At 41.4% G+C, this 132,618-nt stretch overlaps 5 protein-coding genes across 10 annotated transcripts; 2 read left to right on the top strand and 3 right to left on the bottom strand.

Annotated features, from left to right (window-relative positions):
* Positions 1 to 9,182: 9,182 nt before the first annotated feature.
* LOC133559584 (polycomb group RING finger protein 5-B-like) lies at positions 9,183 to 14,408 on the bottom strand. The gene is made up of 9 exons (XM_061911473.1): positions 14,249 to 14,408; positions 11,945 to 12,351; positions 11,665 to 11,761; positions 10,409 to 10,464; positions 10,270 to 10,329; positions 9,979 to 10,121; positions 9,788 to 9,886; positions 9,524 to 9,613; positions 9,183 to 9,422 (listed from the first exon to the last, which is right to left on the bottom strand). Exons 2-9 carry the CDS (start codon positions 12,057 to 12,059, stop codon positions 9,375 to 9,377), a joined length of 708 nt encoding a protein of 235 aa, XP_061767457.1. The 5' UTR covers positions 12,060 to 12,351; positions 14,249 to 14,408; the 3' UTR covers positions 9,183 to 9,374.
* An 18,566-nt stretch (positions 14,409 to 32,974) lies between these two features.
* On the top strand, positions 32,975 to 39,166 carry LOC133559588 (ankyrin repeat domain-containing protein 1-like). The gene is made up of 9 exons (XM_061911483.1): positions 32,975 to 33,065; positions 33,122 to 33,295; positions 35,507 to 35,638; positions 35,716 to 35,823; positions 35,910 to 36,008; positions 36,104 to 36,202; positions 38,371 to 38,469; positions 38,534 to 38,632; positions 38,707 to 39,166. The coding sequence occupies exons 1-9, from the start codon at positions 33,036 to 33,038 to the stop codon at positions 38,815 to 38,817; spliced, it is 951 nt and encodes a 316-aa protein (XP_061767467.1). The 5' UTR covers positions 32,975 to 33,035; the 3' UTR covers positions 38,818 to 39,166.
* Positions 39,167 to 39,991: 825 nt separating this feature from the next.
* On the bottom strand, positions 39,992 to 91,351 carry LOC133559586 (high affinity choline transporter 1-like). Its single transcript, XM_061911480.1, has 9 exons — positions 91,208 to 91,351; positions 58,554 to 58,754; positions 58,360 to 58,476; positions 53,454 to 53,609; positions 47,094 to 47,242; positions 46,848 to 46,991; positions 41,152 to 41,305; positions 40,872 to 41,089; positions 39,992 to 40,800 (listed from the first exon to the last, which is right to left on the bottom strand). Exons 2-9 carry the CDS (start codon positions 58,735 to 58,737, stop codon positions 40,279 to 40,281), a joined length of 1,644 nt encoding a protein of 547 aa, XP_061767464.1. The 5' UTR covers positions 58,738 to 58,754; positions 91,208 to 91,351; the 3' UTR covers positions 39,992 to 40,278.
* On the top strand, positions 63,851 to 121,886 carry LOC133559585 (kinesin-like protein KIF20B). Of its 6 annotated transcripts, XM_061911475.1 has the most exons (34): positions 63,851 to 64,031; positions 66,752 to 66,869; positions 69,261 to 69,350; positions 69,428 to 69,544; positions 69,609 to 69,747; positions 72,674 to 72,858; positions 72,942 to 72,993; positions 75,460 to 75,633; positions 75,710 to 75,821; positions 75,887 to 75,946; positions 76,010 to 76,156; positions 76,226 to 76,388; positions 76,462 to 76,629; positions 76,697 to 76,836; positions 76,915 to 77,059; positions 79,562 to 79,685; positions 79,746 to 79,969; positions 85,198 to 85,748; positions 85,820 to 85,958; positions 86,027 to 86,149; positions 86,207 to 86,267; positions 86,344 to 86,469; positions 86,533 to 86,663; positions 91,411 to 91,566; positions 91,629 to 91,784; positions 94,028 to 94,102; positions 96,856 to 96,945; positions 98,586 to 98,795; positions 101,767 to 101,808; positions 102,603 to 102,671; positions 105,395 to 105,509; positions 112,321 to 112,463; positions 112,540 to 112,638; positions 121,041 to 121,886. In XM_061911475.1, exons 2-33 carry the CDS (start codon positions 66,801 to 66,803, stop codon positions 112,630 to 112,632), a joined length of 4,389 nt encoding a protein of 1,462 aa, XP_061767459.1. In that variant the 5' UTR covers positions 63,851 to 64,031; positions 66,752 to 66,800; the 3' UTR covers positions 112,633 to 112,638; positions 121,041 to 121,886. The 6 variants fall into 6 exon arrangements, with proteins under 6 accessions (XP_061767459.1, XP_061767460.1, XP_061767458.1 ...); XM_061911476.1 differs by lacking the exon at positions 121,041 to 121,886 and having other exon boundaries at positions 102,606 to 102,671; positions 112,540 to 113,207; XM_061911474.1 differs by lacking the exon at positions 121,041 to 121,886 and having other exon boundaries at positions 112,540 to 113,207.
* Positions 115,648 to 121,592, bottom strand: LOC133559587 (5-hydroxytryptamine receptor 7). The gene is made up of 2 exons (XM_061911482.1): positions 121,018 to 121,592; positions 115,648 to 117,350 (listed from the first exon to the last, which is right to left on the bottom strand). The coding sequence occupies exons 1-2, from the start codon at positions 121,497 to 121,499 to the stop codon at positions 116,531 to 116,533; spliced, it is 1,302 nt and encodes a 433-aa protein (XP_061767466.1). The 5' UTR covers positions 121,500 to 121,592; the 3' UTR covers positions 115,648 to 116,530.
* Positions 121,887 to 132,618: the final 10,732 nt, after the last annotated feature.

Genomic DNA, 132,618 nt, shown 5'->3' with positions numbered 1-132,618 from the left:
AGACCAAGTCTTTAAAATATTTTCTTGGATTTTTAAATTCTATTTGAGTTTTGTCTCTCTTAGAATCAAAAATGTCGAGCAAAGCGAGACCAGCTTGCTAGTAAATAAATAAAATTAAAAAAATAGAGGCAGCTCACTGTTAAGTGCTGCTATATGAGCTATTTTTAGAACAGGCCAGCGGGCGACTCAATTGGTCCTTACGGGCAACCTGGTGCCCGCGGGCACCGCGTTGGTGACCCCTGATGTAGATTATATTTAAATGTAATTATTTTTGTAGAATATTGCACTTTAGTGCGGGGTCCGTCATCCTCTTCCGTTCTAAACGGAATATTTTTTCAAAAAATAGCTATTTTACTTTTTTTTTTTAAATCTATTATCAACCTCAAACAGTCAATAAATGCACTTCAAAATGTCAAACTGTATACATCCAGGTCATTTAATTTTTAATATGTGAACCTGCCCTTTTTATCTAAGCGTTGACTCTGCTGATAAAGGTCGCTAGACCACGTGACCAAAATGCAATTTTGGTGAAGGGCTAAACAATGTAAAATGCACATTTACATTTTATTTCACGCAACCAACCGAAGTGCTTTATGATTAAAGAAAAAAATAATTTGTGTAATACTTTCAGTATTTTGGCAAATTTTGCAGCCGAATACCTCGTGCAGTGCTTTTAGTTTGAAAGTCTTAACAGGAAATGATGTCATATTTCTTGAAGGGCCCAGAGCTGTCAGCAATTAGGAAAGTGGGTGAAAAGCAACAAAATACAATTTGATATCAATTTATTAGAGTATTCTTCCTTGTCTGTTTGACGTTAACAACAATATCTGACACTTCCACAGCACTTTCTACGACACGCCGCGATGCTGGTGACGTTGTTTTAACCGCTGTATCACGCCTTCATCGACACAAGAAGGCGCCGTGTAGTCACCTCACTTCACACTCAGGGGTAAGTGTAACTACACTACTTTACTAGTTACAGTTACTAGTTACAGGTCGGGTGACTTAGTATGTTAGTGGTTTGGGGGCAGGGGTAACTTTACACAGGTCAATAACTATATTTAAACAAAAACTGTTTAGTCTGGGGGCAGCACGGTGGTACAGGGGTTAGTGCATATGTGCCTCACAATACAAAGGTCCTGAGTTGTCCTGGGTTCAATCCTAGGCTCTGGATCTTTCTGTGTGGATTTTACTGCGTGGGTTCCCTCCGGGTACTCCGGCTTCCTCCCACTTCCAAAGACATGCACCTGGGTATGGTTTGATTGGCAACACTAAATTGGCTGTAATGTGTGAACGTGAGTGTGAATGTTGTCTGTCTATCTGTGTTGGCCCCATACTTGCCAACCCTCCCGATTTTCCCGGGAGACTCCCGAATTTCAGTGCCCCTCCCGAAAATCTCACGGGACAACCATTCTCCCGAATTTCTCCCGATTTCCACCCGGACAACAATATTGGGGACATGCCTTAAAGGCCTACTGAAATGAGAATTTTCTTATTCAAACGGGGATAGCATGTCCATTCTCTGTGTCATACTTGATCATTTCGCGATATTGCCATATTTTTGCTGAAAAGATTTAGTAGAGAACATCAATGATAACGTTCGCAACTTTTGGTCGCTAATAAAAAAGCCTTGCCTGTACCGGAAGTAGCAGACGATGTGCGGGTGACGTCACGGGTTGTGGAGCTCCTCACATCCTCACATTGTTTGCAATCATGGCCACCAGCAGCGAGAGCGATACGGACTGAGAAAGCGACGATTTCCCCATTAATTTGAGCCAGGATGAAGGATTTGTGGATGAGGATAGTGAGAGTGAAGGACTAGGGGTAAAAAAACAAAAAAAAAAGGCGAGTGCAGTGGGAGCGATTCAGATGTTATTAGACACATTTAATAGGATAATTCTGGAAAATTTCTTATCTGCATATTGTGATACGAGTGTTTTAGTGGGATTATATGGTACTGTCACGCCAAATTTCTTCCCCCCTACAAAATATGTAGCATCATTTCAAAAGTCACCTGCTAAAGAATGAAGAATGATTACTCCGCATGTCAACATCTCCGTTCGGTGCCACACCCCCACACCATCAAAATGCCGAGGCAAATATTTCCAGATCAACACAGTATGAAAAAAATAGTCAACAACAGAATTTAATAACGTCCGTAGTAACCTACCACATAGCGAAGGACGAACACTATTTGATTTCCTATTATGCAGCTCATTTTTATTTGACACTTAAAATGTCTCTGTCAATCTTGCACATTCTGTTTTGGAAATGACATGAACGTTTGTGCCATTGCTTAGTAGCTGTTTAATTAATACAGTTTTGGTCAAATAACTTAGTTGTGATATCCTTCTCTGCATGAAAGTTTAAAATGAGCATATATTAATGCATTGTGAACAAGAATGTTTTAATGTAGACACATAGAATCATCATACTGCTGTGATTATATGTATCAAGTGTTAATTCAAGGCCAAAGCAAAATATCGAGATATTCATCGTGTATCACGCTTCACGCTATGGCCTAAAAATATCGAGATTTTAAAAAAAAAGGCCATATCTCCCAGTCCTAGTTTAATGTTAAAGTTGATTTCAAGCTCAAACACACACACACACACACACACAAGTAAACATACTTGGTCAACAGCCATACAGGTCACACCGAGGGTGGCCGTATAGACAACTTTAACACTGTTACTAATATGCGCCACACTGTAATCCCACAGCAAAAAAGTATGACAAACAAATTTCGGGAGAACATCCGCACTGTGACACAACACAAACACAACAGAACAAATACGCAGAATCCCTTGCAGCACTAACTCTTCCGGGACGCTACAATAACATCTACGGCTTTTGTAGCTCAGTGCACAACTGCAAACACAACAAGAAGGAGACGAAGCAGAAGAATGAAAAAGAGACATGGCGACGACGAGTAAGAAGAAGAAATATGTTTGCAAGTTCCAAAATGATTGTAAAAAATAATTTAATTTCATCCAGGACAGCTCGAAGGGGAAGGGGTATACTGCCTGCACCTCAACTCCAGCCCGCCCCCGCAACCACGCCCCCAACACCCTCCGCCTCCATGTCCCGAATTTGGAGGTCTCAAGGTTGGCAAGTATGGTTGGCCCTGGGGTGAGGTGGCGACTTGTCCAGGGTGAACCCCGCCTTCCGCCTGAATGCAGCTGAGATAGGCTCCAGCACTCCCCGTGACCCCAAAAGGGACAAGGGGTAGAAAATGGATGAATGAATGTTTAGTCTGGTTTCTTTAAAAAAAAAGTGCAACTGAAATACCTGCCTCTTATGCCCAACACCTTACCATAGCCCCGGGGGGGCCCCCACCCCTCTGTTTGACAAATCCGCCGTGAGGCGACATAGACAGCTTCTTGGAAGTGTATTTCTGGAGCTACACAGGTGTTTACGGACCTGTCGGCGGTCCACGTGCACGATGTAACCTTGTAGGGGTCCACGTGTTGGCATGGTGATATGTGGCTGACACGCGTCTGATCCTCAGTCTGGTCCCCTGCGACCATATTTGGCCGCGTTAGAAATGTAGCGTGTCGTGTTGGCATTTTGCGTCGGTGCCAGTGTGCACAAACATGGCTGACCGCTCGAGTCGAGTGCGGGAACGCTCATCAACTTCCTGTTGTTTAGCCCGCAGAAGCTAGCAAACCGATATTTTTGGTTTCATTCATCCATCTTCTTCTGCTTATTCGAGGTCAGGTTGCGGGGGCAGCAGCCTAAGCAGGAAAGCCCGGACTTTCCTCTCCCCAGCCACTTCGAAATATACAAAACAAAAAAATCAAATTTGGTATTTTCAGGATGAGCAGCTCACATAGCAACATAAAGATGATCGTAAATTTATAGGATGCAAACGTCAAATACTCAGGGAAGAGACTATAAAAAGAATACAACATAACAATAACCTGGAATGTCGAATGTTAAAAAAAAGGTTTAAGTCGATCAATCGATCTATGTTTATTTATGTAGCCCTAAATCACAAGTGACTCAAAGGGATGCACAAGCCGAAACGACATCCGCGATTCAGCGCCCATATAAGTGAAATGAGTCAAGGAGAGAACAATAGTAGATATGAAAAACACTAACCTATTTATTACAAACAGTCTGGAATGAACTTGTGCTGTCTTTAAGTTGAAGTGGAGTGGTATTTTTGGGAGGGGAGGAGCCCTCGTGATCACAATAATTCATGAAGTCAAGCTCATGATGCAGTAAGTTGAATGATATGGACACGTTTGTTGCTGGATATTTTCTAATAGTTTGGAGACTTTGTATGTGTAAGTAATATGTAACTATAATTATTTGATACTTGTTTATATTGACAAATGTGATGTTGTTATGGTTCAATCATTATTACCTATGTCTAGCTTGAGTGCTGTTGTGTGCTTAGCTGTTGTGTAGCTGCTCATTTCTAGTAGCCTCTCGCCTAGTATGGTTACCTTTTTGTAAATGACTTTAGTAAAATAGAAAAAATAGTGTGATGTAGTAGATGTTCACTGGCTATCCAGCTTTGCACAACATTTTACAATTAAGACGATATCATTAGATACTTGTTTGCTGGTATCGGACTGATATCTGATAACTATACTAGATAGGGACACCCTAAATAAAAATCATTTCTCTGTGGCTGTCTTTTCCAAACATAACTTAATATCTTTGATCATCAAAGATGGGTGTTTACAAAACCTTTCAAAATAAAAGCACAGAGTCACCTTCCAAGAATACATGTGTCGTTTGCATTGGAAAACCATTAGTAAAATATATTTTATTCATCTTAAAATGTATTTCTTCCACTTTAAGAAGAAAAACTTCTAGTTAATTCTTCCAAAGGAGCTATATTATCGTCATTTAAAAATGTAAGAGTATACATCCCTAGGATATGTTGTTGAATGTAGTATTTCTGCTGTCACCAGGATTTTTAGAGTGTCAGTTATGTTGTGAAAGTGACTCCTGGCACAACCACAAGGAAACATACCAACATTTTTTCAAGGAAATGGCATTAGCCACGTTAACATGGTGTTGCTGAGCGAGCCACAGCGACTCTGTGATTGATGGATGACTGAAAAGCGACTCGGTCAGGTCACGTTACCATGGAGTGCCGTCAGCTGGCTGTCAACGCCAGGTCTATAGGCGATTTATCCTGCTGCGTCTCGCTACTGTAAATGTGTATGTCTGTACTGTACATGTGTGTGTGAAAAAGGCCACAACAGGTGCATGCCTGTTCTTTACCTTCCGCGTGTCAGATGACATGATGTCACGGCTCCTAGTTGGCCTCCAAAAGACGTCAAGTCACGTTAACATCCAATCATCTCAGAAACAAGCACGCACACACACACACACACACACATACATACATACAGATAAACACACACAGGCACAATAACACAAAAAAGACAGATACACCCATAAATAAACACATACAGTATGCAGATATATATATATATATATATATATATATATATATATATTAACACACACACACACACTACAAACAGGTAGACACATACATATACATAGACGTTAACACACACACATTATAAACAGATAAACCAAAATAAACACACAAACATTACAGATACAGAAACACATACACAAACATAAACACACGTATACATACACACAGGGAAATAAACACTCATACATAAACATACACACACATTATAAACAAAAAATAAACACACACAAACATTACAGATACACACACACCTACAAATTTTTTTTCAAATAAATACACAGATAGGCACACACAAACAGATAAAGAAAAGATAAACCCACAAAAACATTACAGACACACACACGCACACACACACAAAAAATCACAAATACACACATGTACATACACACGAATATACACAAAAAAGCACACACATTATAAACAGGTAAAGAAAAATAAACGCACACAAACATTACAGATACATGCACACATACATACACTAAATAAACACACAAATACAGATAAACACCCACATACACAAAGATACATACAGATAAGTACATACTTTACAGATACACAGACATAAAAAATGATACATATACACAAATAAACACACACACATAAACAGATAAAGAAAAATAAACACACGCAAACATTACTGTTACACACACACATGCAAATAAATGTACAGCTAAGGACACACGTACATAAACACACACATACACATTTTAAACAGATAAAGAAAAATAAACACACATAAACATTACAGATATACGCACACATACATAAACACATACACGTTCACACCAACACACACACAGACACAAAAATAAACACATGCGCAAACAAAGATACATGCAGATAAACACACGCATTACAGATAGACTGACAAAAAAAATTAAACATGCACACAGATACACCCACACATACATAAACACACACACACATGAACAGATATAGAAAAACAAACACACACAAACATTACAGATACACGCACACATGCAAATAAATATACAGATAAGCACACATACATAAACACACACATTTTAAACAAATAAAGAAAAATAAACACACACGAACATTACAGATACACGCACACATATATAAACCTGAATACACGTTCACACAAACACACTTACATACACAAAAATAAACACACACAAACAGATAAACACACACATACACAAAGATACATACAGATAAACACACGCATTACAGATAGACAGACAGAAAAAATTAAACATGCACACAGATAAACACACATACATGCAAATACATATACAGATTAGCACACACATACATAAACACACACATTTTAAACAGATAAGGAAAAATAAACACACACAAATATTACAGATACACACACGCACACACACCCAAACATAAACACACACACACAAATGAATACATACAGATAGGCACACACATTATAAACAGATGAAGAAAAATAAACTACTGATACACGTACCCATACATAAAGATAAATACACAATCACACACATACATACACAAAAATAATCATACATACACATAAACACACACATACTAAAAGATACATACAGATAAAAACACACATACAGTACACAAAGGTACATACAGATAAACACACAGATTACAGATAAAAAGACAGAAAAAAATTAACTTACACACAGATAAACACACATACATAAAAATAAACACACACAAACAGATAAACACACACATACACAAAGATACATACAGATAAACACACGCATTACAGATAGACAGACAGAAAAAATTAAACATGCACACAGATAAACACACATACATGCAAATACATATACAGATTAGCACACACATACATAAACACACACATTTTAAACAGATAAGGAAAAATAAACACACACAAATATTACAGATACACACACGCACACACACCCAAACATAAACACACACACACACAAATGAATACATACAGATAGGCACACACATTATAAACAGATGAAGAAAAATAAACTACTGATACACGTACCCATACATAAAGATAAATACACAATCACACACATACATACACAAAAATAATCATACATACACATAAACACACACATACTAAAAGATACATACAGATAAAAACACACATACAGTACACAAAGGTACATACAGATAAACACACAGATTACAGATAAAAAGACAGAAAAAATTTAACTTACACACAGATAAACACACATACATAAAAATAAACACACACAAACAGATAAACACACACATACACAAAGATACATACAGATAAACACACGCATTACAGATAGACAGACAGAAAAAATTAAACATGCACACAGATAAACACACATACATGCAAATACATATACAGATTAGCACACACATACATAAACACACACATTTTAAACAGATAAGGAAAAATAAACACACACAAATATTACAAATACACACACGCACACACACCCAAACATAAACACACACACACAAATGAATACATACAGATAGGCACACACATTATAAACAGATGAAGAAAAATAAACTACTGATACACGTACCCATACATAAAGATAAATACACAATCACACACATACATACACAAAAATAATCATACATACACATAAACACACACATACTAAAAGATACATACAGATAAAAACACACATACAGTACACAAAGGTACATACAGATAAACACACAGATTACAGATAAAAAGACAGAAAAAATTTAACTTACACACAGATAAACACACATACATAAAAATAAACACACACAAACAGATAAACACACACATACACAAAGATACATACAGATAAACACACGCATTACAGATAGACAGACAGAAAAAATTAAACATGCACACAGATAAACACACATACATGCAAATACATATACAGATTAGCACACACATACATAAACACACACATTTTAAACAGATAAGGAAAAATAAACACACACAAATATTACAGATACACACACGCACACACACCCAAACATAAACACACACACACAAATGAATACATACAGATAGGCACACACATTATAAACAGATGAAGAAAAATAAACTACTGATACACCTACCCATACATAAAGATAAATACACAATCACACACATACATACACAAAAATAATCATACATACACATAAACACACACATACTAAAAGATACATACAGATAAAAACACACATACAGTACACAAAGGTACATACAGATAAACACACAGATTACAGATAGAAAGACAGAAAAAATGTAACTTACACACAGATAAACACACATACATAAAAATACACACAAACAGATAAAGAAAAACACACACACATACACACAAACACAAGCTACACCCATACAAACACGTTCTTTACAGATACACGCACACAAAAATAAATACTCAGAAATACACACGCACACAAAAATAAACACGCACACACAAACACGCACACGCACACACACACACACAGGTATTTGATACACTTCATCATCTTTAAATGTGGAATGACCTTCGACCTGCAGCCACTCAGCTGCCATCATCATGTGTCAGCGGCGCCAACTGCCACACGGCCTTCAATCACGTCGTCGCCATGACGACGTCCTCATAGTCCCGCCTGTGGGCGTCACAGAACCACCACAGTCACGTGACCCACCGCCAAAGTTCAGGTCGCCACGGCAAACAGGAGGTTTCACGGTAAAAAGTCAGCATGTGACAAGAACAGGAAGTACGTGTTTGTGTGTGTGCAGGAAGATGATATTGTCATGTGAACAAAGAAGCAGTCAAGCGACGGTAAAAACATTTAATGTCAGGTTAGACAAGAACATGTCTTCATATATTATTATTATTATTCTATGTGGCATAAAAACTCTTAAACATGTTAACGCTCACTCTACAAAAATATTGTCTTCATCGGAACACCCTGTGTGCGAGTGTGTGTGTGTGTGTGTGTGTGTGTGTGTGTGTGTGTGTGTGTGTGTTCAGCCAAAGTCGATGCGTGGTCTGTACTCAAGGACCATGGGATACGTCTGAGAAGGGAGAAGAGAACAAAGAGGGCGTGAACGAACAGTAATGAGGGGGGCGTGGTCCTCCTCCCACAAGAACAAGCAAACAAGAAGTGGCGTCTTACGTTCTCGGCGTGCAGCCTCCACCGCGTCATGTAGATGAACTCCAGCGTGTGATCGCGGCCCATGATCTCGCCGTTACACAACACGTCCAGCTGCTCCGCACACAGTAAGCACCGTTAGCGCCAAGACGCCAACGCACGTTAAATAATAGAATAGAATAGAATAGAATAGGCAGCAAGTTCACAGTTTTGGAGCGAGTTCGATGACGTGGCGAATGCTACCTGCCTTGTAGATAATGAGGCTAACATGATGGCGGCGTGTCTCACCTCGTAGGAGCTTGGCAGTTTGAGTTTGAGGCTGAGGAACTTCTTGATGGTTCCCACGGTGACGCGACTGGAGCAGCGAATGAATCTCTTCATCAGATCCTGATTGGGCGAGGACAAACACATGACACGGTGACATCAAACATCAAAATCCACACATGTACCGCTAGGTAATGAGTCGCTACGTAACGTACCGTGACGGTGCTCTCGCCGGTCTGGGCGGTGTTGCGGAGGCAGTCCAAACAGATGGCAATCTGAGGGTCACTCCTGTGGTAGTCCTCATCCCCGCCGTCCCCGCCATCACCGCCAGGAAGCCCCACCCTTACAAAGCTATCAGCTGTGGTTCAAGGCAAATATCACAAATTTTTCTAGTCAATTTACTTCCTGATGAAATGTGACCAATGAACCTGGGAACGGTTAGCATCAAAGTAGCATTACACGTGGACCATGTCAACGTCAACAAGCCAGCCTGTTAAGCGTCTCACCTTGGAGGTTTTCATTGCGCTGACTCGTCCTCCAGAACTCCAGTTCTTGCTCTTCCTCCTCTGAAGAACACACAAAGAACACGTATCAGCGTGCACGCCGCCGCCATGATGGCGCCACACTTTCGACGCCAGCACTTACTCTCTCGCAGTCCTGGAACCAGCTTGAAAATGATTTCCTCCAAAGTGTTGTCCAACCTGAAACATGGAAACAAGATTAGAGGGCGGAGCATGTGGAAGGGAAGAGCTTTCAGAGGGATGGATACAGATAAGCACACATACATAAATGACAAGAAACAAGGAAATACAAGAAACAAGGAAATACAACGAAAACATGCAGGAAGTAAAATGAGAAGATAGGAAGTAGGATGAGAAGAAACAAGGATGTAAATGAGAGGAAACAATGAAGTAAAATGAGAGGAAACAAGGAAGTAATATGAGAAAAACAAGGAAATAAAGTGAAAAGAAATAGGGAAGTAAGACGAGAAAAAACAAGGAAGTACATGGGAAAAAAGGAAATTAAAATAAGATGAAACAAGGAAGTAAAATGAGAAGAAACAAGGAAGTAAAATGAGAAGAAATAAGGAATTAAAATGAGTAAAAAAGAAGATGTATAATGAGGAAAAAATAAGGAAGTAAAATGAGAAGAAAAAAGGAAAATGAAAAAACACAGGAAGAGAGATAAGAAAAAACAAGGAAGTAAAATTAGAAGAAACAAGGAAGTAAAATGAGGAAAAAACAATGAAGTAAAATGAGAAAAAACAAGGAAGTAAAATGAGAAGAAACAAGGAAGTAAGATGAAAAGAGAGAAGAAGTAAGATAAGAAACAAGGAATTAAAATGAGAAGAAAAGAGGACGTATAATGATGAAAAATAAGGAAGTAAAATGAAAAAACACAAGAAGTAAGATGAGAAGAAACAAGCAAGTAAAATGAGAAGAAACAATGAAAATGAAAAGCACAGGAAGTAGGATGAGAAGTAACAAGGAAGGAAGTAGAGAAGAAACAAGGAATTAAAATGAGAAGTAAGATGAGAAGAAACAAGGAAATAAAATAATAAGAAAAAAAGTATGATGAGAAGAAACAAGGAATTAAAATGAGAAGAAAATAGGATGTAAAATGAGAAGAAACCAGGAAGTAAGATGAGAAAAAACAAGGAAGTAAGAGGAAAAGAAACAAGGAAGCAAGATGAGAAGAAACAAGGAAGTAGGATGAGAAGAAACCAGGAAGTAAGATGAGAAGAAACTAGGAAGTAAGATGAGATGAAACAAGGAAGTAGGATGAGATGAAACAAGGAAGTAGGATGAGAAGAAACAAGGAAGTAAGATGAGAAGAAACAAGGAAGTAAGATGAGATGAAACAAGGAAGTAAGATGAGAAGAAACAAGAAAGTGGTCTGACCTGAGCATGTCCAGGGGGTTTGTCTCGTGCACCTGAATGCCACATTTGGGACAGTCGTTGCTCTCCTCAAAGTGCTGCACGATACAACTCTTACAGACTGAGGAAGCACGCACGCACACACACGCACGCACACACACGCACGCGCACGCACGCACGCACGCACACACACACACACACACACACACACACACACACACACACACACACACACACACACACACACACAGCAGGTTAAGCTAAGACAAAGTGCGCTAAGGGGCCAGGCGGTCACATGACTCACAGGTGTGCAGGCACTCAGTGACGGTGGTGGGTTTGATGAGGTAACCTCGACACAGGCAACACGTGATGAAACGGTTAAAGTCTCTCACCAGGTGCGTCCTTCCTGCGGCGGCCATCTTGCAAAGCTCACCTGCCGGTGTCTTTTTGTTGTGATTTAGTGACTTATCAGAGGTCAGAGGTCGACTGTGTGAAGTCCTGCTCCATGTTCCGCGCGCCGCTGGTCACGTGAAAAGTCCCAGTCTACCCTGGCCCGGATTCCACAGATTCCCAGACTGTCCCGACGGCTCGTTGACCTCCCTGACCCGCCCCATGAGGGGTCAGAGGTCAGCGCACGACTCCGACATGTCCTTCATGGCTGCGATGAACTCTTTTTCAACTTTCACCTTTGACCTCCAACTCAACGCCAGTCTGAAACATAGAAGAGGTGGTTGGCAAAGAAACTATATTCTATTTACAAAAGACTGCATGCAGTACTTAGTGTACATCAAAGTATTGCATGCAGTATTAAGTGTACATCAAAATAGTTTGTAGTACTAAGTGTACATCTACCTACTGCATGCAGCACTGAGTGTACATCAAAGTACTGTATAAGGTACTAAATGTACATCAAAGTAATGTATGCAGTACTGAGTGTATATCAAAGTAGTGTATGTGGTACTAAGTGTACATCAAAGTACTGCACGCAGTACTAGGTGTACACCAAAGTACTGTATAAGGTACTAAATGTACATCTAAGCAGTGTATGCAGTACTAAGTGTACATCAAAGTAGCGTAATCAGTACTAAATGTACATCATAGTTGTGTACGCGGTACAAAGTGTACATCAAAGTGGCATAATCAGTACAAAGTGTACATCAAAGTAGTGTATGCGGTACTAAGTGTATATCAAAGTAGTGTATGCAGTACTAAATGGACATCAAAGTAGTGTATGCAGTACTAAGTGTACTGCAAATTAGTGTATGTAGTACTATGTGTACATCAAGGTAGAGTATGCAGTACTAAGTGTACATCAAAGTAGTGTATGCAGTAACAAAATAGTTTATACAGTACTTAGTGTACATCAAAGTAGCATATGCGGTACTAAGTGTACATCAAAGTGGCATAATCAGTACAAAGTGTACATCAAAGTAGTGTATGCGGTACTAAGTGTATATCAAAGTAGTGTATGCAGTACTAAATGGACATCAAAGTAGTGTATGCAGTACTAAGTGTACTGCAAATTAGTGTATGTAGTACTATGTGTACATCAAGGTAGAGTATGCAGTACTAAGTGTACATCAAAGTAGTGTATGCAGTAACAAAATAGTTTATACAGTACTTAGTGTACATCAAAGTAGCATATGCGGTACTAAGTGTACATCAAAGTAGTGTATGCAGTACTAAATGTACATCAAAGTAGTGTATGCCGTAATAAGTGTACATCAAAGTACTAAGTGTACATCAAATTAGTCTATGCAGTACTAAGTGTATATCAAGGTAGAGTATGCAGTACTAAGTGTACATCAAAGTAGAGTATGCAGTAACAAAGTAGTTTAGGCAGTACTAAGTGTACATCAAAGCAGTGTATTCAGTAACAAAGTAGTTTATGCACTACTAAGTGTACATCAAAGTAGTGTATGCAGTAACAAAGTAGTTTATGCAGTACTAAGTGTACATCAAAGTAATGTATGCAGTACTAAGTGTACATCAAAGTAGTGTATGCAGTACTAAGTGTACTGCAAATTAGTGTATGCAGTACTAAGTGTACATCAAAGTAGTGTATGTAGTACTAAGTGTACATTAAGTAGTGTATGTAGTACTTGTCCAGAAGTAAGTGTTGGTATTGCAGTGAAATAGAGGAGGAGTAGTAGTAGTAGTAGAAGTAAATAGGTGCAGTAAATACAATGAAAAACGGAGGCTGGTAGCCCCGCCCCCAGAGAGTCTCTACCCGGAAGTGATCCACCTGCTCCCTTTTTTAAAGACGTCACACACGCACGCGCGCGTGTGTGTGCATGCGTGCGTGTGTCGGAGCTCGCTACGGCGCGCGCTCCATTCCGTCGTGCACGTCATCTTGTCGCCAACAACATCAACGACGCACGTGCCCGCGGAGCACACGCACGAGCCTGCGTGCGTGCCCCAGCTCGGCTCAACACGCGCCGTCCACCTCCAGCGAGAGCAAACCGGAAAAGTTAGCCGGTGTGACGTCACGGCGACACCAGCGAGCGTGCACGCCGCCGCGCGTGTCAGCAGATCCCGCGTCCAAGTTTAGTCGGGAGCCGAACGGAACAACACGGAACCGAACACAAAAACACGAACGCTCGCTCACCTCCGTCACACTTTCCGCGCGCACGCCGTGCCCGGATGTCCGCGTGTGATGACACCGCCGCGCTCTGCCTTAAGCGCGCACAACACGGAACTGCACGGCTCGGTTCGGCCCAGGTCCGCCCAGCAGGCAGGCGGAGTAGATCCGCGGTGGGCGGGAAGACAACACAACGCGGAAACACACTCTTTGTGGAATAATAACAATAACACACTCTTTATGGAATAACAACATTAACACACTCTTTGTGTAATAATAACACTAACATACTCTTTGTGTAATAATAACATTAACACACTCTTTGTGTAATAATAATAATAACACACTCTTTGTGTAATAATAATAATAACACACTCTTTGTGTAATAACATTCACACTCTCTGTGTAATGATGACACACACTTTGTGTAATAATTACACACTCTTTGTGTTATAATAATAATTACACACTCCTTGTGTAATAATAATAACACACTCTTTGTGTAATAATAACATTAACACACTCTTCGTGTAATATTAACATTAACACACTGTATAATAATACACTCTTTGTGTAATAATAACACAGTCTTTGTGTAATAATAACACACTTTGTGTAATAATAATAACACACTCTGTGTGTTAATAACAATAACACTCTTTGTGTCATATCAATAACACACTCTGTGTGATAATAACATTAACACACTCTTTGTGTGATATTAACAATAACACACTCTTTTAACATTAACACACTCTTTGTGTAATAATAATAATAACACACTCTTTGTGTAATAATAGCAATAACACATTCTTTGTGTAATAATAATAACACACTTTTTGTGTAATATTAACAATAACACACTTTGTGTGATAATAAAAATAACACACTTTGTGTGTAATAATAACAGACTGTGTAATAATAACATTAACACTCTCTTTGTGTAATAATAATAACACACTCTTTGTTTAATAATAACATTAACACTCTGTGTAATAATAACACACACTTTGTGTAATAATAACACACTCCTTGTGTAATAATAATAACACGCTCTTCCTGTAATAACATTAACACACCATTTGTGTAATATTAATATTAACACACTCTTTGTGTAGTAATATCACACTCTTTGTGTAATAATAACACACTGTGTAATAATAAAAAAACACTTTGTGTAATAATAATAATAACACACTCTTTGTGTAATAATAACAACACTCTCTTTGTGTAAAAATAATAATAATAACACATTGTTTTTGTAATAATAACTCACTCTGTGTAATAATAACACACTCTTTGTGTAATAATAAAAATAACACACTTTGTGTAATAATGATAATAATAATAACACACTTTTCATAATAATAACAACACACTCTTTGTGTAATAATAATACACTCTGTGCAATAATAATAATAACAACACACTCTTTGTGTAATAATAACACACTATTTATGTAATAACAATAATGATAATACCACATTCTTTGTGTAATAATAACAACACACTCTTTGTGTAATAATAATAATAATAACACACTCTTTGTGTGATAATAATAATAATAATACTAGTAACACACTCTTTGTGTAATAATACCACACTCTATGTAATAATAATAATAAAAACACACTCTTTGTGTAATAATAACAACACACTTTTTGTGTAATAATAATAACACACTATTTTTTTAATAATAATAGTAACACACTCTTTGTGTAATGATAATAACACTCTGTGTCATAATAATAACATACTCTTTGTGTAATAATGATAACACACTATTTGTGTAATAATAACACACTCTTTGTGTAATAATGATAACACACTCTTTGTGTAGTAATAATAATAATAACACACTCTTTGTATAATAATAATAATAACGCACTCTTTGTGTAATAATAATAAAAAAACGTTTTGTGTAATAACACACTTTGTGTAATAATAATGATAACGCACTCTTTGTGTAATAATAATAATAACACACTCTTTGTGTCATAATAATAATAACGCATTCTTTGTGTAATGATAACACACTCTTTGTGTAATAATAATAATAATAACACACTCTTTGTGTAATAATAATAACAGACTCTTTGTGTAATAATAATAATAACACAATCTTTGTGTAAATATAATCACACATTGTGTAAAAATAATGACACTCGGTGTGATAATAATAATAACAGACTCTTTGTGTAATAATAATAATAACCCTTTCTTTGTGCAATAATGATTACACATTATTTGTGTAATAATAACACGTTATTCATGTAGTTATAACACATTATTTATGTAGTAGTAATAACACTGCTTAGGTGTAGTAATAATAATAATAAAAAATTATTTGTATAATATTGATAACACTCTTTGTGTAAAAATACAAAACACACTCTATGTGTACTAATAATAACACTATTATGTAATAACAGCAATGTAACTCTGTGCAATAATAATAACAGTTTTTTGTGTAATAATAATAGGAACACACGCTTTGTGTAACTATAAAAATAACACACTATATGTGTAATAATAATAACACATTATTTGTGTAATAATATCACATTATTTGTGTCATAACACTGTTTGTGTAATAATAATAACACTCTCTTTGTGTAATAATGATAATAATAATACACTCTGTCTAATAATAATCAGCAAATGATCCGTATATGGAAGGAATTTACCCAAAGTGCTTTGTTCCCTCTTCTTCGCTATCCTCTTCTCGTGGGGCAGACTGGCTCGTACATGCACATGCATCCTCCATGCGGCCCTTGTCAAATCATACACAGAGAGGTGCAGTGGTAGTGTGCGTGCAAAATTATCTCTATTGGCAGTTTATATAATAAACATATTAATTATTTATTATTAATGGCGTCAGAATGTAATTATTTTCTTCCGACTTTTTTGTCCAACCATTCCAGTGTTTATGTTATTAATGTGTAATTACTGTTCATAACCCCCCCACCCCACCTTATCAACTTCTCCCCAAACTTTCCCCCATTTGTTTGTAATGCACATCTTGTTGTGTAACTATGATAGTTTTTATGTTATTGACATTTTATAGTTATGTTATTAAGGTGTTATTATGTGTATGAGTAAACGTATACATTAGATATATTGTTAATATGCTAATAAAGACAACATTAGCTATGTAAAGGAGTGGTGAACACACTAATAAAGATAGCATTAGCTATGTTAATGAGTGGGGAACATTCTAATTAGCATTAGCCATGTTAATGAGTGGTAAATGTGCTAATAAAGATAGCATTAGCTATGTTAATGAGTGGTAACAATGCTAATAAAGATAGCATTAGCTATGTTAATGAGTGGTGGGGATACTAATAAAGATAGCATTAGCTATGTTAATGAGTGGGGAACATTCTAATTAGCATTAACCATGTTAATGAGCGGTAAACATGCTAATAAAGATAGCATTAGCTATGTTAATGAGTGGTAAACATGCTAATAAAGATAGCATTAGCTATGTTAATGAGTGGTGGAGATGCTATTAAAGATAGCATTAGCTATGTTAACGAGTGGTAAACATGCTAATAAAGATAGCATTAGCTATGTTAATGAATGGTAAACATGCTAATAAAGATAGCATTAACTATGTTAATGAGTGGTAAACATGCTAATAAAGATAGCATTAGCTATGTTAATGAGTGGTGGAGATGCTAATAAAGATAGCATTAGCTATGTTAATGAGCGGTAACATGCTAATAAAGATAGCATTAGCTATGTTAATGAGTGGTAAACATGCTAATAAAGATAGCATTAGCCATGTTAATGAGTGGTGAACATGCTGATAAAGATAGTATTAGCCATGTTAGTGAGTGGGGAACATTCTAATTAGCATTAGCCATGTTAGTGAGTGGTACATGTGCTAATAAAACTAGCATTAGCTATGGTAATGAGTGGTGGACATGCTAATAAAGATAGCATTAGCCATGTTAATAAGTGGGTAACATTCTAATTAGCATTAGCCATATTAGTGAGTGGTGCACATGCTAATAAAGATAGCATTAGCTGTGACGCTTGGCTGGCATCGTGGTGCGGGTGGCGCTCTTTCAAGGATGCAGATCGGGCAAGGACACAGCGTACGGTAAGAAATAATGATTTATTCAAAACTTAAATAGACTAGGAAACAGAAAACTTGCACTAGGCAGAAAAGGCAAAACAAACAGAACTAGCATGGCAGCTAGAAAATAATAAAGGCTTAGCGTGGAGGCTAGCGAGTCCAGATATAGAAAAACCGAGTCATCACTTGTGAAAGACAAACTAGGACGCGAGAAAGAATGAACAAAAAAGGCAGGCTCACATACAGGCAACCATTGTGACAGAACAAACGGGAACTAAGGAAGTCATACACTAACAGAATATGATACAAAACGGAACAAAACCAGAATATGCTATGATCTGGGCAGCGGATTATAGCAATTAGCCATGTTAATTAGCCATGTTAAAGAGTGGTGAACATACTAATAAAGATAGCATTAGCCATGTTAAAGAGTGGTGAAAATGCTAATAAAGACAGGATTAGCCATGTTAAAGAGTGGTGAACATGCTAATAAAGATAGCATTAGCCATGTTAATGAGTGATGAACATGCTAATAAAGATAGCATTAGCCATGTTAAAGAGTGGTGAACATGCTAATAAAGATAGTATTATCAATCAATCAATGTTTGTTTATATAGCCCTAAATCACGAATGTCTCAAAGGACTGTACAAACCACTACGACTACGACATCCTCGGAAGAACCCACATAAAGGCAAGGAAAACTCACACCCAGTGGGCAAGGAGAATTCACACCCAGTGGGACGCCCGCCCCCCCCCCCCCCTCCTTTCTAGGGGACCGAAAGCAATGGATGTCGAGCGGGTCTAATATAATACTGTGAAAGTTCAATCCATAGTGGCTCCAACACAGCCGCGAGACTTCAGTTCAAAGCGGATCCAAGACAGCAGCGAGAGTCCCGTCCACAGGAAACCATCCCAAGTGGAGTCGGATCAGCATCGTAGAGATGTCCCCAACCGATATACAGGCGAGCGGTCCATCCTGGATCCCGACGAGCGGTCCATCCTGGGTCCCGACTCTGGACAGCCAGTACTTCATCCATGGTCATCGGACCGGACCCCCTCCACAAGGGAGCGGGGTACAGAGGAGAAAAAGAAAAGAAGCGGCAGATCAACTGGTCTAAAAAGGAGGTCTATTTAAAGGCTAGAGTATACAAATGAGTTTTAAGGTGAGACTTAAATGCTTCTACCGAGGTAGCATTTTGAACTGTTACCGGGAGGGCATTCCAGAGTACTGGAGCCCGAACGGAAAACGCTCTATAGCCCGCAGACTTTTTTGGGGCTGTAGGAATCACTAATAAGCCGGAGTCCTTTGAACGCAGATTTCTTGCCGGGACATATGGTACAAATCAATCGGCAAGATAGGCTGGAGCTAGACCGTGTAGTATTTTATATGTAAGTAGTAAAACTTTAACGTCACATCTTAAGTGCACAGGAAGCCAGTGCAGGTGAGTCAGTATAGGCGTAATATGATCAAACTTTCTTGTCCTTGTCAAAAGTCTAGCAGCCACATTTTGTACCAACTGTAATTGTTTAATGCTAGACATGGGGAGACCCGAAAATAATACATTACAGTAATCGAGACGAGACGTAACAAACGCATGGATAATGCTCTCAGCGTCGTTAGTGGACAAAATGGAGCGAATTTTAGCGATATTACGGAGATGAAAGAAGGCTGTTTTAGTAACGCTTTTAATGTGTGACTAAAAGGAGAGAGTTGGGTGGAAGATAATACCCAGATTCTTTACCGAGTCACCTTGTTTAATTGTTTGCTGGTCAAATGTTACAGTTGTATTATTAAATAGAGGTCGGTGTCTAGCAGGACCGATAATCAGCATTTCCGTTTTTTTGGCGTTAAGTTGCAAAAAATTAGCTGACATCCATTGTTTAATTTCATTAAAACACGCCTCCAGCTGACTAAAGTCCGGCGTGTTGGTCAGCTTTAGGGGCATGTAGAATTGGGTGTCATCAGCATAACAGTGAAAGCTAACACCGTATTTGCGTATGACGTCACCTAGCGGCAGCATGTAGATGCTGAAGAGTGCAGGGCCAAGGACCGAACCCTGGGGAACTCCACATGTTACCTTAACATAGTCCGAGGTCACATTGTTATGGGAGACGCACTGCATCCTATCAGTAAGATAAGAGTTAAACCAAGACAGGGCTAAGTCTGACATACCAATTCGTGTTTTGATATGCTTTAATAAAATATTATGATCGACGGTATCGAATGCAGCGCTAAGATAGAGGAGCAGCAACATAGATGACGCATCAGAATTTATCGTTAGCAATAGATCATTAGTCATTTTTGCGAGGGCTGACTCCGTGGAGTGATTTGCCCTGAAACTGGATTGAAAGGTTTCACATAGATCAGTGGTTCTCAAACTTTTTTTGTCATCCCCCACTTTGGACAAGGGGGAGTTTTCAAGCCCCACCTGCCCCCATCGCCCCAACAGAACGATAATGCCAAGTTTAACATTTTCATATTTATTGAACGTCAAGTAACATTCAAGTTGTATACATTCAAACTCTATAACATAAAATAACATCAAGTTCAATAATAAATCAAATAACTGTGCAGCTGTGGTATAACTTGCATCAAGTTCAATAATAAATAGAATTAAAGCTGCAAGCAGCGTTGGTCGGGTCCGCCTTTGGTTGCTGCCGCCGCTTCTCAAACCCTGATCTTAGTCAGACCTACATAGAGGTTTTTGTTTCATGTCTCTAGGTCATTCCCAACAGAAGTTACAAGCAGTTTTGCCTGGGTATTTTCCTAGGGGGCGTTAGAGCGCAATTTTGATTTTTGGGGTTTGGTTTTTTATCAGATGGCAATTTTTGCTGGTCCTGATGTGTGTGTAAAATTTGGTGAGTTTTGAATTATGTTAAGGGGGTGAAATTATAGATCGGCGATTCTGGATGTTGTTGATGAATGGCTTTCGCTTGGCATAGTAGAGCTTTAACTTGCACTTTGAAGCCTTTTAAGGGGGTCAAATTACAGTTTAAAGAGGCAAAAATGACATTTTTTAGGAAACTTTGCGCAGGGGTTATTTGAAGGCGCGTAAAATCAAAACCGGAGCACTAATCAAAACTTTGTTGGATAGTTTTAATCAAAAGGGTTCAATCTCTCTCCTGTGCGAGTTTGAAGCCGAAACGACAAACGCACTGGGAGGAGTTTCGATTTGAAAAAGGTGACGGGTTTTTACAAAACTTGTATTTTGAAGGGGTAATTTTTAACTTCCTGTTGATTTTTGCTGAAGGATGTCAATCATCTAAATGTAGGTCTAAGTGAGACCTACATAGAAGTTTTTGTTTCATGTCTTTCCGGCATTCCTACCGGAAGTTGCAAGCAGTTTTGTCTGCGTTTTCTTCCTAGAAGCAGTTTTTTCAGTGTTTTATTCAAAAATTGCGCTAGAGCGCAATCTTGAGTTTTTTTGTTTTTTTTTCATTAGATCGCAATTTCTGCCAGTCCTGATGTGTGTGCCAAGTTTGGTGAGTTTTGAAGCATTTTAAGGGGGTCAAATTACAGCTCAAAGAGGCAAAAATAGCATTTTTTGCGAAAATTTTGCTTTGAATGAGTTTTCGCTAAATTTCTGTTGATTTTAGGTATAGGAGTTTCAATAGGGTCCTAATTAAAGGACCCTAATTAAAGCTGCAAGCAGCGTTGGTCGGGTCCGCCTTCGGCTGCTGCCCCCGAGACCCACGGCCGGATAAGCGTTAGAAGACGCCTTGGAGCCACTATTTTGAGAATCTAATGCATTGTGAAAGTAATGCAGTTGTTGTATTGAAGTGAAAATATCAAACTTCCTGTTGATTTTTGCTAAAGTATGTTAATTATTAAAATGTAGGTCTAAGTGAGACCTACATAGTGTTTTTTGTTTCATGTCTCTCTGACATTCCTACCGGAAGTTAGAAGCAGTTTTGTCTGTGTTTTCTTCCTAGGAGCAGTTTGTCCGTGTTGTATTCCTAGGGGGGCGGTAGAGCGCAATTTTGAATTTTGAGGTTAGGTTTTTTTCATCAGATCGCAATTTTTGCCAGACCTGATGTGTGTGTCAAGTTTGGTGAGTTTAGAAGCATTTTAAGGGGGTCAAATTACAGCTCAAAGAGGCAAAAATTACATTTTTTAGGAGACTTTGCGCAGGGGTTCTTTGAAGGCGCGTAAAATCAAAACCTGAGAACTTATCAAAACTCTGTTCTATACTTTTAATCAGAAGGGTTCAATCTCTCTCCTGTGCGAGTTTGAAGCCAAAACAACAAACGCACTCAGAGGAGATAATGTTTGAAGAAAGGTGACCGGTTTTTACAAAACTTTTGTTTTGAAGGGGGGATTGCAAACTTCCTGTTGATTTTTGTTGGGGGTTGTCAATCTATGAAATGTAGGTCTAAGCGAGACCTACATAGAGGTTTTTGTTTCATGTCTCTCCGACATTCTTATCGGAAGTTACAAGCAATTTTGTCTGTGTTTTCTTCCTAGGAGCAGTTTTTTCAGTGTTTTCTTCAAAAATAGCGCTAGAGCGCAATTTTGAGTTTTGGGGTTTGTTTTTTTTCATTAGATCGCAATATTCGCCAGTCCTTATGTGTGCGCCAAGTTTGGTGACTTTTGAAGCATTTTAAAGGGGTCAAATGACAGCGCAAAGAGGCAAAAATTGCATTTTTTTGCGAAAATTCTATTTTGAAGGGGTTTTTGCCAACTTCCTGTAGATTTTCGCTGAAAGAAGTGAGCGTATGAAAACTGGGTCTAAGTCAGACCTACATAGGAGTTTTTGTTTCATGTCGCTATGACATTCCTAACAGAAGTTACATGCAGTTTTGTCTGTAATTTTTTCCTAGGGGGCGCTAGTGCGCAATTTTCATTTTGGGGGATTTAGTTGCTTAATATGTTGGGAAGGTTTGCTATACCGACGTGTGTGTCAAATTTGTTGAGTTTTGAAGCATGTTAAGGGGGTCAAATTACAGCGCGTAGGTGCGGAATAATAATAAAACACAGCAGTTTCAATAGGGTCCTTGGCCCATGGCAAAGGACCCTAATAACTATTCTGCCAGTTTTCTTTGAAAGAAATCAAGTGGCTTATTGATGTGATTGAGGTGTGTGGTCTCATGGTGCCTCTTTAATTTTTTGGGTCTCATGCTGTCTGCTGCAAGCGGTTTTAGACACAGAACACATAGGGGTCTCTCCTCTGCCCCCACCACCATAGCCGTGAATCCAAGAGCAAGATACCCTTCATGTTTTCTTTTCGGTTGGGTTTTTGGTTGATTAAGCCCGTCAGATTTTTGTTTCTCTGCATGCGCTGGCTCTGATTTGACGACTTTTGAGGTGCGAGTCACAAATTTATCCATTTTGTGTAATTGTGGTCCACACATTAGCCTGCTACCCATCCGCGTGAAAGATTGTTCCGCTTAGCCCCGCCCCCATTAGTTACTGTTGCTATATCTGTCAAACTTTCGCTCCTACCTAGAAATTTGAAGCCTAGAGGAAAAATAAGTAATTGACATTTATTTACATAACGGATTTCACAGACAGAATCACAAAGTGATTTACAGTGTGTATAGAAAATGAAAGCATAGTAAAAAAATAAAAATAAAATAATATAATTAAAAAAAAAAAATTAAGTGAAATTTCCTCCCATTCCTCGCGCCCTTCCTGTCATGTGTCTATTCCCCACCAGTGGGGCCCGCCCCACACTTTGAGAAACGCTGACATAGATTGTTAGACGGTAAGTGTTCATTTAGCTGCTCTGCAACAATTTTTTCGAGGATTTTTGAAATAAAGGGAAGGTGAGACACCAGTCGGTAGTTTACCATGAGGTCAGGATCGAGGTTAGGTCTTTTAAGGAGAGGATGAATAACCGCTTTTTTGAATGCTAGGGCAACAGTGCCCGAGGAAAGTGATAAGTTTATAATATTTAGCACTGATGGACCTAATAATACAAAGAGCTCCTTAATAAGTTTCCCAGGAAGTGGGTCAAGTAAACATGTTGTTTGTTTTATTCCATTTACACGTTGTAACAATTCTTCTGATGTTATTTCATCAAAACGAGAGAAACTATTTTGGATATTTGCAGTATCCGCCGTATATACAGTCGTATCTGTGTTAATATAACCCAGTTGTAGCTGGGACGCATTGTCTTTAATCTCCTTTCATTAGCCATGTTAAAGAGTGGTGAACATGCTAATAATGATAGCATTAGCCATGTTAATGAATGGTGAACATGCTAATAATGATAGCATTAGTCATGTTAATGAATGGTGAACATGCTAATAAAGATAGCATTAGCCATGTTAATGAACATAAATAGAAGTGAACACGTGGCGTTAGGTTGCGCTGGATGTTAGCAGCTCTTATGTTTCCTCGTCATCACGCGGGAATGTTATTGGAATATTTCAACTCTTTTTCCTCCACCCTGAAATCTTTTTTTATCCCGCCTTCCTTCCTCTTTATTCCTGACCCTGCCTCGTCTCCATGTCTCGTGCTCACACTTTTACGACCTCCCTGCTGGAACCCTGCTTGTTGACACGTGCGGCCGCGCTCCGCCGCTGACCTTTGACCCACATTGTCAGGGAACCACGACACACGTAGATTAACGTGTGTGTGTGTGTGTGTGTGTTTGTGGCGATGACAGCATTAATGACTTGAGGACTATTAACACTCTTTGGGGTTTATGTTCCAACAGGAAGTGATGATGTGTGTGTTTATTCCTGGCCACAGGGGGGCTGCAAGGACTTGTGTGAAGTCGGCCCCCCCACCTTGTCCAAACCTTCGCAAACCAGCCCCCAAAAATCTTTGGTCCAACTCTTAAAGTGCTTTTTACAATAATAACAAATTATGATTTATAACCAGCTTCATAAACCAGTTTAGGTTTAAACATTAGCATGCTAGCGTTAGCATGATGACATAGGACAATTTAGCATCCTTCTATGATAGCACCCAATATTAAAATGCACTATTTTCTGGTATAATCATAAACATATAGCTGAATTTCTAGCATAAACCTTAGCATGCTAATATAACAGATGTTAGCAAACATCCAAGATGGCGCCAAGTATCACAATCCATAATTTTTGGGTTTAAACGAGGGCCAAATTCACTCAGGCACTGCTAAGATTGAAGGTGGGCGGGGCCAACATCACATAGGTGCTGCTAAGATTGAAGGTGGGCGGGGCCAACTTCACACAGGTGCTGCTAAGATTGAAGGTGGGCGGGGCCAACTTCACTAAGGTGCTGCCGAGATGGAAGGTGGGCGGGGCCAATTTCACACAGGTGCTGCTGAGATGAAGGTGGGCGGCCCACTTCACTCAGGTGCTGCTGAGACAGAAGGTGGGCAGGGCCAACTTCACACAGGTGCTGCTGAGACAGAAGGTGGGCGGGGCCAACTTCACACAGGTGCTGCTGAGACGGAAGGTGGGCGGGGCCAACTTCACTAAGGTGCTGCCGAGATGGAAGGTGGGCGGGGCCAACTTCACTCAGGTGCTGCTGAGACAGAAGGTGGGCGGGGCCAACTTCACAAAGGTGCTGCCGAGATGGAAGGTGGGCGGGGCCAACTTCACTTAGGCACTGCTGAGATGGAAGGTGGGCGGGGCAAACATCACACAGGTGCTGCTGAGATGGAAGGTGGGCGGGGCCAAATTCACTCAGATGCTGCTGAGATGTAAGGTGGGTGGGGCCAACTTCACTCAGATGCTGCTAAGATGGAAGGTGGGCGGGACCAACATCACACACATGCTGCTGAGATGGAAGGTGGGCGGGGCCAACTTCACACGGGTGATGCTGAGATGGGCGGGGCCACGGGCAACATTGCCAGCAGTGCGCCACCAAAACAACATGCACACCCGGCGGCCATGTTGGTGAATAAAATGAAGTGATGACATCATCAAGATGTGTCAGTGAGGCATGTTAGGACGTGAGTACATGAGGTCATCACGTGTGTGTGTGTGTGCGTGTGTGTGTGTGCGTGTGTGTGTGCGGATGATGATGATGCCGCCATGACACGCCAACCAGGGCGAGGAGGATTTGCGCGGCTAATATTAGCGCTAGCGGGCTAGGTATTTCCACACAAGGGTTTCTGTCAGGGAGTATTTTTAATGGCTCAAGGCGCGGCTTTAACGACACATGCTGACACGCATACACGCAGCGGTCATCTCACGCGCCACTTTGGACGCCGTGTGAGGTTTCATGGCCGCGGCCAGCTGACGAGCCTTTATTTTGGAGGGCTGCATTTCTTTATGGCGAACAAGCGGCGCAGATGTGAAAGACGTGAATGAGGAGAGACGGCTGGACTTGGATAGCGTTTCTCAACTTCTTTATCAAAGTGGTGGATGATTGTATATTCCAGTCGTGCTTAGTAAAAAAGGTTGTTTGGTCGCAGGGAACGATCGCAACTCTTTATCACACACCATGTTAAAGTTCAAAAGTTAAAGTAGTAATGATTGACTAGGTGTGGCGAAATTACCCTCTGCATTTGACCCATGCTCTTGTTCCACACCCTGGGAGGTGAGGGGAGCAGTGAGCAGCAGCGGTGGCAGTGCCCGAGAATATTTTTGGGTGATTTTTAACCCCCAATTCCAAGCCTTGATGCTGAGTGTCAAGCAGGGAAGTAATGGTTCCCATTTTTATAGTCTTTGGTATGACTCGGCCAGGGTTTGAACTCACAACCCACCCATCTCAGGGCGGACACTTTAACCACTAGGCCACAGTAGCACGGAAACATGACTTTTTTTGTTGAATCATACTACTTTTTCTTTTTCTTTTTCTACTAACATTATTTAGTTATTTTTTTCTGTATTTTGTTCACATATGACACTCACTATAATCGTTGGTTATTTCTACAAAAGCCAAAAGCAGTGAAGTTGGCACGTTGTGTAAATGGTAAATAAAAAGAGGATATAATGATTTGCAAATCCTTTTTTAACTTATATTGAATTGAATAAACTGCAAAGACAAGATACTTAATGTTCACACTGGGAAACTTTTTTTTTTTTGCAAATAATCTGTCAGGCTTGCCACTGACAGTTTGTTTGTGTTTTAGTTTTTACTCTGTGTGTTTAATATTTCCTGTCTTTAGTTCCTGTCAAGTGATCTGTTATTTCCGTGTGCGCTGTTTTTCCATCAGCTGCGGCTGATTGGCACCTGGCCACACCTGCTGTCAATCAGCCCGCTCCTATTTGTACCTGCTTTCTTCCTCCAGCCAGGGCTAGATTATTGTATTGTCATGTCGCCCTTGTCGTTGCTACATGTTGTGTCGTGTCGTATCTTGTCTTATCAATGCAGCGTTGCGGTAAGCTATATTTGATTGCGGTTCTTAGCTTACTGCCTTTTGTTCTCTGCTTCCAAGTTTGTTTTTATATTACATGTACGACTTCTGTTTCCTGTTCAATACCTGCTAACTTCCACGCTAGGCCTTTTTTGTTTTTGCTAGCTTCCATGCTAAGCTCTGTTTATTCTGTAGTTTCCATGTTAGCTCCCTTAGTTTGTTATCCGCCTCGTGCGCGCCTTGTGTTAGTACCCTTTTGTTTGTTCTTGTTCTATTAATTAAATTAAATCATGTTTTCCTGCAAACTGCCTACCTCCTTCTCTGCATGTTGGGGTTCGTCAACAACTAACTTTGACACAATCATTTACTTGGAATTTAATGGCAGCGACACATTGCAAAAAAGTAGTCACAGGGGCATTTTTACCACTGTGTTAAATGGCCTTTCCTTTTAACAAAACTCAGTAAACGTTTGGGAGCGGAGGAGATACATTTTTAAAACCTTTCAGGTGGAATTATTTCCCATTCTTGCTTGATGTACAGCTAAAGTTGTTTAACAGTCTTCGTCGTCGTATTTTAGGCTTCATATTGCGCTACACGTTTCTACTATGTGACAGGTCTGGACTACAGGCAGGCCAGTCTAGTACCCGCACTCTTTTACTATAAAGCCACGCTGTTGTAACTCGTGGCTTGGCATTGTCTTGCTGAAATAAGCAGGGGCGTCCATGGCAATGTGGCTTGGATGGCAACATATGTTGCTCCAAAACCTGTATGGACCTTTCAGCATTAATGGTGCCTTCACAGATGTGTAAATTACCCATGCCTTGGGCACTAATGCACCCTCATACCATCACAGATGCTGGATTTTCCACTTTGCGCCTAGAACAATCCGGATGGTTCTTTTCTTCTTTGTTTCGGAGTACACCACGTCCACAGTTTCCAAAAACAATTTGAAATGTGAACTTGTCAGACCACAGAACACTTTTCCACTTTGCATCAGTCCATCTTAGATGAGTTCGGGCCCAGCGAAACCGGCGGCGTTTCTGGGTGTTGTTGATAAATGGCTGTGGCTTTGCATAGTAAAGTTTTAACTTGCACTTACAGATGTAGTGACCAAATGTAGTTACTAACAGTGGTTTTCTGAAGTGTTCCTGAGCCCATGGGGTAATATCCTGTACACACTGATGTCGCTTTTTGATGCAGTGCCGCCAGAGGGATCGAAGGTCCGTAATATCATCGCTTACATGCAGCGATTACTCCAGATTCTCTGAACCTTTTAATGATATTCAATCAATCCCTAAATTCCTTGCAATAGGTTGTTGAGAAATGTTGTTCCTAAACAATTCGTTCACGCATTTGTTGACAAAGTGGCACCAACATGTTCCCAATAATCCTGTTCACCTGTTGAATGTTCCAAATGAGTGTTCAATGAGCATTCCTCAACTTTCTCAGTCTTTTTTGCCACTCGTGCCAGCTTTTTTAAACCTGTTGCAGGCATCAAATTTTAAATGAGCTAATATTTGGAAAAAAATAGCAGTTTGCCAGTTCGAACGTTAATTATCTTGTCTTTGCAGTTTATTCGATTGAATGTAGGTGGGAAAGGATTTGCAATCATTGCTGGGATAGGCTCCAGCAACCAACTGCAACCCTAAAAAGAACAAGCGGTAGAAAATGGATGTATTATGTTTTTATTTACGATTCACACAATGTGCCAACTTCACTGGTTTTGGCTTTTGTATAATCTTGTAACTTTCACCAACTCCGAGGCGATGCAGCAGCCCAATAATTCAATATAGCAGCACAAGCTAGTTAGCGCTCCGTGGTCACGGCGCCACTAAAAGTAGGTTCTCTGCGTTAGCGCTTATAATAATATCGCTAAGACTTAGTTGGTATTCAGGTATCGTTGCCGATGTTCTTTTAGAGGGGCACATTAGAGTACTCCTGTTACCTTCATGCTTAGCTGACTCTTGCTAGTGTTTATTTAGGATGCATAAAATTGTCAGAATAATTGTATCTAAGTTATCACAAAACTTTGTGGTCCAATGAGTTCCCGGTGAGCAGACAAAAGCTGTCTTTAATCCTGCTAGGCAGAAGGCTTGTTAAACACCACTGTGTAGTTTGGGAAGCAACATGAAGGTGTTCTGTGAATTATATTTATATAGCGCTTTTTCTCTAGTGACTCGAAGCGCTTTACATAGTGAAACCCAATATCTAAGTTACATTTAAACCGGTGTGGGTGGCACTGGGAGCAGGTGGGTAAAGTGTCTTGCCCAAGGACACAACGGCAGTGACTAGAATGGCTGAAGCGGGGATCGAACCTGCAACCCTCAAGTTGCTGGCACGGCCGCTCTACCAACCGAGCTATACCGCTCGGTATAGTATATAATTCACTTCACTTCTGTTTCTTTCATGTATTGTAATCAACAGAAAGAGATTGTCTGACCCAAGAAATACAAAGCGCAGAGGAAGCAGGACCTGAGTCCCCTACAGGAACTTCTTCTTCTGGGCGGAATAGCTCGGTGAGTGGCCGTGCCAGCAACTTGTGGGTTCCAGGTTTGATCCCCGCTTCCTCCATCCTAGTCACTGCTGTTGTGTCTTTGGGCAAGACACTTTATCCACCTGCTGCCAGTGCCACCCTCACCGGTTTAAATGTAACTTAGATATTGGGTTTCACTACGTGAAGCGCTTTGAGTCAGTAGAGAAAAAGCGCTATATAAATATAATTCACTTCTTTGAACTGTTTCACAACCTTTTCTGTGAACTGTTCTGTAACCAAAGGTGATGGCTGTTTATGACCTCCGTCCCTTAGAAACAGCTGTTGCCATGTAATGAGGTAAAGTCCAAATAAAAGAGGCGTACAATCTTTCACCAGCGCGTGATGGAGACAGGAGCCGAATTTAATTCTGTCTCCCTCTAATTCCTTGCTTCTTGTCTTGTTTAATAGATGTCATCAGTGTTTGAACCTGACAAAAAGAGTCAAAACACGTGTTGTCTTACATAGGGATTGAGAATGGCGGGCAGCTTTCCAAGAAGAAGTACATCCCCTTTAAGAGACGGAGTGTACTGTAAATACTGTGAGTTAGCACGCAAGTGCCTCATCAATGGATGATTTGTGGCTAAGAGGCTCCGCCCCCCTCACTGTGCTTTCGTGGAAAAAAGGTCAGAGCGCGACGACCCGGCCGTGTCGCCTAACACCTTTAGGTTTAGTGTGTCCTGTCAGACGCTTGCTTAGCGGGCGACAAAGTCAACTTTCGCCTTCTATTTCCGCCGCGAGGTCGCAGCTGCTCGCCGTCGACCTTGACGGGGAGCGAGCACGGACATCGCGGGTGCTGACGAACGCCGCCCCCCTCCTCGCGGTCCGTGTCCTTCGTTTACTTACACTGGGGTGTCTTAACTTTTTCCACTGAGGGCCACATGCTTTTTTTCATTTTGAAAAGCAATACAATGTAATTTTTTTTAACCTTCAGCGATGCCAAAAGTGTTAATAATAAGTCATTAATTATTTGGGTTTTTCAAGGCTTAAATCCCTAAATCAACTTCAGATTTATCTGTGGTTTAAAATTGTATTTATTTATGTTTTTTTCTCTCCCCTAACTTTAACCTCTTAAGGCCCAAGCTGTTTGTTTGAATGTTTTTTGTTTTATTTTACTTTACTATTGGGCTTATTGGACCCTAATTAGAATAAAAAACTAAGAATCCTCTTTTGATATGATGTACTTAGTCCATACGTACACAAATGTGTACTTCATGTTTAGTGACATGCTAATTCTTATTTTTACACTTTTATGTTATAGTCTTCGGATGGCAGTATAAGTGTCCACATAAGTGGCCACATGACTCCAATTCAGTAGTGTACACAATTACATTAACTTTAGATTTATTTGTCAATATAATGTTATGTTATTTTCTACCTTTTTTGTTCAAGAAAACCATGTTTTTTGTGGCAAAAAATACAAAATATGCAATAGTTCCCCCCCAAAAAATAGTCAAAGTGGAATATTTCATGTGAAGTAATTGGAGCCTTGAATACTTCAATCATTCATAGCAACACTAACTTTGATTCATTATTATTTTTTGAGCGATGACAGTTTAAAAAAAAAAAAGTGTCATTAAAATTTTTAGGGCTCCAAAAGGGCCCGACTCATAAAACTGTTCAAAAATAAGTAATATATGTTTTTATTATTATCATTCTAAATCAACTTCAGACCTATCCGTCAATATGAAGTTGTTTTTTTATGTTTTAGGCCAATTTGTTAAAAAAAACTCTGCTTTTTGTGGCAAAAACACAAACATATCCAATATTTTGCCCAAAAAATATTTCAAAATTGAATATATATATATATATATATATATATATGTGTGTGTGTATATATATATATATATATATATATATATATATATACATGTGATCGCCGAGAATCTTAGTGGGATTTTCCTTTTAAATCTGTCATTGTTAAAAAGTTAATAATGAATCCAAATCAGTGTTGTTATGAACATTTTTTGGGGGAAAATATTGCATATTTTGTGTTTTCTTTGCCAAAAAGGGCATAAAACAAACACACAAAAAACATTTGAAAAATAATCATTTATAATAGACTTAAAGACCTGAATGAAGTTGATCAAGCGACTTAAATGTTGAAAGTTAAAAAAAAAAATAAAAAAATATATATATATATGACTTATTTTATTGATATTTTATTTTAAACACAAAACATGCAATATTTCCCCCCACACTTTTGAATATGCAAGTAATTGGAGCCCTAAATATTTCAATAATTCATAAAATATTAATTTTTATTTTCATGTGTTTTGGTCTGGGGGTTTTATGCCCTTTTTGCCAAAAACAGAAAAATATGCAATATTTTCTCCCCCAAAAATATTTAAACGTGAAAAATTTGATGTGAAATAATTTGAACATTAGATGGGTCAATAATTCATAACAACACTGATTTTGATTCTTTTTTTTCTTTTTTTTAAACAAGAACAGTTTTAAAGGAAAAAACAGCCTCTCGTAATCTTTCACCTGTTTGCTCTTTTATTCCCCTTTTTGATGTTTTTTTTGTTATAGTAGTTTTTAAATGGCCGCACTTTGGACACCTGTGGTCTAGAATATTAGAAAGTAAAAGCATGAAAGAACTCAACACATGATCACTTTAAACCCCGCTCCTCGCCTCCCATTGGCGGACGCTGAGCTCATTTTTTTGCACATTGCCAGCGGGGGACAAAACGGCGTCCTGCCGACCTTTGACCCGGGTGTGTGACTGGCAGGTGAGAGAATGTAGGCGACTATTTTTTCCTCCCCCCCAACCGTCTGCCGGCGGTGACATCGTCACATTCCCCAGGACACATGCCTGCCAAAGATTGTCTATGTTTGCCCTGATGACTCACTCCCCAGGAAGTGTCTGAGTGGAATATTATGGGATGTCTTGTAGGCGGAGCTGAGCTATAAGAGCGCAGGAGCGCGCAACGGCAGCATCACAGCACACCAGACACATGATGGGCCTGCGCAGCGTGGAGGAACTGGTGAGTTTTGTCCTCATCTGGCAACCACACCTTTTTCATCACACGCCTACTCGCAGGTGACCGGTAAGCGGTCGGAGGGCAAGGAGGCAGATGGCGGCGAGTACGAAGCGGTGGTCAAGCAGGAGAAGCGGGATGACCTCCGGTCCCACCGCCAGCTTCTGGGCGGCGACCTGTCGGAGGAGAGCGACAGCGGCGGCGAAGTGGAGGAAGTCAGCGTGGCGGCTCTGCAAGTACGTTTACGCCTGACACTGTAACCATGGCAACAGACAACCTTGCCTAATTTTGGAGCCACTAATAACACACTTAATATTAATGATTAATAATATTGTAACGCCAGTGATACTTACTATAGCTAATAACAACTATTATGCTTATTAACATAATATTGTTACTATAATGTCATTATTATTAATATATCAATACAATAAATTGTATTATTATTATAATGATTATATTATTAATAATGATTATAATTGTCAGGTTCAAACACTGATGACATCTATCAAACAAGACAAGAAGCAAGGAATTAAACAGAGACAGAATTAAATTTGGCTCAAATTGAGGAGAGACACCTGGACACTGTACCCTTGTACAGTGTCAAAAGATTGCACGCCTCCTTCTTTTATTTGGACCTTCCCTGACCATATGGCAACAGCTGCTTCCAAAGGGACGGGCTCGTAAACAGCCATCACTTCTGATTACAAAACAGTTCAAAAGAAAAGGTCGGTTCAAAAAGAGGTTCATAAAAGAGTTCATAAAAGCGGTGCCTGGAGGGGAGTCTGGTCCTGCTTCCTCTTCACTTTTGTAGTTTTGGGGTCAAGACAATATCTTTCTGTTGATTACAATACATGAAAGAACCAGAACACCTTCGTGTTGCTTCCCCCCTACACAGTGGAGTTTTACAAGCCTTCTTCTTGGATTGGTTCAAAGACAGCTTTTGGTGTTCTCGCCGGGAACTCATTTCAACACAAAGTTTTTGTGATAACTTAGATACAATTATTCTAACAATAATGCTATAAATAATCATAATATTCAACATCATGATTATAATGCTGATTGTGATTTAATAATAATATTTATTATTATGCTAATATTAAAAATGGCATTCAACATCATAGTGATAATAAAATATTGTATTAGCATTATAACAATTATTATAATGTAATACTAATAGCACAAATTATATTCAACATCATTATTTTCATACTATATGATCAAATAGCAAATTATTATCCTATTATTATTTATAATTGTAATAGTTAATGGTGTCATTATTATAATGCTATTATTAATAATAATTATGATGCTAAGAATAGTAATTATATTCAACATCATGATTATAAAATGCTAATAATTATTATTAGCATTTTCAGTAATAATGATAATTGTATGTATATTAATAATAATGATAATGGTATGTGTATTAATAATACATATGATAATTGTATGTTTATTATTAATAATAATGATAATTTTATGTGAATGAATAATAACAATAATAATAATGGTATTTGTATTAATAATAATAATGCTAGTAGTATATGTATTAATAGTAATGATGATAGTTGTATGTGTATTAATAATAATAATAATAATGATGATGATTGTATGTTTATTGATAATAATAATAATAATACATTATAATTGTATGTGTATTTATAATAATGATGATCATGGATGTATGTGTATTTATAATAATGATATTTGAATGCATATTAATAATAATAAATAATAATTGTATGTGTATTAATAATAATGATAATTGCATGTACATTAATAATAGTAATAATAATTGTATAAGCATCAATAATAATACTGATAATTTATGTGTGTTTATAATAATTATATGTGTATTTACAATAATATTTTTTTATATTTTTAATAATAATGACAATTGTATGTGTATGAATAATGATAATAATATTAGTAATAGTATATGTATTAATAATACTAATAATAATAATAGTTGTATGTGTAATAATGATAATAATAATAATACTTGTATGTTTAATAATAATAATAATATTAATAATACATTATAATTGAATGTGTAGTAATAATAATAATGATCATGAATGTATGTGTATTAATAATAATATTTGTATGTGTAATAATAATAAATAATAATTGAATGTGTATTACGAATAATAACTGTATATACATTAATAATAATAATAATAATTTTATGTCCATCAATAATAAAAATAACGACAATTTTTGGGTATCTATAATAATAATAATAATAATTGTAACTGTATTGATCATAAAAATAATAATAATTGTATGTGTATTTATAATGATATTAATAATTGTGTGCGTATTAATAATAATAATAATAATTGTATGTGTCTTAATAATAATAATGATAATTGTACGTGCATTAATCATAATAATGATAATTGCATGACAATAATAACTACGATGATGATGATGATATTCAGATGGACAAATGCGGCCGCCTGCGTCTGGAGACGGTGGACGACTTGTTCAACATCCTGCAGCTGAGGAAGAGAAGAAGGGAAAGGAAGGCTCCCGCCCACAAGAAGCGTCATCAGCCTGACGTGGAGATGCTGGTGAGCTGACCTCTGACCCTAACCCCTCCTCCCCCGCTATCCTCACACAGCCCTGACGCAATCTTGATGTTTTCCAGCCCGACACGGTGGACGCCGAGCTCTTCCTCGCCGCCGCCATGGACAACAAGATGGCGCTGGTGGAGAAGTACCTGAGCGAGGGAGGACAGCCCGACACGGCCGACCACGTGAGTCTCGCCCTCCAAGCTCCGCCCACTTTAGTCCTGTGCTCAAACTCCGCCCACATTGACTGAAGGCTTCTCCGTGCGTTTAGTTCCAGAGGACGGCGCTGCACAAAGCCTCCTTCAAAGGTCACGTGGACGTCATGACCAGGTTACTAGACGCCGGCGCCGCCATCGAAAGAAAGGACAAGGTGAGCGCCACCGCCATTGTTGACATGTGGCCAGGTGGAACGGCGGTCTGACGTGCGTGTGTGTGTGTGTGTGTGTGTGCGCGCGCGTGTGTCAGCTGGAGGCCACGGCGGTCCACTGGGCGTGCCGAGGAGGAAACCTTCCTGCCCTTCAGCTCCTCCTCAAACGTGGTGCCAAGTTCACCGCCAGAGACAAGGTGGGTGTCCACACTTCTAGAACACTCCTGCTTTTACTTTAGTACAAACAATTCTACAACACTCCCGCTTTTATTTTATTAACAAACACTTCTAGAACACTCTTGCTTTTATTTTGTTAAAAACACTTCTAGAACACTCCCACTTTTATTTTGTTACAAACACTTTTAGAACACTCCTGCTTTTATTTTGTTGACAAACACTTCTAGAACAGTACCACATTTATTTTATTAACAAACACTTCTAGAAGACTCCTGCTTTTATTTTGTTACAAACACCTCTAGAACTCTCCTGCTTTTATTTTGTAAACAAACACTTCTAGAACACTCCTGCTTTTATTTTGTAAGCAAACACTTCTAGAACACTCCTGCTTTTATTTTGTTACAAACGCTTTTAAAACACTGCTGCTTTTACGTTGTTTGAAAAAAATCTGCAACCCTCTAACTTTTATTTTGTACAAACACTTCTAAAACACTCCTGCTTTTATTTTGTTACAAACACTTCTAGAACACTCCTGCTTTTATTTTGTTACAAACACTTCTAGAACACTCCTGCTTTTATTTTGTAAACAAACACTTCTAGAAGACTCCTGCTTTTATTTTGTTACAAACACCTCTAAAACTCTCCTGCTTTTATTTTGTAAACAAACATTTCTAGAACACTCCTGCTTTTATTTTGTTACAAACACCTCTAAAACTCTCCTGCTTTTATTTTGTAAACAAACATTTCTAGAACACTCCTTTTATTTTGTTGACAAACACTTCTAGAACACTCCTGCTTTTATTTTATTAACAAACACTTCTAGAACACTCCTGCTTTTATTTTATTAACAAACACTTCTAGAACACTCCTGCTTTTATTTTGTAAACAAACACTTCTAGAAGACTCCTGCTTTTATTTTGTTACAAACACCTCTAGAACTCTCCCGCTTTTATTTTGTAAACAAGCACTTCTAGAACACTCCTAATTTTATTTTATTAACAAACACTTCTAGAACACCCCTGCTTTTATTTTGTTACAAAATCTTCTACAACACTACCACTTTTATTTTATTGACAAACACTTCTAGAAGACTCCTGCTTTTATTTTGTTAAAAACACCTTTTAGAACTCTCCTGCTTTTATTTTTTAACAAACACTTCTAGAACACTCCTAATTTTATTTTATTAACAAACACTTCTAGAACACCCCTGCTTTTATTTTGTTACAAAATCTTTTAAAACACTCCCACTTTTATTTTGTTACAAAAAGTTCCAAAAACACTCCTGCTTTTATTTTGTTACAAACACTTCTAGAACACTCCTGCTTTTATTTTGTTAACAAACACTTCTACAACACTCTTGCTTTTATTTTGTTAACGAACACTTCTATAACACTTCCACTCTTGTTTTGTTAACAAAACACTTCTGGAACACTCCCTTTATGTTGTTAAATACACTTCTAGAACACTTCTGCTTTTATTTTGTTGACAAACACTTTTAGAACACTACCACATTTATTTCATTAACAAACACTTCTAGAAGACTCCCGCTTTTATTTTGTTACAAACACCTCTAGAACGCTCCTGCTTTTATTTTTTTAACAAACACCTCTAGAACACTCCCCGCTTTTATTTTGTTAACAAACACTTCTAGAACACTCCTGCATTTATTTTGTTAACAAAAACGTCTACAACACTCCCGCTCTTATTTTATTAACAAACACTTGTAGAACACTCCTGCTTTTATTTTGTTACAAAGACTTCTAGAACACTCCCGCTTTTATTTTATTGGAAAATGAATTGATCGTTAGTGAGGTGTATTATTAAATATGACACTAAATTATTGAAATATATATATATATATATATATATATATATATATATATATATATATATATATATATGTGTATATATATATATATATATATATATATATATATATATATATATATATATATGTATATATAAATATATTTTATTTTCTAAATAGATTTTTTAAAAGAAAACAAAAAAGATATGTATACATATATATATATATATTACAAATATATAGTATAGACACCCCTACTAATTTGCATTGTCAGCTAAACTCCAAGCTCAGGCGGTGCATAAATTAGCATATATTATCATAAATTAGCATGTGTCAATGTGTGCCAGTGAAAGTACTGAGTGTGTGTTGTTGGCGTGGCAGCTGCACAGTTCTCCTCTGCACGTGGCCGTCAGGACAGGACATCACGAGTGTGCCGAGTACCTCATCCACTGCGGCGCCGACGTCAACGCCAAAGACCGGGTAAGCACGCCAGCCCCGAACGTCTCGGCTTCCTGTTTGTGCTGACGGCTGACGTCTCTCTCAGGACGGGGACACGCCCATGCACGACGCCGTGAGGATCAACCGCTTCAAGATGATCAAGCTGCTGATGCTCTCCGGCGCCGGCCTGCACGTCAAGAACAGCGTAAGTCCGACGTAACTCTGGCTCGCATGCGGACTCTTTTGGCTGACATGTCGGTGTGTGTGTGTGGCGTTTAGGACGGGAAGACGCCGATGGAGACGCTGTACTGCTGGCAGAACGGCGCCAAGAGCCTCCTCTTCCACGTCGGCGAGGAGAACGCCGAGCGGAGGAGCGCCAAGCTGCCGTGACGTCATCAAAAGTGGACGAGACTGGATTGGTTTTTTCTCGTTTCCTTGACGGCCGTGCAGGGAGGGGGCGTGGCAAACCCGTGACTGGGCGGTCCCTCGGGTCGCCGTGTTGGCGGGAATGTGGAAAGCGATCGCGCGACGACTGCGTCGAATGTTGCTGGGCGACATTTTTGTTTTGGATGTCGGCGACGCTTCCTTTCTTTCTTGGTGACCATAGAGAACTACTTTGTTGATATCCGTTGTTTGAGTCATGTTCGGTAACTTTATCGTAAAAATGATGTCATTTACAGTAATGCACTATAGAGACCAGCGTGAAAAAACCAGGGTAAAACTGTAAAATCTACAGATATTTTTTTAATGTTTTCTTTATCATCGCATGTTTTCATTTCTTTGTGCTTTTCTCTTTGATTTATCACCTTATATTATACATATGTGTATATATATATATTGTCTTTGATTTATATAATAATTTAGTTATTATATAATCATATTATTTATTATAATATGTTATTTATTTATTTTACCATTTATTTAATGTATATATGTGTATATATATATATATATATATATACATATATATATATATATATATATATATATATATATATATATATATATAAATTTACTAAATAATATATATTATTTGTTTATTAGGAAATACTTAATAAATATGTATTTTATTTAATTAATAAATACATATATTATTATATATTGTTTAACAAATACATTTTATGAATATATATATATATATATATATATATATATATATATATATATATATATATATATATATATATATATATATATATATATATATATATATTAGGGGTGTCAGAAGAATCGATTTTTCAATTTATTGCGATTTTTAATTGAAAAGAAAAATCAAAAATCATATATACTCGTATTAATTTTTTTTAAATCTTTACTGTCCAGCATCTTAGGCAAATCATATTGTTGTTGTCATAAACTGTATATATACATATATATAAATATATATAGATAGATAGAACATTTTATTTTTATGTAAATACCAGCAGTGGCCAAAGTGCGCCCGCAGAGTATTTCTTTGCCTGCAAAAAATGGTCTAAAAAAGAAAACAGTACAAACATAAAAATAAGGACAACATTTGGAATGTATTGAAAAAATGCAGACATTTTCAAACTTTTTTCAAGCATTTTTGAAAATATAACACCAAAACAGCCACCCCATACTTTGACTTTCCAGTGTGTGGCTCTTGGTGGGAAAAGTTTAGACAGCCCTGATATATAAAATTAGATTTATTATGATATATTATTAATAACGTGTTGGATTTATGAAAAAAGCCAAGTTGAGACGTCTCAGGAAGGTTGGAGGAAGTTGGAGGAGGATTGATGGAAGTTGCATGAAAGTTGTCAATAAAGTTGATTTTGATCGAAAGCGTTTCCTTCTGGTGAATGTTGGCGCCCCCTGCTGCCCGCTGCTTCAACACACAGCCTTTATCATGGACTCGGAGGCCTCAGTGCTGTTCTTCCCACGCAAGGGGCGCTGTGGTGGCGCCGAGGTTCCGGCGGTGACGTGGAAAACGTCCCACCTGACAGGAAGTAGTCCGCCGTTGAAAAGCCGCGACGCCAGGAAGGAGAAGAGCAAGATGGCGGCAAGCGAACACAGCATGGCGAAGGTCTTCACCGGGAAGCGCTGCACTTGGACCCCGTCCTCCAGGGCGCTCCCGGGGAAGACGATGACGGGCGCCAGGCCTATCATGGGCTCGCCGCTCAGCACCCGGATCAGGAGCCCCAGCAAGCCGCCCGCCACGGCGCCGTAACCGTTGGCGACGTCGAAGAAGACGACGCAGAACAACTGGGGGAAGATGACGTTGTAGGACAACTCAGCGCCCAGGAACCAGAACAGGATCACGCTGGTCTTCAGTCTGGTGAGCGCCGTGCCGGCCACGCCGACCACCACCACCGTCAGCCGGATCACGTGCTGGATCTCTCGCTCCGACGCCTGTGAGCGGGGAGAGCGAGCGAGGGAGGGAGTCACACGCCGGCGTCGGCCCCTCAATCAAACCGCCTTACCTGCGGCCGGAGGATGTTCTTGTAGATGTTGGAGGAGAACACTGACGCCGCCGAAAGCAGGGCGGAGTCGGCCGACGACATGACGGCGGCGGCCACGCAGCCGATGCCCACGATGGACATGTAGGGCGGGGTCAGGTGTTGCAGCACCAATGGCAGGACCAGCGCCGCCTCACCGCGCTCCAGCGGCGACGGAGACCCGTAGGATGTCACGTTCCAGTCTGGGGGAAACACTCAGGACATTGTGGCGCCGTTTCCACCTGCGGGGGAAAGGTGAACTCACCTATGGACGCCCCCACAGCCCCCAGCAGGATGGGAGGAACGCCGAAAACCAGGATGACGCCGGCGGCGATGAAGCACAGACGCTTGGCCGTCGCAGGCGACGCCGCCGACAGCGTCCTCTGGTGGAAGGTTTGATATCCAAGGCTGCCCAGCGCCTGGTGGCCATTTGTGTCTTCAATACCAAAACTTTCTTTAAAAGTTAAAGTTAAAGTACCAATGATAGTCACACACACACACTAGGTGTGGTGAAATTTGTCCTCTGCATTTCCCCTTGAACACCCCCTGGGAGGTAAGGGGAGCAGTGGGCAGCAGCGGTGGCCGCGCCCGGGAATTATTTTTGTTGATTTTAAATGTATATCACTCACTATTTGGATACCTGAATTTTGTTTTCCACATTTATTATTGCTGACAATTTCATTGGGCAAAAATTTGTGAGCCAAAAATTCAGTGTTTTAAAATTAAATCCAGAACAGACCTGGGCAAATCAAGGCCCGGGGGCCGCATGGAGAGGAGAACAATCACGTGGAACGAAATATGGAGCATGGAGTCTAGTAGACTAAGTTTCATCATTAGAGCCACATATGATGTCCTGCCCTCTCCAACCAACCTACATCTCTGGTATGGAGAGGACTCAGCCTGTCTCCAGTGTACAGCCCCAGCATCCCTCAAACACATCAATCAATCAATGTTTACTTATATAGCCCTAAATCACTAGTGTCTCAAAGGGCTGCACAAACCACAACACAAACCACTACGACATCCTCGGTAGGCCCACATAAGGGCAAGGAAAACTCACACCCAGTGGGACGTCGGTGACAATGATGACTATGAGAACCTTGGAGAGGACGAAAGCAATGGATGTCGAGCGGGTCTAACATGATACTGTGAAAGTTCAATCCATAGTGGATCCAACACAGCCGCGAGAGTCCCGTCCACAGCGGAGCCAGCAGGAAACCATCCCGACCGGAGGCGGTTCAGCAGCGCAGAGATGTCCCAAGCCGATACACAGGCAAGCGGTCCATCCTTGGTCCCGACTCTGGACGAGCGGTCCATCCTGGGTCCAGACTCTGGACAGCCAGTACGTCAGCCACGGCCATTGGACCGGACCCCCTCCACAAGGGAGAGTGGGACATAGGAGAAAAAGAAAAGAAACGGCAGATCAACTGGTCTAAAAGGGGGGTCTATTTAAAGGCTAGAGTATACAAATGAGTTTTAAGGTGAGACTTAAATGCTTCTACTGAGGTAACACCTCGAACTGTTACCGAGAGGGCATTCCAGAGTACTGGAGCCCGAATTGAAAACGCTCTATAGCCCGCAGACTTTTTTTGGGCTTTGGGAATCACTAATAAGCCGGAGTCCTTTGAAGGCAGATTTCTTGCCGGGACATATGGTACAATACAATCGGCAAGATAGGTGAGACCTAGACCGTGTAGTATTTTATACGTTTTTTGATTGATTGATTGATACTTTTATTAGTAGATTGCACAGTTCAGTACATATTCCGTACAATTGACTACTAAATGGTAACACCCGAATAAGTTTTTCAACTTGTTTAAGTCGGGGTCCACGTTAATCAATTCATGGTACAAATATATACTATCAACATAATACAGTCATCAAACAAGTTAATCATCATAGTATGTACATTGAATTATTTACATTATTTACAATCCGGGGGGTGGGATGAGGAGCTTTGGTTGATATCAGAACTTCAGTCATCAACAATTGCATCAACAGAGAAATGTGGACATTGAAACAGTGTAGGTCTTACAGTAGGATATGTACAGCCAGCAGAGAACATAGTGAGTTCAGATAGCATAAGAACAAGTATATACATTAGAAGTACATTTGAGTTGTTTATAATCCGGGGAGATGGGATGTGAATGGAGGAGGGTATTAGTAAAGTGTTGAAGTTGCCTGGAGGTGTTGTTTTGGAGCGGTTTTAAAGGAATATAGAGATGCACTTACTTTTATACCTGTTGGGAGTGCATTCCACATTGATGTGGCATAGAAAGAGAATGACTTAAGACCTTTGTTAGATCGGAATCTGGGTTTAACGTGGTTTGTGGAGCTCCCCCTGGTGTTGTGGTTATGGTGGTCATTTACGTTAAGGAAGTAGTTTAACATGTACTTCGGTATCAAGGAAGTGTAGCGTTTTTTATAGACTAGGCTCAGTGCAAGTTGTTTTACTCTGTCCTCCACCCTGAGCCAGCCCACTTTGGAGAAGTGGGTTAGATTGAGGTGTGATCTGGGGTGGAGGTCTAAAAGTAACCGGACTACCTTATTCTGGGATGTTTGGAGTCTAGATTTGAGGGTTTTGGAGGTGCTGGGGTACCAGGAGGTGCAAGCGTAATCAAAGAAGGGTTGAATGAGAGTTCCCGCTAGAATCCTCAAGGTGCTTTTGTTGACCAGAGAGGAGATTCAGTAGAGGAATCTCGTTCTTTGGTTGACCTTTTTGATCACCTTGGTTGCCATTTTATCACAGGAAAGATAGCCTATAGAATGGAACCTAGGTAGGTGATCTCATCCTTCCGGGTGATAACAATGTCACCCACTTTTATAGTGAAGTCACTGACCTTGTTAAGTTTGATATGGGACCCAAATAGGATGGATTCCGTTTTACCTAAGTGTATGGATAGCTTGTTGTCCACGAGCCAGGTGCAAATATTGAGGACTTCAGCACTGAGGATTTGTTCCACCTGTGACTTGTCCTTGCCGGATACCAGCAAGGCCGAGTCATCCGCAAAGAGGAACAATTTACAGTGGCATGCTGATGGCATGTCATTTACGTATATTAGGAACAGTAAAGGTCCTAGTATACTGCCTTGGGGGACTCCACAGCTTACTGAGAGGGGAGGGGACATGGTGCCGTTCACCTCTACCACCTGTTTCCTCCCCTCCAAGTAAGATTGCATCCAGCTCGATGAGGTTTCGTCGAATCCGATTGCTCGGAGCTTATCCAACAGTATAGCGTGGTTAACGGTGTCAAAGGCCTTCTGAATGTCCAGCATGACCATGCCGCAGTATTTGCCCGCGTCCACCTCATGTTTGATGTGGTCGGTCAGATAGAGAAGGCATGTGTCAGTGCAGTGGTTAGTAAGTAAGTAGTAAAACCTTAAAGTCACATCCTAAGTGCACAGGAAGCCAGTACAGGTGAGCCAGTATAGGCGTAATATGATCTTGGTAGGTTGCAAGACCAGTCTGACTCAAGGGAGATACACCTGGCGCCACAACCAGGTACTGAAGTGTTTGGCTGCCGAACTTGAGAATAAGAGAGTAGTCACCAATGCCATGCCTCTAAATGCTCAGGCTGCCTTCCCACGCAAAACAACTTTCATCCGGGAAGCCATCACCTTCAGACTTAGGCCCACTGAACGCAGCCCGAGATTGGGAAATGCGGGTAGACCTCAGCCAGAAGCATATCATCCCACACAAAATTGCAGCAACCAGCCAGCGTCCAGACCTGGTCCTCTGGTCAATGTCCTGCCGCCGTGTCTTCATCGTTGAGCTAACGGTCCCATGGGAGGACTCCATCGATGAAGCATTCGAACGGAATAGGCTGTGATATGCCAACTTGGCAGCTGAAGCAGAGGCACGGGACTGGAATGTGAAGGTGTGGTCTGTGGAGGTGGGCTGTAGAGGCTTTGTAGCCAGTTCCACCACAAGGCTCCTGAAGGAATTAGGAATCAGAGGACAGGCCCAACGTAAGGCTATTAAAGAACTTGCCACTGCAGCAGAACGTAGTAGCCACTGGCTGTGGCTGAAGTGCAGGGATGGCTGCCAAATAAACACGCGGTGCCACCATGCGAGACGTACCCAGGTCTGATCAGCCTGTGGTGGGCCAATGACGTCGGGGAACACAACTGAAGATGTGTTGTACTGGTGGCACCACATGATTATTGCCAAACTCCACCCCACCCAAGAGGACACCTCCGACCCCATTTAATTGTTGTGCTGAATATTTAGGGATCTTTAACAACTAGTCCTATTAGGAATCCTTTAAGATGGAAAGTGTAGCTGCCGTTATGATGTGCTGTAGTCTGCGCTTATGGATGATATACCAGTTACTTTTGGTCAACTAATTAGTTACTTTGGCAGACTTGGGCAAATTAAGGGCCGGGGGTCACATGCGGCCCGTTGACCTTTTCAATCTGGTCCGCTGGACATTCCCAAATATATATTTTTTTAGATCTTTAAGATGGAAAATGTAGCTGCCATTATGATGTGCTGTGATGTTTTCTAACGACAGTAAGGCTTGAACTATACAAAGTATTTCAATGGTTGGAATCTGTGGTTTCGGGTGATATACTAGTTACTATGGTCATCTAATTTGTTACTATGGTCATCTAATTAGTTACTATGGTCATCTAATTAGTTACTATGGTAATCGACGTCACAGCAGCTCAGATGAGGCACCAAGCAGTGTGGGCGGTAGAGATGCGCGGTTTGCGGTCTCATCCGCGGAGTCCGCAGATAAACCGCGGGTCGGGCAAGTGACATGACGAAAAAATATATTTTAATTAGATTCGGGCGGGCCGCGGTTGAACCATCCGGAAATATTTGATATACATGGTTCTGGGATCGGTATCCTTTGTCATTCAAAGAGCCATTTAAAACCTGTGTCATAAAGCGAAGAAGACAATAGGAGACGCTAATAATCTCTTGTGTGACTGCCGGCAGTCACCCTGATAATAAGTATTAGGGCGTGCTATGAAGCCATTGACTTTGTCGCCTACTACAACGTGTACGATCTGCTTGTCAGTCCAGCATCATGTTGTGTGTGGCTTCCGCGGCAACACGCACACGACTGCAAGGCATACTGGGTGACACAGAGTACACTAATGGTTGTGATATAAACAATTTTAACACTCTTAGTAATATGCGCCACGCTGTGAAGCCACACAATACAAGATTGACAAACACATTTCGGGAGAACATCCTCACAGTAACACAACATAAACGCAACGCAACAAATACCCAGAATCCTTTGTATCCGTGACAATTCCTGACTATTTTATACACCCCGCTAGCAGCAAAACTATGGCATGAGCAGAGTGAACAGAAGTAGACAAAGCTACAGGTGACAAGACAGGTAGTGGTGACATCAACAGGTAAAAAGCAGGTAAAAATAGGAGCGGGCTGATTGACACCAGGTGTGGCCAGGTGCGAATCAGCCGCACCTGGGGGGAAACAACGCTCAGGGAGAAAGACAGAAACCAACAAAATAAGAGCGCTGACAGGAAATACTACACACACAGAGGAAAAAAACTAGAAAACAAACAAACTGTCAGAGGGCAAGCCTGACACCCGCAACACCAGAAAGGGACACGCGGTAGAAAATGAATGGATGGAGTTATATATATATATTAAAATATGTATGTAGTCAACAATATATTTATTAAATAATATTTAATATGTCAAGTTTGCTGTTAGCCTAATTATTCTAAGCTGAATTTTTAAATGCAATTTTTGCTCACAAATTTTTATTTAATTTGATTGTCAGCTCAATTAAATGTAAAAAAAAGAAATAAAATAAAATTTTAAAATCCAAACGCAAAAAAGGTTTCAGTTTCATGAATTCAGTACCCCCCAAAAAACTTTTATAATAAACACAAATGAACCTCCTTAACACGCCCTCATCGTCACGGCATGACACAGCGCACCCTGGTGGCAGGGAAGACGACTGCGTCCACTTACTAAAAAGAAGAAGTTATCCAGAAGGACCCAGAAGTTGTGGATGTTCCAATCGCCGATCCAAGGAGGGTGGATTGTGTTGTTCATCAGCGTGGACCCGATATGGCTCACGTGCTCATTGGTCAGGGCGAAGGGAACGCACGCCCACTACACACACACACACAAACACACACACACACACACACACACACACACACACACACACACACCGGGTTCAAAGCTGGCACACACAAGTGGAAGCAGACGCACCAGGCTGAAAAAGATGAGGAGCAGCTGGATGACATCGGTGTAGGCCACGGAGTAGAGACCCCCCAGCAGCGTGTAGGTGATGGCCACGCCCGCTGAGATCCAGATGCACACGTTGAAGGACAGATCCAGAACCACGCTCATGGTCACACCTGTCACACCCACACACACATTGACGAAGACCATAGCGCACGTGTGTGTGTTATTGTATTTTTCCCCTTCTTGAGACATCAACAAGGAAGAATACCTTCCATATGAGGAGGTGTGAACAAGTTAGGACATAAATCATGGTCCCGATAAGGAAAATCATTGCATCTAATAGAGAGCAAATACTAGAGTCCGTGAACATTGCTCCAAAGTCAGGATTTTTTTTGTTGAATTAATGTGAATATAAAATAAACATGGACAGGTGCAAAGGCAGCAAAATATGATAAAACAAGCTAAAGAAGGACTTCTCTATTCATCCACGAAAAAACCCACCAGGTGAACATTTGATTTTACGACTTCCAGGTGCTGACAACCCGCGTCCAATACAGTGGGGCAAAAAAGTATTTGGTCAGCCACCGATTGTGCAAGTTCTCCCACTTAAATAATGACAGAGGTCTGTAATTTTCATCATAGGTACACTTCAACTGTGAGAGACAGAATGTGAAAAAAAAATCCAATAATTCACATTGTAGGAATTTTAAAGAATTTATTTGTAAATTATGGAGGAAAATAAGTATTTGGTCAACCATTCAAAGCTCTCACTGATGGAAGGAGGTTTTGGCTCAAAATCTCACGATACATGGCCCCATTCATTCTTTCCTTAACACGGATCAATCGTCCTGTCCCCTTAGCAGAAAAACAGCCCCAAAGCATGATGTTTCCACCCCCATGCTTCACAGTAGGTGTGGTGTTCTTGGGATGCAACTCAGTATTCTTCTTCCTCCAAACACGACAAGTTGAGTTTATACCAAAAAGTTCTATTTTGGTTTCATCTGACCACATGACATTCTCCCAATCCTCTGCTGTATCATCCATGTATCCATTTTGGTAAAAACTCAACTCGTCGTGTTTGGAGGAAGAAGAATACTGAGTCGCATCCCAAGAACACCATACCTACTGTGAAGCATGGGGGTGGATACATCATGCTTTGGGGCTGTTTTTCTGCTAAGGGGACAGGACGATTGATCCGTGTTAAGGAAAGAATGAACGGGGCCATGTATCGTGAGATTTGGAGCCAAAAACTCCTTCCATCAGTGAGAGCTTTGAATGGTTAACCAAATACTTACTTTACACCATAATTTACCCCAAAAATTTATTTAAAATTCCTATATTGTGAATTCCTGAATTCTGTCTCTCACAGTTGAAGTGTACCTATGATGAAAATTACAGACCTCTGTCATCATTTTAAGTGGGAGAACTTGCACAATCGGTGGCTGACTAAATACTTTTTTGCCCCACTGTATGGGACCGTAGGATGAACAAATACACAGTGGTTCTTAACCTTTTTTTCAGTGATGTACCCCCTGTGAACAGTTTTTAAATTCAAGTACCCCCTAATGAGAGCAAAGTATTTTTGGTTGAAAAAAACAGACACAGAAGTAAAATACAGCACTATGTCATCAGTTTCTGATTTATTAAATTGTGTAACATTGCAAAATATTGCTCATTTGTAGTGGTCTTTCTTGAACTATTTGGAAAAAGAGATATAAAAATAACTAAGAATTTCTTGAAAAATAAACAAGTGATTTAAATATAAATAAAGATTTCTACAAATAGAAGTAATCATCTTAAAGTGCCCTCTTTGGGGATTGTAATAAAGATCCATCTGGATTCCATCCATCCATCCATCATCTTTCGCTTATCCGAGGTCGGGTCGCGGGGGCAGCAGCCTAAGCAGGGAAGCCCAGACTTCCCTCTCCCCAGCCACTTCGTCTAGCTCTTCCCGGGGGATCCCGAGGCGTTGCCAGGCCAGCCGGGAGACATAGTCTTCCCAAAGTGTCCTGGGTCTTCCCCGTGGCCTCCTACCGGTTAGACGTGCCCAAAAAACCTCCCTAGGGAGGCGTTCGGGTGGCATCCTGACCAGATGTCCGAGCCACCTCATCTGGCTCCTCTCGATGTGGAGGAGCAGCAGCTTTACTTTGAGCTCCTCCCGGATGACAGAGCTTCTCACCCTATCTCTAAAGGAGAGCCCCGCCACACGGCGAAGGAAACTCATTTCGGCCGCTTGTACCCGTGATCTTGTTCTTTCGGTCATGACACAAAGCTCATGACCATAGGTGAGGATGGGAACGTAGATCGACCGGTAAATTGAGAGTTTTGCCTTCCGGCTCAGCTCCTTCTTCAGCACAACGGATCGATACAACATCCGCATTACTGAAGACGCCGCACCGATCCGCCTGTCGATCTCACGATCCACTCTTCCCTCACTCGTGAACAAGACTCCTAGGTACTTGAACTCCTCCACTTGAGGAAGGGTCTCCTCCCCAACCCAGAGATGGCATTCCACCCTTTTCCGGGCGAGAACCATGGACTCGGACTTGGAGGTGCTGATTCTCATTCCGGTCGCTTCACACTCAGCTGTGAACTGATCCAGTGAGAGCTGAAGATCCCGGCCAGATGAAGCCATCAGGACCACATCATCTGCAAAAAGCAGAGACCTAATCCCGCGGCCACCAAACCGGAACCCCTCAACGCCTTGACTGCGCCTAGAAATTCTGTCCATAAAAGTTATGAACAGAATCGATGACAAAGGACAGCCTTGGTAGAGTCCAACCCTCACTGGAAACGTGTCCGACTTACTGCCGGCAATGCGGACCAAGCTCTGACACTGATCATACAGGGAGCGGACCGCCACAATCAGACAGTCCGATACCCCATACTCTCTGAGCACTCCCCACAGGACTTCCCGAGGGACACGGTCGATTGCCTTCTCCAAGTCCACAAAGCACATGTAAACTGGTTGGGCAAACTCCCATGCACCCTCAAGAACCCTGCCGAGAGTATAGAGCTGGTCCACAGTTCCACGACCAGGACGAAAACCACACTGTTCCTCCTGAATCCGAGGTTCGACTATCCGGCGAAGCCTCCTCTCCAGTACACCTGAATAAACCTTACCGGGAAGGCTGAGGAGTGTGATCCCACGATAGTTGGAACACACCCTCCGGTCCCCCTTCTTAAAGGAAGGGACCACCACCCCGGTCTGCCAATCCAGAGGTACCGCCCCCGATGTCCACGCGATGCTGCAGAGTGTTGTCAACCAAGGACTTGGAGAAGGCATTCGACCGTGTCCCTCGGGAAGTCCTGTGGGGAGTGCTCAGAGAGTTTGGGGTATCGGACTGTCTTATTGTGGCGGTCCGCTCCCTGTATGATCAGTGTCAGAGCTTGGTCAGCATTGCCGGCAGTAAGTCGAACACATTTCCAGTGAGGGTTGGACTCCGCCAAGGCTGCCCTTTGTCACCGATTCTGTTCATAACTTTTATGGACAGATTTTCTAGGCGCAGTCAAGGCGTTGAGGGGTTCCAGTTTGGTGGCCGCAGGATTAGGTCTCTGCTTTTTGCAGATGATGTGGTCCTGATGGCTTCATCTGGCCGGGATCTTCAGCTCTCGCTGGATCGGTTCGGAGCCGAGTGTGAAGCGACCGGAATGAGAATCAGCACCTCCAAGTATGAGTCCATGGTTATCTCCCGGAAAAGGGTGGAGTGCCATCTCCGGGTTGGGGAGGAGACCCTGCCCCAAGTAGAGGAGTTCAAGTACCTAGGAGTCTTCTTCACGAGTGGGGTAGGAGAGGATCGTGAGATCGACAGGCGGATCGGTGCGGCGTCTTCAGTAATGCGGACGTTGTATCGATCTGTTGTGGTGAAGAAGGAGCTGAGCCGGAAGGCAAAGCTCTCAATTTACCGGGTGATCTACGTTCCCATCCTCACCTATAGTCATGAGCTTTGGGTCAACACCGAAAGGACAAGATCACGGGTACAAGCAGCCGAAATGAGTTTCCTCCGCCGGAAGATAGAGATAGCATGAGAGGCTCTGTCATCCGGGAGGAATTCAAAGTAAAGCCGCTGCTTCTACACATCAGGAGGAGCCAGATGAGGTGGTTCGGGCATCTGGTCAGGATGCCACCCGAACGCCTCCCGAGGAAGGTGTTTAGGGCACGTCCAACCGGTAGGAGGCCACGGGGAAGACCCAGGACACTTTGGGAAGACTATGTCTCCCAGGTAGCCTGGGAGCACCTTGGGATCCCCCGGGAGGAGCTGGACGAAGTGGCTAGGGAGAGGGAAGTCTGGGCTTCCCTGCTTAGGCTGCTGCCCCCGCGACCCGACCTCGGATAAGCGGAAGAAGATGGATGGATGGATGGACAGATGTCCGGTGCGGGAAGTGTGTACTTCCTCTTCCTTTGTACTTTTTGAGGAGATGGTGATAGTTCTTTACAGCTCCGTGTTTCTTCATTGTGTAAATATTCTTCCCAAACGTTCCTAATACTTTAAAAGTTAAAACAATAATGTTGTGGGTATAAGTGATGTGTTGTTGGAAGTAATTTTTATGCTCAATTTTGTTAATTAAGGAGTTAAGCGTCGACTTTATGAGTTGTTGGGTCGTATTTACGCATGCTATTTACACCCCACGGGAGCAGATATCAGTCAACGGGCCGCATGTGGCCCCCGAGCCTTAATTTGCCCAGGTCTGATCTAAATTATCACAAAACTTTGTGTTTCAATGAGTTCCCGGCGAGCTGACAAAAGCTGTCTTTAATCCTACCAAGCAGAAGGCTGGTAAAACACCACTGTGTAGGATGGGAAGCAACATGAAGGTGTTCTGTTTCTCTCATGTATTGTAATCAACAGAAAGATATTGTCTTCACCCAAGAACTACAAGGCGGAGAGGAAGCAGAGCCTGACTCCCCTACAGGGACCTCTTCTTTGAACTGTTTTACAACCTTTTCTGTGAACTGTTTACAACCTTTTCTTTGAACTGTTCTGTAACCAAAGGTGAAGGCTGTTTACGACCCCCGTGCCTTAGAAACAGCTATGGCCATGTAGTCAGGGAAAGTCCAAATAAAAGAGAAGGCGTACAATATTGTCTTGTTTAACAGATGTCATCAGTGTTTGAACCTGACAGTGGCCATCTGTGGTCCATGACTTCTTTGTCATCGGCCTTAAGCACATTACAAAAGACAAAAAATAGAGATCTCTCGGCCTTGAACACATTACAAAAAACACAAAAAATAGAGATCTCATTTGCATCCCCTGTTGGTGAAATATATCAAAATAAGGGTGGTCCCATAAAGGACGGATTTTTCAAACTGACTCTGTGTCCGTTTTAAAAGTGCTCCCTCTCTGGTCAACATATGAAATAAGTGTGTGTAAGAAATTGAAGTGCTCCCCCTCTGGCCAACATATGAAATAACGAGTGTGTGTAAGAAATTGAAATGCGCCCCCTTTGGCCAAAATTAATTTAAAAAAATAAATAAATATGTAAGTAAGACACATTGTAATACCTTGAAGTAAATAATGAAGATTAAAACCAATAACACGCAAAAAAATACAAAAATAAAAACAAATGAACTAAAATCAGTCTTTTTCTCAAAATTTGTCGACTTTTTCTTAAAAAATTGGGAACAATATCTCAAATTCTTTCTGCTTCTGATATATTGCAATATTTTCTCATAAAGTGATTCCTTTTTAATGTAAAATTATTACTTTTTTAAATGAAAAATTATTACCTTTTTTAATGCCGAATGGCGACATTCGTCATTTAAAATTTTGACTTTTATCGCAATATTTTTGTGGGGGGTTTTGAGTGAAATTATGACTTGTCATAATTTTTTGCCTGGTAAAATTCCGATTATTATTTTAATATTGCCAACATTTTTAAAGTTTTCTTTTAAAAAGGTGACTTTTGTCGACTAAAATTACGACTCTTTTCATAAAAATGCCAACATTTTAATTTTTTTTCTTGAAAAATGGCGACGGTTCTTGAGCAAAATTCCAACTTTTATCATAATATTGCACAAATGTTCAGTTTTTCTGGTCAAATTTTGACTTGCGTTGAGTAAAATTACGACTTTTATTGTAACACTGCCAAAATTTCAAGTATTTCTAGTGAAATTGTGAACTTTGTCTTGCGAAATTCCAACTCATTTTTCACAAGTTTTTTTCATGTGTTCATAGTAGGTATATATTATTAATGTTGTAAATACAAATCTTTATATATCTAGAAAGAGTGGTCTCGAGAAGGTAACGAATACAAGGATGTGTGTGTGTGTGTGTGTGTGTGTGTGTGTGTGTGTGTTTGTGTGTGTGTGTGTGTGTGTGTGTGTGTGTGTGTGTGTGTGTGTGTGTGTGTGTGTGTGTGTGTGTGTGTGTGTGTGTGCTTCACCCAGGCCGATGAGGGTGCAAGGAACCCAGAAGATGTCGAGGAAGAGCGAGGTCACCGACAAAGCGCCCGTCAGAACTTTGCCGTACTTGAGCATGAAAGGATCCAGCATGGTGACGCAGCGCTTTTCACGGAGCGGTCCGGCGAACATGACGCCACCTGTTCGAGAGCCACACGGTTTTTCATCAACGCTGCCTGAGGGTTGAACCTCCTTCAATTCTCCGGCACGTAAGCGGTAGGAAATAGATGGATGGATGGACTCTTAGTAGTGTTTGCACATGACAAAGGGCCAAAGCTCGTTGTCCAACGCAAGTCTTGAGGCATGAGGGAGTATTGTTTGCGTCGGACAAAAAAAACAAAAAGCCAAAACTTACTGTTACCTGCTCTTAAGGAGTTAGGGAATAGTGTTTGCAACGTTTTGTTGCAAACACTAGAATGTAACAAACACTGCCCCCTTGAAGCCTTAAGAGTCGCGATGGACAACGAGCCAAAAAAAGTCAGAGCTTGTTGTCCAGCGTGACTCTTGAGGTGTCAGAGAGTCACGTTTGCGCCCGACAACGAGCCAAAAAGTCGAAGCTCGTTTTCTGGCATGACTCTTGAGGCATCAGGGGTAGTGTTTGCGCCCAACAGTTAGCCAAAAAGACTAAACTCGTTGTCCGACGTGACTCTTTAGGCATTAGGGTTAGTGTTTGCGGCCGACCGCGAGCCAAAAAGTTGAAAGTTGTCATTCAGCACAACTTTTGAGATATTAGGGAGTACTGTTTGCACCTGACAACGAGCCAAAAAGTCGAAAACGGTTGTCCGGCGTGACTCTTGAGGTGTCAGGGAGTATTGTTTGGTCTGACAGCGAGCCAGAAAGCCAAAGCTCGTTGCCTGATGCAAACACTAGAATGTAACAAACACTGCCCCCTTGAAGCCTTAAGAGTCGCGATGGACAACGAGCCAAAAAAAGTCAGAGCTTGTTGTCCAGCGTGACTCTTGAGGTGTCAGAGAGTCACGTTTGCGCCCGACAACGAGCCAAAAAGTCGAAGCTCGTTTTCTGGCATGACTCTTGAGGCATCAGGGGTAGTGTTTGCGCCCAACAGTTAGCCAAAAAGACTAAACTCGTTGTCCGACGTGACTCTTTAGGCATTAGGGTTAGTGTTTGCGGCCGACCGCGAGCCAAAAAGTTGAAAGTTGTCATTCAGCACAACTTTTGAGATATTAGGGAGTACTGTTTGCACCTGACAACGAGCCAAAAAGTCGAAAACGGTTGTCCGGCGTGACTCTTGAGGTGTCAGGGAGTATTGTTTGGTCTGACAGCGAGCCAGAAAGCCAAAGCTCGTTGCCTGATGCAACTCTTGAGGCGGTGTAGTGTTTGCACCTGATAACAAGCCAAAAAGCCAAAGCTCATTGTCAAACATGACTTTTGAGGCGTTAGAATAGTGTACACTAAAAAGACGTAAACACTACTCCCTGACAACTCCAGAATGGCCCCGAACACTGAGCTTTGACTTTTTGGCTTTTTGTCCGGCCCGACTCTTAAGGTATTAGGGAGTAGTGTTTGCACCCGATAACAAACCAAAAATCCGCCGCTCGTTGTACAGCACAACTCTTGAGGCGTCAGGGAGTAGTATTTGTGACGGAATACCGCAAACACTGCTGTGACGCCTCGAGAGTCGCGCTGGACAACAAGCTCCGGCTTTGTACACTACAGCAATGTACACTAGAACTTTGTAATCACTACTCCCTGACCCCCAAAGAGTGCCGCCGGATAATGAGCTTTGACTTTTTGGCTTGTTGTCCGGCCCAACTCTTAATGTGTCAAGGTGTAGTGTTTGCACCCAATTACAAGCCAAAAAGCCGACACTCATTGTACGGCATGTCTCTTGAGGCGTCAGGGAGTAGTATTTGTGACGGAACGCTGCAAACACTGCTGTGACGCCTCGAGAGTCGCGCTGGACAACCAGCTCCGGCTTTGTACACTACAATAGTGTACACTAGAACTTCGTAAACACTACTCTCTCACGCCCAAAGAGTGGCGCCAGGCATTGAGCCTTGACTTTTTGGCTTGTTTTCCTGAGCCTTGACTTTTTGGCTTGTTGTCCGGCTCAACTCTTAAGGCGTCAGAAAGTAGTGTTTGCACCCGATTACAAACCAAAAAGCCGACGCTGGTTGTACGGCACGACTCTTGAGCCGTCAGGGAGTAGTATTAGTGACGGAACACTGCAAACATTGCTGTGACGCCTCGAGAGTCGCGCTGGACAACGAGCTCCGGCTTTTTACACTACAGTAGTGTACACTAGAACTTCGTAAACACTACTCTCTCACGCCTAATGAGTGGCGCAAGACATTGAGCCATTACTTTTTGACTTTTTGTCTGGCCCAACTCTTAAGGCGTCAGAGAGTAGTGTTTGCACCCGATAACAGACCAAAAAGCCAACGCTCGTTGTACGCCACGACTCTTGAGGCATCATGGAGTAGTATTTGTGATGGAACACTGCAAACACTGCTGTGACGCCTCGAGAGTCGCGCTGGACAACCAGCTCCGGCTTTGTACACTACAGCAGTGTACTCTAGAACTTCGTAAACACTACTCTCTCACGCCTAATGAGTGGCGCCAGACATCGAGCCTTGACTTTTTGGCTTGTCTTAAGGCGTCAGAGAGAAGTGTTTGGACCCGATAACAAACCAAAAATCCGCCGCTCTTTGTACGGCACAACTCTTGAGGCATCAGGGAGTAGTATTTGTGATAGAACACCGCAAACACTGCTGTGACGCCTAGAGAGTCGCGCTGGAAAACGAGCCCTGGCTTTGTACACTACAGTAGTGTACACTAGAACTTCGTAAACACTACTCTCTCACGCCTAAAGAGTGGCGCCAGACATTGAGCGATGACTTTTTGGCTTGTTTTCCTAAGCCTTGACATTTTGGCTTGTTGTCCAGCCCAACTCTTAAGGCGTCAGGAAGTAGTGTTTGCACCCGATTACAAACCAAAAAGCTGACACTCGTTGTACGGCACGACTCTTGAGCCGTCAGGGAGTAGTATTTGTGACGGAACACTGCAAACATTGCTGTGATGCCTCGAGAGTCACGCTGGACAACGAGCTCCGGCTTTGTACACTACAACAGTGTACACTAGAACTTCGTAAACACTACTCTCTCACGCCTAATGAGTAGCGCCAGACATTGAGCCTTGACTTTTTGACTTGTTGTCTGGCCCAACTCTTAAGGCGTCAGAGAGAAGTATTTGCACCCGATAAAAAACCAAAAAGCCGCTGCTCGTTGTACGGCACAACTCTTGAGGCATCAGGGAGTAGTATTTGTGATAGAACACCGCAAACACTGCGGTGACGCCTCGAGAGTGGCGCTGGACCACCAGCTCCGGCTTTGTACACTACAGTAGTGTACACTAGAACTTCATAAACACTACTCTCTCATGCCAAATGAGTAGCGCCAGACATTGAGCCTTGACTTTTTGGCTTGTTGTCTGACCCAACTCTTAAGGCGTCAGAGAGTAGTGTTTGCACCCGATAACAGACCAAAAAGCCAACGCTCTTTGGACGGCACAACTCTTGAGGCATCAGGGAGTAGTATTTGTGACGGAACACCGCAAACACTGCTGTGACGCCTCGAGAGTCACGCTGGAAAACGAGCTCCGGCTTTGTACACTACCGTAGTGTACACTAGAACTTCGTAAACACTACTCTCTCACGCCTAATGAATGGCTCATGACATTGAGCCTTGACTTTTTGGCTTGTTTTCCTGAGCCTTGACTTTTTGGCTTGTTGTCTGGCCCAACTCTTAAGGCGTCAGAAAGTAGTGTTTGCACCCGATTACAAACCAAAAAGCCGACACTCGTTGTACGGCACGACTCTTGAGCCGTCAGGGAGTAGCATTAGTGATGGAACACTGCAAACACTGCTGTGACGCCTCGAGAGTGGCGCTGGACAACGAACTCCGGCTTTTTACACTACAGTAGTGTACACTAGAACTTCGTAAACACTACTCTCTCATGCCTAAAGTGTGGCGCCAGACATTGAGCCATGACTTTTTGGCTTGTTTACCTGAGCCTTGACTTTTTGGCTTGTTGTCCGGCCCAACTCTTAAGGCGTCAAAAAGTAGTGTTTGCACCCGATTACAAACCAAAAAGCCGACGCTCGTTGTACGGCACGACTCTTGAGCCGTCAGGGAGTAGTATTTGTGACGGAACACTGCAAATACTGCTGTGACGCCTCGAGAGTCGCGCTGGAAAACGAGCTACGGGTTTTTACACTACAGTAGTGTACACTAGAACTTCGTAAACACTACTCTCTCACGCCTAATGAGTAGCGCCAGACATTGAGCCTTGACTTTTTGGCATGTTGTCTGGCCCAACTCTTAACAAACCAAAAAGCCGACACTCGTTGTACGGCACGACACTTGAGCAAACATGGGAGTAGTATTTGTGACGGAACACTGCAAACACTGCTGTGAGGCCTCGAGAGTCGCGCTGGAAAACGAGCTCCGGCTTTGTACACTACAGAAGTGTACAATAGAACTTCGTAAACAATGAGCGATGCCTAAAGAGTGCCGCCGGAGAATGAGCTTCAACTTTTTGGTTTGTTGTCCTGCCCAACTCTTAAGGCGTCAGGTAGTAGTGTTTGCACCAGATTACAAGCCAAAAATCTGTCGCTCTTTGTCCGGAACGACTTTTAAAGCGTCAGAGTCGCGCTGGACAACGAGCTTTGGCTTTGTACACTAGAACATTGTAAACACTACTCCCTGACGCTTCGAGGGTGGCGCCAGACATTAAGCCTTGACTTGTTGTCCGGCGCCACTCCAGTAGTGTTTTCCACGTTGTGGGGCACAACAATTGTCCTCTAGCCCCGCCCCTTGTGTGACGCCCAATCAGCCGCCAGCCTGACTTGATCGAAGGTCAAACTCTCACCCAGGATGAAAGAAGCGCTGTAGCCCAGCGTCACCATGGCAGCCCAGGCCGCGCCCAAGGATGGCGTGTACACCATCTCCGCCAGGCCCACGATGAAGCCGCCTCCCACCCACGTGGCTGCGGGGGAGGAAAGACAAAAAAGGGGGCGGGGTTAAGTCGCCGGTTGGCCTTGTTGCCGGCGAACAGAAACTCACCCGTCATGGTGAAGATTCCCACCAGCAAGCTGATGCGGCGGTTGCCTAGCAACGACATCTCCAGGGAGGAGGTGGGCTGTTTCTTCTTCTCCCTGCGGGCCTTGAAGGAGGCCCAGATGCCGATGCCCAGGACCAGCAGGTAGAACAGGGACATGACCACGGTGCCGGGGACGTTGACGGCCATCTTGGACACGCTTACGACTACAAATGACATAAAAACATTGTAGTTCATAACAGTCCATGAACTCTTTTTTATGTGGGAATGATCCCAAACATCAGCAGGCTGCAGGAGAAATACACTCCAACGCTCTCCTGGCTCTCAATGACAACATTTACTAACACACTTTTTACTGTGAAATAGACACACTTTTTTGGAGCCTGACATCCTCCCGCTTGCAGCATTTCTATCATGCAGTTTTTTGGCTGTGTGTTCCAGTGTGTGTGTGTGTGTGTGTGTGTGTATATATATATATATACAATATATACACACACAGTATATATACAATATACAAAAAATAGTGTGTATATATATATGTATGTATATATATATATACACACATAAATTCACTTCTAATTCATTTATTTTTTTTACTTTGCTTCTTATAACTTTCAGAAAGACAATTTTAGAGAAAAAATACAATCTTAAAAATGATTTTAGGATTTTTAACACATATACCTTTTTACCTTTGAAATTCCTTCCTTTTCTTTCCTGACAATTTAAATCAATGTTCAAGTAATTTTGTGTTTATTTTTATTGTTAAGAATAATAAATACATTTTAATTTAATTCTTAATTTTAGCTTCTGTTTTTTCGACAAAGAATATTTGTGAAATATTTCTTCAAACCTAGTGTGTTTTAAATTGAAAAAAACAACAAAATGTGTTGAATCAAATTTAAATCTTATTTCTAAGTTTTTTTAAATTTCTTTTAAAAAATATTTTCTGGAAAATCTAGAAGAAATAATGATTTGTCTTTGTTAGAGATATACCTTGGTCTAATTTGTTATATATTATGACAAAGTGCAGATTGTATTTTAACCTTTTTAAAACATGTCATCAAAATTCTAAAATCAATCTTAATCAGGAAAAATTACTATTGATGTTCCATAAATTCTTTACATTTTTCAAAAAAGATTCGAATTAGCTAGTTTTTCGCTTTATTTTTTTCGGTTGTATTTTGAATTTTAAAGAGTCAAAATTGAAGATAAACTATGTTTCAAAATTTGTTTATTTTGTTCGTGTTTTGTCCTCTTTTAAACCGTTAAATTAAGTGTTTTTTTCATCATTTATTCTCTACAAAAAAACTTCCGTAAAAGGAAAAAGAAAGTATGACGGAATGACAGACAGAAATACCCCATTTATACATATATATATATATATATATATATATATATATATATATATATATATATGTATATATGCGTGCAGTTTATCAAAGCAACAAACAAACAATCGGAAAATTCCCGTCGTATCAATTCCTAGATATGGTCGTAATTATACTAAATGCACTGGGCATAATAAACACAACATTATTAATATTGCTACTACGGATAATTTGATCAAAAATTCCCTAAAACAGCCCACTACCTATAATATAGGTTTTTTAAACATATGATCATTGTCTCCCAAAACGTTGTTAGTTAATGATATCATCAGAGACAACAATCTTAACGTCATCGGTCTCAGCGAAACCTGGCTTAAACCAAACGACTTTTTTGCGCTAAATGAGGCATGTCCTCCTAACTTTACACATGCGCATATTGCCCGTCCGCTTAAAAGGGGTGGGGGGGTCGCACTAATATACAACGAAAACTTTAACCTTAGTCCTAACATAAATGATAAATATAAATCGTTTGAGGTGCTTACTATGAAGTCTGTCACACCGCTCCCTCTACACCTGGCTGTTATCTACCGCCCCCCAGGGCCCTATTCGGACTTGATCAATGAATTCTCAGAGTTCGTTGCTGATCTAGTGACACACGCCGATAATATAATCATAATGGGGGACTTTAATATCCATATGAATACCCCATCGGACCCACCGTGCGTAGCGCTCCAGACTATAATTGATAGCTGTGGTCTCACACAAATAATAAATGAACCCACGCATCGCAACGGTAATACGATCGACCTAGTGCTTGTCAGGGGTATCACCGTTTCCAAAGTTACGATACTCCCGTATACTAAAGTATTGTCCGATCATTACCTTATAAAATTTGAGGTTCAGACGCATGTTTGTCAAACTACTACTAATAATAACTACTATAGCAGCCGCAACATTAATACGGCCACAACGACAACTCTTGCTGACCTACTGCCCTCGGTAATGGCACCATTCCCAAAATATGTGGGCTCTATTGATAACCTCACTAACAACTTTAACGACGCCCTGCGCGAAACCATTGATAACATAGCACCGCTAAAGTTAAAAAAGGCTCCAAAAAAGCGTACCCCGTGGTTTACAGAAGAAACTAGAGCTCAGAAATTATTATGTAGAAAGCTGGAACGCAAATGGCGGACGACTAAACTTGAGGTGCACCATCAAGCATGGAGTGATGGTTTAATAACTTATAAACGCATGCTTACCTTAGCTAAAGCTAAATATTACTCAAATCTCATCCACTGTAATAAAAACGATCCTAAATTTTTGTTTAGTACGGTAGCATCGCTAACCCAACAAGGGACCCCCTCAAGTAGCTCCACCCACTCAGCTGATAACTTTATGCAAATCTTTAGTAAGAAAATTGAAGTCATTAGAAAGGAGATTAAAGACAATGCGTCCCAGCTACAACGGGGTTCCATTAACACTGACACGATTGTATATACGGCGGATACTGCCCTCCAAAATAGTTTCTTTCGTTTTGAGGAAATAACATTAGAGTAATTGTTACAACGTGTAAATGGAATAAAACAAACAACATGTTTACTTGACCCTCTTCCTGGGAAACTGATCAAGGAGCTCTTTGTATTATTAGATCCATCAGTGCTAAATATTATAAACTTATCACTTTCCTCGGGCACTGTTCCCCTAGCATTCAAAAAAGCGGTTATTCATCCTCTTCTTAAAAGACCTAACTTCGATCCTGACCTCATGGTAAACTACCGACCGGTGTCTCACCTTCCCTTTATTTCAAAAATCCTCGAAAAAATTGTTGCGGAGCAGTTAAATGAACACTTAGCGTCTAACAATCTATGTGAAACCTTTCAATCTGGTTTCAGGGCAAATCACTCGACGGAGACAGCCCTCGCAAAAATGACTAATGATCTATTGCTAACGATGGATTCTGATGCGTCATCTATGTTGCTGCTCCTCGATCTTAGCGCTGCTTTCGATACAGTCGATCATAATATTTTATTAGAACGTATCAAAACACGAATTGGTATGTCAGACTTAGCCCTGTCTTGGTTTAACTCTTATCTTACTGATAGGATGCAGTGTGTCTCCCATAACAATGTGACCTCGGACTACGTTAAGGTAACGTGTGGAGTTCCCCAGGGTTCGGTCCTTGGCCCTGCACTCTTCAGCATCTACATGCTGCCGCTAGGTGACATCATACGCAAATACGGTGTTAGCTTTCACTGTTATGCTGATGACACCCAACTCTACATGCCCCTAAAGCTGACCAACACGCCGGATTGTAGTCAGCTGGAGGCGTGTCTTAATGAAATTAAACAATGGATGTCCGCTAACTTTTTGCAACTCAACGCCAAAAAAACGGAAATGCTCATTATCAGTCCTGCTAGACACCGAACTCTATTTAATAATACAACTCTAACATTTGACAACCAAACAATTAAACAAGGCGACACGGTAAAGAATCTGGGTATTATCTTTGACCCAACTCTCTCCTTTGAGGCACACATTAAAAGCGTTACTAAAACGGCCTTCTTTCATCTCCGTAATATCGCTAAAATTCGCTCCATTCTGTCCACTAAAGACGCTGAGATCATTATCCATGCGTTTGTTACGTCTCGCCTCGATTACTGTAACGTATTATTTTCGGGTCTCCCCATGTCTAGCATTAAAAGATTACAGTTGGTACAAAATGCGGCTGCTAGACTTTTGACAAGAACAAGAACGTTTGATCACATTACGCCTGTACTGGCTCACCTGCACTGGCTTCCTGTGCACTTAAGATGCGACTTTAAGGTTTTACTACTTACGTATAAAATACTACACGGTCTAGCTCCATCCAATCTTGCCGATTGTATTGTACCATATGTCCCGGCAAGAAATCTGCGTTCAAAGGACTCCGGCTTATTAGTGATTCCCAAAGCCCAAAAAACGTCTGCGGGCTATAGAGCTTTTTCATTTCGGGCTCCAGTACTCTGGAATGCCCTCCCGGTAAAAGTTCGAGATGCCACCTCAGTAGAAGCATTTAAGTCTCACCTTAAAACTCATTTGTATACTCTAGACTTTAAATAGACTCCCTTTTTAGACCAGTTGATCTGCCATTTCTTTTCTTTTCTTCTATGTCCCACTCTCCTTTGTGGAGGGGGTCCGGTCCGATCCGGTGGCCATGTACTGCTTGCCTGTGTATCGGCTGGGGACATCCCAGCGCTGCTGATCCGCCTCCGCTTGGGATGGTTTCCTGCTGGCTCCGCTGTGAACGGGACTCTCGCTGCTGTGTTGGATCCGCTTTGGACTGAACTCTCGCGACTGTGTTGGATCCATTATGGATTGAACTTTCACAGTATCATGTTAGACCCGCTCGACATCCATTGCTTTCCTCCTCTCCAAGGTTCTCATAGTCATCATTGTCACCGACGTCCCACTTGGTCATTATTGTCACCGATGTCCCACTGGGTGTGAGTTTTCCTTGCCCTTATGTGGGCCTACCGAGGATGTCGTAGTGGTTTGTGCAGCCCTTTGAGACACTAGTGATTTAGGGCTATATAAGTAAACATTGATTGATTGATATATTGATATATATATATATATATATATATATATATATATATATATATATATATATATATATATATATATATATATATATGTGTGTGTATTTATTAAAGTTAAATTGAACAAATTGGCTATTTCTAGCAATTTATTTAAGTGCGTATCAAACTGGTAGCCCTTTGCATTAATCAGTACCCAAGAAGTAGCTCTTGGTTCCAAAAAGGTTGGTGACCCCTGATGTACGGTATATATTTTATTCGTATCAGTCCCTGACCACCAGGGGTCAGCAGCGTCTACAAAAACAAGCCACACGGCAAGAAGTATGAAGTAGAACTACCACTAAAACCTGTAGAGGGCAGTAGCATCACGCTTAAAAAAAGAAAAAGAAGAATAATAGTAAGCAGGAAGACGAAGGTGTCCTATGATTGGTTGATTTCAAACTCCCAGCGCCACCCTCGCCTCGACTTTATGTCTACTTTATACTTCTCTTTGCACTCCCGACACATTGGACTCTCCATGTATTGATCACTTATTGACCATTTATTCATCCTCTATTGGCCACTATTGTGAGCGTGGGTGAGTGTCCCTACACATTTTCATGTTTGTTTTTTCCCCACGTCGTAGAAGTGAGGCGGAAGGCTCAGGTATAACAAGAAGCTAATAGCTAGCGAGGCTACTTAAAAATATATATTTTTGCTTCTTCAACATTTGCATCATGTGTGTATGAGACCCAATTCTAGTCGTGAAATCACGAATGTGTTATTTAGATGTGATTCTGTTTACCTGTAAACCTTACATCCGAGTCAGCTAAAAGTCAAAATACCGTATTTCCATAAATTGCCGCCCGGGCGCTAATTAATTTTAAACCTCTTCTCACTCCTGCGCTTACCAAAGGCATGCGGTAAAAGTAAGCATGCGCTAATTATTTTAAAACCTCTTCTCACTCCGGCACTTACCAAAGGTATGCAGTAAAAATTTGAGTGTGATGTAAGTTTGGACCTTAAATCCTACTGAATAGCTCTTAATCTCCTTCCCTTTATACGATTTCAAATTACCGGTATTGAAATCCATTTTGAAAATGATGACAGGGGAAGTGTCACTTCCCAGGCGGTAATACTAAGCATGTGCTAATTATTTGGGGAAGCGAGTTTGACCCGGCAGTAATTCAAGGCAGGCGCATACTATATGCCCTGCGGCAATTCAAGGAAATATGGTAACCTTCAGCTGTCAAAGTCAAGGCCTGGGGCCACATCTGGCCCACGACATAGTACTTTGTGGCCCGCGACGTAGTAGTATGTGGCCCGCGATGTAGTACTATGTGGCCCGCGACATTGTACTATGTGGCCCGCGACGTAGTACTATGTGGCCCGCGACGTAGTACTATGTGGCCCGCGACTTAGTACTATGTGGCCCGCGACATAGTACTATGTGGCCGGCGACATAGTACTTTGTGGCCCGCGACATAGTACTTTGTGGCCCGCGACATAGTACTATGGGGCCGGCGACATAGTACTATGTGGCCCGCGACGTTGTACTATGTGGCCCGCGACGTAGTACAATGTGGCCCGCGACGTAGTACTTTGTGGCCCGCGACGTAGTACTATGTGGCCCGCGACGTAGTACTATGTGGCCCAGGACGTAGTAGTTTGTGGCCCGCGACATAGTACTATGTGGCCCGCGAAAGCCGAGGAATATTGTGCGTCAATAAAGTACGAACCCCGTTTCCGTATGAGTTGGGAAATTGTGTTAGATGTAAATATAAACGGAATACAATGATATGCAAATCATTTTCAACCCATATTCAGTTGAATATGCTACAAAGACAACATATTTGATGTTAAGACTGATCTTTTTTTTTTTTTGCAAATAATCATTATCTTTAGAATTTGATGCCAGCAACACTTGACAAAGAAGTTGGGAAAGGTGGCAATAAATACTGATAAAGTTGAGGAATGCTCATCAAACATTTATTTGGAACATCCCACAGGTGTGCAGGCTAATTGGGAACAGGTGGGTCCATGATTGGGTATAAAAGCAACTTCCATGAAATGCTAAGTCATTCACAAAAATGAATGTGGCGAGGGTCACCAATTTGTGAGCAAATTGTCGAACAGTTTAAGAACAACATTTCTCAATGAGCGATTGCAAGGAATTTAGGGATTTTACCATCTATGGTCCGTAAAATCATCAAAAGGTTCAGAGAATCTGGAAAAATCACCGCAATGATATTACGGACCTTTGATCCCTCAGGTGGTACTACATCAAAAACCGACATCAGTGTGTAAAGGATATCATCACATGGGCTCAGGAACACTTCATAAAACCACTGTCAGTAACTACAGTTGTTCGCTACATCTGTAAGTGTAAGTTAAAACTCTACTATGCAAAGCGAAAGCCATTTATCAACAACACCAAGGAACGCCGCCGGCTTCGCTGGGCCCGAGCTCATCTAAGATGGACTGATGCAAAGTGGAAAAGTGTTCTGTGGTCTGAGTCCACATTTAAAATTATGTTTGGAAACTGTAGACGTGGTGTCCTTCGGAACAAAGAGGAAAATAACCATCCGGATTGTTATAGGCGCAAAGTTCAAAAGCCAGCATCTGTGATGGTATGGGGGTGCATTAGTGCCCAAGGCATGGGTAACTTACACATCTGTGAAGGCACCATTAATGCTGAAAGGTCCATACAGGTTTTGGAGCAACATACGTTGTCATCCAAGCAACGTTATCATGGATGCCCCTGCTTATTTCAGCAAAACAATGCCAAGCCACGTGTTACAACAGCGTGGCTTCATAGTAAAAGAGTGTGGGTACTTTCCTGGCCCGCCTGCAGCCTTTTTGAGGTCAAAGCAACACTTGCCTTGACCTTAAAAAGTTAAAATTCAAGGCCTGATATTGTTGCTCCATGAAGCACACAGCACTTTTTTGTGGAACATCTAAAAAATGGCTTTTATATTTGCTAATATGGTTTTTGAATTAGTTTACAATACAGATGTGTATTTAGTTAGTTTAACCATCTTGTTTTCCAATGTGAAGGAAGTCATATACTAACAACTGTCTTTCCTTTATGTCTTTGTACTTTTTTTGTCCGTATGAATGTGAAGTGGCGTTAAACTTGACTTGTTGAGACCTGCAGAGACCCAGTCACTGTAAGAGGCGGCCATAACTGCGATGTGGCCCTCGATGTAAACCGCTTTGACACCCCGACTTAGGCCTAACAAAACTAATTCAAGTGGTGATTGTGGACCGTGTGAGAGTAGCGAGGTAAAGGCTGACGTTGTCCCTCCATTGTTTCAGTCCTTCCTGTGTGTGGTGCCACAAGCACAAAGTGGACAGGCAGGTCCAGATGGAGGACACTTTGAACACTCTGTCCTCCGACGGCAGCAGCATCCTGAGCGAGTCAAGCCTGAGCCAGGTACCACTCACCCTTCAGAAGTGACGGAGCTGACTTGTCACATTGTCACGCCAACACTTGGCTTTAAAAAACATATCAAACAGATGTACCAGACTCTTAATACAACATAAAAACGTTCAAATGTATCAGGAATTCATTAACACTGGAGGCAGCTCGAACCTATTTTAATGCAATGATTATGTCTCGTTTTTATTATTGTATAACATGTTGGTCGCAGGCAAGCAAAATGACACTGAGGCCATTGGAAACTTTGCACAAACAATCCCTCAAAATCCTTGACCGAAAACCACACCACCACCATCACTGTTTAGTAGGGGTGTAACGGTACGTGTAGGTATTGAACCGTTTCGGTACAGGGGTTTCGGTTCGGTGCGGAGGAATACCGAACGAGTTCTACACGTACATATGAAGTATCCGCCTTTTCTAAAGTCTTAACAAGCTGCTCCGCTCTGTTCTGCCTCTGTCTCTGTACACTGCACCCTGCATTGTCCCGCCCACACAACCATCTGATTGGTTACATACAAAGCCAATCAGCAGTGCGTATTCAGAGCGCATGTCGTCAGGGCTTCAGTGTCGATGTCGAGCAGATAGGTCTTTAGCAGGGGAGCAACTCACTCTCCCCAAATTATATTCCAAGTCAACTACTTTCTAAACATCACTATGAGCCCGTTGACCTTCTAGAAACAAACTGCAGCTCAGCTCACTCGCAGTCCTGGCTTTAGGTGAAGGCTAGTTAGCTTTTAGCGAAACATTAACTCATTTTGCGTTGTGTGTGTGTATGTGCATGTGTTACGGACAGTGTTGATTGAGGTGTGTTGAAGCAGCAAAAAAGGACATTATATTAAATGAAGAGTTTCTGTCTCTGATAGTGTATAAAATAATTTAAGTGCATCATAAAGCCTACATAAACTCCATGGTGGTCAGGGATGAAATTTCAGCTATAGTTACATTCATCATTAGTAATGTAGCAGCCTAGTTTTGAATGGCAAGGTCCATGCTATCACATATTGATAAAAATATAACATTTACATAATAAAAATCAACTACAGGCTTCCCCAATGCTGTAATAGATTAAGCATGATGAGTTGACTTAAAACTGTTTAATGTTGCACTTTTTATATGTAGAAGAAAAGTTGTGTCATTTTATTTCATCCAAGCAACAACTTGAGGCAGTTTAATGTGGATTAACATGGGCAGGATTATTATAGTGTTCCCAATGTTAAAAGGATCAAGCCATTGTTTACAAATTTGGTAAATAAATACCCCAAAAATGTATATTTTGTTGTTTTCTTACTGTACCGAAAATGAACCGAACCATGACCTCTAAACCGAGGTACGTACCGAACCGAAATTGTTGTGTACCGTTACACCCCTACTGTTTAGTTTTCCAAAAATATAGATTGTTGAACTTAGCTAACATTCAAAGATTAGCATCAATACAAATGGCCCATTGAATGCTAAATAACACTGCACCAGCGCCACTTAAGCACTTTGTCCAGTTTACATCTGCTGCGACAACTAGAAACACACGAGCCTCCACCAGGGGGCAGTGTAGTGTACCCAGATGTTAAACATCTTTTGCACAATCAGCCTTTTCATCCATCAATCCATTTTCTACCGCTTATTCCCTTTTGGGGTCGCGGGGGGCGCTGGCGCCTATCTCAACTACAATCGGGCTGAAGGCGGGGTACACCCTGGACAAGTCGCCACCTCATTGCAGGGCCAACACAGATAGACAGACAACATTCACACTCACATAAAGCCATAAAGGAATGGAACAACCTCACAACAAACTTGAAACGTCTAACAGATTACTCTTCATTCACAATTGAAGTTAAAAAGTGGCTTTGGAGCAATCAAAGCTGCTCACACGGTCACTAAGGTGGGCACTATGTTTGACAGATCAACTTAATGTGTTTTATATTTATCCGTGACAGCATTTTTGTTGTAAATTGTGAGGTGTGTCTGTTAAAATCATGGTTGTTTTTACAAATGATCACAGATGTGAACAAGAGCATGTATTGTCTCTCTGTGATGATGTAAATGAAGTGTGGTTGTATTGTATATTAAGTATGTGTCCATGAAAGGGCATTTAATGACTTTTCTTAATTTGATTTTACATGCTATGGTATGATTTTATTGTCATAATTTTATTGCATGATTTTTGTATCCCTTTAATTTAGGTAGCCAGGGACTGCAAATGGATATTAGCATCTATATTGGTTTTAATTTTCCTAAGGAACTCTCCTGAAGGAATCAATAAAGTACTATCTTTCTAGCTATTTAGCTATAATCACAGAACATACCTTTCTTTGAGCTTAATGTTTCTGTGCATTGTCCCTTAAAATAAAGACTAAACTAAACGTAACATAAAAATGTGTCGTGGTGCAGCCAAGCGTCTTGGAGGAGAGGGAGCATCTGAAGGTCTACCTCCGCATCCGACCCTTCACAGCGGCCGAGACCCAAAATGGAGAGTCGCAGGTGGAGGCAAACGTCACTCGGTTAAGCTCACTGGCAAACATGGCGAGTTTAGTATGTAAACACCTTGGTCTGTGCAGGACTGCGTGTCCATGGAGCCTCCCGACACGGTCCTGCTGAGGCCTCCGTCTGCGTTCTGCCCACTCAGCATCAACAGATCCCTCCCACACCCCACTCTACGCTTCCGGTTCTCCCAGGTGGCGTTCTTTGATGACGTGGCGTTTAAAACCAAAGTGACCATATTGATCGATGTTGTCTTAGGTGTACGGTGCAGACACAACGCAGAGGGAGTTGTTCCAAGGAACTGTCAAGAATCTGGTGAAAGATGTCCTTCAAGGAGGGAATTCTCTGGTTTTCACCTATGGGGTCACCAACGCTGGAAAAACCTTCACCTTTTTGGGTCAGTTGTGTTCTATCTTTACGTCTCTGTTGCAAAGTTGTTCTACTTAAAAACAAACGGGGACCACTTTGGCACATTTAGGCACACTTGTCGTCCTCCCGTGTAGCTCAGACTAGAGATGTGGTGAACAACTCTTTGAATGGAGCCGGATCTTGTGGAGCCCTTCCTTTAAAAGAGCCGTTTAAAAGACTGGCTTGTTATGAACAGTGTGTGCATGCGCGCGTCATATATAGACTCCCCATATATATATATATATATATATATATATATATATACAGTATATATACATAAATATCTAAAAAAAAAATATATATATATATATATATATACGTGTGTGTGTGTGTGTATATATATATATATATATGTATATATATATATATATGTATATATATAATGTGTATATACAGACACATATACACACACCCATATATATATACACACACATATATACGTGTGTGTTTAAATATATATATGTGTGTGTGTGTGTTTACATATATATATATGTGTGTGTGTGTGTGTGTGTGTACGGTATATATATCTATATATGTATAGATATATATACATATATATGTACAGTGGGGCAAAAAAGTATTTATTCAGCCACCGATTGTGCAAGTTCTCCCACTTAAAATGATGACAGAGGTCTGTAATTTTTATCATAGGTACACTTAAACTTTGAGAGACAGAATGAGAAAAAAAATCCAGGAATTAACATTGTAGGAATTTTAAAGAATTTATTTGTAAATATTGGTAGGAAATTTGTATTTGGTCAACCATCCAAAGCTCTCACTGATGGAGGTTTTGGCTCAAAATCTCACGATACATGGCCCCATTCATTCTTTCCTTAACACGGAACAATCGTCCTGTACCCTTAGAAAAAAAGCCCCAAAGCGTAATGTTTCCACCCCCATGCTTCACAGTAGGTGTGGTGTTCTTGGGATGCAACTCAGCATTCTTCTTCCTCCAAACACGACGAGTTGAGTTTATACCAAAAAGTTCTAATTTGGTTTCATCTGACCACATGACATTCTCCCAATCCTCTGCTGTATCATCCATGTATCCATTTTAGTATAATTCTCCTGACGTTTGAGGGAACCCCTCATGAAACAGTTCTGTGGAGATGAAGTAGTCTTGTGATTTTTCCCTACACATACATAATGCACTCTACCACGGTATCAAGCACTATTCTCTGGATAATCCAATTAAAACATATCTATATATATATATATATATATATATATATATATATATATATATCTCCATCCATCCATTTTCTACCGCTTGTCCCTTTTGGGGTCGCGGGGAGGTCGCTGGTGCCTATCTCAGCTGCATTCGGGCGGTAGGCGAGGTACACCCTGGACAAGTCGCCACCTCATCGCAGGGCTATATATATAAATATATGTATGTATGTGTGTATATATGTATGTATGTGTGTATATATATATATATATATAATAACAAAATAACCACTGGTTGCCATTATAAAATGTGGATCAGAATAAGCTACATTTATTTTGAAATATTGCCAATAATTATATTTTTTTACTGTAAATATTCCTCAAGGTGATCCCATAACCCCAGGCTTTAACAGTGATGTCACTATTTAGAATTTTGTCTAACCCTCAATAACTGTGTAGCATTTTGATTGAAATACACAAAACAAGTGAGGATAAAATGTATACAAAATTGTAAATATTAGAATAAAAATTAGGACAAAATTAAAGGTTCAATAGAAAATTGTACCACACAACCTTGTGTGTGTACGCTAGACCCACATCACAACAATAAACCATAAAAGCGAAAGCAACATTTTTTTCAGTAAATAAATAAAAACATTTTTAAAAAGTGTAATTTTTTTAGTCTAATTGCCAGTCGGGTAACGTATCAACAAAAATGGCTCCTAAACGCAAATCGATTCTCATCGTTCACTTAAAAGAACCGTTCAGAAAACTTGGTTCGTTCGTGAACATCACATCTCTAGCTCAAACGTACTTCCTGTTCATGTTGACAGTGCTAAGCCTTCTGGGTAATGTTGTATGTAAACATTTACTTCCTAGTTGGCGTGCATGAATATATTTATTTATCCAGGGTAAGGCAATTACGTAAGAACATAATTTAATTTGCAATGCTGACCTTGCAAAGAGGCAACCTTTACATGGTAGAGATGTTGGCGTGTGATGATAATCTCACACTTCCGGGTCAATCACAGTCCAATTTTTCAATGGTTATGGTCTAAATTTATATCAAACTTGCTATACAGGTGGGCAAAAATTGTACTTTTATCAAATTTGGATGGATTTCTTTTAGGAGCAAAGTGCAATCAGAGTGTTATTCCTTTTCGCACATGTGCAGCAGTTTTTTTTTATTCCCACGGTCTATTATTAGTTGCACCGTCGCACCGTAAAGCACTTCTTTTTTAAAAAAGCATTTTAGGCCGCAACAATCACAAAAGTCCTCAAAAGCCCAGAAAGTTCGATTTATAAGAAATTATGTGAATCCAATTAATCCATTCCAGCCGTCTAAAATTATGTACACAAAAATCAAATTTTATGGAGGATAATTTGAGTTGTACATGCAGAAAATAATTAGGAATACATACAAATGATGAATGAAATGTGTAAATGAACATTTAAGATCGCCTTTACTACATTTCAAAACTCTTGTTCACTTTTATTGAAGATGGGGGGAGGTGAAAGGGCGTCAGGCATGGATGCCACCTTCGTACTTTATTAAGAAATTATTATTGTTAATCACCTTCTCTATGAAAGTCCTGACATCCGCAACTCTATTTGGCCCCATGGTGGATTATTTGGCACTCATACTCAAAAACAAAAGAAAAGTTTTCTGGTGTAAATTGTTGGTTTGTGTAGAAAAATAAAAGGAAGTAGAGGACAATGTAAAGGTTCCTAATGTGGGTCCCCATCAGGTCCGGATGGTGACGCCGGCATCCTGCCCAGGACCCTGGACATGGTCTTCAGCAGCATAGAGGACAAGATCTTGACCGGCATGAGCGTCAAACCTCAGCGCTGCCGAGAGTTCTCCAGGCTGAGCGAGGAGGAGCAGGCGGAGGAGGCGGCCTTCAAGAACAACCTCCTGAAAGACGTGAAAGATGTAATTTGTCTCGACGCAGCAAAATTGTCATGTCTCCTCCTCCAGTTGTGTTTCACTGCATGCGCCATTGTGTGTCTTCTCAGAGCGACACGCTCGACAACAGCCTGTGGTCCTGCAGCAGGATTATCCTGGAAGGCAAGTCCTAGTGCTGGCTTGGCCGCACAACAACACAATGTGTTTGTGTTGTCTGTCCACACAACAACAATACAATGTCCGTAGGTGTTGTCTGTCCCCACAACAACTACACAATGTGTGTGTGTTGTCTGTCCCCACAACAACAACACAATGTGTGTGGGTTGTCTGTCCACACAACAAAAACACAATGTGTGTCCACTGTCCACACAACAAAACAAATGTGTTCGTCATCTGTCCTCACAACAACACAATGTGTGTGTGTGTTATCTATCCACACTACAAAAACACAAACATGTGTGTGTTATCTGTCCACACAACAACCCCAATACGTGTGTGTTGACTGTCCACACAACAACACAAATGTGTGTGTTGACCATCTTCACAACAACCACAAGACAAAAACGTGTGTTGAAGTTCCTCACAACAGCTATAAGACAAATACTTGTGTGTTGTCCTCACAATACTAATAAGACGAATATGTGTGTATAATGTCCACACAACTACGACAAAAAAAAAGGTGAATGTCGTCCTCACAATAGCAACAGGACAAATATGTGTGTGTGTCATGCTTGCCAACCTTGAGACTTCCGAATTTGGGAGATGTGATCGTAGCGTCCCGGAAGAGTTGGTGCTCCAAGGGATTCTGGGTATGTGTTCTATTGTGTTTATGTTGTGTTACGGTGCTGATGTTCTCCCAAAATGTTTGCCATTCTTGTTTGGTGTGGGTTCACAGTATGGCGCATATTTGTAACAGTGTTAAAGTTGTTTATATGGCCACCCTCAGTGTGACCTGTATGGCTGTTTATCAACCATGCCTTGCATTCACGTGCGTGCGTGCGTAAAAGCCGCATATATCATGTGACTGCGCTGGCATGCTGTTCATATGGAGAAAAAGCAGACGTGACGACAGTTTGTAGAGGACGCTAAAGGCAGTGCTTTTCAGGCACGCTCACAATATTGTTGTGGAAATCGGTAGAAATTCGGGAGAATGGTTGCCTCAGGAGATTTTCGGGAGGGGCACTGAAATTCGTGAGTCTCCCGGAAAAATCGGGAGGGTTGGCAAGTATGGGGTGTGTTGACTATCCTCCCAACGACAAGACAAAACCTGTGTCGATTGTCCTCACAAGGACAATAAGACGAACTTGTGTGTGTCGACCGGCCTCTAAACACAGTAAGACAAAAACGTGTGTGGACTCTCCTCACAACGAAGACGAGACAAAAACGTGTGTGTCGACCGTCCTCCCAACACGGTCAAGACAAAAATGTGTGTTGGCTCTCCTCACAATGACATTAAGACAAAAAAGTGTGTCTGCCTTCCTCAAAACATGAGCAATACAAAAATGTATGTGTCGACTGTCCTCACAATGATGATAAGACAAAAATATGAGTACAGACTGTCTTCAGAACGATGATAACACAAAGGCATGTGTGACGACTGTCCCCACAAAGATTGTAAGACAAAAACATGTGTTTGTCCTCTCTACAAGTCAAAAACTTGTGTTGACAGTCCTCACAAATATAATAAAACAAAAAACGTGTGTTGACCGTCCTCACAACATGATCAATAAAAGAATGTGTGCGTCGACTGTCCTCACAACGATAATAAGGCAAAAACGTTTGTGTCGACCTTCCTCACAATGCTAAGACAAAAACGTGTGTTAACGTCCTCACAACACGATCAATGCAAAATCGTGTGTCGATCTTCCTCAAAACACGAGCAATACAAAAACGTATGTGTCGACTGTCCTCACAATGATAAGACAAAAAAATATGTCTTCAGAACGATAAGACAAAAACGTGTGTGTTGACTGTCCTCACAACGATTATAAGACAAAAACATATCTGTTTGTCCTCTCCTCAAGCCAAAAACGTGTGGTGACTGTCCCCACGATAATAAGACAAAAAACCTGTGTTGACCGGCGTCTTATTACGGGCAAGACAAATTTGTGTGTCTCAACCGTCCTAAAAATGATGATAAGACATAAATATTAGTGTCAACTGTCCTCACCACTATAAGACAAAAATGTGTGCCAACTGTCCTCACAACGATAAAAGACAAAAAACGTGTGTGCCGACTGTCCTCACAACCATAAAAGACAAAAATATAAGTGCCGACTGTCTTCAGAATGATAAGACAAAAAAACGTGTGGGTCGACTGTCCTCACAACGATTATAAGACAAAAACATATGTGTTTGTCCTCTCCACAAGCCAAAAACGTGTGGTGACTGTCCCCACGATAATAAGACAAAAAACCTGTGTTGACCGTCTTCTTAATACGGGCAAGACAAATTCGTGTGTGTCAACCGTCCTAAAAATGATAAGACATAAATATTAGTGTCAACTGTCCTCACAACAATAAGACAAAAATTTGTGCCAACTGTCCTCACAACGATAAAAGACAAAAAAACAAACTGTCGACTGTCCTCTCAACGATAGTAAGACATAAACATGTGTGTTTGTCCCAGACGACAGACTCAGCCTCCTATTGGACGCCGACATCAAGTTCTCGGTGTGGGTGTCCTTCTGCGAGATCTACAACGAGAGCATCCACGACCTCCTGGAGGCCACGCCCAGCGGAGCGCCTCGAAGGACCACCCTGCGCTTGTGTCAGGACGTGAAGGGAAACGCCTTCATCAAAGGTGAGCTGCCCGGGCCGCGTCCACGCGTGGCGTGTTCTCCATACGTGAAGATAACCAGCGAACCTCCATGCCGCAGACCTGCGCTGGGTCCAGGTGGACACTGCAGAGGAAGCTTACAACGTGATGAAGCTGGGCAAGAAGAACCAGAGCTTCTCCTCCACCAGGCTCAACCATCTGTCCAGCAGGAGGTGACCACGCCTCCACATCCGCTCGCCACCAGGCTCCCCACTTGACTCTCGCTTCTTCTCCGCAGCCACAGCATCTTCTCCATCCGGATCCTGAGGGTCAAGGACGCCGGACTGAGCGTTAGCGAGTAGGTGACCGTGCGGGAGACATGTGGTGAACAGGTGGGTGATGGTGTGTTGTCTCCCTTTAGGCTGTGTCTGTGCGACCTGGCCGGCTCAGAGCGATGTTCCAAGACTGGGAACCAAGGAGAGCGTCTGAGGGAAGCGGGGAACATCAACGCCTCGCTGCTGATTCTGGGCAAGTGCATCAACGCGCTGCGACACAACCAGCAGGCCAGGTGAGCTCCCGCCTCTAGGAAGTGTCCTCAACGTGACTTCTGACCCGGACCTTTTTCGCCGTCCCTCAGGCTGCACCAGCACGTCCCCTTCAGGGAGAGCAAGCTGACCCACTACCTGCAGGCCTTCTTGTGCGGCCGAGGAAAAGCCTGCATGATGGTCAACATCAACCAGTGCGCCTCCATGTACGACGAGACCCTCAATGTCCTCAAGTTCTCCGCTGTGGCGCAGAAGGTGCTGCCTCTTCTCTCCTCCTCCCCCCCCTGGTCGCCAACGTGTAACATGGACGCTTGACTTGTGTGTCCAGGTTGTGCTTCTGCCCAGCAAGCCTCCTCGCGTCACGCCCCAGAGAACCGAATCGGAGCTGTCCTCTATGGGCGAAGGCTGGGAGAGCAGCCTGGAGGACGTACAGGAAGATGAGGATGAGGAGAACATGACCTCCATGGAGGACGACTTTGCAGAAATGGATGATGAAGTCAGTCAAAAGTCTGTCATGGGTTTTTCCGGAATCAGCTGGACTTGACAACATCTCCTCCCTACAGCAGCGGGTGGGACTGTTGAGGCAGCTCCAGGTGGCCCTGAAGAAGGAGCGAGCGGACTCCATGCTCGTGGAAGCGCGCGTCCGGGAGGAGATCTGCGCCGAGTTCTCCAAGCTCTTCTCCGAAATGCAGGAGGACTTTGCGTGAGATGTTTGCTTATCCCAAATGGCGCTTTCTCACCCATGCTTTCGCTAACGAGAGCGTGTGTGTGCTTGACACAGCCAGCGGTTGGCGAGAGAGCGAGAGATCCTGGAGAAGCGAGGAGATGAGCGCTTGGATATCTTCAAGAGGCTCGCCGACAAGATGTCTGCCTGTGACGCCGCCCCCCACGCACCTGCAGAAGGATCGACGCAGGCGAGGAACTCGGTGTGTTCGCTCACGGCTATAATACATCACATTATATCATAGCAATCTCCAAATATTAGAGCCGGAAAATAATCAAATATCGATTACGGCTTCTCACAATCATAACATAACTGCAGACAGAGTCACATAGTAAATGTTGATAAATGTTTTCACGTATCTATGTGATAAATACATGATTACCGATATCAACACAATATTCAAACTTTTATTACAATCTATGGTTTGAGCACAACAAAGTCAAAAGTACACAATAATAAACAAAAATAAAAACTATCTACAAAACCAGTGAAGTTGGCATGTTGTGTAATTCGTAAATAAAAAGAGAATACGATGATTTGCAAATCCTTTTCAACTCATAGTCAATTGAACAGACTGCAAAGACAAGATATTTAACGTTCTGAGAAATTACATTTTTTTTTTGCAAATAATCATTAACTTATAATTTAATGGCAGCAACACATTGCTAAAAAAGTTGGCACAGGGACGTTTTTACCACTGTGTTACATGACCTTTCATTTTAACAACACTCAGTAAACATTTGGGAACTGAGGAGACTATTTTCTGAAGCTTTTCAGGTGTAATTATTTCTCATTCTTGCTTGATGTACAGGTTAAGTTATTCAACAGTCTGGGGTCTCCATTGTCTTATTATATGCTTCATAATGCACCACACATTTTCAATGGGAGGTAGGTCTGGACTACAGGCAGGCCAGGCTAGTACACACACTCTTTTACTATGAAGCCATGCTGTTGTAACATGTTCAGAATGTGGCTTGGAACTGTCTTTCTGAAATAAGCAGGGGCATCCATGAAAAAGATGTTGCTTGGATGGCAACAAGTGTTGCTCCAAAACCTGTATGTACCTTTCAGCATTAATGTTGTCGTCACAGATGTGTAAGTTACACAGGCCTTGGGCACTAATACACCCCCATATTCTCACCAATGCCGGCTTTTGTACTTTACGCCTGTAAGAGTCCGATTTTTTTTTTTTTCCTCTTTGGTCCGCAGGACATGACGTCCACAGTTTCCAAAAACAATTTGAAATGTGGACTCGTCAGACCACAGAACACTTTTCCACTCTGCATTAGTCCATCTTAGATGAGCACGGGCCCAGCAAAGCTGGCGGCGTTTCTGGGTGTTGTCGATAAATGGCTTTCACTTTGCATAGTAGAGTTTTAACTTGTGACATAACTGTAGTTACTGATAGTGGTTTTCTGAAGTGTTCCTGAACCCATGTTGTGATATCCTTTACACACTGATGTCTGTTTTTGATGCAGTACCGCCAGAGGGATTGAAGGTCACGGGCATTGCCGCTTTCATGCAGTGATTTCTCCAGATTCTATGAACCTTTTTTTGATATTACGGACGGTAGATGGGGTAATCCCTAAAGTCCTTGCAATAGCTCGTTGAGAAATGTTGTGTGTTATGCTGTTCGACAATTTGCCCAAGCATTTGTTCACAAAGTGGTGACCCTCGCCCCGTCCTTGTTTGGGAATGACTGAGCATTTCATGGAAGCTGCCTTTATACCCAATCATGGCACCCACCTGTTTCCAATTAGCCTGTTCACCTGTGGGATGTTCCAAACAAGTGTTTGATGAGCATTTCTCAACTTTCTCAGTCTTTTTGGCCACATGTGCCAGCTTTTCTGAAACATGTTGTAGGCATCAAATTTCAAATGAGCTAATATTGGCAAAAAATAACAAGGTTTACCAGTTGGAACATTAAATAATTTGTCTTTGCAGTCTATTCAATTAAATGTAGGTTGAAAAGGATTTGCAAATCATTGTATTCTTTTTTTTTTAATCTACCATTAACACAAATTGCCAACTTCATTGGTTTTGGGGGTTTGTACTACTCTTTTAAATATCCCCTTTTGCCCTAATTGGCTTTGTCCAGGTAATTATTCCCTGAGTTTGTAAACAATAACAAAAACTAAAAAAAAAAAAAAAATTTCATAGTAACAATAGTGCTGATACCACCATTGGTATCGACACTACATCGGTTCGCCCTCCCCTTATGTGTAGGACTGCCAGCTCCAGAGCCATAGATACTGTATAAGTAGATATATCGCAGCCATGCTCAGCGACTTGCCTACGATGGCTATACCATCCCACTTCTCAAAGTTTACAAAGCACTTATTTATTTATTGTGTTGTTTTAAACCATCTTAGCAGCCAGCTTATTGATTAGCATGTCTGCTGCTTGTCCTTACATGACGATACTTATAAGAAAGCTACTTTTTTTGCTCCAATAGAGGGGGTGAGTATTACCTGTACCCTGTGTGAGCATACACAGTTAGCTGCTATGTCAGCCAGGGCATCGAAAATAAAGGTTTTATTGTGATTGGCACTGAGAGCTATTAATCGGCCAGTGATGATGATGACATTATCACAGTGTGGGCGGCACTGATTCCATCTTTGAATTGTCAGGCTAACATTAGGCCTTTCTTGTTGGTTTACAATTTTCACCTGCTCACTAATATTTGTTTCCCCTCACTATGCAGCGCAGTTCTTTGGATTCCTACTCATCTGAAGTGGCGAGCGTGACAACGTGTGGCCACGCGAGCCATGTTGGAGGTGGACCACGGGAGGACGCGGGCGAGCTCGAGAGGAACGTGCTGAAACTTGGTAAGCAGTTGAAACTTGGAAGTTTTGTTCCAACCGGCACTCACTTGATGTCCAAAATAGGTGAGGAGGAGGATGAAGAGAGGAAGAGGCTTGTGGCTGAGCTGCAGGACAAATCGTCAGCTGTGGAGGAGCTGGAGAAGCAAGTAAATGACTTGCAGGCGGCGGCGGACCAGAACTACTCACTCCAGCAGGACACCAAGAAGCTGCAGGTCGGATTTAACGCTCAGTCTCATGCAGTGGAACCTCGATTTCCTAACTTAATTGCTACAATAAGAAACAAAAAGGTAAATTTACTTTGTGTCCTTGACTATTTGTGGCAATTGTTGAACAATCAATGGGAGTGCCAGACAAGCATCGTGTCACCTTGCAGCCACTGTTGGCGTTAATAATAATAATAATAATGGATTAGCAGACCGGGGTGGTGGTTCCTCTCTTTAAGAAGGGGGACCGGAGGGTGTGTTCCAACTATCGTGGGATCACACTCCTCAGCCTTCCCGGTAAGGTTTATTCAGGTGTACTGGAGAGGAGGCTACGTCGGATAGTCGAACCTCGGATTCAGGAGGAACAGTGTGGTTTTCGTCCTGGTCGTGGAACTGTGGACCAGCTCTATACTCTCGGCAGGGTTCTTGAGGGTGCATGGGAGTTTGCCCAACCAGTCTACATGTGCTTTGTGGACTTGGAGAAGGCATTCGACCGTGTCCCTCGGGAAGTCCTGTGGGGAGTGCTCAGAGAGTATGGGGTATCGGACTGTCTTATTGTGGCGGTCCGTTCCCTGTACGATCAGTGCCAGAGCTTGGTTCGCATTGCCGGCAGTAAGTCGAACACATTTCCAGTGAGGGTTGGACTCCGCCAAGGCTGTCCTTTGTCACCGATTCTGTTCATAACTTTTATGGACAGAATTTCTAGGCGCAGTCAAGGCGTTGAGGGGTTCCGGTTTGGTAACCGCAGGATTAGGTCTCTGCTTTTTGCAGATGATGTGGTCCTGATGGCTTCATCTGACCGGAATCTTCAGCTCTCGCTGGATCGGTTCGCAGCCGAGTGTGAAGCGACCGGAATGAGAATCAGCACCTCCAAATCCGAGTCCATGGTTCTCGCCCGGAAAAGGGTGGAGTGCCATCTCCGGGTTGGGGAGGAGACCCTGCCCCAAGTGGAGGAGTTCAAGTACCTAGGAGTCTTGTTCACGAGTGAGGGAAGAGTGGATTGTGAGATCGACAGGCGGATCGGTGCGGCGTCTTCAGTAATGCGGACGTTGTACCGATCCGTTGTGGTGAAGAAGGAGCTGAGCCGGAAGGCAAAGCTCTCAATTTACTGGTCGATCTACGTTCCCATCCTCACCTATGGTCATGAGCTTTGGGTCATGACCGAAAGGATAAGATCACGGGTACAAGCGGCCGAAATGAGTTTCCTCCGCCGTGTGGCGGGGCTCTCCCTTAGAGATAGGGTGAGAAGCTCTGCCATCCGGGAGGAACTCAAAGTAAAGCCGCTGCTCCTCCACATGGAGAGGAGCCAGATGAGGTGGTTCGGGCATCTGGTCAGGATGCCACCCGAACGCCTCCCTAGGGAGGTGTTTAGGGCACGTCCAACCGGTAGGAGGCCACGGGGAAGACCCAGGACACGTTGGGAAGACTATGTCTCCCGGCTGGCCTGGGAACGCCTCGGGATCCCCCGGGAAGAGCTAGACGAAGTGGCTGGGGAGAGGGAAGTCTGGGTTTCCCTGCTTGGGCTGTTGCCCCCGCGACCCGACCTCGGATAAGCGGAAGATGATGGATGGATGGATGGATAGATTTATATCGCGCTTTCCTATTACTAGATACTCAAAGCGCTCACAAAGAAATGGGAAACCATCATTCATTCACACCTGGTGGTGGTAAGCTACATCTGTAGCCACAGCTGCCCTGGGGTAGACTGACGGAAGCATGGCTGCCAGTTTGCGCCTACGGCCCCTCCGACCACCACCTATCATTCATTCATCATTCATTCACCAGTGTGAGCGGCACCGGGGGCAAGGGTGAAGTGTCCTGCCCAAGGACACAACGGCAGTGGTTTGGATGTCAATAGGTGGGAAGCAAACCTGCAACCCTCAGGTTTTTGGCACAGCCGCTCTACCCACTACGCCATGCCGCCCCACTGTAGTCCGCAGCCTTTACTATCAAGAAGGATATTTTGCCGCCTCTTCCACCAAAGAAAGTAGTATAGAGCCGCAAAACATAACACAGCTTATAAACTTTTAAACTTTTTTCTTTTTTTTTAGTTATTTATTTTACATTTTCTCCTTTTCTCTTTTCTTTTTTGGCAAGTATTCATGGTCAAACTTGAGAAGCTGAACTGAAGACTTCAAGACTTGAACACTTGCCTTCCTTGCGCCTCAGAACTTGGCCTGTGCTCGCGCTTTCACAGCATCACAGACAGTCAAAAATGATATAACTTTTTTAAAAAAGGAACGTTTTTTCACTCCGGGGTTAACATTTTTTTTAGAGGAACCCACAACAAGAAGGCAAAAGATCCGCGGGTTGCAGTGAGAGGTGCTCTTACATCAGCTTGTGACCGGGTACTGCATTCTTCTTTGCTGTAACAAATATTCCCTCGGGCATTTTTTCCAAAAAAGTCTGGTCTTATCACAGTAAAAAAAATTGTGCTGAAGCAGAAACCCCCCTACGCCGATAAAATCCTTGAAGCTGTACCTTGGTCTGAGCAGCCGCGCCAACGATCTGAGAGAAGAATCCTCTTTTTCAATGTCAATCAATCAATCAATGTTTATTTATATAGCCCCAAATCACAAATGTCTCAAAGGACTGCACAAATCATTACGACTACAACATCCTCGGAAGAACCCACAAGAGGGCAAGGAAAACTCACACCAAGTGGGCAGGGAGAATTCACACCCAGTGGGACGCCAGTGACAATGCTGAAACCTTGGAGCGGACCTCAGATGTGGGCAAACCCCCCCCCCCCCCCTCCTCTAGGGGACCGAAAGCAATGGATGTCGAGCGGGTCTAACATGATACTGTGAAAGTTCAATCCATAGTGGCTCCCAACACAGCCGCGAGAGTTGAGTTCCAGCGGATCCAAGACAGCAGCGAGAGTCCCGTCCACAGGAAACCATCTCAAGCGGAGGCGGATCAGCAGCGTAGAGATGTCCCGAACCGATACAGGCGAGCGGTCCATCCTGGGTCTCGACTCTGGACAGCCAGTACTTCATCCATGGTCATCGGACCGGACCCCCTCCACAAGGGAGCGGGGGACATAGGGGAAAAAAGAAAAGAAGCGGCAGATCAACTGGTCTAAAAAGGAGGTCTATTTAAAGGCTAGAGTATACAGATGAGATTTAAGGTGAGACTTAAATGCTTTAAACTATTCCAAACACCCACGGCTCGTCTTGAACTGTTCTTCCGTGCTGGTTCCGGCATTTTCACTTGTGGACATCAAGTCGCCATGTAAATGGAAAGCCTTCTCTCAAATGATAGCCTCTGCAATGCTATCGCTAGCTAGCTGCTTCTCATTTCTCCTCAATAACAAAAGCTTTTCCACTCTGTCTTGCACTTTCTTTCCATCCTGGCGATGATCTTTTACCACTTTGGCAAAGTCAGCAACCATGCAAACCTTCTTTTTTGACAATGTTTACAATTTTGGACTTGTCCAGGCCGGGGATTTTTCCGTCTATAGTCTGAAATCTGTCTTTTTTATCTCTATAAAATTCTAAAAACATATTTTCATTTTTTCTTCGTTTTTTCCGATCTACAATGTGTGTCAAAATCTTGATCCTTCTCTTTGCCATACCTGTCAACAACTACGTTTTTTCCGCAATGAGTACATTTTTTGATAATCCAGTGGTAAAAACTACGGTTTTCTATTTGATTAACTTAAAAATCGAAGCTATGGAGCGAAGCAACTCCACGGGCAGGGGATAAAATATACAGGTAATATCAATGATGATTGGTTGGCTGATTTACCAAGATGAGTCACAATGGGTTAAGATTAAGGCAAAACATTACAGACAGGCCAATCAGAGGCGAGATAGGACGGGTCATCGAACCAGGAAGGTAAAACACAACAGACGCAAACATCCCAAATGACGACGAGAGAGTCAGAAAGGAGAAGAAGGAATATTCAAGCCGGCAATTCATATGTTAAAGAAAACTATCTGTGTTGGCTATGCGATGAGTTGGCGACTGAAGATAGGCTCCAGCACCCCCCCGTGACCCCGAGAGGGACAAGTAGTAGAAAATGGATGGATGGATGGACGGAAAAACTAGAGGAAGATGGCAGACCCTCAGCTTACTTTGTCTTTTTTCATCTATCCATCCATCTTCTTCTGCTTATCCGAGGTCGGGTCGCGGGGGAAGCAGCCTAAGCATGGAAGCCCAGACTTTCCTTTTCCCAGCCACTTCATCCAGCTCCTCCCGGGGGATCCCGAGGCCTTCTCAGGCCAGCCGGGAGACATAGTCTTCCCAACGTGTCCTGGGTCTTCGTGGTGGCCTCCAACCGGTTGGACGTGCCCTAAACACCACCCTAGGGAGGCGTTCGGGTGGCATGCCCGAACCACCTCATCTGGCTCCTCTCAATGTGGAGGAGCAGCGGCTTTATTTTGAGCTCTTCCCGGATGGCAGAGCTTCTCACCCTATCTCTAAGGGAGAGCCCCGCCACCCGGCGTAGGAAACTCATTTCGTCCGCTTGTACCCGTGGTCTTGTCCTTTCGGTCATAACCCAAAGCTCATGACCATAGGTGAGGATGGGAACGTAAATCGACTGGTAAATTGAGAGCTTTGCCTTCCGGTTCAGCTCCTTCTTCACAACGGATCGATACAGCGTCCGCATTACTGAAGACGCCGCACTGATCTGTCTGTCGATCTCACGATCCGCTCTTCCCTCACTCGTGAACAAGACTCTGAGGTACTTGAACTCCTCCACTTGGGGCAGGGTCTCCTCCCCAACCCGGAGATGGCACTCAACCCTTTTCCGAGCGACAACCATGGACTCGGACTTAGAGGTGCTGATTCTCATCCCGGTCGCTTCACACTCGACTGTGAACCGATGCAGTGAGAGCTGAAGATCTGGCCAGATGAAGCCATCAGGACCACATCATCTGCAAAAAGCAGATACCTAATCCTGCAGCCACCAAACCAGATCCCCTCAACGCCTTGACTGCGCCTAGAGATTTTGTCCATACAAGTTATGAACAGAGTTGGTGACTTTTTTATTAAGTTCAAATCACATGCCTGCAATGGTTGCAAATTTAGACTACTTTCTTCCATATTCGTGAGCCAGTCCGTACTCTTCACAATCTGTAAACAGGATGCCTTTTTAAGATGGCAGCCCCAATAGAGCTTTCAGCAGCACACTAAAAGAATACATAAATAAAAAAATCAATGAAGCGGTCCTACACAGAGACATGGGTCGCACACCGAGGCCTATTAGGCTCGATCTGAACGTTCGCAGAAGGCTTAACTCTTTATCAGCAGCGGTCATTAATGCGTAGACGTTGACTTCATTTAATCCGCGCTGCTGCATGCAGGAGACGCTCGGCGGTCTCCAGAAGGAGATGTCAAGCAAAGAGGAGGTCATCGCTGCGCTGGAGGAGAAGATCCTGAAGACTGAGGTGCTCAGCGAGAAGCAGCAGGAGGACCTGCGTGCACAGGCGGCCTCATGTGACCACCTCAGAGGGCAGCTCAGCGAGCAGCAGCACACTGCAGAGCATCTGAAGACCCAACTGCAGCAAGCTGAAGAAGAAGGAAGCAGGCTTAACGCAGAACTTGCGTCTTTGAGGGAAAGGGCTGCCAGCGTAGAGGAGGAGACGCCGCCCACGTCCTCAGATGCGGAGGTCCAGGCGGACGCGTCGACACATGCCGAGCTGGAGAAGAAGCTGCAGGACCAGGAGGCGCAGATAAAGGCTCTACAGAAGAACCTGCAGGATGTACAGCAGCGCCGGGAGGAGGCCGACAGCCATGCGGTCCAAGAGACGCGGCGCTTGGAGGTGGAGCGCCGCAGGGAGCTGTTGGCGGTGGCCCACGAAGCGATCGCCCTCAAGGACGCCGAGCTGGAGAAGAGAGCTCAGGAGATCAGCAGGTAACCACCACTTCCTCCCTTCTCTCCGTACTTGTGTAGCATCCCCCGCAGCGCTCTGCTCCTCTTCCCAGCCTGAAGGAAAGTTCCAAGCAGGACTCTGAGAAAGTCAGGATTCTGACCCTGGACCTTGAGAGGAAAGAAGAGGACGCCGGTGACCTCCGAGAGAAGCTGGCGGATTACAAGAAGCAGATCCAGCAGGTTCACAACGAGGTGCGGTCTCAAATGTACTTCTGTTCAAAAGGACTGGCTGGTCATAATGACGTGATGATGTCCCGCAGATCTCCACCATGAAAGAGGAGGAGAAGCTTTTAAGACAGAAGCTGTCTGATGTGGAGAAAGTGAAGAAGCAGCTTCAGTCAGACGTGGCCAACAGAGACAGAACCATCCAACAAATGAAATTGGTCTGTTTGTTTTTGGCGTGCACATGAGTCTGGTTGTCTAACACAGCTGTCCTGCAGGAGCTGCCGGTGCAGGCCAAGGGCGACGAGACCCAGCAGATGTACCACAAAGCTTGTCAAGGTAAACGGGCAGCGTCCCAAGTCCTAACCTGCTGACCCATCCCAGCCCTCAAGGCCATAAATTATCCTGTGAGCAGAGCTGGAGGAAAAGCAGCGTGCGATGGAGGACATGCGCTCGGCACTCATGGAGCAGGAGGAGACGCAGCAGCAGATGGAGCAGGTCCTGGAGGAGAAGGCCGGCCTCGTCCAGGAGCTCACCAGCGGTAATGCAAGCACACACCGGGAAGGTGAGGACTGCAAAAAATGTCATAATGCTCTTCTTTCAGAACTTGACAAGGTCAAGGGGCTGTTGAGGAAGCAAAATGGCGGAAAGGATTCCACCCCTCACGCTGACGGCCTGTCACATGACTTGGAGCTAGCCAAACAGAAAGCTGCTCGGGCTGAGGAAAACCTCAAGGTAAGTCAAAGTTCATGAAAGTGTGTGCTAATACAAGCTGTCAGGCATGTTGTCCCAACTTCCCACCCAAATGCACATGAGCAACGTAGCACCTCTCCCTTCTGTAGTAACACAATTCATCCTAGAAACACACGATACGAAGACTCAAAACCATTCAAAAGTCACCAGCAAGTACATTTGTATGTCATTTAATTGATGCGATTGCTCCTCTTACAAGTAATTGACAGCTCCCAGGTCTCAAAATATTCCACGAAATCAAAGAGTGCATTAAAACATCAGCATACAAGTAAAAGGGTCGTAACTAGGGTTGTCTTGATATTACAATTTTGTAATATTCAATACCTCAGGGACAAAACAAATGACCACAAAACTTTATAGAAATATTTTCATTATCAAGAAAAAAACAACAACTTAGATTTATATTGTGCTTTTCTTAACACTCAAAGCGCTCACAGAGAAGTGGGACTCAACATTCATTCACACCTGGTGGTGGTAAGCTACATCAGTAGCCACAGCTGCCCTGGGGTAGACTAACAGAAGCGTGGCTGCCAGTTTGCGCCTACGGCCCCTCCGACCACTACCTATCATTCATTCATCATTCATTCACCAGTGTGAGCGGCACCGGGGCCAAAGGGTGAAGTGTCCTGCCCAAGGTTTCTGGCCGGCCGCTCTACCTACTACGTCATTCCGCCCCAAGAAACATTGAAAACTAGAAAAGCAGGGTGGGACAGTACACCTTTGCTAGGCCCCATTTCCCAATAGAAAAGAGTTTTTGAAAACAATCCCTAAATCCAAAACGGTGATGCAGATCATCCCTAAAATCTAATCAGTTGTTGCTTATCCGATTCCTGACATGTCTTTAAATCCGCCCAGAACTTCTTGTTACGTTGCTAACTGACTGACAAATAGGGCTGCAACTAACAATTTTTTTTGATAGTCGATTAGTCAATGACTATCTTAACTAAAAAAAAAAGACAATTGAAGAAATGGAAAAATCCCCAAAAATATATGTCAGTTGTGTTTATAGAACGCCTGGATCGTGTCCAGACACATTCAATCAAAAATGGATTATATGTACAGTAAGTCAAAAAAGATCCATAGTGTGTGCGGTGATTTTAATATTAATCTTCTGAACCCCATGGACAGTACCAAAACAACAGATTTTATAACAGGATTGTACAGCAATAATTCATTTCCCCTTATCACAAAACCAACCAGAATAATAGTAGACTCTGCCACACTGTTAGATAATATTTTTTTCACCAATCAACCGGAGAATCAAATAACAGCAGGACTCCTACTCAATGACATAAGTGATCATCTACCTGTATAGAGCATTTTCCACAATTTCTTTGATAAGATAAAAACCAAAAAAGCAGTTCAATGTAGATTTGTTAGACACCAAACACCAGAAACTATGGCAGGATTCAAGTCCGAGTTATGTGCTCAAGACTGGGGGGAGGTTTATACCCTTCACAGACCCGGATGAAGCATATGAAACTTTTCTTAACATTTTCATAAAATTGTATGATAAGCACTGTCCAATTCAGAAACACGACATTAAGGACAGAAATTTATTCAACACGGCAGTAAAAACGACTGATCAAACCAAACAGACGTTATCGTCATGGACCCAATAGGTGCGCAAGCTAGCTTTCCAATCAGCTAAACACTCAATAACTTCACGGTGACATTTTGGTGAATTAACCGAGGAATTTGTGAAACTGAAATAATACAACAAGAATGCCATTTTAAAATAATAATACGAACACAGACACTCGTAAACGTGTTAGCATACTAGCTAATGCTAACAACGCAAGCTTGGTTACATTACGATAGCACTTACAAATATGCATGAACACACTCCTTCACACATCTGACACTTTAGTAACTAAGCATTGTTTTAGTTATATTGTGAAACTTACAAAAACATCGCTTGGAGTGATGACAATGAATATGGGTGTGGTATTGATGCTTTTGCAAATGACTTTCTATCCGAGTACAACATTTTAGTATCCATACCTTTGACAACCTTTGTCGTGGCATGAATGCTCCGTGTGAGAGGGAGGAAACACAAGGCTTCCATGTAATGTTGGTTAATGTTTGATGCCTGGCCGAAAGGTCAAACTCAACTTATACAGACCTCAAACACACGTGTGTTCCCTGTTCCCTATTGAACATGTGCCTCACTCATTCATTATAAGGTTGACTTTTCAAGGAGAACTGAGCTTTGGAATTATATTCTTTTCTATTCTATTCTAATTTTGCCTATCCTTTATGATCCTACTGAGAGGCTAGAACCCTGTTTTTACATTCTAATTTGAAATAACCGGCTCTTGCTAGGTGAAAAGAAATTGTGATATTATTCATTTTTCATGTTACAAGTATTAGGAACATTTTTGTTATAAGCGCTAACACACACAAGCTACTTTTAGCCACGCCATGATCACAAACAGCATATTGACATATTGAGCTGCTGCATCGCCTCTGAGTTGGTGAAAGTTAATTCTGGAATATAAATCATGCCTCTCACCTGGATAGGTACAGCCCAGTTAGATGCCTGTTTTTTTGTTTGTTTGTTTTTTTTCAAAATGAAGCAATGATGAATCTTTTTTTATAATATTTCAGCTGTTTTTCTTATTATTGCAAAAAGTACGCCATCCGAGTCACAGCCGTTGTGTCCTTGGGCACGAGTATTTGCCCACCTTCTGCCAGTGCCACCCACACTGCTTTTAATGTAACTTAGATAATGTGTTTCACCATGTAAAGTGCTTTCAATCAATAGAGAAAATCATTTTTTGAAATATTATTCACTTTAGAACACTTCACTACAATAAATCACTTGAATTTGTTTTGATGTAAAAAAAAAAAAAAAAAAAAGACCAAGAAAATACTTTTTGGGAAATTGTGGCGCTAGTAATCTTGCCGCGGCGTTGCACAACGATCTTCTACATGTAGGAGAAACCCTGGCCAAAGGTGCATCAGCAAAGTTTTGAGCAAAATTTGTTAGAATAATTATTTCTAAGTTATCACAAAAACTTTGTGTTACATTGAGTGCCCGGCGAGAAGCAAAAACATGTCTTTGAACCTACCAAGAAGAAGGCTTGTAAAAGTCCACTGTGTAGGATGAAAAGCAACATGAAAGTGCTCAGTTTTTTTCATGTATTGTAATCAACAGAAAGATATTGTCGTGACCCAATAACTACAAAGCGAAGAGGAAGCAGGGCCTGACTCCCCTCCAGGCACCGCTTTTTTGAGCTCTTTTACGAACTTCTTTTTCGAACTCTTTTACGACTTCTTTTTTGAACCAACCTTTTCTTTTAAACTCTTTTGTAATCAAATGCGATGGCAGTTTGCGACCCCCTCCTTTTGGAAGCAGTTGTTGCCATATGGTCAGGGAAGGTCCAAATAAAAGAAGGAGGCGTATATCTTTTGGCAGAGCGTGATGACACTGTTGTACAAGGGTAAAAATGTACACGTTTCTCCTCACTGAGCCAAATTGAATTCTGTCTCTGTTTGATTCTTTGCTTCTTGTCTTGTTAAATAGATATCATCAATTTTGAACCTGACAAAAGGCTCTGAATATTTTTTTAATTTTTAATACATTTGCAAAAAAGTTTAAAAAAATACTTTTCACATAGTGACTTTTGGGTATTGTGTAATTTTTTTATTTATTTTGGAATAAGGTTATGACATAACAATGTGGATGAAGTGAAGCTTGCACTGTACCATTTTAGCATGCTTTCGCTAAGTATAACTGCACTGCAGGCGCACGTGGCGTTGCCCTAGAGAATATAAGGACACGTAGGAACAGTCAAAAAGACTGTTTATTGCAACAAATGGAGGTGCAAGACACAAAAAAAAAAAAAAAAAAAACAGACTGAAATGAAAAATAATTTAAAAGGCAGGCTGGCGCCTCATTAAAACTCGTCACAGCTAATATGCACGGGGTGTTAAGCGAGGAAAATATTCAGGAGTAAGCAACAGGAAGCATGGAGCAAACGTTGAGTCCAAACAATCCAGAGTAGCAATGACAATGGGGTCCAGCAGGAAACACTTGCACAATCCAAGCATTAGCAAACACTGAAGTCGCGCAGGTTAATAGTGCAAAGCATTGGCAAACACTGAAGTCGCGCAGGTTAATAGTGCAAAGCATTAGCAAACACTGAAGTCGCGCAGGTTAATAGTGCAAAGCAAACCTGATGGCTTTGCTCCAAAACAGGAAATGCAAAATACAAAATAAGAGTCTGACAGAAAATAAATAAAGTATGATTTTTCTGAATTCACATTTTCAGTTAATTTGGAGTTGTTAAATAACATACAGTATGTTTAATATATGCACTTCTGTCATGTCAATTATGAAATAGGCATATTTCAAACGTATTTGCAAATAATGAGGATTAATTATTAATTTGACAGCCCAACTTCTAACATCACCTCACTTATCTTCACTCTTTAGATAATACTTGTTCTATGCATTTTAAAACTTTAAATTGTGTGTGTGTTGGCAGGGTTTATTAATCATCTCCGGTTCAGAAGCTTACCTTGTGCTGGAAGAGAGGACTCTGTACAATTTTGCTTGTCGTTATTGAACAAAATATAAAGGTCAGCAGGGTTTTAAACCTGAAAAAAAAACACATGGTCTAACATGTAATAACCCCCGACCCCACCCCAACAAAGAAAAGATCACAAATGTTCTTCTTTTCTGGTTATAATTTAACTTCTGACTTTTTTTTTTTCACATCAGCTGTGGGAGGAGAAACAACTTGCCGAGCGCCACCGGTGGAAGGGCGAGAAACTGGCTCTGATTGGCCAAATCAAAGAGGCGGAGGACAAAAGAAACCAAGAAATGAAGAAGTTTGTCGAGGACAGAGAGCGATACCTGGGCCAGCAGGTCCACTTGGTGAGCGGCTGATTGTCTCATTGACTCGTCATCATCATCTTACCTTTCCCCCTCTGCTTCAGGAGGCCCAGCTGGCTCACAAGGAGCAGACCATGGTCACCTGGAGGGAGGAGAGAGACGCCCTGGTTGCTGCTCTGGAGGTCCAGCTTCACAAGCTGCTGGCCAGCCAGGCCCAAAAAGACAAGTTGATCCAGCAGCTTCAGGAAAGCAGCACAGAGGTGAGCATGATGTAGAGACGTCACCTTTGCCAAGGGGTTGAGTCTTTCAACACCTCTTTTAAATCAACTTCAACAAAGAAAGACATTTGTTGTTTTATTATTCAAATCAGGTGAACAGTTTTTGGGTACAATGTTGGAGTTCATTGTTCTGATGTCAAGCAGATGAACTCCAGTTTGTAAATAGTTCAGGTGCGCACACACACGTTTCATATTTGTATCCTAGTTATTTACACTTCTTTTTTTATACATGTGTAGATTCTAATACAGAGGCACCAATTGGTTCCATGAGGCGGTTTGTAGCTTTTAAAAGACTCCTATTGCAAAACAGGATCGCCCATTTAAATAAATTAAAAGTAATTCAATCGGTGCTTGGCCTCCTAAAAACAGCGACATTTTAACATGTAACAAACTTTTGTATGGTAATTATTGTACATATGTAGTACAAACAACTACAGTAGTAATAATAATGCAAGTATACTTCTACAGTATCTCCTTACAGCTGTTTCTCCGTTAAGCAGTCTTTTTTTTTTTTTAAATTATTGCAGCTTTTTAATATTTTCATGGATAAACGTTTGCCGCTTTTTGTTCTTGTTGCAGCTTTTCAATATTTGCCGCTTGAAGTAGGGACGTACAGATATGTTTTTTTCCGCTTTGAACTGAACTCTCGCGGCTGTGTTGGAGCCACTATGGATTGAACTTTCACAGTATCATGTTAGACCTGCTCGACATCCATTGCTTTCGGTCCCCTACAGGGGGGGGTTACCCACATTTGAGGTCCTCTCCAAGGTTTCTCATAGTCAGCATTGTCACTGGCGTCCCACTGGATGTGAATTCTCCCTGCCCACTGGGTGTGAGTTTTCCTTGCCCTTTTGTGGGTTCTTCCGAGGATGTCGTTGTCGTAATGGTTTGTACAGTCCTTTGAGACATTTGTGATTTAGGGCTATATAAATAAACATTGATTGATTGATTGATTGATTTTTCAGGTCAACGGGCTCATAGTGATGTTTGTAATAGTTGTGACTGGGAAGTGTTTAGTATAATTTGGGTAGAGTCCGCTGCTCCCCTGCTAAACGAATATCTGCTCGACGCTAAAGCATGGACTACATCGCTCTGAATACGCACTGCTGATTGGCTGTTGCATCACTCTGAATACGCACTGCTGATCGGCTTTGTATGTAACCAATCAGATGGTTGTGTGGGCGGGACAATGATGGGTGCTCACTGCTCAGACAGAGGCAGAAAGCAGAGCAGCTTCTGAAGACTTCTGCTTCCAAACTCGTTCGGTACGCCCGCGTGCCGAACCGAAACCCCCGTACAGAAACAGTTCAATACAAATACTTGTACCGTTACACCCCTAATATATATATATATATATATATATATATATATATTTATATATATATATATATATATATATATATATATATATATATATATATATATATATATATATATATATATAAATAAATAAATATGTGTGTGAAATACTTGACATGGTGAATCTAGCGGTAAATATAGAATAGAATGGAATAGAATGTACTTTATTGATCCCTGGGGGAAATTCAGCAACACAGTTAGCGCACAATAAACAATGATAATGATAAATAATATAATATATATAGTATATATTATATATATGTATATATATATAATATATAAAATATGAATTTTATAAATTTACTCCTCCCCTCTTAACACGCCCCCAAGCACATCCGGTTACATTCCTAGCAAGAATGTCAGCTTCTTTATTCAGCACAGACACGCCAGCAGAGGTCAGTGTGGCTCAAAGCTTTTGAGAGAGGCTCTCATCCAGCATCATTGCACCACACATTCATTGTCCTCACACTTCCTTCCACGGAAAACTCATGTCCCCGCTGCTGCCACTCAGAGAAGGCATGTGTGGACATCATCTGGTTCTGCTGAGACACTCGAAAATCCGGTCGGATTCTAGTGTGTGACAGCATTAGCATCCTCATGTGAGAGAACATCATTAGCATACACACGCAGCAAATATTTCCGCCTCATTTTTACTCTTTGGAACATGTCGTGCCCCGCAGGATGTGCATGATGTCCCTCGCTCAGCCGAGTCCAACGTGTCCTCCCCGCACTTTGAATATGTGTGGACTGTAATTCACTGTTCTAAATGAACAACTTCCACTTCCTGTCCGTGGTCTCTATGTGCTGCTCTCGACATGACCTCATGCTAATGCACTTAATTCTTCCAATTAAACGTCGTGTCTTAGGGTGGCGACAGCCTGGCGGCTCCTCTGGTGGAAAGTGAAGGTCGCGGCTCGCAAGATCTGCAGTCCAGCCCTCAGGTCAGCACTAATCAAGCACATTTTCGTGTGAATCATTCACACATAAATAGTCTGCTATTTATTAAATAGAAAATAGAAAAAAATTACCCAGAATTACTATTTAAAATGAATGGGCCAATTTTCAAAGTTGCACAACTCCCACATTTCTCACCTGATTCGAACCGCTCCACGATCCACACACTCCACTGACCCTGGACAATCAAACTGCCATTTTACAAGTTCCAAAAAATTCCAGGAAGTCCCAGAATTCCCAGTTTTCCAAAGCCGTATTTTTGAAAGTTTCCACAGTCAACATTTTTTAACCATTTTTGACCGTTCCACATTCAAAACATTCCTCTTAGTTTGGACAACAAATGCTCCTTTTTTTCGTACCAATACCCAATTTTCCTAAAATTCCAGGAATTCCAAAAAAGCCCTTCTCAATTCAAACTGTCACTACTTATTCCCTTTGGGGTCGCGGGGGGCGCTGGTGCCTATCTCAGCTACAATTGGGTGGAAGGCGGGGTAGACTCTGGACAAGTCGCCACCTCATCGCAGGGACATTTTTCAACCCATTCCAAAAATTCCAACATATCATCCAGGACAATCGTGCTAGTATCAATACTTTCAACGATTCCTGGTTTTCCCGAAATTCCAAAATTTCCAGGAAATTCCCATTCAAATAAATAGTTGCATTCATAGTTCTAAAATGCCCTAATTTCCAAAGCCCTATTTTCACCTCTTCCTGGAAAGTTTCCACAGTCCACATTTTTGACCATCCCACCTTCAAAACATTCCTCTTAATCGGGACAGCAAATGCTACTATTTTCTTTTCGGACCAATTCCTGGTTTTCTTGAAATTCCATTAATTCCGAAATACCCCTTCTCAATTCAAATTGTTACTACGTCAACATTTTTCAACCGATTCCAAAAAAAAATCCAACACCATCCCAATCATATCATCCAGGACAATCGCGCTAGTATCAATACTTTCAACGATTCCTGGTTTTCCCGAAATTCCAAAATTTCCAGGAAATTCCCATTCAAATAAATGGTTGCATTCATAGTTCTACAATGCCCTGTTTTCCAAAGCCCTATTTTCACCTCTTCCCGGAAAGTTTCCACAGTCCACATTTTTAATCATTTTGACCATCCCACCTTCAAAACATTCCTCTTAATCGGGACAGCAAATGTTACTATTTTTTTACTGGACCAATTCCCGGTTTTCCTGAAATTCCAGTAATTCCGAAATACCCCTTCTCAATTCAAATTGATACTAAATCAACATTTTTCAACCAATTCCAAAGAATCCAAAACCAACCCATTTATATAATCCAGGACAATTGTGGGAGTATCAATATTTTCTACAGTTTCTGGTTTTCCTGAAATTCCTAAATTTCCAGGAAATTCGCATTCAAATAAATGGATGCCTTCATAGTTCTACAATGCCCTAAATTCTCAAAATTATGCACCATTTTAAACCCAATTCCAACCTTTCAACCATCGACACGCACTATTATGATAAATCAAATACAAAACATGTCAATCAATCAATGTTTATTTATATAGCCCTAAATCAAAGTTCCCTAAATTCACGGTTTTCCCAAAATGTTCTCACCAGTGACAATGAATGGGCATTTTACAGTCTACTGCGTATCCCACATTTCTCATCCAATTTGGACCATTCCACCATCCACACACTCCACTCACCTTGGACAGTCAAAATACCACTTTCCAAGTAAAAAAAATAATCCAGGAATTCCCTGTTTTCCAAAGCCCTATTTTCACCTATTCATGGAAAGTTTTCACAGTCCACATTTTGTTAACCGTTTTTGACCATCCCACCTTCAAAACATTCCTTTTAATTGGAACAACAAATGCTCCCATTTTTCCTTTGTACCAATTCCCGGTTTTCCTGAAATTCCAGGAATTCCAAAATACCCATTCTCAATTCAAACTGTTACTACGTCAACATTTTTCAACCAATTCCAAAAATTCCAACACCAACCCATTCATATCATTCATTACAATTGTGCTTTTTATCAATATTTTCAAAAAATCCCAGTTTTCCTGAAATTCCCATTCAAATGAATGGACATAGTCATTGTTCTAGAATGCCCTAAATTTGTGCCAATTCCAACCTTTCAACCATCAACCCACACTACATTCCAATGTATCGAACGCAAAACATGGTTTCCCTTTCCCAAAATTCCCTGAATTTCCCTAAATTTTCTCCCCATTCACAATTAATAGGCAATATACAATCAACTGCATACCCCACATTTTTTTTGTCCGATTTGAACCGGTCGACCATCCACACACTCCACTCACCTCAAGCATTTAAGCCAGCATGTTTCCCAATTCTGAAAATTCCTTGACTAGCCAGAATTACTAGGAATTTCCTTTCATTGAAAATGAATGGGCAATATACAAACCTCTCCATATCCCACATTTCTCAAGCAACTCGAACCGTTCACTTACCCTGGACATTCAAGCTTTTCAGTTCCGGCGGTTCGACGGCTTGCGCAAATAAGGCATTCACACGTAACTTTTATCGGAATTGCAAATTCTAGTCTCTCACCTTGTACTTACCACAGTACTCAATGATGTAGTTTTCACTTACCAGATAAATATCAACCTTTTTTATAATGCTGCTCTAAGTGCTTTAATTATTTAGCTTTGACTTGGAATAGTCTCTTCAAGAACGCAACACAAATACGTTTATGTTATGCTGAAAAAGTGACCGAAAACTGCATGTGTCCTTCCTTCCACAGGCGACAGACGGTGAGAAAACTCCTTGTGATGCAACCCTCAACAGGAAGTTGCCAGCGGCGAGGGAGTGCAGAGCGTCAAGCAGCAGTCAGGTGACTTTTGAACTGTCTTTGCGCATCAGATTGATTGTTTTTAAAGCATGTTCAACAACATTTTTGCCCTAAATTGAATACATTTTCAAACATGAAAATGGCTAAATGAAGAAAAAATATTAATACTAGCTACTAAGAGTGTCAAAAAACATCGATTTTCAAATTAATCGCAATTTTTATTTGTAACGATTCTTAAAAGATTTTTAAAAAATCAAAAATCTACTTTTTTATTTTAAATCTGTCCTGTCCAGCCTATCAGACAAATCTTATTGTTGATGTAAATTATCACATTTAATTTAGAAAAGAGAAGTAGAGTGTATTTTTCTTGTTGCCTTTATTTGACTTTATTAATTGTTTGTGTAGAATTATAATTTTTTATATTTTTTATTTTTCTCTTAGGCATAATAGAAATGTACCAGCTGTTTATCTTTTTTATGGAGGAATGTAGTTAATCATAAAACTGGCACCAAATGTTATTAAAAAGGAATTATTTTGAATCGATAATTGGCTGTGAATCGAATCTTTATACCCAAGAATCGAATCATAATTGTGAGGTGCCCAAGGATTCACAGCCCTACCATCTACGGTAGTATTGGTCACTCGGTGAGACCAAAACCATCAGTGCTTTTCAGTATCGTGGCCACTGATTGGCTCAGCCTTGGACAGTATTACCATATTGAATCAAATGAGTGCAAATGTGACTAAAAAGTGTTATTTCAAGTCTAGAGAGCTCTAATAATGTTGAGAAATGTATTTAGACAGTAGTTAACAGGTTTTGTATACTCCCTCGATTAAAATATTCAATTTATAATGAATGATTCCTAGTAAATTTACTACAGTCATGTCCGTAACCAAGTAACAGCAATAAAAAAGGGATTACTGTAGATAGGACTGCGATATACGGTAGACAAAAATATTGCAATTGTATTGTTTCCTGACAGGCGATATCATGTCGTGTGAAATAATGTCATTGTATATTTGCACAATTGGCTGTAGTTTTTTTTTTTTTTTTTAAATATTATACATATTTAAAGACAAATCACTTGATATAGTTTTGCTGTATGTTTACATTGTTGCTGCTTATTTTATTATGACAATGTAGTGCCATCTGTACACCCCTATTTTATGAACATACTGTATATTATTCTGCCCTCCTTGAATGTTGGAATTTAGTTTGGCAGATAAGGAATCAGTCCTTTTTAAAATAGAGATGAAAACACTTCCAACATGAGGTTGGATATTTTCAACAATGAAGTTAGTGTAAACCTGAGCACATTAATATACAGATGGAGTGCATGTATGTGTAGCAATCACGTTGAATTAACAATACAGTTTGGCATTCTTTATAGTCTTTATTTGAAGGGACAATGCACAGAAACATTAAGATCAAAGACAGATATGTTCTGTACCAGATTTATAATCTGTTCTATATTCACCAAACTACAGACATGACTATCGGTACTAACTTTGTACTACGAGGCCAGTCTGCTGCTCTGCATTCTGTGCGGACTAACAACTGAAGCCTGCTGCTTTAAACTCCAAACGTTAACAACCACAGTTGTATTGAAAGCTACACAAAAACGTGAATCCGTCACCAAATGGATGCATTGCTCAGGCCTTCATGACCTTTCACCTCACAGACCTCCTCCAGCAACCCCTCCGTGCTGGACTCCTCCCAGATTTCCACGGAGAACGGCAAGGCCAGCCGCTTCCCGCAGCCCGAGCTGGAGATCTCCTTCAGCCCTCTGCAGCCTAATCGCATGGCACTGCGGCGCCAAGGTCACGACGACACCGTCACCGTCAAAATCACACGCTCGGCCCGCAAGAGGAAGAGCAGCGAGATGGAGAAGGTAGGAAGCGATTCTTGCTGACACGGCGTCCTTGTGGCGATGTTGAATCTTGAATGCGCGACAAGTCAAATCTACGGCGACTTCTACGTCAGCGCTAAGAAGAGTGAGGTGACTGACTGGTGTGCTCGCCTTTAAGAAACAGCAACACAGTGTCAGTGAAGTGTCAATACAGCCAGTGCCTCATTTACCCATGACTGGTAGCTAGCATACAATTGTGTAAATGTTAGTTGCAACAGTCGAGGTACCCCACCCACTCTATGCATCGATCTCAGCACTTAAGTGCTTTTATTTAAAGGGGAATATTATCACCAAACCTATGCAATATATACCTTGATGTTGCAGAAAAAAGACCATGTATTTTTTTTACTGATTTCCGAACTCTAAATGGGGGAATTTTGGCAAATTAAACGCCTTTCTGTTTATCGGTCTTTTAGCGATGACGTCAGAACGTGACGTCACCGAGGTAACACACCCGCCATATTCATTTTCACATTACAAACACCGGGTCTTAGCTCTGTTATATTCCATTTTTTCGACTATTTTTTGGAACCCTGGAGACATCATGCCACGTCGGTGTGTTGTCAGAGGGTGTAACAACACTTACAGGGAGGGATTCAAGTTGCACCACTGGCAAGAAATCTGCCGCCAGACCCCCATTGAATGTACCAAAGTGTCTTCACATTTGACCGGCAATGCTAAGACAGACATGGCACAGAGATGTATGGATAACCTGCAGATGCATTTGCAACGATTAAGTCAACGAAATCACAAAGGTGAGTTTTGTTGATGTTGTTGACTTATGTGCTAATCAGACATATTTGGACACGGCATGACTGCCAGCTAATCGATGTTGACATGCTATTTACGCTAGCTGTATGTACATTTGAAACTAGATACACACATTTAATGCGAAACAAACACTTACCAAACGACGGATTTAAGTTGCTCCAGTGTCACAAGATCCAAAAGTCCTGATCGTTTGGTCTGCACATTTTACCGGCGATGCTAATAAGGCAGCCATGCTATGGGCCACTTCATTAGGTACACCCACGCTATGGCCGAATAGCGTCAATAGCTATTCGCTCAATAGCTTCAATTTCTTCTTCAATTTCGTTTTCGCTATCTGCCTCCATACTCCGACCATCTGTTTCAATACATGCGTAATCTGTTGAATCGCTTAAACCGCTGAAATCCGAGTCTGAATCCGAGCTAATGTCGCTATATCTTGCTGTGGTAACCGCCATGTTGTTTGTATTGGCAGCCCTGTATGACGTCACAGGGAAATGGATAGTGGTTTCGAAGATAGCGAAAATAAGGCACTTTAAAGCTTTATTTAGGGATATTCCGGGACCGGTAAAATAAAAAATAAAAACTTCAAAAAATACAACAAACCACTCGGAACTGATTTTTATTGTTTTTAACCCTTTTGAAATTGTGATAATGTTCCCCTTTAACAGTAGATGTATCTGAACACAGTGAGCCCTCTTCACTCATCCACAATAGAATAGAATCTTTGTCCACCGAGGTGGGAAACTGTCTTTGGCCCACTAACACAGGCACTAAAATACAATGTCATAAATAAAAACACATCCCAGACACAAAGGGAACAGAGGTTATGTAAAAACAGGAATGAAAGTAAAGATAAGTTATGATCTAAAATAGTGTCAGTCAACCATTGTCACGATGGGTGGAGACTAAGAGCGAGTCTCCCAGCTTTACATGCACGGGAAGCACGGACAGAGAGCCTCGCTCCTCGCTAGTGAGAAGTTCCGCAAAGTAGCAAAAACTAAAGAGGAAAAATATGATTTCAAATCCAAATGTCCCGTTTTGGTAATATTTGGGCTCCAAATTGTATCAGCAATGTGAGCCCATTAACACTGATGACCCAAACTAGTTTTTCCAACTGGGATAAAAAATTACTTTAAGATGTTCAACGTTTAAGTTCAATATTTGCGTTCGGAAATGAGTCCCTTTTTATTTATTTGTTTGTTTTGTTTACGATAACAATGTTATTTACATTCTTATTATTAAGATAATAATTATCAATATTATTAATTACCTTCTTATATATTATATATAATATTTTTTATTATTATCAATGTTTATTTTGAGCGAACTGTGGTGCTGAATTTCCCCCAGGGATCAATAAAGTACATTCTATTCTATTCTATAGGTTGTATTCACTTGATGTCTCATCATATTTAATGATGGATCATTAAATATGCGAGACACAAAGTGGTGAGCCAGCGACCATCTGTTGTCAAAGTGTTCTGGGCGGCACTTAGCCTTCCTCAAAGAAAAAATGCCCTTTGCTGGCGTTCTCTTAGGCTGTTGGAACCGTTCAGATCGCGAAAAGGATAATAATTTATTCGGAGTTCCTCGGGAGGTTGTCAAGAAGGGCAAAAGAGTGCAATATTTTATGAAAAAATAATAAAAGTGGCACGATCAAAGGGAGCAGAGTCGAAGAATGGACAAGTTTTCAGTAAGAAATACTTTATTGCTCCTTTAAGTATTATCTTGGTGTCAACAAAATCTAAAAGAGTTAAGTTTTTACCAAAGACAACAATCTTTCAGCACGTACACAATATTGACATCTAAAGTTATATTTTGATAAACAATAACAAATTAATCTTTCAGCACATACACAATGTTGACATCTATAGTTATATTTTGAGAAACAATCAACTTTATATTTCAGCACATACACAATGTTGAAATCTATAGTTACATTTTGATAAACAATCATAAATTAATATTTCAGCACATACACAATGTTGAAATCTATAGTTATATTTTGATAAACAATCATTAATGAATCTTTGAGAACATACACAATGTTAACATCTACAGTTGTATTATGAATGTTTAGGAGTAAATGTATTTTATTGTAATGAATGTAAGAAAAACATTAAACTGGGGGAATGTCTGAGAGAAAAACAAATGTTTAACTTGTACTTTTTCCCCCCTAAAGTGTCACATGTTTAGGAGGACCAAACGTCGAACAAATCTTCAGGTATTTTGAAATTGAGTAAATCTCATTAGAAGTCATCACATTCTTCCTCTTAGTGTTCACGTTAGCGTCATGCCATCATTTCACAGCATGAAAGCACTAATAAATTCATTCATTCATCCTCCCGCCCACACCACCTGTCCTCATCGTACCTTGATCAAATGTAATGGCCGACACAGCTTGTACACACAGTGTCCACCTGTGCACTGTGCGGTCATGTGATGCACTCGCTCTTGTTAACGCCGACTCCTAATGAAGTCCCGTGCAGAAGGTGGTCCAGATGGCGGCGTCAACACTTTCCACGTTGCGTGTGAATTCGCTGTGACGCCTCGTCGCCAGTAACCACGGCAACGGTTGGGGTTTTTTTTGGGGTCCCCGAGCTTTCCTGTCTATCACCAGTAATCTCCGCTCTCATTGGCCAGGGCCTCCACTTGTCATTCACACACTTGATTGACGTTCTCGCGCCGTGACGCAGAAACAAGAAGTGAGCAAGTGCTCTGAAAATTACTTTTTTATTTTTATTTTTTTAAACAAGCGTCTCGCTGTCTTTCGTCCCGGTCTACTTGGCCGGCGCAGGTCATGTGACGCCAGCGGCTCCAAAACCAATAGAGTGCTGTCACAGCAGCTGTTTGCAGTGAAGGACACACACCGTGGCCCGAGCTGTCACCTTGTTTGTCACAGCGACCTCACAGATGTTTGGATGATGACAGCGCACAGCAACATTCAAACTCCGCTAATGCGCGTGTGTGTGTGTGTGTGTGTTTGCGTTTTTGTGTGTGTGTGCGTGTGCGTCTCAGCAGGATGAAGTGGAGGCGGAGAATCGAAGAAACACCAAAGTGACGCCAACACCGACAGCGTTCCAAGAGGTGATGAGCAGATGGACACACACACGCACACACACACACAGTACAGTTATGAGTTGCTGTGACTATTAACACAAATATCTTCTTGTGATACTCAGAATATTTGACCTAAATCATCTCATTTGCATAAACTGCACCAATAAACACGGATGTAATCATAATATACATTTGATATATAAACATACATTCTTTATACACACACATATATATATATATATATATATATATATATGTGTGTGTGTATATCTATATATATAAATATGTGTGTGTGTGTGTATGTATATATATGTACTGTATATATATATATATATATATATATATATATATATATATGTGTGTGTGTGTATGTATGTATATATATATATCTGTGTGTGTATATGTATGTATATACATACATATATATATATATACATATTTAAAATATATATATAATTGTGTATATACACGTATGTATATATGACACACTTTAAATAAACTTTTATATATGATTAATCATAGTATTTGCTGCGGATGAACGGATTTTGATTCAATTCTATCACATTTTCAAAAAGACTCATGGAAGAAGGGAATATTATGCACTAAAGGTGTTCTTTCTGTTTTTATAAACAAAAATGTATGTATGTAACACAAATATCTTCTTGTGATACTCAGAATATTTGACCTAAATCCTCTCATTTGCATAAACTGCACCAATAAACACGGACGTAATCATAATATACATTTTATATACAAACACACATTCTTTATACACATATATGTGTGTGTGTATATATATATATTTATATATATATGTATGTATATATATATGTGTGTATATGTATGTATATACATGTTTATTTATATATGTGTCTGTATCTACATGTATGTACATATGATACACTTTCATTACACTTTTATATATGATTAATCATAGTATTTGCTGCGGATGAATGGATTTTGATTCAATTCTATCACATTTTCAAAGAGACTCGTGGAAGAAGGGAATATTATGCACTAAAGGTGTTTATTCTGTTTTTATAAACAAAAATGTATACACGCTGTGGACTTGATACAATTTTTTCCGATAATGTGCTGTTCCAAAATGAAAGAACATAACTCTGTTGGTCGACTCTTTTGCCACATTTATATTCACGTAAATTTCCCTTTGAAATTACAAACATGCGGTTAAGCGTCGTCCATCTTGTCTACAGTGATCCCGCGTTTATAGCTGGTAATTGGTTCTGTGCCACGGTGGAGAGATTATGTCTCCCAGCTGGCCTGGGAACGCCTCGGGATCCCCCGGGAAGAGGTGAACAAAGTGGTTGGGGAGAGGAAGGTTTGGTTTTGCCTGCTTCGGCTGCTGCCCCCGCGACCCGACTTCGGATAGCAGAAGAAGATGGATGGATAGTTCTGGGTCTGAAAGAAGTAAATACATTTCTACGCCCAAGTAGGAATTATTGATTATACAGTGCATCCAGGAAGCATTCACAGCTCTGCACTTTAAATAGATTTGTCCTCAAAATTCTACACACAATACCCCATAATGAAAATGTGTTTTTAGAAATTTTTTGCAAATTCTTTAAAAATTAAAAAAAAAAAAGAAATCACATGGACATAAGTCTTTACAGCCTTTGCCATGCTGCTCCAAGGGAGCTCAGGTGTTACAACTGAGCATCATTGAGATGGTCCTACAGCTTCATTGGAGTGTTAAATTCAGTTGGTTGTACTTGATTTAGAAAGGCACATACCTGTCTATATATAAAGTCCAACACTTGACAGTTTGTGGCAGAGCACAAACCATAAATGAACTCCAAGGAATTGTCTGACCTCCAAGACAGAATTGTCTCCAGGCACAAATCTGGGGAAGGGTACTGGAAAAATATATGCTGCCTCGAAGGTCCCAATCAGCACAGCGGCCTCTAATTTGCTCAATTAAAAAACAGACTTTGTCATTATCCGATATTTTGTGGGCAAACATGAATTTATTCCATTTTAGAATAAGGCTGTAACATCACAAAATGTGGAAGAAATAAAGGACTTTGAATACTTTCTGAATGTACTGTAAATCCAACATTTTCATAGGTACAACATTAAAAAACTGTTTGACCTTCTAAATACTGTTTTTGTTTGCACAACTAAAGCCCTCAAGACAAGACATCCATCCTTTTTCTACTGCTTGTCCCATTCGGGGTCGTGGGGGGTCGCTTGAGCCTATCCCAGCTGCATTCGGGCGGAAGGCGGGGTACACCCTAACACAGTCACGGTAACACTCCTTTAATCCAATGCCTGAGGCTCGACCAATCAGTGGCCACGATACTTAACAGCACGCTTTGATCGTTTTAGTGTCGCCTAGTGGCCAATACTACCGTAGTATTGATACTTTTAGTTAATTAATCCTTTTTTATTCTTGAAAATGCTTCATGTAGGCCAAAAATGTATTTTTAAAAACCGATAGAATGAAGCCGCAAACTTTGAAGCACGACGTGACAAAGGACGACTGTACTTTTTAATTGATTTATTTCCATCGCTTAAATGTGCTTTTTAAATCCAATTTGAATTCAACTCTTCAAATTTCAGGGATTTGGAGTCATTCTGTACTGCAGATGGTTTATTTGTCTTTAATTTTCAAAATCAGATGAATTGAATGAATAAATCAGATTAATAATCATGCACAATTAGCCCTAATAAATACACACTTATTGTTGAGAGGGTCTAAAGTGTTGACGTAAACTTTTTCATGTGATCAGTCGCCTCGTCCTGCTGCTCATCCGTCCCAGAGCAGCATCCGCTCTCGGAAGGAAGGAACGCTGCAGAAGATCGGTGACTTCCTGCAGAGTTCGCCCACCCTGCTCGGCACTAAAGGTTAGTGTGTGCGCTAATGAACGCAGCTTTGACAAATTGTCCTGGCCGAGGACGTCCACTAATGACGGCTCGGAGCAGCAGCGTCTGTCATCCATCCTTCTTGTCCACATCAGTCCTTCACTCGTCCTTCACTCTTCATGTCCTCCCTCCTCCGCTGACTCCTGCCCAAATGCTCACTGACAAATTCACACGAACAAGTAAAAATTCCAACAACTGACTTATAATCTATTATTTTGCCGTTAATTTTGGTTGCAGGCCTGACTGCGGTAAATGGATTTCCGTGGGATTGATATTAATAAATGTTATATTTTTTTAGAGAGCATAAAATAACGGTTACGACTTATGTTTTTTAACATAACTACAGCACCGATAAACTCCAATGTGTGCTCTTTTCATCCAATATAGTAATCTTTTGTGTTCTACTGTAGATGACCGGAGTGTTTCTTTACCATAAGGCCCATTGTTGGGCCGCCAAAAAAGGTGTTTCTCAGCTCATGTGGTCCGTATGGGCCTCAATTGTAATACACTTTTCCACCACTTGTGGCAGTCATGACGAATATCAAACAAACAAAAGAAGTCTGGAGCTAAAGTAATAGAGAAGTTTCTTTATTGAAAAAAATATGAATAAAGTGGTGAAGTTGTATTTTCATTTTCACTTTTTTGATAATTTAGTTAAGATACCTATTCATTATTTATTTAGTTTAATTACCGTATTTTTCGGAGTATAAGTCGTTCCGGAGTATAAGTCGCACCTGCCGAAAATGCATAATAAAGAAGGAAAAAAACATATAAGTCGCACTGGAGTATAAGTCGCATTTTTGGGGGAAGTTTATTTGATAAAACCCAACACCAAGAATAGACATTTGAAAGGCAATTTAAAATAAATAAAGAATAGGGAACAACAGGCTGAATAAGTGTACATTATATGACGCATAAATAACCAACCGAGAAGGTGCCTGGTATGTTAACGTAACATATTATGGTAAGAGTCACTCAAATAACTATAACATATAGAACATGCTATACGTTTACCAAACAATCTGTCACTCCTAATCGCTGAATCCCATTAAATGTTATACGTCCAGTCTCTTACGTGAATGAGCTAAATAATATTTTTTGATATTTTACGGTAATGTGTCAATAATTTCACACACAAGTCGCTCCTGAGTATAAGTCGCAACCCCGGCCAAACTATGAAAAAAACTGCGACTTACAGTCCGAAAAATACGGTAAGTAAATTCAAATGCAAATAAATGTGATAATTGTAAATATTTTTATTCGAAATGTAACCTTTCTCTGATTATAATCCCTCAGCTAACGAGGCAGAAAGGAAAGGTCAGCACAAGCGTGGAAAACACTCAAACAAAGTCAACAAAATGTTCAAACCACATTGAACACAAGGGGTGTGGGAAAAAATCGATTTGAATACGAATCGCGATTCTCACGTTGTGCGATTCAGAATCGATCGTAATTTTTTTTTAATCGATTTTTTGTATTTTTTCTATTTTATTAAATTTTTTTATTTTTTTATCAATCCAACAAACCAATACACAGCAATACCATGACAATGCAATCCAATTCCAAAACCAAACCTGACCCAGCAACACATTTAGAACTGCCTTAAACAGAGCAATTGAGAGAAGACACAAACGCGACACAGAACAAACCAAAAGTAGTGAAACAAAAATTAATATTATCAACAGTATCAATATTAGTTATAATTTCAGCATAGCAGTGATTAAAAATCCCTCATTGACATTATCATTAGACATTTATAAAAAAAAAAAGAACAATAGTGTCACAGTGGCTTACACTTGCATCGCATCTCATAAGCTTGACAACACACTGTGTCCAATGATTTCACAAACATAAAATAAGTCTTATTTTTGGTTCGTTTAATAGTTAAAACGAATTTACATTATTGCAATCAGTTGATAAAACATTGTCCTTTACAATTATAAGAGCTTTTTTTTAAAAATCTACTACTCTGCTAGCATGTCAGCAGACTGGGGTAGATCCTGCTGAAATCCTATGTATTGAATGAATACAGAATCGTTTTGAATCGTAAAAATATTGTTTTTGAATCGAGAATCGCGTTGAATCAAAATAATCGAATCGCGACCCCAAGAATCGATATTGAATAGAATCGTGGGATACCCAAAGATTCGCAGCCCTATTGAACACTTAAAAATAAGAAATGCTTCATCAAGTTTAAGAAAATAGTGCTAATGTAAACATAAAGAAACCTGAGAAGAACTATTTTCTGCAGTTTTAGTGGCAGGAAGTTACAGCTGTGCTCTAAAGGGTGAGCGGGCTAAAGTGGTGTGGTATTTGCGGTCTTGCCTTGCATCATTTACAGACTGCATTGGTCTGACTACAGTCCCTTTTGAAAAAATCCCAAAAAGTGCCATACTGTCCAGGTGACTTTTCCTCTTTTATCCACATTTTCTTCACTTGGACTTTCTCTTCTCACTCCATGCAAGGAATCAACCAAACGTGATAGTTGATACTGTGACCTGATTGGCTCTTAGCGTGTCACTCCCACCGATCTGTGATCACTTCCTGTGTTGCTCGGTTACCAGAGAGCAAGAGTCTTTGTTCATCCTTCTGTACTTTCGCTTTCTTATTGAACGTTTTGTCTAACACATTTTTTATTGTTATCGATTATTTTCTATCGCAAAAAATTTGTTGTTTTATCGCCCATTCTTGAAGCAGCACTAAGTAATGTTTCAACCTTGATAAAACATTTTCATAACTTTTGGGACAATACATGGACTTTGTCATGGCCTGAGGGGGTCTGTATTGCTTTAACTGTCACGAAAAAATAGTTTTCTCTAGTTCAAGATGCAACAGGAACGTGTGAGTGTGGCAGATTCCTCTCGGGGGAATAATGTGGCCAGTGAGATTATCCCCAGCTGCTATCTGTAACCCGTCTGCTTCAATCCCAAATATGGAAATCAAAGGGTCTGTATCCATGTTTTAATTCCAATAATGGTTGAAAGGGATTAAAAAATGCCCCGCCGAGAAGTTTCCAGGCTCTGACAAAACAGCGAGACAGCATCCCATCTGTCACCTTACACATATCGGGCTATTTCAGTGCTTCTTGGTTATTTTCTGTTACGTGCCGCCCTAGGAAGAAGAAAATATATATGTATATATATATATATACACTATATTGCTAAAAGTATTTGGCCACCCTTCTAAAGGATGAGAATCAGGTGTCCTAATCACTTATAATATATATATATATATATATATATATATATATATATATATATATATAAAATGTATAATGTATAAAATCAAGCACTTAGGCATGGGGACTGTTGCTACAAACATTTGTGAAAGAATGGGCCGCTCTCAGTGGTTTCCAGCGTGGAACTGTCATAGGATGCCACATTGTGCAACAAATCCAGTCGTGAAATTGCCTCGCTTCGAAATATTACAAAGTCAACTTTATTATAAGAAAAGTGAAGAGTTTAGGAACAACAGCAACTCAGCCACCAAGTGGTAGGCCACGTAAGCTGACAGAGAGGGGTCAGCAGATGCTGAAACGCATAGTGCAAAGACTTTATACACAGTCAGTTGCTACAGAGCTCCAAACTTCATAATACCTTCCAATTGGCCCACGTACAGTACGCAGAGAGCTTCATAGAATGGCTTTCCATGGCCGAACAGCTGAATATAAGCCATACATCACCAAGTCCAATGCAAAGTTTGGGATGCAGTGGTGTAAAGCACGTCGCCATTGGACTCTAGAGCAGTGAAGACGCCTTTTCTGGACTGATAAATCACACTTATCCATCTGGCATTCTGATGGACCAGTCTGGGTTTGGAGGTTGCCAGGAGAACACTTTATTTCAGACTGCATTGTACCGAGTGTGAAATTTGGTGGAGGAGGAATTATGGTCTGGGGTTGGTTTTTCCGGAGTTGAGCTTGGCCCCTTTGTTCCAAGTGAAAGGTACTTTAAATGCTCCAGGATACAGAAACATTTTGGACAATTCCATGGGATGGCACTTTAAGTTCATATGTAAGTGAAGGCAGGTGGCCAAATACTTTTGGCAATATAGTGTGTGTGTGTGTGTGTGTGTGTGTGTGTGTGTGTGTGTGTGTGTGTGTGTGTGTGTGTGTGTGTGTATATATATATGTATATGTTTAATAACAACTGCCTGTTGTATGCACTGCCCTGGCAACACACACATTGGTCTTAAAATCCTAAATAAGCATTTTAAAACAGTAAAATCCAACCACAGTGACAGGCGGAGAATAAACACTACAGTACATTCTTTTGTGGTCCCCTTTATTTTGAAAAGTATCAAGATACATTTTGGTATCAGGACAAGTCTTGTACAGTGCTTGTCTAATCTTGAACAGGGTTTTTGATGAAAACTAAATTTTGTTGCACTTGTGCAACAACAAAAATCATCCTTCCTTCCTTCCAAGTTTAGTGTCTTCGCAGCTAAAACCTGCTTCGTCAATCCTTCCATACTCCTCGCAAATACTGTAGTCTTTTTTTCTTTAACCCCCACAGGCATTTGCTCCTTTTGGGGACTCATATTGATCAAATGCAAAAAGTTGTCAAAGGGGGGGAAGAAACAGACATTAAATCGTGACCGCCTCCTCTGCAATGTACAGTAGAGCCCTGCTTTTTGCCTGCCAGGCGACCTTACACGGATACATGGTTTGTACAAACCCCGTTTCCAAATGAGTTGGGAAATTTTGTTAGATGTAAATATAAACGAAATACAAAGATTTGCGAATCATTTTCAACCCATATTCAGTTGAACATGCTACAAAGACAACATATTTGATGTTCAAACTGGTAAAAAAAAAAAAAAATTTGCAAATACTCATTAACTTTAAATTTGATGCCAGCAACACGTGACAAAGAAATTAGGAAAGGTGGCAATAAATACTGATAAAGTTGAGGAATGGTCATCAAACACTTATTTGGAACATCCCACAGGTGTGCAGGCTAATTGGGAACAGGTGGGTGCCATGATTGGGTATAAAAACAGCTTCACAAAAAATGCAAAGTCTTTCACAAGAAAGGATGGCGCGAGGTACACCCCTTTGTCCACAACTGTGTGAGCAAATAGTCAAACAGTTTAAGAAAAACGTTTCTCGAAGTGCAATTGCAAAAATGTAGGGATTTCAACATCTACGGTCCATAATATCATCAAAAGGTTCAGAGAATCTGGAGAAATCACTCCACGTAAGCGGCATGGCCGGAAACCAACATTGAATGACCGTGACCTTCGATCCCTCAGATGGCAATGTATCAAAACCGACATCAATCTGTCAAGGATATCACCACAAGGGCTCAGGAACACTTCAGAAAACCACGTTCACTAAATAAGGTTTGTTGCTACATCTGTAAGTGCAAGTTAAAGCTCTACTATGCAAAGCTAAAGCTATTTATCAACAACATCCAGAAACGCCGCCGGCTTCTCTGGGCCAGAGATCCAAAAAGATGTCGTTGTATTCCGTTTATATTTACATCAAACATAATTTCCCAACTCATATGGAAACAGGGTTTGTAAATCGAAACATTTGCTAATAAATCGACGTTTCACTGTACTGCAATACATGTAAAACATTAATAAAAATTAATTTAGCACTTTGTTTGATTAAAGGCCTACTGAAACCCACTGCTACCGACCACGCAGTCTGATAGTTTATATATCAATGATGAAATCTTAACATTGCAATACATGCCAATACGGCCGGGTTAGTTTACTAAATTGCAATTTTAAATTTTGCGCGAAGTATCCTGTTGAAAACGTCGCGGTATGATGACGCGTGTGCGTGACGTCACGGATTGTAGCGGACATTTTGATCCAGCAGCGATCACAGCTATAAGTGGTCTGCTTTAATTGCATAATTACACAGTATTCTGGACATCTGTGTTGCTGAATATTTTGCAATTTGTTCAATTAATAATGGAGACGTCAAAGAAGAAAGATGTAGGTGGGAAGCGGTGTGTTGCGGCTGCCTTTAGCAACACAAACACAGCCGGTGTTTTCTTGTTTACATTCGGCTCTTACCGTAGACATGAGCGAAGAGTTTGCATCGTTCCTCCTGCAGCTGTGGACTCTCTTGCCTCCTCCCACCGGCTGTCACCGACCGTCAGAAACGTGGCTTCCCTCGGAGAAACTGGCGGTCACCACACCCGTGGCCACACCCCTCCGACTTTCAGGTACCACCATATAATATCACTAAAACACTAGTAACACAATAAGCAGATAAGGGATTTTCCAGAATTATCCTAGTAAATGTGTCTAATAACATCTGAATCGCTCCCACTGCCCTCGTCTTTTTTTTTTTTTTTTTTTTTTTTTAGTCCTTCACTCTCACTTTCCTCATCCACGAATCTTTCATCCTCGCTCAAATTAATTGGGAAATTGTCGCTTTCTCGGTCCGAATCGCTCTCGGCCATGATTGTAAACAATGTGAGGATGTGAGGAGCTCTACAACCCGTGACGTCACGCGCACATCGTCTGCTACTTCCGGTACAGGCAAGGCTTTTTTATTAGCGACCAAAAGTTGCGAACTTTATCGTCGATGTTCTCTACTAAATCCTTTCAGCAAAAATATGTCAATATCACGAAATGATCAAGTATGACACACAGAATGGACCTGCTATCCCTGTTTGAATAAGAAAATATCATTTCAGTAGGCCTTTAAATATGTAGAAAATGATATGTCTCGAGGGACAACCTTATTTGTTGTATATCGCAAAATAAAACGATTGGACAAATTATACTCCGCTTTCCTACTAGACTTTTATTTTGTTGCTCCCCAAACCAGCCAAGAAGATGATGGGTCTGGTGAGCGGCAGGAGCGACGCGGACGCGGCCAGCGCCACCTCGCCCATGAGCCTGAGAGTGAAGAGGAAGAAGAAGTTGTTCCGGCCACAGATCTCCTCCCCCATGTCCATGCCGCCGCACCTGGTAGGTGGCGTGCAGTGGCGCTGTTGCCCCGGCAACACACCGTCGAATAACACACCAGTTATTCTTGCTGTTGCAGATGGTCAGTAACGCGAGCGAGGAAAAGGATAGTGACCATGCGATCTTAAGGAGGTGTCTTCGTTCCGCGAAGAAGAAAACATCCACCTCCTGAAGCCAGGTGCATACCTCTCTTGCCTTCTACTGTAGTGTTGTTAGCCTGGCATTCTAGGCAGGAGTTCTGTGACCCAAACACTAGTCGAGCTGTTTTATTGAAGTTACATATGTCAAGTTGTGCAATTTTTACAGAGTTGTGTCGCGAAGGAAATGCGTGTTAGCTTGTAAATAACTCTTTGTCACTGAATCCTTGCGCACCTAAAGCTTCCTGTCTTAAGGAGCCGTCTTCGCTCCGCAAAGCTGAAAACATCCACCCCCTGAAGCCAGGTGCATACCTCTCTTGCCTTTTATTGACGTGTTCTCGCCGTTGTTAGCCTAGCATTCTAAGCAGGAGTCCTGTGACCCTAACACTAGTCGAACTGTTTTATTGAAGTTATATATCAATCACAGGCCAACGCTTTCTCTGTCAACTTGTGCAATTTTTTACAGAGTTGTGTCACAGTTTAGTGTCACGAAGGAAACGCGTGTTAGCTTGTAAATAACCCCTCGTCACTGTATCCTTGTGCACTTTAAACTTCCTGTTTGTCCTCAGACAACCGTTCTTTCATCATTAAAACGTTTGGGTGATTTTTCCTTTGACTTTCTGGCTGATTCCAATGCCAGGTGTTCACGCCACTGTGTCACATAACCATACTTGCCAACATTGAGACCTCCGAATTCGGGTGAGGGGGGCGGGGTTTGGTGGTAGCTGGGGTGTATATTGTAGCGTCCCGGAAGAGTTAGTGCTGGAAGGGGTTCTGGGTATTTGCTCTGTTGTGTTTATGTCATACTTGCCAACCCTCCCGATTTTTCCAGGAGACTCCCGAATTTCAGTGCCCTTCCCAAAAATCTCCCAGGTCAACCATTCTCCCGATTTCCCCCCGGATAACAATATTGGGGGCGTGCCTTAAAGGGAATGCCTATCGCGTCCTCTAGAACCTGTCGTCACGTCCGCTTTTCCTCCGTAAAAACAGCGTGTCGACCCAGTCACGTAATACATGCAGCTTTTACAGACACTCTTAAGCGAATGCAACATACTTGGTCAATAACCATACAGGCCACACTGAGGGTGGCCGTAGAAACAACTTTAACACAGTTACAAATAAGCGCCACAATGTGAACCCACACCAAACAGGAATGACAAACACATTTCGGGAGCGCCGTAACACAGCAGAAAAAATACCCAAAACCCCTTGCAACTAACTCTTCCGGGACGCTACAATATACCCGCCTTCCCCCATCTCCCGAATTCAGAGGTCTCACGGATGGCAAGTATTGTTTATGTTGTGTTATGGTGCAGATGTTCCCCTGAAATGTGTTTGTCATTATTGTTTGGTGTGGGTTCACAGTGTGGCGCATATGGTCAATAACCATACAGGTCACAGTGAGGGTGGCCGTAGAAACAACTTTTAACACCGTTACAAATATGCACCACAATGTGAACCCACACCAAACAGGAATGACAAACACATTTCGGGAGCCTTGTAACACAACAGAAAAAATACCCAGAACCCCTTGCAACTAACTATTCCGGGACGCTACAATATACCTGCCCTCCCCCATCTCCCGTATTCAGAGGTCTCAAGGATGGCAAGTATGGTTTATGTTGTGTAATGGTGCGGATGTTCCCCTGAAATGTGTTTTTGTCATTCTTGTTTGGTGTGGGTTCACAGTGTGGCGCATATTTGTAACAGTGTTAATGTTGTTTATACGGCCACCCTCAGTGTGACCTGTATGGCTGTTGACCAAGTATGCGTGGCATTCACTTATGTGTGTTTAAAAGCCGCATATATTATGTGGCTGGGCCGGCACGCTGCTTGTATGGAGGAAAAGCCGACATGACGACAGGTTGTAGAGGACGCTAAAGGCAGTGCCTTTAAGGCATTGCCCCAATATTGTTGTCCGGGTGTATATCGGTAGAAATTTCGGGAGAATGGTTGCCTCAGGAGGGGCACTGAAATTCGGGAGTCTCCCTGGAAAATCGGGAGGGTTGGCAAGTATGCACATGACCTCATCAAACAAGCAGTGGATGTTTTTATTTATATGTCGCCCAACCCCCTCAGTAACATAATGACATCCTTGAGAATGTTCCGCTAACGACAGTCAAAGTTTGCCGTTAAAAAAAAAAGAAGCTTGTCAGCATGTGAGGTGTGAGGGAAATTACTGCCAAAACTCCAAACACACAAAAATGTTTTTACTCTTGCCTGACGATTTGCAAGTTAAAACAACAAATGTTTTCTTCAATTTAAAAGATGATTCGCAACTAGAGATAAGACTACATACATACAAGGAGTAAAACAATCATTTGAAAAAGGACAAACAAAGTTTTCTTCAATTAAAAAAGGTAATGTTATTTTGCGCATGGTGCCGTCCGCCAAAAATAAAGAAAAAGCACGGTAGGGAGGTGGTAAAATGGCGAATTACAGCTTGAGGATGTTTCCCCTCTATTCTCTTCTTAACTTGAAGAAAATTTTTTTTTTTAACTTAGGGATCGTATTTATAATTGAAGAAAAGCGTTTTTTGACTTACAAATTGTTTTTTTAATTTGAATAACTTTTTTTCATGCATATTGTATTTTGGATTGAAGAAAATGTTTCATTTATTTTTTAGTTGCCAATTGTTTCTATACCTTCGAATCACTTTTTAAATCAAATATATATCGTTTTATATTTGTCAATTGTTTTTTCAGTTAAAAAAAATGGTTTTTTTTACTTCTGAATTATATTTTTTATTGAAAAAAATATTTTTATATTTGAAAATCACTATTAGTTGAGTATAATGTTTTTTACACTTGCCATTCCTGTTTTTAACTGAAGAAAGTCGCTTTTATACTTGCAAATAGTTTTTCAATCGAACAAAATTTTTATACATGCGATTTCTTTTTTCAATTGACAAAAAATGTTCATACATGCCAATTGTTTTTATACTTGAAAATGTTTTTTCTGAATTGACGAAAATAGTTTTTATATTTGCGAATCGTTTTTTTAATTGAAGAAAAAAAAAAAAAAATTGGCGAATCGTTTTGTTTGCAGAATTTATTTTTTTTTTAACCTGCAGATTGTTTTTTTCATTGTATATAAATTGTTTTCATATTTGCGATACCCTGCCTTCCGCCCGATTGTAGCTGAGATAGGCGCCAGCGACCACGAAAGGGAATAAGCGGTAGAAAATGGATGGATGGATGGATATTTGCGATACGTATTGTCAATTTAAGAAAATAATTTTTTACTTGAAAATCTCATTTTTAATTGGAGGAAAGTATTTTTTTATTTGCCCATGTTTTTTTAATTGAAAAAAAAAATGTTTCATACTTGCAAATCACTTTAGTTGAATATAATGTTTTTTACACTTACCACAATTTTTTTTTTAATCGAAGGAAGTTGCTTTTATACTTGCACATAGGTGTTTAATTGCACAACATTTTTAGACTTGCGATTTTTTTTTTTTTTTTTTCAATTGCCAAAAACAATTTTTATACTGTACATGCGAATTGTTTTCATACTTGAAAGTTGTTTTTTCAATTGCCGGAAATTTTTATACTTGCGAATCGTTTTTTGAATTGAAGAAAAAAAAAGTTTACTGGCGAATCGTTTTATTGGCAGATTTTTTTTTTTTTTTTAACTATGAATCGTTTTTTTCATTGAATAGAAAAGTTTTTATATTTGCGATTTATATTGTTAATGAAATTTAAAAAAAATTGAATTTTTAATTGAGGAAAATCTTTTTTTTTTATTTGCAAATGTTATTTTATTTGAAGAACATACTTTTTACTTGCCAATCGTTTTTTGGATTGAATAGAAAATATTTTTTATATTAATGAAGCCTATTTTTAATTGAATAAACAGTTTTTTTCATGTGAGTAAAACCTTTTTGTGTAGTTTTGGCAGTAATTCCACGCCGTAGAGGAGTGCGTGACATCACGGCGGTTGCACGGCAAGGCGGGGCTCGTACACTATCTTGAGCGCCTCGTGCACGCCGGCGGCGGACAGCTTGCGGTTGATGTTGCGGTAGCGGCAGCGCAGCAGGTTGGCGTAGGTGGCGCGAAGGTCCCGGTTGAAGAAGGCGTAGATGAAGGGGTTGATGAGCGAGTTGGCGTAGCCCAGCCACAGCAGCGTCCTCTCCAGCCACAGCGGCACGCAGCCGCACGCCACGCCGCACACGAAGGGCCTGGCGGTTGACAGCAGGAAGAAGGGCAGCCAGCACACGATGAAGGCGCCCACCACGATGCCCAGCGTGGCCGCCGCCTTCTGCTCCCGCTTGAAGACGGACTGGTTCCTCCTGCCGCGCCGCCGCTGTTCACCGCTCTTGAGGAAGCGGGAAACGCGCTGGCCGCACTCGTCCTCCACCTCCCGCTGCAGCTTCAACACCGCCGACACGCAGTCCACTTCCTCCTCCTCCGTCTCCCGTGCGCTCCCCGTCTCCGCGGACGACTCTTCGCGGGGGAAGGCGGCGATGGTGTGCTTGGCGACGCTGAGCTTGGCGGCGCGGTAGATGCGCGAGTAAGTGAAGAGCATGACGGACACGGGGATGTAGAAGGCCACGGCGGTGGAGTAGACGGTGTAGCCCACGCCCTGGCTGATGAGACACACGCGCCCGTCGTTGACGTTCTGGGCCCAGCCGAAGAAGGGGGGGAGGGTGATGGAGGCCGACAGCAGCCACACCCACGCCACCGTCAGGGCCATGCAGCGGCCGTTTTGACGGACCGGATACGTCAGCGGCTTGGTGATGCCCAAATACCTGCCAGGGGAGAAACGTCCGATGTCAGGACACCAAACGTTTGAACGATTCTACAAATCATATTTCAAAATGTGGACTAAAGAAAAGTCGCAATGTTGACTTTAAAATGAATCAAAATTGACATATTCAAGGCTCCAAATACTTAATGTGAAATATTCTACTTGGAAATGTTTTGGGGCTGAAATATTTCATATTTTAGAGTTAAAGTAGCAATGATTGTCACACACACACACAAGGTGGGGCGAAATTATTCTCTGCATTTGACCCATCACCCTTGATCACCCCCTGGGAAGTGAGGGGAGCAGTGAGCAGCAGCGGTGGTGGCGCCCGGGAGTCATTTTTGGTGATTTAAGTCCCTGTTTCAAACCTACTCAGTGGCCTAGTGGTTAGAGTGTCCGCCCAGAGATCGGTAGGTTGGGAGTTCATACCAAAGACTATAAAAAATTGGGACCCATTGCCTCCCTGCTTGGCACTCAGCATCAAGGGTTGGAATTGGGGGGCACCGCTGCTGCCCACTGCTCCCCTCACTTCCCAGGGGGTGATCAAGGAGATGGGTCAAATGCAGAGGACAAATTTCACCACACCTAGTGTGTGTGTGACAATCATTGGTAGTTTAACTTAATTTGACTTACTTCTAACCCTTGATGCTAAGTGCCAAGCAGGGAGGTAACGGGTCCCAATTTTATAGTCTTTGGTATGACTCAGCCGGGGTTTGAACTCACAACCTACCCATCTCAGGGCGGACACACTAACCACTGAGCAGGTATGTTTGTGTTTTTGCCATTAAAATACAAAACAAAAGAATCATGAAAACTTCTAGTCGGCGGATTGATCTGAAGTTAAGTTCGAAATTTAAACCTTGAAAATAATAAAAAAAAATAATATGACTTAACACTTTTATGGGTGGGAGCTCTTTGAAACCCTGAGAATTTTAGAGGGATTGTTTTTAAACTGTCATTGTTCAAAAAAAAAAAAAAAAAGAATTGTAATCAATATTGTTATGACCTATTAAGGCTCCAATTATTTCACATCAAATTTTACACTTGAAAATGGTTTTTGGAAAGATATTGTGTGTTTGCCACAATAAACTCACCTGACTCTAGCTCAGCGAACTACAAGGATCTGGCGAGAGTCAGGTCAACAATGAACAGGGTGTTCTTGAAAAGGCATAAAACACACTGAAATTAAATAAAACTTTACAAGTTGATTTAAGGATTTAAGCATTAAAGTTAAAAAGTATATATGACTTATTTTAACACGTGTATTAATGGCACCCTTTTGGATCCTACATTCACTTTGGTGGTACTGCTTTGCTCAAAAAATAATAATGCATTAAATTTAGTGTTATGATTTATTGACCTATTCAAGGCTCCAATTACTTCTCATCAAATATTCCAATTTTCAAATTTTTTCAGGAGGAAATATTGCAAATTTTATGGTGGTTTTTTTTCATGAAAAACAGGGTTTTTCTTGAATAAAAAGGGCAAAAAAAATACAACTTTATATATATATATTATATATGTGTGTATGTATATATATATTTAAATATTTTAGATGTATGTGTGTGTATATATATATATATATTTAAATATATATTTTGTATGTATGTGTATAGATATATTTTTTAAACATATTTTATATGTATATATATACTGTATGTGTATACATATATATTTTAAATATATGTAATATATACTGTATATGTGTATATATACATACATATTTGTATGTATATATATATATATATATATATATATATATATATATATACATATATAACACTTAAATCTCTAGATCAACTTCAGATTTATCTGACAATATTAAGTTGTATTTTTTTCTGCCCTTTATAATAAAGACAACCCTGTTTTTATACATCACATTAGGTATATGTGTGTATATTTATATATATGTATTTTTATGTGTGTATATTTATATATGTACACGTTTGTGTATATTTTTATACATATAAATATATGTATATTTGTGTATATTTATATACATACATGTGTATAGTTATGTGTATATTTTTATATGTATAAATATACATGCATATTTATGCATGTACATATTTATACATATATCTGTGTATATATATGTGTGTATATTTTTATATATATATATATATATAAATATATGTATATACAGTATGTGTGTATATTTATATATGTATATTTATGTGTATATTTATATATATATATATGTGTGTATATATATATATATACTATATATGCATATTTACGGTATGTGTTCTTATACTGTATATACGGTATATGTATATATATACGGTATATATATGTGTATATGTATATTGATGTGTATATTTATATATCTATCCATCCATTTTCTACCGCTTGTCCCTTTCGGGGCCACGGCGGGTGCTGGAGCCTATCTCGCTGCATTCAGGCGGAAGGTGGGACAAGTTGGCACCTCAACGCTTATATATATATATATATATATATACATATATATATATATATATATATATATATATATATATATATATACATACATACATACACACATACACATATATATATACATATGTATGTATGAATGTGTATATGTATGTCTGTATGAATGTGTATATGTATGTATATATATATATACACACACCTCAACGCTTATATATATATATATTTATATATATATATATACACAAGTTGGCACCTCAACGCTATAGAACCTCAACGCTTATATATATATATATATATATATATATATATATATATATATATATATATATATATATAAGCGTTGAGGTGCCAACTTGTGTGTATATATATATATATATATATATATATATATATATATATATAAGCGTTGAGGTGCCAACTTGTGTATATATATATATATATAAGCGTTGAGGTGTGTATATTTATATATACATACATACATATACACATTCATACATACATACATATACACATTCATACATACATATGTATATATATATATGTGTATGTGTGTATGTATGTATGAATGTGTATATGTATGTATGTATGTGTATATGTACTACTGCCTACTTTGTCTTATTGAAATTGTTATTTTACTGTTCTATTTTTATTCCCATTGTTGCTTTTTAGTTTTTATTCTTATTGTCATATTTCTCTATTTTGTTTCCATTTAAACCCCCATTATTTACATTTTACTTTTTAAATTGATCTCAACTCTGTACACTGCTGCTGGAATTTTAATTTTCCTGAAGGAACTCTCCTGAAGGAATCAATAAAGTACTATCTATCTATGTATATTTATATGTATGTATGTATATATATATATATATGTGTGTGTATATATATATATATATATATATATGTGTGTGTATATATGTGTTTTTTTTCCCACACCTACATATTGCGCTCTACCACGGTATCGAGCACTATTCTCCGGATAATCCAATCAAGACATATATATATAGATATATAGTTTCAAAATGAATAACATTAAAAATGTCCCCCGCAGGTTTTGAATTTGTGTGCGACCCTCAGTGAAAAACGTTTGCACACATCTGCACGCGTTCTTCACTTGGTACCTTTATCCCGATTTGCACCAAAACAACTCCAGATAAAAGTCAGGTGTTGAATCGGTGTTTACCAGCAAAACCTGTGGGGGGCGGGGCCCTTGGTCACGTGCCCCTCGTACAGGTAAAGAAGTTGTGTCTCCGCACCTGTCGATGCTGATGGCGCACAGGGTCAAGATGGAGGCGGTGCAGCACATGACGTCCATGGCGATAAAGACGTTACAGAACCAGCGGCCGAACCTCCAGCGGCCGCCGCTCAGGTCCGTGACGTTGACGAACGGCATAACGGCCACGGCCACTGAGAGGTCCGCGGCGGCCAGGGAGACGATCAAGTAGTTGGACGGCTGCCGCAGCTTTTTGACGGCGCACACGGAGATGACCACAAGCAGGTTGCCGCCCACCGTGCACAGCGTCAGCAGCGTCAGCACCGACCCGATCACCGCCTTCTCCGCGCGGCCGCGGCTCAGCGTGGGCTCCCCGCAGCCGGTCCCGTTGGACTCCGCCTCTGCCGAGGCGACCGCGTCCATAAGGCGCGACGTCAGTTGCCCGAACGGCACCGGCAGCTCCGGAGGTCCGGTGCCGAGCCGCTCGTCGATCATGGTCCCGTTCCTGGATCCGACCACGACCATCCTGTGGACCCGTCCCCACCCCCTGCGGTTTTATGCGCGCATGTGGGAGACGTGCGTGAGCGGGACTGACTCTCCGCCAACTTCTTCTGGTGCGCGCGCATTTTCATATGTGTTGAGTGGGCGTGTGACGTCATCACGCCAAAAATAATTCGGCGTTAAAAGGTTAAACAAAACCCAACTTATACTTAAACTTTAATCAATTTGTCCATTTCTCAGAAGGGCGGGATAGTGTGGGTTTTTGGAAAATATTGTCAATGTTCCAAAATTAATAATCAGTTTTGTTTTGAATTATTGACCTATTGAAGATATAATTACCTCATTTGAAGTATTCCACTTTGCAAATCGTTTTTGTAAATTACAAACATCCATCCATTTCCTACCGCTTATTCTCTTTGTGGTCGGGGGGGGGGGGTTGCTGGTGCTATCTCGGCTACAATCGGGGGACCAGGGGCGTCGCCAGACATATTTCACTGGGGCACGTGCCCCACTGTTGATCTGCAGTGCCCCAGTAAAAATTTCACCAATAAAAAAAAACGCTTCAGAGTTTTAAGTTTACATAACATAGACAACAGCGCACATACTACTGAGTATGGTAATTGATTGCTACTGTATTCACTCCACGAAACAGTGAGCACATGGCTACTTAATATGGTAATTTATTCACGTGTGGATCGAGACTTCGGTTGAGAGAGAGAGAGGGGGGGATTCGAATCACTGCGTGAGGTAGGTGACGTTAGCCAACAACAATTTGTTAATTACAATATTTTGATTTTGATTTGACTCAAACTGTAACTCCTAGATGGATTTAAGAAAGTTATTCGCCCGCAGCAGAGAAGAAGCAGCAGGAATGAGAGATGTAAGTGAAGTCCTAGCTAGCTAGGCAACATCATTGTCTTAAGTTGATGCTAAGTTAGCTAACGTTTTTCCTTGTATCAAGACAAACATATTCATTTGCTGTACGAGCTGTCGGGGGAATTCAAATCAACATGAAACATAATGTTGGTTATTGTCTGCTGGTTCTGCATCAATGATGATTTGGAGTAAGCATGTGTGAGTTGAGTGCTTCTCAAATGGTTTATCTTCAGGAAGAAAAACATTTTTCCATATCAAGTCGTGAGCCAAATTTTTTAATAATTCAAGTTTATTTCACAGAAAAATAGCACAGTAGACTTGTCTTGTTAATCGGTGTGACTTTGACTCAAATAATCTTGTTTTGTCACCAGAAAAATGTCTACAGCTAAAGCATCTGGTTTTGTTTCCAGAAAAAATAGTAAAATTTCTGTATTTGTTTTCAGAAAGATGGCTGGAAATATTGGATTTTGTTGCCCCATTTAGATTTTAAAAAAATATATTTCCATGTCTGTCCTGAGTCCTCCTCCAACTTGTTAGTCGGTTTTCCTTTTGCTAAAATACTCACTAATAGTCACTAGAAAAATGGTTAAAAATATATGGTTTTGTTGCCACAATCTGATTTTTTTTCCTCCCTAAAATTTTTTTTTTCCATGCACACATCCGACTGTGACTCACTGAAAATGACACACAATCCACTTTTATGTCACGACCCAGCAGTTGGGAACCACTGGTCAACTGTATAACAGTTACTGTAATATTTCCATGTCTGTCCAGAGTGATTGACCACTTTGCAAAAATGAAAACGAGACGTTACAGTTTACTTCTCAGAAAATGATTCCCTGAACAGACACACAATAGTTGTTCATTTATTCTACTACTGTGGCTTTATTGTTTTGTGTATATTTTATAGTTTTGTGTATCTGAAATAGTTGGTTAATCAAAGATCCATACAACATAATCTGATATGATTTCATAGTTTAAAGCACTATTTATGTATTTTTTATGATAAATAAGTGCTAAAAATGTTTTTGCTTGCGCGCTTTGCACGCTCACATGAATTATTTGTGCCCCAGGTGTGCCCCAGTACAGTATTAGGTCTAGTGACGCCCCTGCCCTGGACAAGTCGCCATCTCATCGCAGGGCCGACACAGATAGACAACATTCACACTCACATTCACACACTCGGGCCAATTTAGTGTTGCCAATCATGATTTAATTTTTTTTTTTTTTTTTTTTTTACTAAAAAGAGCATAACTCAAAAACACGTTAAAAATCTAAAAATTTAGGTCAAAAGCTGTAGGAAAAAATATAAAGCGTTTAAAGTTTAAAAGAATACATATGACTTGCAACAGTTTTTTGAGCTGGTCCATTTTTTTGGCCAAAGAGGGACAGAGTGAGTTTTGCAGGACAAACTGTCATTGTTCCTAAAAATAATAATACATCAAAATCAGTGCTATGAATTATTTTCTCATTATAAGCTATAATTACCTAATTTTTGGAAGTTATGTATATTACTTTTTCCTATCTTATAAAAATATATTTTGTAAATATAAACATATTTATAATATATGTGCCGTATTTCCTTGAATTGCCCCAGGGTATATATAGTACGAGCCTGCCTTGAATTACTGCAGGGTCAAACTCGCTTCCCAAAATAATTAGCGCATGCTTAGTATTACCGCCTGGTCGAACTTGTGACGTCACGAGTGACACTTCCCCTGTCGTCATTTTCAAAATGGAGGAGGCTGATTTCAATACCGGTAATTTTAAATTGCATAAGGGGAAGAAGCTTAAGAGCTATTCAGTAGGATTTAAGGTCCAAGCTTACATCACACTCAAATTTTTACTGCATACCTTTGGTAAGTGCCGGAGTGAGAAGAGCTTTTAAAATAATTAGCGCATGCTTACTTTTACCGCATGCCTTTGGTAAGTGCAGGATTGAGAAGAGGTTTTAAATCAATTAGCGCCCCGGCGGCAATTCAAGGAAATACGGTATGTGTATATACTCAGCGGCCTAGTGGTTAGAGTGTCCGCCCTGAGATCGGTAGGTCGTGAGTTCAAATCCCGGCCGAGTCATACCAAAGACTATAAAAATGGGACCCATTACCTCCCTGCTTGGCACTCAGCATTAAGGGTTGGAATTGGGGGTTAAATCACCATAAATGATTCCCGGGCGCGGCACCGCTGCTGCCCACTACTCCCCTCACCTCCCAGGGAGTGATCAAAGGTGATGGGTCAAATGCAGTGAATAATTTCGCCACATCTAGTATTTGTGTGACAATCATTGATACTTTAACTTTAACTTATATATGTATCTGGATAGGTCTGAAGCTGTTGAAAGCTTTAAAATAATAATACTTTGTGACTTACTTATTACAATTTATTGAGCATGTCCATTTTTCGTGTGAGTTCGCATGAATTGATTAACGTGGACCCCGACTTAAACAAGTTGTGAAACTTATTCGGGTTTTACCATTTAGTGGTCAATTGTACGGAATATGTACTGTACTGTGCAATCTACTAATAAAAGTTTCAATCAATCAAGTTTTTGGAAAAACACTGTCATTGTTCCAAAAATAATAATGCATCAAAATCAGTGTTGTGATTTATTGATTAGACCATTTAAAGTATTGCACTTTGCAACTCGTTTTTGGAAAATTATGCATATTTTGTTTTTCTAATCTTAAAAAATGTTGGGTTTTGTATTGGTTATACATATAAATTATACAAAACATTGAAAAAAATATATATATATGTATACATACATACATCAGTCTAAAAAGTTAATGTATGACATCACATTTTTTGGCTCGTCCGTCTTTCTTGACTCACGAGGCTTAAGTAGTTTTAAATTAGTAGATTCCAGATTCGATTGGCAACACTAAATTGGCCCTAGTGTGTGAATGTGAGTGTGAATGTAGTCTGTCTATCTGTGTTGGCCCTGCGATGAGGTGGCGACTTGTCCAGGGTGTACCCCGCCTTCCGCCCGATTGTAGCTGAGATAGGCACCAGCGCCCCCCGCAACCCCGAAAGGGAATAAGCGGTAGAAAATGGATGGATGGATGGATAGATTCGAGGGGTTAGATGACGTCATCTTAAGTCTCGTGCAGGTCTTACGTTTGCTTGGAGGCGGGAAATCCAACTGTCAATCATAACATGATCAACGTCCGAAAGGTGATCGGGGCAATTGCGACCCCAAGTGGCCACCTTGTGTATTGCAACACGTCTGCTTCATATATACAGTATGTCTCATCTGTACCTGGACTGGACTACTTCTGGTTCTTCCGGTTTTCTGCGGAATGTTTTCCCGCAACGTTCGAAGTGTCACCACGGGTCCGGCAGGATGTGACACAGGCTCAACAGGAAACTGGAACTAATCTCAACTCCTTTTCTTTTTTCAATTACAATCTGATCATAAAGATAAACATGTCTTCTCGACATTTTTTCCCAAAATATGTTCACAATATTTTCTCTGGATTTTTTAAACAAGTTATGGTAAAAATTGCCATAAAAAAAAACGAAATATAACACTTAAAGGATGCGACATAAAACAAATACCATAACACATTAGTTGGTAATTGTTTTTTTCTATTTCAGAATTAAACAATTATTGGTTTACATGACAATAATCTGGATATCTGAATACGGAATTTTGCTCTGAGACATAACATTTAAAAAAAAAAAATCAACTATTTATTGTGCCAATAACATGTTTGTTATTGAAATGTTGACATCACAAACCATACATATTAAAAAAAATGTACGAATAAATTAAAGAACTCCAATCTATTTACAATATTTCAAACTAAAAGGTTAAGCAATCAACATCTCAAAAAATGATAATACAATAAAGTAAGACGCACAATGGGTACAAACAATTTGATAAAAATACATTTAAAAAAGGGCTTCACGGTGGCAGAGGGGTTAGTGCGTCTGCCTCACAATACGAAGGTCCTGCAGTCTTGGGTTCAAATCCAGGCTCGGGATCTTTCTGTGTGGAGTTTGCATGTTCTCCCCGTGAATGCGTGGGTTCCCTCTGGGTACTCCGGCTTCCTCCCACTTCCAAAGACATGCACCTGGGGATAGGTTGATTGGCAACACTAAATTGGCCCTAGTGTGTGAATGTGAGTGTGAATGTTGTCTGTCTATCTGTGTTGGCCCTGCGATGAGGTGGCGACTTGTCCAGGGTGTACCCCGCCTTCCGCCCGATTGTAGCTGAGATAGGCGCCAGCGCCCCCCGCGACCCCGAAAGGGAATAAGCGGTAGAAAATGGATGGATGGATGGACATTTAAAAAATGTATACAAGTATGTATAAAATGGGGTTATCCAAAATAACTTGAATTCCTCCAATAAAAATACTTTAAGGGATTTTCTGCACTTAACTATTTTCCAAGAATGTATTTATAATTTCAAATCATTGAGCTAATGTAAAAATAAGGGTTTTACTTACAGAAATCAACATTTATGTATAATGTGTATATAGCAACATGATAGTATTAACAATAACTTCCAGTCACTATCTTTTAGAAATATACAACATGTTATCTATTCTATCATAAATTGGGATCATCTCTATTGTCTTTCAGCCAATCTCTGATCTCCTCCCAAAACAAATATACAGTCTTTCATTCCATAATTAAATGATGCACATCTTCCATTGCATTACAAATATAATAATTGTCAACCATAATATTACATTTTTGTTTGAAAAAAATATTGTTTCAAAATATAACTTCCATTAATACATTTAAATTGTATTTATTTAACTTTTAGGGTGAATTTAATATGTAGTGCCATCCATCATCTTCCGCTTATCCGAGGTCGAGTCGCGGGGGCAACAGCCTAAGTAGGGAAACCCAGACTTCCCTCTCCCCAGCCACTTCGTCTAGCTCTTCCCGGGGGATCCCGAGGCGTTCCCAGGCCAGCCGGGAGACATAGTCTTCCCAACGTGTCCTGGGTCTTCCCCGTGGCCTCCTACCGGTTGGACGTGCCCTAAACACCTCCCTAGGGAGGCGTTCGGGTGGCATCCTGACCAGATGCTCGAACCACCTCATCTGGCTCCTCTCGATGTGGAGGAGCAGCGGCTTTACTTTGAGTCCCTCCCGGATGGCAGAGCTTCTCACCCTATCTCTAAGGGAGAGCCCCGCCACACGGCGGAGGAAACTCATTTCGGCCGCTTGTACCCGTGATCTTATCCTTTCGGTCATGACCCAAAGCTCATGACCATAGGTGAGGATGGGAACGTAGATCGACCGGTAAATTGAGAGCTTTGCCTTCCGGCTCACCTCCTTCTTCACCACAACGGATCGGTACAACGTCCGCATTACTGAAGACGCCGCACCGATCCGCCTGTCGATCTCACGATCCACTCTTTCCTCACTCGTGAACAAGACTCCTAGGTACTTGAACTCCTCCACTTGGGGCAGAGTCTCCTCCCCAACCCGGAGATGGCACTCCACCCTTTTCCGGGCGAGAACCATGGACTCGGACTTGGAGGTGCTGATTCTCATTCCGGTCGCTTCACACTCGGCTGCGAACCGATCCAGTGAGAGCTGAAGATCCCGGTCAGATGAAGCCATCAGGACCACATCATCTGCAAAAAGCAGAGACCTAATCCTGCGGTTACCAAACCTGAACCCCTCAACGCCTTGACTGCGCCTAGAAATTCTGTCCATAAAAGTTATGAACAGAATCGGTGACAAAGGACAGCCTTGGCGGAGTCCAACCCTCACTGGAAATGTGTTCGACTTACTGCCGGCAATGCGGACCAAGCTCTGGCACTGATCGTACAGGGAACGGACCGCCACAATAAGACAGTCCGATACCCCATACTCTCTGAGCACTCCCCACAGGACTTCCCGAGGGACACGGTCGAATGCCTTCTCCAAGTCCACAAAGCACATGTAGACTGGTTGGGCAAACTCCCATGCACCCTCAAGAACCCTGCCGAGAGTATAGAGCTGGTCCACAGTTCCACGACCAGGACGAAAACCACACTGTTCCTCCTGAATCCGAGGTTCGACTATCCGACGTAGCCTCCTCTCCAGTACACCTGAATAAACCTTACCGGGAAGGCTGAGGAGTGTGATCCCACGATAGTTGGAACACACCCTCCGGTCCCCCTTCTTAAAGAGAGGAACCACCACCCCGGTCTGCCAATCCAGAAGTACCGCCCCCGATGTCCACGCGATGCTGCAAAGTCTTGTCAACCAAGACAGCCCTACAGCATCCAGAGCCTTAAGGAACTCCGGGCGGATCTCGTCCACCCCTGGGGCCCTGCCACCAAGGAGCTTTTTAACTACCTCAGCGACCTCAGCCCCAGAAATAGGAGAGTCCACCACAGATTCCCCAGGCACTGTTTCCTCATAGGAAGACGTGTTGGTGGGATTGAGGAGGTCTTCGAAGTATTCCTTCCACCTATTCACAACATCCGCAGTCGAGGTCAGCAGAACACCATCCGCACCATACACGGTGTTGATAGTGCACTGCTTCCCCTTCCTGAGGCGGCGGACGGTGGTCCAGAATCGCTTCGAAGCCGTCCGGAAGTCGTTTTCCATGGCTTCCCCGAACTCTTCCCATGTCTGAGTTTTTGCCTCCACGACCGCTGAAGCTGCACACCGCTTGGCCTGTCGGTACCTGTCCACTGCCTCCGGAGTCCTATGAGCCAAAAGGACCCGATAGGACTCCTTCTTCAGCTTGACGGCATCCCTCACCGCTGGTGTCCACCAAGGGGTTTTAGGATTGCCGCCCCGACAGGCACCAACTACCTTGCGGCCACAGCTCCGATCTGCCGCCTCGACAATAGAGGTGCGGAACATGGTCCACTCGGACTCAATGTCCAGCACCTCCCTCGTGACATGTTCAAAGTTCTTCCGGAGGTGGGAATTGCAACTTTGTCTGACAGGAGACTCTGCCAGACGTTCCCAGCAGACCCTCACAATGCGTTTGGGCCTCCCAGGTCTGTCCGGCATCCTCCCCCACCATCGCAGCCAACTCACCACCAGGTGGTGATCGGTAGAAAGCTCCGCCCCTCTCTTCACCCGAGTGTCCAAAACATGAGGCCGCAAATCCGATGACACAACTACAAAGTCGATCATGGAACTGCGGCCTAGGGTGTCCTGGTGCCAAGTGCACATATGGACACCCTTATGTTTGAACATGGTGTTTGTTATGGACAAACTGTGACGAGCACAAAAGTCCAATAACAAAACACCACTCGGGTTCAGATCCGGGCGGCCATTCTTCCCAATCACGCCTCTCCAGGTTTCACTGTCGTTGCCAACGTGAGCGTTGAAGTCTCCCAGTAGGACAAGGGAATCACCCGGGGGAGCACTTTCCAGTACTCCCTCGAGTGTTCCCAAAAAGGGTGGGTATTCTGAACTGCTGTTTGGTGCATAAGCACAAACAACAGTCAGGACCCGTCCCCCCACCCGAAGGCGGAGGGAGGCTACCCTTTCGTCCACCGGGTTGAACTCCAACGTACAGGCTTTGAGCCGGGGGGAAACAAGAATTGCCACCCCAGCCCGTCGCCTCTCACTGCCGGCAACGCCAGAGTGGAAGAGGGTCCAATCCCTTTCGAGAGAAGTGGTTCCAGAGCCCTTGCTGTGCGTCGAAGTGAGTCCGACTATATCCAGCCGGAATTTCTCGACTTCGCTCACTAGCTCAGGCTCTTTCCCCCCCAGTGACGTGACGTTCCACGTCCCAAGAGCTAGCTTCTGTAGCCGAGGATCGGACCGCCAAGTGCCCTGCCTTCGGCTGTCGCCCAGCTCACAATGCACCCGACCTCTATGGCCCCTGCTATGGGTGGTGAGCCCATTGGAGTTGTGACCCACGTTGCCTCTTCGGGCTGTGCCCGGCCGGGCCCCATGGGAACAGGCCCGGCCAACAGGCGCTCGCCATCGTGCCCCACCTCCGGGCCTGGCTCCAGAGGGGGGCCCCGGTGACCCGCGTCCGGGCGAGGGAAATCTGGGTCCATGTAATATGTAGTGTAATTTGGAAATTGTTACGTCTTTTTTATGTGTTTTCTGAGATTGTGAAGTCTTTTGTTTTTGTGTTTTCTCTAATTTTAATTTGTTTCATTTCATAAAATGTTGAAATGTTTTTGCACTCCCATGCCACCGTACTAAACAGTGCAACAGAACGCTCAATCCAGAATAAAAAAAAAAATGTATCGACCGTTTTTCAATATTACTAAAGGAACATTCTATTCTGCAGAGCAAATATAACTAACAGTTGCTGGTTGTATTCTATGGTTGATATTGGTATGGATCCATCCATCCATTTTCTACTGCTTATTCCCTTTGGGGGGGCGCTGGTGCCTCTCTCAGCTACAATCGGGCGGAAGGCGGTGTACACCCTGGACAAGTCGCCATCTCATCGCAGGGCCAACACAGACGGACAGATAACACTCACATTCACATACTAGGGCCAATTTAGTGTTGCCAATCAACGTATCCCCAGGTGCATGTCTTTGGAGGTGTGAGAAAGCCGGACTACCCAGAGGGTACCCACGCAGTCACAGGGAGAACTTGCAAACTCCACACAGAAAGATCCCGAGCCCGGGATTGAACGCAGGACTACTCAGGACCTTCGTATTGTGAGGCAGACGCACTAACCCCTCTGTCACCGTGAAGCCCATATTGGTATGGATTCTCTTGGTAAATAAAGCTTTTACTGTGAAGTTGGTTTGCACAGGAAGCCGCTCTTCAAAGCACCTCGGCTTCCAGTGTGGGCATGTTTCGTTATCGTACGGCAAGGAAAGGAAAAACGGCCTGTTAAGATGATGTTTTCGGGACAGTTAAGGACTGTACACCTTGTGGATGAATTTATTCTATGTTAAAATGTGTCCCAACGCAACGCAAATGTAAATAATATGTTGCTGGTTTTATTCTATGGTTGATATTGGTATGGATTCGCTTGGTAAATACAGCTTTTACTGTGAAGTTGTGTTTGCACAGGAAGCCGCTCTTCAAAGCACGTCGGCTTCCGGTGTGGGCATGTTTCACTAGCGTACAGAACTGCATTAAAATGAAAAACTGCTTGTTAAGACATGTGACTGACTTACAGGCCTACTGAAACCCACTACTACCGACCACGCAGTCTGCTGGTTTATATATCAATAATGAAATATTAACATTGCAACACATGCCAATACGGCCTTTTTAGTTTACCAAATTGCAATTTTTAAATTTCGCACGAAGTATCCTGTTGAAAACGTCGGTATGATGACCCGTGCGCGTGACGTCACGGATTGTAGCGGACATTTTGTTCCAGCACCGATCCCAGCTATAAGTCGTCTGCTTTAATCGCATAATAACACAGTATTCTGGACATCTGTGTTGCTAAATCTTTTGCGATTTGTTCAATTAATAATGGAGACGTCAAAGAAGAAAGATGTAGGTGAGAAGCAGTGTATTGCTGCCGCCTTTAGCAACACAAACACAGCCGGTGTTTCCTTGTTTACAGTCCCGAAAGATGACGGTTAAGCTTTACTATGGAACAGAGCGGTCAAGCGAACATGGTTCCCTACAAGATGTCATCTGGCAGGTTTTGGTGAGAAAGTGGTGGTAATAAGTCGGCTCTTACCGTAATCATGAGCGGAGAGCTTGCGTCGTTCCTCCTGCAGCTGCGGACTCTTTTGCCTCCTCCCACTGGCCGCCCCCGACCGTCGGATGCTTACACCGTGGTACAGGTACGACCATATAATCTCACTAAAACTCTAGTAACACAATAAGCAGATAAGGGATTTTCCAGAATTATCCAAGTAAATTTGTCTAATAACAACTGAATCGCTCCCTCTGCCCTCATCTATTTTATTTTTATTTAAGTCCTTCACTGTCACTTTCCTCATCCACAAATCTTTCATCCTCGCTCAAATTAATGGGGAAATCGTCGCTTTCTCGGTCTGAATAGCTCTAGCTGCTGGTGGCCATGATTGTAAACAATGTTCAGATGTGAGGAGCCCTACAACCCGTGACGTCACGCGCAAATCGTCTGCTACTTCCGATACAGGCAAGGCTTTTTTATTAACGACCAAAAGTTGGGAACTTTATCGTCGATGTTCTTTACTAAATCCTTTCAGCAAAAATATGACAATATCGCGAAATGATCAAGTATGACACATAGAATGGACCTGCTATCCCCGTTTAAATTAAAAAAAAAACATTTCAGTAGGCCTTTAATCTTCCCCTCTAAAATTATGTTTTTGGGTCACCTTGTGGCTGAATTGATTTTATGTTGAACTGTATCCCAACACAAAGCAAAATA

Source organism: Nerophis ophidion, linkage group LG09 (assembly GCF_033978795.1).
Source record: "Nerophis ophidion isolate RoL-2023_Sa linkage group LG09, RoL_Noph_v1.0, whole genome shotgun sequence".
NCBI classification, from domain to species: Eukaryota; Metazoa; Chordata; class Actinopteri; order Syngnathiformes; family Syngnathidae; genus Nerophis; species Nerophis ophidion.
This window is presented reverse-complemented; position numbering and strand designations above follow the sequence as displayed.

Coding starts and splice junctions, on each gene's coding strand:
- LOC133559587 (XM_061911482.1), bottom strand. CDS start 121,499: ATGGTCGTGGTCGGATCCAGGAACGGGACCATGATCGACGAGCGGCTC. Junction 117,351..121,017: donor TGCGCCATCAGCATCGACAG/GTGCGGAGACAC, acceptor CTCCCCTGGCAG/GTATTTGGGCATCACCAAGC.
- LOC133559586 (XM_061911480.1), bottom strand. CDS start 58,737: ATGGCCGTCAACGTCCCCGGCACCGTGGTCATGTCCCTGTTCTACCTG. Junction 46,992..47,093: donor TCCTCATCTTTTTCAGCCTG/GTGCGTCTGCTT, acceptor GTGTGTGTGTAG/TGGGCGTGCGTTCCCTTCGC. Junction 40,801..40,871: donor AGAACATCCTCCGGCCGCAG/GTAAGGCGGTTT, acceptor CCCCGCTCACAG/GCGTCGGAGCGAGAGATCCA.
- LOC133559585 (XM_061911475.1), top strand. CDS start 66,801: ATGGAGGACACTTTGAACACTCTGTCCTCCGACGGCAGCAGCATCCTG. Junction 91,567..91,628: donor TGGGCCAGCAGGTCCACTTG/GTGAGCGGCTGA, acceptor CCTCTGCTTCAG/GAGGCCCAGCTGGCTCACAA. Junction 94,103..96,855: donor ATCTGCAGTCCAGCCCTCAG/GTCAGCACTAAT, acceptor TTCCTTCCACAG/GCGACAGACGGTGAGAAAAC.
- LOC133559588 (XM_061911483.1), top strand. CDS start 33,036: ATGATGGGCCTGCGCAGCGTGGAGGAACTG. Junction 35,639..35,715: donor AGCCTGACGTGGAGATGCTG/GTGAGCTGACCT, acceptor GATGTTTTCCAG/CCCGACACGGTGGACGCCGA. Junction 38,470..38,533: donor ACGTCAACGCCAAAGACCGG/GTAAGCACGCCA, acceptor CGTCTCTCTCAG/GACGGGGACACGCCCATGCA.
- LOC133559584 (XM_061911473.1), bottom strand. CDS start 12,059: ATGGCCGCCGCAGGAAGGACGCACCTGGTGAGAGACTTTAACCGTTTC. Junction 10,122..10,269: donor GCGCAATGAAAACCTCCAAG/GTGAGACGCTTA, acceptor CTTGAACCACAG/CTGATAGCTTTGTAAGGGTG. Junction 9,887..9,978: donor CCGGCGAGAGCACCGTCACG/GTACGTTACGTA, acceptor TCGCCCAATCAG/GATCTGATGAAGAGATTCAT.